The sequence below is a fragment of the Oncorhynchus gorbuscha genome, linkage group LG17 (assembly GCF_021184085.1).
Source record: "Oncorhynchus gorbuscha isolate QuinsamMale2020 ecotype Even-year linkage group LG17, OgorEven_v1.0, whole genome shotgun sequence".
NCBI classification, from domain to species: domain Eukaryota; kingdom Metazoa; phylum Chordata; class Actinopteri; order Salmoniformes; family Salmonidae; genus Oncorhynchus; species Oncorhynchus gorbuscha.
In genome coordinates this window covers 32,057,966-32,160,876 of record NC_060189.1, presented here as the reverse complement: position 1 = coordinate 32,160,876, position 102,911 = coordinate 32,057,966, and the positions used below count along the sequence as shown (strand labels likewise).

Here is a 102,911-nt window from a genome sequence, read left to right as displayed (position 1 = left end):
ATTGAATTCAGAGAGAGAGAGTTGTTGCTTTCATATTTGTATGTGTATCATTCCGCTTTGACAACATTGACTGTCATTCGTGCCATTAAAGCATATTGAATTTGATAGAGAAAGAGTGACCAAAGTGGTGTCAAAAGCTTGACAGTGGAGGCAACAGTAATTAGGAGGTGAGGGAGTGGATGGAAGAGGGTCCCTGACTCCCTTTCTCCAGATGCACTGATTTGATTGGAACTGGACAGGTAACAGCACATTACTGAAGCCATGCAACACATTGCTTTCCCTGTTCTGTGATTTCAGTGGTGATCTGAAAGCTAATTTAGCAAAGTGAAAGTAGTGTAACTAGATATTTACTTATATCAGGTTTCGCTTAGGCTAGAATTATCATCATATTAATATAAAAATTCGAGACAATTTTCTCATCTAAACTTTTCTTGATTTGATTTGTATGGTCTAACGAGGTGCGCTGCTTTGTCAAACCCTGCGGAGTGTAGTTTGATTCCTCCCTTTTTGTTCGATTACTTAATGGTGAAGTCGTTGTAAAAAAGACTACAATTCCCTAGCATCGCAGTATACGTCTATTACTTTAGGGGGAAATCGTTTTAAAGAAACTACAATTCCCTAGCATCGAAATCTCCGTCAAACACAGCGACCGTAAAAATAATATGATCATGTCATATTCTTTGTTGTTTAATTAGTTAAAACCTGCATTTCCCCTAGCATGGATTTGTTTTTGCATGTTTCAGTGCAACAACAAAAAATTGTCCCCTTTTTGGGCCCTCACCAGTTTTCATCAATTTGATGAGATGGGTTTGGGTCCTCTTAACTGTATCATGTCACGTGTGTGTCTGTAGGTGTAAATATAACTAGAGTGAGCTCCAAAAGTATTGGGAAGGTGATACATTTTTTGTTGTTTTGACTTTGTACTCCATCACTTTGGATTCAAATCAAATCAAATGTATTTATATAGCCCTTTTACATCAGCTGATATATCAAAGTGCTGTACAGAAACCCAGCCTAGAACCCCAAACAGCAAGCAATGCAGGTGTAGAAGCACAGTGTCTAGGAAAAACTCCATAGAAAGGCCAAAACCTAGGAAGAAACCTAGAGAGGAACCAGGCTATGAGGGGTGGCCAGTCCTCTTCTGGCTGTGCCGGGTGGAGATTATAACAGAACATGGCCAAGATGTTCAAATCTTCATAAATGACCAGCATGGTCAAATAATAATAATCACAGTAGTTGTCGAGGGTGCAAGAAGTCAGCACCTCAGGAGTAAATGTCAGTTGGCTTTCCATAACCAATCATTGAGAGTATTTCTACCACTCCTGCTGTCTCTAGAGAGTTGAAAACAGCAGGTCTGGGACAGGTAGCACGTCCGGTGAACAGGTCAGGGTTCCATAGCCGCAGGCAGAACAGTTGAAACTGGAGAGCAGCACGGCCAGGTGGACTGGGGACAACAAGGTGTCATCAAGCCAGGTGGTCCTGAGGCATGGTCCTAGGGCTCAGGTCCTCCTCCGAGAGAAAGAAAGAGTGAATTAGAGAGAGCATACTTAAATTCACGCAGGACACCGGATAAGACAGGAGAAATACTCCAGATATAACAGACTGACCCTATCCCCCCGTCACACACACAAACAACTGCAGCATAAATACTGGAGGCTGAGACAGGAGGGGTTACAATTTAACATTATACAATGAAGTGCTGACTGTCAGATTTAATTTGATGGTATGTTCATCCATATCGGGTGAACAGTCTAGAAATTACAGCACTTTTTGTACATCGTCCCCCCATTTTAAGGGACCAAAGGTATTGGGACAAATTCACTTGTGTATTAAAGTAGTCAAAATGTTTGTATTTGATCCCATATTCCTAGCACGCAATGATTACATCAAGCTTGGGAATTTACGAGCTTGTTGGATGCATTTGCTGTTTGTTTTGGTTATGTTTCAGATAATTTTGTGTCCAACAGAAATCAATGGTAAATCATGTATTGTGTCATTTTGGAGTCACTTTTATTGTAAATAAGAATTGAATGTTTATAAACACTTCTACATTCATGTTAACTCTACCATGATTACGGATAGTTGTGAATGATGAAAATGTTAGATGAACAAACATACATGCTAACCTCTCACCCTTACAATAACTGGAGGTTAGCTTTTCATTGGGGGGGTTATGATATTTCTCATCATCATTATTCACGATTCATTCAGGACTACCCGTAACTAAATTAAAGCTGAAAGTCTTTAACTTTAACTTCATAGTCATTGTAGAATTTAAAATCCAAAGTGCTGGAGTACAGAGCTAAAACAACAAAACAAAAATGGTCACTGTTCCAATACTTTTGCTCACTCCTTTGCATTAGCGTAGCCTCTTGCTACCAACTATGTGTCTGTTTATCCCTGTTCTCTCCTGAATCTCCAGACCATACAAACGCTCCTCACCTCTGGCCGCAGTATGTTCCACTACCATGTTTAGTGGGCAAGATAAAAACAGATATGGAGAAAATGAATTTCCAGACTCTGATTTTCTACAGGTTTGCCTTAACAGTAGCTCAAAGCCATAGGATAAATGTACAATATAAATGGACCAACTGTTAGATCTATAGAAATTTACAGTATATCAGCCTCCAATGTACTGTAACCTTGCCAAATATCCATTATTCTCTCTTGCCATACCTGTCTCTGCCAGTTCTACTTCTTGTATTTTTTGATCACCTATTATATTACTGGTAGGGTACCTGAAATGACTGTCTATATCTTTAAGTTGGCTAAATGTCTTACACCTTCCAATGTAGTATTAATTTGTTTCTTGCTGTCTGTCTTAATGACACTCATACTGCACTTCCAGATGCTGTGTGTGGCCTAGAGCAGAACCAACATGTGTCTTAAAGATGTAGTCCGGGATCTTAAGTGGATGACGTAACATACAATTGTGCACAATTTTCAGGGACCTTTTGGGTTCATGAGAACTACTTTTAAAACTACTGGCTCAAATTATACAAAAGCTCTGGAGCATCATTTTAATGTACAAAATAAAGTGGGCCTGCATTTTAACCTTTAAATTGAGCAGGTTTTACTAAAGATATGCTCCTAAACCATAGAGCTGGAGTAGTAGCTGGAGTAGTTTGAAGATTCAAATAGATAAAGGTTCTAGCAATACCATCACCATCTACCACAGCCAGTTTATTCTACCTAAACATCCAAGTGTTATTATTCATATGACTTGGGTTAGAAAGCTTTTTTACTTGCCCAGAATCTACTGCCAAGAATAAGCTCAATATTTGAAATGTGAATTGTAGGGCACCAATGTGAATGTTGGTGTGAAAATAATTAACTGTTTAGTTCTAAAAACTGACTTGGAAGGGATATGTTTGGGAGCAAGATTTCAGCATGTAATCAGTAGTCTGTTCTTGTCCTAAAGCCTTTTGGGATAAAGTATCAATATGAATGTGTGGTATTAAAGTATTTATATTCCATCATGACTGCCTGGTTGCACATTGTAAACATTAGAACAGTTGGCTAAACAAAACAAACATGGTGATATAATACATAGCTATGAATATGTCCTTACATGCGTTTTTGAAAATGGCAATAAAACCTGAATAAAAACATTGACAGTTCAACATCTGACAGATGTGAGAGTGACAGCTACCGGGGGTGTCGCTGTTTCCATTTCAACCCGTACCGCAGCTGATGATTCGTGGCTGTCGTGTTTTGGTCTCTGCTAACGCCGGAGTCTGAAGATGACAGCGAGAAAGTCTGGGTCACGACTCGAGACCGAGATAGAACGGTGCCGTTCGGAAGGACAATGGGACAAGATACCAGAGCTTGTACGACAGCTGTCTGCTAAACTAATATCAAACGGTAAGAAATATGTCTGCGATTCGTGATTTACTTTTGCTCTGCGGTTCATTCAGCGTTTTGGGGCCTGGACAGGGAGCAGAATCCAAGGGCTTTCTTAACCACGTCAACGTGAATGCAATTTCCATTGCGAGTCGGTTCCAGCTAGCCAGCCATTTCTAGGTCATCTGTAAAAACGAAATAATTATCTTTGAACACCGTAATCGTTTATAACTATTTAGCGAAAACACCAAAGCTCATTTGAGTGTGCATACGCGCTCACTTCCTATTTCTTGTTTTGACAGTTTTCTGTAATTTAAGGCAGGGCTAGCCAGCCTAGCTACCACCGTGTGCCTAGCTAAACTTGTCTTGGGCAGAGAGTATTCCCGGCGCTATGCATACTGGTTGAACGTTTTCACCCAGGAAAATGTTCAAAAATATTTTACTGAGCTAGCTTAACGTTAGCTGTCTTACCAGTTGCATAAGGTAGGCTCCATAAACATAGTTTAAGAATCTAACGTTACTTGTGCTCCTGGCTGCATATCAATAACATCGGGCGACTAACTCCTTAATGAAATGAACAAAAACTAAATTGAAATCTTTGAGCAGTGAGTATCCCTCAAGGAGGTGAGAAATATTTGCGGTCTTTGCAGATTTGGGTTCCGTTGGTGTTTGTTGGTCGTCACTAGTTACCCCAGCCACAAAGACATGAACCTGCCTATTCCTAAAATGTATCATCTTAAAATCTAATTTGAAACCTTAACCACACTGCTAACCTTGTGCATAACCCTAACCCAAAACGAAGACTAAAAAGCACGTTTCTGCTTTCATAGATTTTACGAAATAGACCATTTCTACTTTGTGGCTGTGGTAACTAGTGGAAAACCTGTAAGCAGGAAGTCACTGAGATGGTATGATGATGTCATATTGCTGACTTCACCTTGAATTATCTAATTTTGGAATTAATGTATGTTTGTTGATGTAAACTGATAGACATACCTATGTCAGTCAGACCAGAGGGTCACACTCTCCTGTCATGCATAATGGGCCAGTTAAACTCGTAACAAACTGGATTAGCCAACAAGTCCCCTTAAAAGTGTGGCATTGAGGGGTTGAATAACACTCATACTACTAATCTTGTACAAACCTAGGCCTATAATCTTCTTCTAGTCTTAAAAACATTGCACCACACCAGGCTTCTCAATGTGTAGTGAGTTGTCTTTTTGCATCAAGGAGAATGAGAGAGTTAGCCTGCCCAGTTCCAACCAGCAGTTTTGGTCCTCCCTATTTAGAGCTCACCAACTTGTAGTCCTAATAACCGGAAATGAGTTACTTCTGGTTCGTTAAGCCATTCCCATGGGAAAATAACAGGGTTTTAGGATCAACGGCGAAAATAAGGTCTGAGGTTAACACAGGCTTAAGAGATCTTATACGTTTTGTTCTTTGCTATAGTATCAGTCAGTTAACATGATATTCATGAATGAAGCCTTTATGTGCTTAGTTTTTAAAATTGGATTACATTACAATAAATACTTCATAATTCACAAGTGAGGTTTGCTGATGAAAGTGATCTCGTAGAACAAAACGTGTAAGATCTCCTAAACCTGGGTTCAACACAGACCTTATTTTCGGCATTTATCCCAAAACCGTACAAAAACTGCATTAATTTCCCGTTTGGCTTTGTCCAACGAACCATGGCGAAGTTAGTGCCTACAAAAAGACGCCATTACTATTGCTCTCTCTTTGCTCTTAACCCTGAGTCATTCCACCTCAAAAAGGACAAGCGAGAGGATTTCGACACCCACCATCTCAAGTCGTTTCTGTAGTTAGAAACGGATAAGATTAGCGTTCCTGAAACATATTATTTTGTTGAAATATAATTTGATCTCTAAGAAATTAAACTAATTGATTGCCCCCAAATTGGCCATTTTAATATATAGGATTCATATAATCTTCAATAAGTATAGTACCTAACATCCAATTTGGACCATAATTCCTCCTAATAATGAAGTAGCCTAGTGGTTAGAGCGTTGGGCCCGTAACCGAAAGGTTGCTGGATTGAATCCCCGAGCTGACAAGGTAAAAATCTGGCGTTCTGCCCTTGAGCAATGCGGTTAACCCACTGTTCCCCTGGCACCGAAGACATGGATGTCAATTTAAGGCAGCCCCTCGTACCTCTCTGATTGAGAGGGGTTGGGTTAAATGCGGAAGACCCAAATCAATTGAAGGCATTCAGTTGTACAACTGACTAGGTACCCCCCTTTCCCCGTAAGACATGAGGAATTCAATAAAATTATCAAAACCCACTGACCCCCACGACAATCCTACAGCAAGAACCTATATACATTTTCAGTTTTCTATGTCTGACAAGTAGTAAGGAGATGCTGCTTGTAGTATTGCTTCTTAATTTTTTTGTAATTTATTCCCTGTGAATCGAGTGATGGGTTTTTCCCCTGTTCAGAGAAATTAGCCATTGAAGTTGCTTGCACTATTTACCATAGTGTGAAAGTACTGCGTTATGCCCACTAGATGCCACTGTTCATGCTACTGCCACCACATCCATTTTACTGGTCTCTTGTGTTTTATTAAATGGATCACAACATTTTCTTTGCAACTTTGGGTAGAAAACCAATAGCTTTTGCTGACGATGAAAATAAATTGTATGGTCATCCTCACAATTCAAGCCAGTCCGCCCTGAAAGCAATTCAGTTTGTCCTTCTCTTAGGCTTAATTTATGTCCAGGAAATGACCCCTCTGTGTGTGGTTTATTCCGTTAAAAACAATTGATCTGGATAAGTTAGACCATTCCTTGCATACAAGCAAACCATTAGGCTATAGTTCTAATGGTAGCAATGTTATGGTCTCTAATGGTCTTCAAATAGTGAAAGTCCCAAACACACACTGTATAGCAGGGATCATCAACTAGATTCAGCCACTGGACAATTTATATATATTTTGAGCACATGGTTAGGGAGCCAGAACATAATTACAAAAAATGTGTAGACTCAGACTGCAAATTGAACGCAAGAAGACCAAACAGAATATTTGACTAAAACGTAATCATTTCAAACCTTGCTTACATTTGTATACAGTCACATATATCTCTGTATTATGTGTGGCAATGCTTTGGAACAGAGGTCCTAAATTAAAACCACTTGGCGCTGATTTTCTGGTGTTTTTACAACAAAACAATTTAAATAATGGCTTTGGGCTGGGTTTAATGGTAAATGTCACTAATCACACTACAAATATAGCTGTTTTCTTATTGAGAATCATGTTACTGCCATGCAATGGTTTTTAATTGTATTATTTGTTGTCACAACATTTTAGTCACTATACCTCAAGTGGCTTTTGACCATTTTACTCAATGATAAGAATATGTTTGGTCCAAATTGGATGTTGGGTACTGTATTTGTTGAATATTATGTGAAGCTATCAATTAAAAGGGACCGTTTGGGTGAAATCAATTAGCTTGATTTCTCAGAGATCAAATTAGATTTTTGAACAATCTGCAGATGGTGGGTGTCATGGCTTGCTGAAATTATGACCCCCCCCCCTCTCCCATCAACTTTTCTGAATACTGATGCTATAGTAATGTACAGATTGTTTGAGATTCTGCATATTAGTCAGGGTTGACTGATCTGTCTTTACTGTGATATATTATTGGAACATGATGTGTGTTGTCATTCCACCTATGAATCTGGTAGTTAGCCTAGTTGGTAAGAAATCAGTGGCTTGTTCTAGGTCATATTCATTAGTGAACATCATAGAAAAACATAGCAAACGTTTTGTGCTGGAAAACAAAAACACGTTTGTTATTGGACAAGATCAGGTAGTCCTTCCCGGTTTCAATCCATTTCCTTACATTTGGTGCATATTGAATACAATACCCTGTTGAACTGGGAGGGTAGTCTGTTACATGTTATGAAGCATACTGGAGGTGTAGTCTAAACTGTGTTTCAGATGATCTGGGGGAGCTGCTGCTGGGGGAGGCCAAGCTCCAGCAGTACATCAAGGAGAACCCCATCAAGCAGGGGGCCAGCCCCAGGGGCCCAAGACCCAGGCTAGTGGAGGTCCACAAACACCTGACTGCTGCCCTGGACCGAGGGAACCTCAAGGTAGTTGATGTAACACAGTAGACTTCACCTATGACCATTATATTAGTATACATCATCTGTCTACTTTTCAGTCTAGTTTAGTCTTGTAATAGTGTTATAACAGTGTAGTGCAGTCTTTAATGCTGAGCGATTAGTGCTTTTTGAGGTCTGTTTCGGTTTGATTAAAAAGTAATTACGGTTTTCCATTTTGGTTTCGATTATTTGGATTGAATGCTTTAACAACACAGAATAAAACAATTATTAAAAGTCCTGTGATGGTAGTGACTGCCCATTACTGCTTATCACTTAATAACCATAATTTATTCGCATAACTTGAATAAGATATTTTATTTGACGACTTTCTCATTTCATTCCAAGTCATTGTCTAATCGCTATTGAGTTCCTGCCTATGCTGTCTGACAAAATCAAAGTAAATAAGGCATACGTTTATGACTGATGAATACCAACTATCAATCACTCAGATCATGTATTTTACCTCGCGAAGCAACAGCTGCTCTATATCCACGATTGCGCATTCTTCTCTCCATCTCCGCCCCACACCAACCGTAGCAGGCGTAAAACAAACAGATCAGACAAGGAGATGCATAATGGATTGTCATTGTAGTTAATTACCAGGTTTTATGCACTAAATTACCTATAATATTGGCCTGTTGGAAACTACAACTCCCTACTACATCTCACAGTTCAAGCTGGATCTGATTTATCTCTTGAGAAACTGTGCAATATGCGTGTTGAGCTCTTAGAAAGCAAACACCCAAAATGGAATTGATGTCGGTCAATTAGTTGTTTAAAAAACTAAAAATAACTGAAATTTCAATTAATTGCTCAGAACTACCAGACTTATAACAGTATTCTAATACTACAAAAGGTAACACTGGTTTAATCAGTATCTGGCTTTACACTCACTGCCTTTCCAAACTGAGAGAATCCCCTTTGAATTATAGAACCTCATAACGCTGCATCACTCCCTCGTGCAGCTTCTATGCCCTCTTTTTCTCTGAAGCGTATACATTTAGCTACACGTCTTTGTGTGCAGGAGAAAACAACACTATCTGTCTCTTCTCTTTCCTTTCGTGCCCAGCCGGACTACATGCAAGAGGCCAGCATGTTAATGGCCAAGCTGTCCTACGTGGAGGGAGACTACAGTGAAGCCATCAACCAGTATGGCAAAGTGACCCTGGACGAGCTGGCGCTGGTGGGAGCCCCTGTCTACCGTCTCTCCATGATCGCCGAGGCATACGCTACCAAAGGTAAGAGCCTTGTGTACCAATTGTAGTATGCCTTCACATTACACCAGTCCGGGTTTTTCCAGGCTAAAAAAGAGGCATAAGGTGGAGGGTGTGATCAAACCTCTGGGTTTCCCGCCACAAAATACTCTGTGCATGAAGAACCCTGCAAGTATTCCCAAATCAAAAGTCTAGACACATATTTTTGTTTCAAGGGGACAGAAGTATGGTTTCGGAGCTGCATAATCAGTGTTACCCGTTAATACATGGTGTAGCCAGCCAAATAAAAAAACGAGCCAGCCAGGAAGTTCCGGGCTGGGGGGGTCCGTTTTTGTTGTTGTTGCAGAATGTACTTTATTTTGAATGCCTCTGGTACATTCTAATGCCTTGATTCCATCTGAAATACACAGGTGACTTACTGAATACTTTAACAACTTTACTTCACAGATTGGTAAAATTAGTTGTGGTGTTGAGTAGAAAGGCTTTACAATAACAATTACTGAAAATGTATGAATTCAGCGTGTTAGTTGTTTTGGATATCGTTTAGACTTATATGATAAGGACTATTTTCTATGTAAAATAATCTTTTTTTTACATTTCAATCTGTCTTCTCTTGAGATTAAAGTCATTTTTACAGCGTTACTACAAGATATGAATTGCCACTGATGTTTGTTCTTCAAATTATGTATTTTATTGTCTTTGCTGCTGTGGACACAGGAAAACCAATGTCATTTGCTTGAACTATCCCTTCGAGTTTAGCCTGTCAATCAATCACTGTGGGTGGGATTTTGGCGGAAGGAAGGCTGTAGATTAGTAATCTATTTATAAATATTAGTGTAATCTTTCAAGTTAATTTATTGTGGCAAAAAATACATCTAGTCTCCTCTTTCAATTTAGTTTATTGTGGCAAAGACCTAAGAAAAAAGGTAAGTAAACTTGGATTCCCTGTTGAGAAATAATATAGAATTGCAGTAAATTAGTTACCCCTGCCAGATTGTGCAACCCCAATTCTAGTTAAATAAAGGTTATAAAAAAAAATTATATATATATATATAAGTCAGGTACCCAAGAATAAACATACAGGTATGATTTGAAGAATGAAGCAGGTGTTAAACATGGGCTTTGCTACTCAGAAAGCAGCAGTTGACTACTCCATTATCAACACTTTAATAAAATCAGAAGCCTATATCAACATCTATAATACCATATCAGTTTCATGCCATTAGCTTTTATATGCTTCAATCTGTTTTCTTGTATCATATTTTGGACCAGAATGAGGCTCTCTCTCCACTACCTATTGTTCCTGCAGTGAGGATTCAACATCTTCATCAAATGTTTTCATTATTTATCGGCATATAGTGATCAAAGAGCAGTAATAGTCTACCAGTATTCAAATTAGTGTGCCAAATGAATGGCTCTCTCACCGATGCAATTTGGTTCCATTCACCCAAAAAGAGCTGTGCAAAAAGAGCCGAACAACCCATCACTCGTCTACACTGACGAGTCACTTTTAGCGGACACTGGCAAGTCTCGACATGGTCTTTGAATCCTAGGAAAACACAAACAACATCTTTAGTTTACTTGTCCCGACACGATACAATAGACATAACTACGTTGTATGATTTATGAAGAGCAAAGGGATATAGGAGATGGACTTTATTCAGTTCGTTCGTCACCTCTTAGAAACTAGTCAACACAAGCAACAGTAAATAGCCTATGCACCCCGACTCCGTGGTTGTCTGTAGGCCTTTGAAACACGCAAAAGGAAATAAATGAATGTGCCACATAACAATAATGAAGTGGATTTCCAACCATTGCCAGTTGCTTGTAAATTCACTCACCAGGAGTCAATGAAGCAACATGCGCTCCTTCTGTGAAAATAAAATTGACTGTAGCCAACCACAGTTCACAAAAATAACACCGGTACTGAGAGGCAGGACCAACAACAAACCAGCAGTGTTTCTCTCTCATCGCTTGCTTTGTGACTGACAGGCGCCTGTCCTATCAATATACTGTATAACTAGAAGATGCGTATTGTTCATTCTAGTGGGAGAAGGCTATACAGACTTTTCTGACTAGCAATGTAATTGTAAACTTTTTTAAATGAAAAGTGGAAGAAGGAGCCGGCTGACAATTAGTCTATCAGCTGTTTAGCCGACCTCCAGCGCTTATGGAAAACACTGCATAACCCGAGTTTCTATTCAACCGCCAAGCCTCAGCTCGATCTCAACTCTGCTTCAGTGCTTTACTCTACTTTACACATTCCATTCCAGTCATTTTGGTGACCAGCTTGATAGGAAGTGTCATCTGTCAATTCCCAAGGACGTTGAGCCTAATCTGAAACCAAACCTGAGGCTGAGGACAGGAACAAGTACAAGACGACCTCCGCGTAGTCATCAAATGAGTAAAAGGACAATCCAGGAATAAGGTAGAATCCTATTACACAGGCTTCCGACCCCCGCAGCATGTGGCAGAGCTACAGTCCGTTACAGATTACAGAAGAAGACCCAGCTGTGATCTGCCCAATGATGCTTCTCTCCAAGACAAAACTCAATGCATTTTGTTTTGCACGCTTCGACAATAGCAACATCGTGTCGGGTGTGAGGGCCGCCACCGACCCCTTAGGATTGGGTAATCTTGCGCTCCGAGGCTGACGTGAGTAAGGTCTTTAATCAGGTTAACATCTACAAGTCTGCGGGGCCCGGTGGTGTTCCAGGTAGCGTTCTCAGAGCATGTGAGAACAGCTGGCAGGCATATTCACTATAATTTTCAACCTCTCCTTGTCCCAGTCTGTAACCCCCACATGTTTTAAAATGACCACCATCATTCCTGTCCCCAAGTACTCTCAGGTTTCATGCGCTGTCACTTCAACACACACACACAAACACTCACTCCATAATTTGCTTACACACACATAATATGCACATACATTTATACTGACTCTACACACACGCACACCCACTCGCATACAATCACCATATATGCCGCTGCTACTCTACATATTGTACACTACATGACCAAAAGTATGTGGACACCTGCTCGTTGAACATCTCATTTCAAAATCATGGGTATTAATATGGAGTTGGTCACCCCTTTCCTGCTATAACAGCAACCATTCTTCTGGGAAGGCTTTCCACTAGATGTTGGAACATTGCTGCATGGATGCTTCCTTTCAGTCACGAGCTATAGTGAGGTCGGGCACTGATGTTGGGCAACTAGGCCTGGCTCGAGGTCGGTGTTCCAATTTATCCCAAAGGTGTTCGATGGGATTGAAGTCAGGGCTCTGTGCAGGTCAGTCAAGATCTTCCACACCGATCTCGACAAACCATTTCTGTATGGACCTCGCTTTGTGCACTGGGGCATTGTCATGCTGAAACAGAAAAGGGCTTTCCCCAAACTGTTGCTGTATAGTTGGAAGCACAGAATCGTCTAGAATGTCATTGTATGCTGTAGTGTTAAAATGTCCCTTCACTGGAACTAAGTGGGCTAGCCCGAACCAAGAAAAACAACCCCAGACCATTATTCCTCCTCAACCTAACTTTACAGTTGGCACAATGCATTGGGGCAGATAGCGTTCTCCTGGCATCTGCCAAACCCAGATTCGTCAGACTGCCAGATGGTGAAGTGTGATTCATCACTCAAGGGAATGCGTTTCCACTGCTCCAGAGTCCAATGCGGCGAGCTTTACACCACTCCAGCCGATGCTTGGCGTTGTGCATGGTGATCTTAGGTTTGTGTGTGGCTGCGAGGCCATGGAAACCCATTTCATGAAGCTCCTGACGAACAGTTATTGTGCTGACGTTGTTTCCAGAGGCAGTTTGGAACTCTGTAGTGAGTGTTGCAACAGAAGACAGACGATTTTTATGCGCTTCTGTGAGCTTGTGTGGGCTACTACTTCGCTGCTGAGCCGTTATTGCTCCTAGACGTTTTCACTTCATAATAAAAGCACTTATAGTTGACTAGGGCAGACATTTGACGAATGGAATCCTTGTTGGAATCCAATCACGGTGCCACGTTGAAAGTCACTGAGCACTTCAGTAAGGCCATTCTACTGCCAATGTTTGTCTATGGAGATTGCATGGCTGTATACTCGATTTTATACACTTGTCAGCAATGGGTGTGGCTGAAATAGATGAATCCACTAATTGAAGCGGTGTGCACATACTTTTGAATATATATATAGTGTATTTCCTGATACCTAGTCACCTTACCCCTTTACATATTTACCTCTGTCACTCCAGTATGCCTGCACATTGTAAATATGGTACATACAAACAGTCAGTTCCAAAAGTATTGGGACAGTGACATTATTTTTTGTTTTCTGGCTCTGTACTACAATAACAGGGGAGGTTAGCATTTGATATCATACCCCCAATACATGCTAACCTCTCACCATTACAATAACAGGGGAGGTTAGTGTTTTATATCATACCCCCAATACATGCTAACCTCTCACCATTACAATAACAGGGGAGGTTAGTGTTTTTATATCATACCCCCAATACATGCTAACCTCTCACCATTACAATAACAGGGGAGGTTAGTGTTTTTATATCATACCCCCAATACATGCTAACCTCTTGCCATTACAATAACAGGGGAGGTTAGCATTTTGGGGTGGTATGATATCTAACTTTCTCTCTCCTCATTATTCACGATTTGTTCAGGATGATCTGTAACAATGCTAGCGTCCACATTAATGTAGAAGTGTTTAGAAACATTATATTCTTATTCATAATAAAAGTTACTCCATAATGACGATACATTATTTACCATTAATCTTTATTGGGCACAAAATAGTCTGAAACACAACCAAAACAAACAGCAAATGTGTAGAGTCACAAGTCATAGCATGTGATGAATATGGGACCAAACACTTCATTTTTTAATACACTTATTAGTGAACACATTTGTAGTACCACATTGTTATTGATTACTGCATTGTTAGGTTTGGAGCTGTCAAGAAAGGCATTTCACTGTACTTGTGCCTGTGACATTAAAACGTTCAACGTAATATGTGGTGCTGAATCCCTCTTCATCTCCTGTCATTGAGAAAGTGCTGAGGCTGGGGTGACTGTATTAGCTAACTCTGCTGGTCTGGCCAGTCCGAGTCAGGACTTCGTGCCTGCCCTGCCGTGGCACCCCAGTGGCACCCTACCCCGTTTTTAAAGCTTGACATAGGTAATCTAGTCATGCTTTGGAACAACATTGTTACTCGTGTGTATTTGAAAATGTACATGACATGGAGGGAAAATGTGTTGTCTCTGAATTGAGGAAACTGACAGCAGGACCAGTCCTCGTGGCTTGACCTCGTATCCCCTGCAATGTGTTGTTTGGCCATGTGGTGGCGGTAGGGGTTCACTGTTGTGGCGAGAGGAGTCCTCCGCTCTCATGCAAACACGCACACCATACATACCGCACACTCTCGCTCTCTCAATTTCTAATGCAGAGCACAGTGAATGTGTCAGCCAGGACTGCAGAGCTTTGATCAGAGTTCTGACAGACCAGCAGCGTTACGTTGGCTGTGAGCTGAGAGAAGAAGCACTGCCGTAGTGTGGAGCCTCAGCCTGTCCACCTCAATACAGCAGCCTAGTGCGCACACACACACACATACACCTGTCCCCCTCTATACATACACCAACATACCCTAGGATTTACACAGACCACCCAACGATGCAAGCCAAGCAGTCGCCCATACACCACATCGGAGTTCATTAGTCAGTTGTGTTTCTTTGTCTGGACCAGCCATTTTGTTTGTCCGATGGGGGTTAATGGGAAGACTTTAGTGCTGTAAAAATTTTATGAGCGTCCTAATCGAGAGGGGAGGAGGGGCTCAGGCCGGGCCTGTTTAGAGTAACACAGGAGCCCATTAGGCTGTTAAAGTGCCACAGTGGAATGAATAAGTTATGTGTGGCACGGCAGCAGAGCCCCACAACGACAAGAGGATCCACAGTCTTTAACCCACCCACCCGCACCACCACAAGGGTATATCTTTATAAGGCGAAGACAGGCCTGGCTGCTGACGCCCCTCTGCTGCTGTCTTTCTGTCTGTCTCGCTCTCTCTCTCTCTCTCTCTCTCTCTCTCCCTTGCCAGAGTGGGTGATCGAGCATTTTCATCTTTCCATCTCTCCGTCTCTGCCGGCTCTCCTGTTTTTATCTACGTATACCTCTCTCTCCATCTCCCTCTCTGCCTCCATTTATCACTCTCTCAACACACAGCCGTATTCATGTTCCAGTCATGTCCTATAATGAGAAGACGTCTGCACCTCTATGGTACTGGAGGTTTCAGGGTGTGTAAAGCAATCATGGGGAGTTGATGGATGAACCGTTTGGCTTGTATTGTTTGGACCCTGTTAGTGAATGGCTCTATTTGAGCGCCACACGGTTGCCGTAGTCTTGTGTAATTCCAGAGACGAGAGCTATTTATAATTAATTCGTTATTAAGGCTATCATCTATTATTAATGTTTGTTTTAAAAGGGGGCTTCGGAAACTGCAGCTTGGATTTCATAACAAAGAGGTGTGTGTGGCCACAATGGAAGTGTTGCTTTCCTCCATATTATCTCATTACATACAGAATGGTCTGGTGATTGACAGAGACACGGCCCAATCTACCCAGAGGTCAGACAGGGATACTCTTCCCGTACCAAAGAGTATCCTTTTAGGGCCCCGATTTATTTATTTTCCTTACCACATGAGTATACAAATAAAACTCTGCCTATAGCGAGGGGCCCAGGCTACAACAAAGCCCCAGTTTTTTGTTTCCTTGCAGGTTACAAAATCAGGGAAACCACATGAGGGAAAATAGTGAGAGCCTTAATTTGTGAAACCAAGACCAGCAGCAGCCAGAAGTGGAAGATGATTGTTGTCCCAATGTCCTCTAGAAGAAAGGAAGGGGACTGCTATAAAATAAATCTGTCTCAGGTATCTCCTTCAGTCCTTGGCTGATGTGAGGTGTCCTTTACTCAGATCCCATACACTGGCTCCTGGAAGCCCCAGTCAGCCCCAGGGCCAGACAGAGCAGGACGGTGAGACACTTCCGTTGCTCCTAGAGGCCCCAGACAGAGCAGAGCAACGAGACACTTCCATTGCCACCTAACCCTGAGTTTCTGGTTGCTCCTCCAGACGTCTGTCAGGCTAGTGCGTTGTCCTCTGAGCGTGTGATAAAACATTCAGGGGCTCTCTGCTGGCTGTCTGGGAGCCTTGATCACCTACTGATTCATATTGCAGCAGGGGCCCAGCCCAGGTGTGTCACTTTTTCCGTGGCTGAGGACGGGCTTGAATTAGCCAGAGAGGAGAGATGAGTGTACACTACGCACGCACACAAATACACACACACTAAAGCTTCAGCATGAACTTTAACCCTTGGTAGGCTGCATTGTGGCTACAATGTGTGTACAGTATACAGCATAATGAACTTCCTCTCTCTAGGTCTGTGTCTAGAGAAAGTCCCGGCTGCGTCTCCGTCCCTGTCCAATCGTAACGTGGACAAAGACCAAGAAGTGATTACCTGCTATGAGAAGTCTGGAGACATCGCCCTGCTCTACCTACAGGAAGTAGAGAAGGTAACCTAGCAACCGGCTGACATTGGCTTTACTTCTGGATGTGTTGACAGGAGGGAGAAGATGGAGATGCTCTAATAATTTTGACCAAACCAAATCATTTTTAGGGGATCTAGGCTAATACTAACAAAATAACCAACCCTCTTTTAAAATTACAGTTAAGTTGCAATACAAAATACCAAGACCAGCCACCAGCAACTTAATTAGTGGGGCGGCAGGTAGCCTAATGGTTAGAGCGTTAGACTAGTAACTTGAAGGTTGCAAGATCAAATCACCAAGCTGACAAGGTGAAAATCTGTCATTCTTCCCCTGAACAAGGCAGTTAACCCACTGTTCCTAGGCCTTCATTGTAAATAAGAATTAGTTAAATAAAGGTCAAATAAAAAATGAATGTTCTCGAATAGTTTCTGTTTGACCTTTTTAATGAATAGCTATCCATTCTTGGTGTCCTCAATAAGCTGATTGGACATGGCTGTAATTAATTAATTAATTGATTGGATTTTTATTGGGCTTTTTCAGTCCTCAAAGCGGCAACCATTTTGTGCCAGAACACTCACCACACATCCACTAATGTTTGGGAGTTGGATCTGCCTGTGTACTATTGCAGTAGGCCTTATAGGCCTATACTCCATCTGTAGTGCTGGTGTCTGTAGTATTAGTACCGTAGTGGTGGAAGGGGACCAGGGCCACCAGGTCCCCACCAGTTTTTCCACTGTGCCATAAATCCATGTATGAATGATGCTGTTTACAAAAACAAGATGCAAATATGGATTTATGGGACAGCGGAATTTATTTCTAAACATTGAGTGCCTAGACATTCAGAATGGGATTCTTAATGGCAAGTGATGACTCAACAAAATGTGACAACTGATTCTTCTCTAACAAAATATTTAAAAAACATGATGGCCTGTGTCCTTAGTTGACTCATTTGGCCCATTTTGGGCTCATGGTGTCATTTTAGTGACCAAGCCTCTGGATAGAGCTGTGTTGTTGCTCCAAAATGTCATTAAACTGTATCGGCTATTTGAATTCAATATTGAAACTCTAATCTAGTGGCATCGATTCACTCCCCCAAATAGACCCCCTCCCTCTGCCTCCCTGTAACTGAACCAGCAGCTGATTCCATACAGCATGCAGAGAGACACTGGTACAACACCCAGGAGATGAATAGGGCAACAGGCCCTAGATAAACACCTGGCTGTAGTGCTATCTATCACTCCTCCTCATCTCCACAGAACCAGGCTAGTGCCGCTTTGTTCTGCTCTGTTCTGTTCTACTCTGTTCTTTTGGCTTACATAAGGCCAGGCTGCTCTAAGCGCTCTGTCTGTCCTGTCTGTCCTGTCTGTCCTGTCTGTCTCTGTCTGTCCTGTCTGTCTCTGTCTGTCTCTGTCTGTCTCTGTCTGTCTCTGTGTGTCTCTCTCTCTTCCCTCTGTGTGTGTCTCGCTCTCGCTCTCGCTCTCTCAAGGTACTGTGAGGACACTAGCTACCTGCTGCTGGATGAAATGATTTCATCTGTTTGACAGACAGGGATGAGAGAAGAGTTGGAACACAATGGGGCCCGTCTGGTTGGACTGATGGAGAGAAAATAGGGAGAGGACAGGGATAGGAGGGGGAGGAGAGGGATGGTGAGAAGAGAGGAGCAGCCAAGGTTCTTCAATCTGCCCACTCCCCTCTCCTCTTCTCTCTTTCCTTCTAGTCCTATTATTACCTCATGTTGTCTTGGTTGTGTTTTCTTATCTCTCTGATTGGAGCGTTGCAGGCTGATTTTATGTATTGTGTATACAGTGTGATAATCTATTGTTGATGCCCAGTGTGAACACTAGGCTGGCTTTGTTCTCTGCGTCTTCAAGCGTTCACAGCTGACTGTTCCTAGACCAGTGTGTTGCCTGTGCTGTGTGTTCTCAGGTCTGTTTTGTGTGTTTCAGGCCCTCAGTGCGGGGATGCAGAACCGCAGTCCAAAGCCAGGCCCAGTGGCACAGGAACAGGAGCTGGGATACTTCCTGGAGACTGGACTTCAGAGGGCACATGTCATCCACTTTAAAAACGGGTAGGAGAGAGCGCGTGTTGTGTCTGAGAGAGACAGTGGGTGTGTTTGTGGGCGTGTTTGTGGGCATGTGTGTGGAATACACATACACTGACATCTAGGCTGGTAATAATCATCACTAACCCACTGTGTGTGTGTTGCTGCTCCACTGTCACTCTTCCCTCTCTGCTCCACACTCTTTCATCCAATCCAAGGGTCCATTTGTCTCAGGACAGATGGTAGGTATTCCTCCACTCCTCTCTGCCCCTCAGCCCCCATAGAGATGAATGCCCTTGTAGTACCATAGAGACTCAGGTTGACTTGCAGCTCATAGCCAAAATGCTAAGCCTCAAGCCTGCCTGAAGAAGAGTGATTGGACTCAGCAGGCTCAATGGCTTGAACATGGGATTTGAGACAGGGTCCATAGCTGCTGTGGTTTGATCTAGTTAGCCATAGTTTGGTACCTGCCGGTTAGCTTCCCTGTAGGTTAGAGAAGTAGTGTGTGTGACTATCTAGATCTTATGATATGAAAGTAAAGTTTTGTGTGTGCATGTGCTGGCTGGCTGAGTGCGCGTGTGCTGGCTGGCTGAGTGCGCGTGTGCTGGCTGGCTGAGTGCGCGTGTGCTGGCTGGCTGAGTGCGCGTGTGCTGGCTGGCTGAGTGCGCGTGTGCTGGCTGGCTGAGTGCGCGTGTGCTGGCTGGCTGAGTGCGCGTGTGCTGGCTGGCTGAGTGCGCGTGTGCTGGCTGGCTGAGTGCGCGTGTGCTGGCTGGCTGAGTGCGCGTGTGCTGGCTGGCTGAGTCCATTTGCTGGCTGGCTGAGGACAGATGGCTGGCTGAGTGCGCGTGTGCTGGCTGGCTGAGTGCGCGTGTGCTGGCTGGCTGCCCTGGCTGGCTGAGTGCCCTGGCTGGCTGAATGCGCGTGTGCTGGCTGGCTGAGTGCCATAGCTGGCTGGCTGAGTGCAGGTTGACTGGCTGGCTGAGTGCGCGTGTGCTGGCTGGCTGAGTGCGCGTGTGCTGGCTGGCTGGCTGGCTGAGTGCCTGTGCTGGCTGGCTGAGTGATGTGCTGGCTGGCTGAGTGCGCGTGTGCTGGCTGGCTGAGTGCGCGTGTGGGCTGGCTGAGTGCGCGTGTGCTGGCTGGCTGAGTGCGCGTGTGCTGGCTGGCTGAGTGCGCGTGGGCTGGCTGGCTGAGTGCGCGTGGCTGGCTGGCTGAGTGCGCGTGTGCTGGCTGGCTGAGTGCGCGTGGTGCTGGCTGGCTGAGGCTGCGCGTGGGCTGGCTGGCTGAGTGCGCGTGGGCTGGCTGGCTGAGTGCGTGGGCTGGCTGGCTGAGTGTGGGCTGGCTGGCTGAGTGCGCGTGGGCTGGCTGGCTGAGTGCGCGTGGGCTGGCTGGCTGAGTGGGCTGGCTGGCTGAGTGCGTGGGCTGGCTGGCTGAGTGGCGTGGGCTGGCTGGCTGAGTGCGCGTGGGCTGCTGGCTGGCTGTGGCTGGCTGAGTGTGGCTGGCTGAGTGGGCTGTGGCTGGCTGGCTGGCGCGCTGAGTGCTGGCTGGCTGGCTGCGTGCGTGTGCTGGCTGGCTGAGTGCTGGGCTGGCTGAGTGGCTGCGCGTGTGCTGGCTGGCTGAGTGCGCGTGTGCTGGCTGGCTGAGTGCGCGTGTGCTGGCTGGCTGAGTGCGCGTGTGCTGGCTGGCTGAGTGCGTGTGTGCTGGCTGGCTGAGTGCGCGTGGCTGGCTGGCTGAGTGCGCGTGGGCTGGCTGGCTGAGTGCGCGTGGGCTGGCTGGCTGAGTGCGTGGGCTGGCTGGCTGAGTGTGCTGGCTGGCTGAGTGCGCGTGGGCTGGCTGGCTGAGTGCGCGTGGGCTGGCTGGCTGAGTGCGCGTGGGCTGGCTGGCTGAGTGCGCGTGGGCTGGCTGGCTGAGTGCGCGTGGGCTGGCTGGCTGAGTGCGCGTGGGCTGGCTGGCTGAGTGCGCGTGGGCTGGCTGGCTGAGTGCGCGTGGGCTGGCTGGCTGAGTGCGCGGCGTGGGCTGGCTGGCTGAGTGCGCGTGTGCTGGCTGGCTGGGCTGGCTGGCTGAGTGCGCGTGGGCTGGCTGGCTGAGTGCGCGTGGGCTGGCTGGCTGAGTGCGCGTGGGCTGGCTGGCTGAGTGCGCGTGGGCTGGCTGGCTGAGTGCGCGTGGGCTGGCTGGCTGAGTGCGCGTGGGCTGGCTGGCTGGCTGAGTGCGCGTGGGCTGGCTGGCTGGGCTGGCTGGCTGGCTGAGTGCGCGTGGGCTGGCTGGCTGGCTGAGTGCGCGTGGGCTGGCTGGCTGGCTGAGTGCGCGTGGGCTGGCTGGCTGGCTGAGTGCGCGTGGGCTGGCTGGCTGGCTGAGTGCGCGTGGGCTGGCTGGCTGGCTGAGTGCGCGTGGGCTGGCTGGCTGGCTGAGTGCGCGTGGGCTGGCTGGCTGGCTGAGTGCGCGTGGGCTGGCTGGCTGAGTGCGCGTGGGCTGGCTGGCTGGCTGAGTGCGCGTGGGCTGGCTGGCTGGCTGAGTGCGCGTGGGCTGGCTGGCTGGCTGAGTGCGCGTGGGCTGGCTGGGCTGGCTGGGCTGGCTGGCTGGCTGGCTGGGGGCTGGCTGGCTGGCTGGCTGGCTGAGTGCGCGTGGGCTGGCTGGCTGGCTGAGTGCCGTGTGCTGGCTGGCTGGCTGGCTGAGTGCCCGTGGGCTGGCTGGCTGGCTGAGTGCCCGTGGGCTGGCTGGCTGGCTGAGTGCCCGTGGGCTGGCTGGCTGGCTGGCTGGCTGAGTGCGCGTGGGCTGGCTGGCTGGCTGGTGCGCGTGGGCTGGCTGGCTGGCTGGCTGGCTGAGTGCGCGTGGGCTGGCTGGCTGGCTGGCTGGCTGAGTGCCCGTGCTGGCTGGCTGGCTGGCTGGCTGGCTGAGTGCCCGTGGGCTGGCTGGCTGGCTGAGTGCCCGTGGGCTGGCTGGCTGGCTGAGTGCCCGTGGGCTGGCTGGCTGGCTGAGTGCCCGTGGGCTGGCTGGCTGGCTGAGTGCCCGTGGGCTGGCTGGCTGGCTGAGTGCCCGTGGGCGGGCTGGCTGGCTGGCTGGCTGAGTGCGCGTGGGCTGGCTGGCTGGCTGGCTGAGTGCGCGTGTGCTGGCTGGCTGGCTGGCTGAGTGCGCGTGGCTGGCTGGCTGGTGCCCGTGGGCTGGCTGGCTGGCTGAGTGCGTGGGCTGGCTGGCGGCTGGGCTGGCTGGCTGGCTGGCTGGCTGGCTGAGTGCGGCGTGGGCTGGCTGGCTGGCTGAGTGCCCGTGCTGGCTGGCTGGCTGAGCCCGTGGGCTGGGCTGGGCTGGCTGGCTGGCTGGCTGGCTGAGTGCGCGTGTGCTGGCTGGCTGGCTGGCTGGCTGAGTGCGCGTGTGCTGGCTGGCTGGCTGGCTGGCTGAGTGCGCGTGTGCTGGCTGGCTGGCTGGCTGAGTGCGCGTGTGCTGGCTGGCGCTTGTGCTTGCTGTTAGTGAGTGTGTGTGCTGGCTGAGTGCGCGCGCTTGCTGTTAGTGAGTGTGTGTGTGCTGGCTGAGTGCGCGCGCTTGCTGTTAGTGAGTGTGTGTGTGCTGGCTGAGTGCGCGCGCTTGCTGTTAGTGAGTGTGTTTGTGCTGGCTGAGTGCGCGCGCTTGCTGTTAGTGAGTGTGTGTGTGCTGGCTGAGTGCGCGCGCTTGCTGTTAGTGAGTGTGTGCTGGCTGTGAGTGAGTGCGTGTGCTGGCTGGCTGGCTGGCTGGCTGTGTGTGCGTGTGCTGGCTTTGTTTCAATCAGACCTGAAGGTGGATGATTACCTCTTCCTTTTCGTAGCCCCGCCCCCATACTGACGACATTACCTCCACTATCCCAGCATGCTTAGAGCTCAATGGCCAAGAGCCTATAGGGCTCTGGTTGAAAGTAATGCACTTTAAAGAGATAATTGTGCAATTTAGAATGCACACCATTATCAACCCTTTTCTTAATCGCTCTTTTTGCTATTGCCAATTCCCATACATTAATTATTTATCTCTCATGGAAGTTATGCGGAACTTGATCTTCTCATTTTAATACAGCTACATATTAAATCCACCATTAAATTCTCCTCAAGCAACCATTTGGACTGGTTGGTTCTCCTGGGAGGACCCATCCTTACCACAGTCTGCCTGGGAAACACTGGCTATGTCCCAAAGGGCACATTATACCCGCTATAGTGCACTACTTTTGATGAGGGCCCATAGGGCTCTGGTCCAAATGTAGTGCACTACTGTATATAGGGAATAGGGTGCCATTTGGTACACAGACACTGTTCTAGAGCAAGGTCGATTTTTCCCAAGGAAAATAGAGAGAACTGTTTCCCACTTCAAAGCACGAGAGAAGAGATAAAAAGAAAAGGCTGCTGCTGAAGCTAATAGTTAATAGATGATGCAACACAGTGTCTCTTTCATGTTGAAAGCTACATATCTTCACCTACACTCAGCCTCCCCCTCCACACAGCTCTCTCCCTCGCTCACTCTCACTAATGAAACAACATGGGACACACACACTGGTATAGTGGTATAAAGACATATACACTACATAAAAACACCCTACGTACAAATCTCTCACACAGTCCACACACAGTTCCCACATTATTTCAAGTGGGAAGGTGCTTTTCCTATCCTCGAGAATGCCAACGCTAAAAAGGAAACGTCTTCAGTAAATAGCCAGCTGCGTACATGGCTAATGTGTAGGCTGTGAGTAGCGGTAATTTTCTGTGGCTAAAGGTGTCTGCTAAGCTCATGAATAATGCAGCAGCGTTCCTGCCTGTGAATCTCGTGCTGCTCTCTCTGCTCGTAGATTTTGTCGGATCGGAATAGTAAAAGAAATCTTCCAGTATGTGTTGTAGTTCATGAGGAGGAGGCATTTGGGACTGGGCATGGACCAAGCCAATTCTTCAAACTATGCCTTTTTAGTAATATGCATTTAACATTTTACATTTAAGTCATTTAGCAGACGCTCTTATCCAGAGCGACTTACAAATTGGTGCATTCACCTTATGACATCCAGTGGAACAACCACTTTACAATAGTGCATCTAAATATTTTAAGGGGGGGGGGGGTGAGAAGGATTACTTATATGCCTTTTATTGAAGTGTCATGTTAAATAGAACAGATTGTCTTGTTGTGAAATCTGATGCATCTTGTCCTTGGTCAGGGAGTGATTTCTGATTTCCAACGGGGAAAGGTTTGATTGGTTGGATAAGAGTTTGTCTAGCGTACAAATGAACCAACTGGATGGATGCAAGGGGTGAGTCCCAGATGGTACCCTATATAGTGAAGAGGCCTGTGGGCCCTGGTCAAAATGTGTGCACTTCATGGGGAATAGGTTGCTATTTGGGATGAATACTTGGTCTGTGCTTCCTCACTTCTTATTATCAAATCAAGCCACACACGCATTCCTTCCTGCCCATCTCCTTACTGTCAGTGCTACATTGATTTGAGTTGATTTATGAAAATGAGGCCTGACAGCAAATACGCATTAAGCATGTGATGATGCCCTCATTTACAAACTCATACGCACCACCACGTTACATGCACCACACACACAAGCCACCAATGATTCTGATGTACTCCCATGTAATGAACAGCTGGGCCAAGCTGACCAATGAAAGACTGCAAAACCTACCCACCACATTAACACACACTATAACAAATTGCCTAGTTTACTCATGCCACACACACACACACACAAAGACGATCAACCAAAACCAAAGCTAGCTTAGCGGCTGTACATGACCCCTTCAGAAGTGTACATTGGGGTTCTAGTGTGAGCGGTGGTCAAGCTATCGGTTAGCTCTACAGAGATGTGACAGTCAGTAAGTGATGCTGACACTTTGCTCTCTCTCTTTCCCAGCATGACCCCTGTTCACCACACATTTAGATGGAGCTATTTATTCAGCATTTTTCTGCTTCTATTTGAGTTTCCTCCTCCGTAGCCTGGGGCTGTATACCGTTTTCTGCCCTTCTCTTTGGTCATTGGGACAGGGAGATGGGGGAGGAGAGGAGCCGCTTGGAGCTGGGCCGCTCTCTCGTCTGGTGTTACCGGGCAGTTTAGCACTCTGATCTGAACCCTAGTCAGCAGCTCTCCAAAGTTACAGTGTGACTCATCAACAACATGCTCACGGGCACATAAGATACTTTCTTGCATTACGCACATAAACACCATCCCATGATGGTGTGATGCAGTCAGAGAATGCATGTGAAAGGTGTGTGTGTGTGTGTGTGTTGTCAGTTCAGCGGGTGAGTGTTAGCTGAGTAGGTGTGTCAGTATTGCTGTGTGTCTGATCCATAGAGAAGTGTTGAGCCAAGGTATTGACACCTACCATCAACTGACTCCCTCAGCTCAGTGACACACACACACACTGATGTGGGTATATTCACAGTATTTATAGGAAATCTTTAGATTTTTTTATTTATTGCTTGTTTGTACAGGTCTATAATTCTGAGAACAGAGATTTTCTCAGAATAATCTAATTTCTGCTTGGTCTGTATCCGACAGGGGTACAATATGTATCCACACGATCACCACTATATATCATCTATCTACTATCACCACTATAAACTCAGCAAAAAAAAGAAACTGTCAACTGCGTTTATTTTCAGCATACTTAAATATTTGTATGAACATAACAAGATTCAACAACTGAGACATAAACTGAACAAGTTCCACAGACACGTGACTAACAGAAATGGAATCATGTGTTCCTTACCAAAGGGGGGTCAAAATCAAAAGTAACAGTCACTATCTGGTGTGAATTTCCTCCTCAAGGACTGTACCAGGTTTTCCAGTTTTTGCTGTGAGATGTTACCCCACTCTCCCACCAAGGCACCTGCAAGTTCCCAAACATTTCTTGGGGGAATGGCCCTAGCCCTCACCCTCCGGTCCAACAGGTCCCAGACGTGCTCAATAGGATTGAGATCCGGGCTCTTTGCTGGCCATGGCAGAACACTGACATTCCTGTCATTCAGGAAATCACAGACAGAACGAGCAGTATGGCTGGTGGCATTGTCATGCTGGAGGGTCATGTCAAGATGAGCCTGCAGGAAGGGTACCACATGAGGGAGGAGGATGTCTTCCCTGTAACGCACAGAATGGAGATTACCCCTGCAATGACAACAAGCTCAGTCCGATGATGTTGTGACACACCGCCCCAGACCATGACGGACCCTCCACCTCCAAATCGATCTCCTCCAGAGTATAGGCCTCGGTGTACCGCTCATTCCTTCAACGATAAACGCGAATCCGACCATCACCCCTGGTGACACAAAACCACGACTCGTCAGTGAAGAGCCCTTTTTGCCAGTCCTGTCTGGTCCAGCGACAGTGGGTTTGTGCCTATAGGTGACGTTGTTGCCGGTGATGTCTGGTGAGGACCTGCCTTACAACAGGCCTACAAGCCCTCAGTCCAGCCTCTCTCAGCCTATTGCGGACAGTCTGAGCACTGATGGAGGGATTGTGTGTTCCTGGTGTAACTCGGAGTTGTTGCCATACTGTACCTGTGGTGTGATGTTCGCATGTACCAATCCTGTGCAGGTGTTGTTACACGTGGTCTGCCACTGCGAGGACGATCAGCTGTCCGTCCTGACTCCCTGTAGTGCTGTATTAGGCGTCTCACAGTACGGACATTGCAATTTATTGCCCTGGTCACATCTGCAGTTCTCATGCCTCCCTCCAGCATGCCTAAGGCACATTCGCGCAGATGAGCAGGGACCCTGGGCATTTTTCTTTTGGTGTCTTTCAGAGTCCGTAGAAAGGCCTCTTTAGTGTCTGAACGACCGTTCCACAGCTTCATGTTCATTAATTGTTTATGGTTTAGTGTTGAAACCCTTTACAATGAAGATCTGTGAAGTTATTTGGATTTTTACGAATTATCTTTGAAAGACAGGGTCCTGAAAAAGATGTTTCTTTTTTTGCAGAGTTTACTATCGCCACTGTGTAGCATCTGTGTTTACTATCGCCACTGTGTAGCATCTGTGTCTACTATCGCCACTGTGTAGCATCTGTGTCTACTATCGCCACTGTGTAGCATCTGCCATCGCCACTGTGTAGCATCTGTGTCTACTATCGCCACTGTGTAGCATCTGCCATCGCCACTGTGTAGCATCTGCCATCGCCACTGTGTAGCATCTGCCATCGCCACTGTGTAGCATCTGCCATCGCCACTGTGTAGCATCTGCCATCGCCACTGTGTAGCATCTGCCATCGCCACTGTGTAGCATCTGTGTCTGCCATCGCCACTGTGTAGCATCTGTGTCTACTATCGCCACTGTGTAGCATCTGTGTCTACTATCGCCACTGTGTAGCATCTGTGTCTGCTATCGCCACTGTGTAGCATCTGTGTCTGCTATCGCCACTGTGTAGCATCTGTGTCTGCTATCGCCACTATACAGTACCAGTCAAAAGTTTGGACACACCTACTTATTCAAGTTTTTTTTTTTTTTTTTTTTTTACTATTTTCTACATTGTAGAACAATAGTGAAGACATCAAAACTATGAAATAACACATGGGATCATGTAACCAAAAAAGTGTTTAAAAAATCTAAATACATTTTGGATTCTTCAAAGTAGCCACCCTTTGCCTTGATGACAGTTTTGCACACTCTTGGCATTCTCTCAACCAGCTTCATGAGGAATGTTTTTCTAATGATCTTGAAGGAGTTCCAACATATGCTGAGCACTTTTCCTTCACTCTGCGGTCCAACTCATCCCATATCATCTCAATTGGGTTGAGGTCGGGTGATTTTGGAGGCCAGGTCATCTGATGCAGCACTCCATCACTCTCCTTGGTCAAATGGCCCTTACACAGCCTGGAGGTGTGTTGGGTCATTGTCCTGTTGAAAAACAAAGGATAGTCCCACTAAGAGCAAACCAGATATTATGGTGTATTGCTGCAGGATGCTGTGGTAGCCATGCTGGTTAAGTGTGTCTTGAATTCTAAATAAATCACACACAGTGTCAAAGGCAAAGCACCATCACACCACCACCTCCATGCTTCATGGTGGGAACCACACGTGAGGAGCTCATCCGTTCACCTACTCTGCGTCTCACAAAGACACGGCGGTTGGAACCAAATGTCTCAAATTTGGACTCATCAGACCAAAGGTTGGATTTCCACCGGTCTAATATCCATTGCCATTTCTTGGACCAAGCAAGTCTCTTCTTATTATTGGTGTTTTGTAAGTCGCTCTGGATAAGAGCGTCTGCTAAATGACTTAAATGTAAATGTAAATGTGTTCTTTAGTAGTGGTTTATTTACAGAATTTCAACCATGAAGGCCTGATTCACGCAGTCTCATCTGATGTTGAGATGTGTCTTTTACTTGAACTCTGTGAAGCATTTATTTGGAAAGCAATTTCTGAGGTTTAACTATTTGTAGCTCCCTCCAGTAACCACGAGCACAACCGTTACTTAATTTGAACTTATTCTGTGAGGGGAACGGCACCTCAGTACCTCCAGGCTCTGATCAGGCCCTACACCCAAACAAGGGCACTGCGTTCATCCACCTCTGGCCTGCTCGCCTCCCTACCACTGAGGAAGTACAGTTCCCGCTCAGCCCAGTCAAAACTGTTCGCTGCTCTGGCCCCCCAATGGTGGAACAAACTCCCTCACGACGCCAGGACAGCGGAGTCAATCACCACCTTCCGGAGACACCTGAAACCCCACCTCTTTAAGGAATACCTAGGATAGGATAAAGTAATCCTTCTCACCCCCCCCCCCCTTAAAAGATTTAGATGCACTATTGTAAAGTGGCTGTTCCACTGGATGTCATAAGGTGACTGCACCAATTTGTAAGTCGCTCTGGATAAGAGCGTCTGCTAAATGACTTAAATGTTAAATGTAAATGTAGTCAGAATTGTCTCATTCCGTTGTCACGGACCGGCTCGAAGCCCGTAACAAAAAGGCAGACAACGTGAAGATAAGGAATAGCAAAATATATTTATTAACTAAGGTATCCTATATACTAATAAACAATAGTGTGTCTGCGTGGAGAGAGTCTCCCAATGAATGTGGAAGAGGTCTATTTATCCTGGGACACACACGGGCCCAGGTGTTTCCCATGTCCCTCCTGGCTCCGCCCACCGGCATCCTAGTAAGGAAATGAGCAAAGCGAGAGAATACGGCAGACAGAGTCAGAGGTTCGTCACACCGCGAGAACTATAACGTAAATGAAAATACAGTTAAGCACACTCGTACATCTTTCTTGTCTTACGAGTGACTTATTAGCTTGATATAACTCTGAAGTGCTTACATACATAAACAGTTTAACTGGAGCTATAACAGTATCAGATTAAACGCATGAATAAAGGAAACATACCTAATTGGCTGCTTATTACAGAAGGGATTAAATCAAAACTTAACACTTATTATTCCTGGCATGAATTCACGCTTCATCCTTAGTTATTATAACGTTTTCCAATCCTAACATACACACTTCAGCCTTTACGAACTACACCCGAAGACATGAAAACTTGGCTAACGCAGCGCCGGATTGCCTTCACTCCGAAGGTGTGTTGCTACGATAATGATCCCCATTACAACAGTTATTAGCCACGTAGTTCGGCTTGTCTTATCATTTCCCCCACATAGCGAACACGTGAACAATTCAAACAAAAAACACAACGACATAGACTTGCAGGTTAATTGTCAGTTACACTAATGAACTTATCCTCTGCAGCAGAAGTAACTCTGAGTCTTCCTTTTCTGTGGCGGTCCTCATGAGAGCCAGTTTCATCATAGCGCTTGATGATTTTTGCGACTGCACTTGAAGGAACTTTCTTGAAATGTTCTGCATTTGCTGATCTTCATGTTTTAAAGTAATGATGGACTGTCGTTTCTCTTTGCTTATTTGTGCTGTTTTTTCCATAATATGGACTTGGTCTTTTACCAAATAGGGCTATCTTCTGTATACCACCCCTACCTTGTCACAACACAAACTGATTGGCTCAAACGCATTAAGAATTAAAGAAATTACACCAATTAACTTTTAACAAGGCACACCTGTTAATTAAAATTAATTCCAGGTGACTACCTCATGAAGCTGGTTGAGAGAATACCAAGCTTGTGCAAAGCTGTCAAGGCACAGGGTGGAAACTTTGAAGAACCTCATTTATAAACTATATTTTGATTTGTTCAATACTTTTTTTGGTTACAATATGTATCCATGTGTGTTATTTCATAGTTTTGATGTCTTCACTATTATTATACCATGTAGAAAATAGTAAAAATAAAGAAAAACCCCTTGAATGAGTAGGTGTGTCCCAAATTTTTGACTGGTACTGTATATAATCTGTGGACTCAGATTTCCAGAACATTCCTCCATACTTTAGAGACAGATCATGAACTTAAGATATTTTTGTTGCCACAGTAACCTGACCCGGGGAGTGGGCCGCTTCCGGGAGATCCTTCGAGCTGTAGAGACCAGGACCACACAGAACTTACGAATGGTGGGTACTAGTGTGTGTGTGTGTGTGTGTGTGTGTGTGTGTGAGAGAGAGAGTGTGTTTGCCCGCACGTGCACCCATGTGCTGTAACACTATATATGTGTGTGTTCTGTTTCCCTTTTGTAGACCATAGCGCGACAGCTAGCAGAGATCCTGCTGAGGGGGATGTGTGAGCAGAGCTACTGGAGTCCTCTGGAGGACCCTCCCAGCCAGTCCCCCCTGGATGACCCCCTACTACGCCAGGGAGCCCCCTACACCAAGGACTACGCACTCAGCCGCCGGCCACGTGTCTACTCCGGAGAGAAGTATGGACCGACCTCTGTCTGTCTACTGGCTCTCTCTCTTCTCCCTCTCGCTCTGCCGGTCTTTTTCACTACTGTGTTGCATTAAAAAGTCCTGTCCAGATCATAATACTAGCCTGTGTACAGACAACACAATCCATGTGCCAATTCAAATCCAATTTAATTTTTCAGATTTTATGCACCAAATAGAACATGTGTAGACCTTACCGTGAAATGCTTACTTTCAAGCCCTTAACCAACAATGCACTTCAAGAAATAGATGTAAGAAAAATATTTACTAAATTAACTAAAGTATAAAAGATAACACAATAAAATAACAATAACGAGACCATGTACAGGGGGTACCGGTACTGAGTCAATGTGCGGGGGTACAGGTTAGTCGAGGTAATTTGTACATGTAGGCAGAGGTGAAGACACTATGCAAAGATGACTAACAGCGAGTAGCAGCAGTGTAAATACAAAGTGGAGGTGTCAATGTAAATAGTCCAGTTGGCAATTTGATGAATTGTTCAGCAGTCTTATGGCTTGAGGATAGAAGCTGTTAAGGAGCGTTTTGGTCCTAGACTTGGTGCTCCGGTACCGCTTGCCGTGTGGTAGCAGAGAGAACAGTGTATGACTTGGGTGACTGGAGTCTTTGACATTTTTTTGGGGCCTTCCTCTGACACAGCCTAGTATTTAGGTCCTGGATGGCAGGATGGTTGGCCAAAGTGATGTATTGGGCCGTACACATTACCCTCTGTAGCGCCTTATGGTCGGATGCCGAGCAGTTGCCATATCAGGCGGTGATGCAACCGGCCAGAATGCCCTCGATGACTCAGCTGTAGAACCTTTTGAGGATCGGGGCACCCATGACAAATATTTTCAGTCTCCTGAAGGGGAAAAGGTGTTGTCTTGGTGTGTTTGGCCCATGATAGTTTGTTGGTGATGTGGACACCAAGGAACTTGAAACTCTCGACCTGCTCCACTGCAGCCCCGTCGATGTTAATGGGGGCGTGTTCGGCCCTCCTTTTCCTGTAGTCCACGATCAGATCCTTTGTCTTGCTCACATTGAGGGAGAGGTTGTTGTCCTGGTACCTCACTGCCAGTTATCTGACCTCCCTATAGGCGGTCTCGTTGTTGTAAGTGATCAGGCCTACCACTGTTGTGTCATCAGCAAATGTAATGATGGTGTTGGAGTCATGCCTGGCCACACAGTCGTGGGTTAACAGGGAGTACAGGAGGGGACTGAGAACCCACCCCTGAGGGGCCCAGTGCTGAGGATCAGCGTGGCAGATGTGTTGTTGCCTAGCCATACCACCTGGGGTCAGCCCATCAAGAAGTCCTGGATCCAGTTGCAGAGGGAGGTGTTTAGTCCCAGGGTCCTAAGCTTAGTGATGAGCTTTGTGGCCACTATGGTGTTGAATGCTGAGCTGTAGTCAAAGAACAGCATTCTCACATAGGTGTTCCTTTTTGTCCATGTGGGAAAGGGCAGTGTGGAGTGCAATAGAGATTGCATCATCTGTGGATCTGTTGGGGCGGTATGCAAATTGGAGTGGGTCTAGGGTTTCTGGGATGATGACGTTGATGTGAGCCATGACCAACCTTTCAAAGCACTGAATGGCTACAGACGTGAGTGCTACGGGGCGGTAGTCATTTAGCCAGGTTACCTTTGCTTTCTTGGGCACAGGGAATATGGTGGTCTGCTTGAAACCTGTCGGTATTACTGACTCGGTTAGGAAGAGGTTGTGTGTATCTACATTGGCAAAATGTGACACTCCTAGGCAGGTTACCTACACATGAAAACCCCATGTTACGCTGGCTTGTGAACCAAGCTGAGCTGACAGTGGTGGTTTTCAGGCACTCTCTCTATAATCGGTTGCTAACTTTCTCTCCCTCTTTCTATTATTTCCCTCTTTCCTCTTTTTCTCCCTCTGTTCACCCCCCTCACGGTCTTTGTCTCCTCTCTGTCTCTCTCACTATCTTTGCTTCCTCCCACCCGCTCTCTTTCCCTCCCCTCAGTCTGTTTTGTCCACAGGAAAACACAGAAGAGGCTCTGCTCCTGTTGCTGATCAGTGAATCTATGGTAAGACACACACACACACACACACACACACACACACACACACACACACACACACACACACACACACACACACACACACACACACACACACACACACACACACACACACACACAGGTATTTTATCCCTCTATCCTGGCAGTTTGATTAATCTTTCAGATCACGCACCTTTTCAACAATAACAACCGAAATCCCTTTGTTCAAATGTTAATGCATTCAAAGTTCATTTATTTTTTCTCTCAGTCACCAACTGTTTCATTCAGTAGAGTTTCCCCATCACACTCCCAAAGCAAAGCAAGGCAAAGCAATGCATTGAAGTCCATGTGTGGAAGGCCTACTTTAAAAAAATATTTCTTTCCTTTGGTCCATTAGTTAAATGGGTGTTAGATTTCCATGCTGTTAGTTTTTCCCTTCTAATGGGTGCTTTTAAAATCAGGGGCCCCAATCATCCTGTTTTCTGCCCAGTCAAACACAACACTCGTCTTTTGACTCTTCTCCTCACCACACACACCCACATGTTTTACTATCCTTGTGGGGACCTAAAATTGATTTCCATTCAAAATCCTATTTTCCCTAAACCTCAACCTGACCCTAACTTCTAACCCCTAAGCTTAAAATAACGTTTGTCCTCGTCAGATAATTTTCCTTGTATACTATCCTTGTGGGAATTTCTGGTAACCATGAGGAAAGTAATAACACACACACACACACACACACACACACACACACACACACACACACACACACACACACACACACACACACACACACACACACAAGCTCCTCTTTCTATTCTTCTCCGTCACTGTGTGTGTGTGTGATATGATGATGTGTGTGTTCTTCCTGCAGGCCAACAGAGATGCGGTGCTGAGCAGGATTCCAGAGCACAACAGCGACCGCATCATCAGCCTGCAGAGTGCCTCTGTGGTCTACGACCTACTGACCATCGCCCTAGGCCGACGGGGACAGTACGAGATGCTCTCCGAGGTCAGGACACACTGGACGTGTGTGTGTGTGTGTGTGTGTGTTGTGTGTTTGAAGTTGGAAGTTTACATACACTTAGGTTGAAGTCATTAACTCGTTTTTCAACCTCTCTACAAATTTCCTGTTAACAAACTATAGTTTTGGCAAGTCGGTTAGGACATCTACTTTGTGCATGTAATTTACACAATTACACAAGTAATTTTTCCAACAATTGTTTACAGACAGATGACTATTTCACTTATAATTCACTGTATCACAATTCCAGTGGGTCAGAAGTTTACATACACTAAATTGACTGTGCCTTTAAACAGCTTGGAATATTCCAGAAAATTATGTCATGGCTTTAGAAACTTCTGATAGGCTAATGGACATAATTTGAGTCAATTGGAGGTGTACCTGTGGATGTATTTAAAGGCCTACCTTCAAACTCAGTGCCTCTTTGCTTGACATCATGGGAAAATAAAAAGAAATCACCCAAGACCAGAAAATAATTGTGGACCTCCACAAGTCTGGTTCATCCTTGGGAGCAATTTCCAAATGCCTGAAGGTACCACGTTCATCTGTACAAACAATAGTACGCAAGTATGAACACCATGGGACCACGCAGCCGTCATACCGCTCAGAAAGGAGACTCATTCTGTCCCCTAGAGATGAACGTACTTTGGTGAGAAAAGTGCAAATCAATCCCAGAACAACAGCAAAGGACCTTGTGAAGATGCTGGAGGAAACGGGTACAAAAGTATTAGTCCTATATCGTCATAACCTGAAAGGCTGCTTAGCAATGAAGAAACTACTGCTCCAAAACCGCCATAAAAAACCCAGACTACAGTTTGAAACTGCACATCGGGACAAAGATAATACCTTTTGGAGAAATGTCCTCTGGTCTGATGAAACAAAAATAGAACTAATGGCCATCGTTATGTTTTGAGGGAAAAGGGGGGAAGCTCGCAAGCCGAAGAACACCATCCCAACCGTGAAGCACCGGGGTGGTAGCATCATGTTGTGGGGGTGCTTTGCTGCAGGAGGGACTGGTGCACTTCACAAAATAGATGGCATCATGAGGCAGAAAATGATGTGGATATATTGAAGCAACATCTCAAGACATCAATCAGGAAGTTAAAGCTTGGTCGCAAATGGGTCTTCCGAATGGACAGTGACCCCAAGCATACTTCCAAAGTTGTTACAAAATGGCTTAAGGACCACAAAGTCAAGGTATTGTAGTGGCCATCACAAAGCCCTGAACTCAAACACATAGAAGATTTGTGGGCAGAACTGAAAAAGTGTGTGCGAGCAAGGAGGCCTACAAACCTGACTCAGTTACACCAGCTCTGTCAGGGGGAATGGGCCAAAATACACCCAACTTGTTGTGGGAAGCTTGTGGAAGGCTACCCGAAACGTTTGACCCAAGTTGAAATATTTAAAGTCAATGCTTCCAAATACTAATTGAGTGTATGTACACTTCTGACCCACTGGGAATGTGATGAAAGAAATAAAAGCTGAAATAAATCATTCTAGTATTATTCTGACATTTCACATTCTTAAAATAAAGTGGTGATCCTAACTGACCTAAGACAGGCAATTTTTACGGGGATTAAATGTCAGGAATTGTTGAAAAACTTATTTTAAATGTATTTGGCTAAGGTGTATGTAAACTTCCGACTTCAACTGTATACAAACACACACACACACACACACACACACACACACACACACACACAGTGCATTCGGAAAGTATACAGATCCCTTGACCTTTTCCACATTTTGTTAGGTTACAGCCTTATTATAAAATGGGTTAAATAAACGTTTTCCCTCATCAATCTACACACAATATCCCATAATAACAAAGCGAAAACAGGTTTTTAAAAATGTATTACAAATTAAAAACAGAATGACCTTATTCACAAGTTTTCATACCCTTTGGTATGAGTCTCAACTGTTTCCATTGATCATCCTTAATGTTTCTACAGCTTGATTGGAGTCCACATGTGGTATATTCAATGAATTGGACATGATTTAGAAAGGCACAGACCTGTCTATATAAGGTCCCAGTTGACAGTGCATGTCAGAGCAAAAACCAAGCCATGAGGTTGAAGGAATTGTCCCTAGCACTCCGAGACAGCATTGTGTCGATGCACAGATCTTGGGGAAGGGTACCCCAACATTTTTGCAGCAATCAAGGTCCCCAAGATCACGGTGGCCTCCATCATTCTTAAATAGAAATAGTTTGGAACCGCCAAGACTCTTTCTAGAGCTGGCCGCCCTGCCAAACGGAGCAATCTGAGTAGAAGGGCCTTGGTCAGGGTGATGACTGCGTTGTCTTGTTTCGATCACGCGGACTGGGATATGTTCCGGGTAGCCTCAGAGAATAACATTGACGTTTACATTGACACAGTGACTGAGTTCATCAGGAAGTGTATTGGGGATGTTGTTCCCATGGTGTCTATTAAAACCTACCCAAACCAGAAACCGTGGATAGATGGCAGCATTCGCGCAAAACTGAAAGCGCGAACCTCTGCATTTAACCATGGCATGGTGACTGGGAATATGATTGAAAACAAACAGTGTGTTATTCCCTCCGTAAAGCAATCCTACAGGCAAAATGTCAGTACAGAGAAAAAGTGAAGTCACAATTCAATGGCTCAGACATGAGACGTATGTGGCAAGGTCCACAGACGATCACGGATTATAAAGGGAAAACCTGCCATGTTGCTGACACCGACATCTTGCTCCCAGACAAGCTAAACACCTTCACGCGTTTTGAGGATCACAAAGTGCCACCGACGCGGCCCGCTCCCAAGGACTGTGGGCTCTCGTTCTCCGTGGCCGACGTGATTAAGTAATTTAAGCGTGTTAACTCTCGCAAGGCTGCTGGCCCAGACGGCATCCCTAGTTGCGTCCTCAGAGCATGCTCAGACCATCTGGCTGGAGTGTTTACGGACATATTCAATCTCTCCCTATCCCAGTCGGCTGTCTCCACTTGCTTCAAGATGGCCACCATTATTCCTTTACCCAAGAAAGAAAACATAACTAAACTAAATGACTATCGCCCCGTAGCACTCACTTCTGTCATCACGAAGTGCTATGAGAGGCTAGTTAAGGATCATATCACCTCTACCTTACCTGACACCCTAGACCCACTTCAGTTTGCTTACCGCCCCAACAGATCCACGATGCAATCGCCATCACACTGCCCACTGCCCTATCCCATTTGGACAAGAGGAATACCTATGTCAGAATGCTGTTCATTGACTATTGCTCAGCCTTCAACACCATAGTACCCTCCAAGCTTATCAATAAGCTTGGGCCCTGGGTCTGAATCCTGCCCTGTGAAACTGGGTCCTGGACTTCCTGACGGGCTGCTCCCAGGTGGTGAAGGTAGGAAACAACATCCCCACTTCACTGATCCTCAACAGGGGGCCCACACAAGGGTGCGTGTTCAGCCCCCTCCTGTACTCCCTGTTCACCCATGACATGCGTGGCCACGCACGCCTCCAACTCAATCATCATGTTTGCATACGACACAACAGTTTAAATGTATTTGCCTAAGGTCTATGTAAACTTCCGACTTCAACTGTTTATACTAGGCGGTGTCAGAGGAAGGCCCAACAAATTGTCAAAGACCCCAGTCGCCCAAGTCGTAGACTGTTCTCTCTGCTTACCGCACGGCAAGCGGTCCTGGAGCTCCAAGTCCAGGACTAAAACGCTCCTTAACAGCTTCTATCCTCAAGCCATAAGACTGCTGAACAATTAATCAAATGGCCACAATCCTTTCTTGTGGCGGTCCTCATGAGAGCCAGTTTCATCATAGCGCTTGATGGTTTTTTAAATTGAAATCTTCTGCATGGAATGACAATCATGTTTTCAAGTAATGATGGACTGCTGTTTCTCTTTGTTCATTTGAGCTGTTCTTGCCATAATATGGACTTGGTATTTTACCAAATAGGGCTGTCTTCTGTATACCACCCCTACCATGTCACAACATAACTGATTGGCTCAAACACATTAAGAATGAAAGAAATTCCACAAATTAACTTTTTAACCAGGCACACCTGGCTAATTGAAAGGCGTTCCAGGTGACTACCTCATGAAGCTGGTTGAGACAATGCCAAGAGTGTGCAAAGCTGTCATCACGGCACAGGGTGGCTACTTTGAAGAATCACATTTTTTTTTGGTTACTACATGAATGTGTAGGTTTGTCCAAACTTTTGACTGTGTGTGTGTGCGCACTTATCATTACATTACATTTAAGTCATCCACACATCCACATCCCCTAACTACCCCATCAGTAACCGTGGGAACACTCGAAAAGGCCCACTGGGACCAATCACGGCCTATCGTTGCCCTGGACACCTTAGCTGCCACTCTTCATTTACTGTGTCTCTGGAACCGGGAGCTGTCCTCCGGTCGATGGCCGAATGGATCTAATCTCATTGATCTGGAGGCCCTCTGAAGTCAATCGCTCCATCCCCCAGCGCTGCTATCTCTCTCTTACTGAACAAGAGATAAAGCACAAAGTCTCACTAACTACATAGACTCCAAGACACTGCTACTGTTACTACAGTCATCAGAAACACTAATCCTAAACATTTTATTTTTTATTTTAAACCTGTCTTTCTCCTTGAGAGAGAGAATTGTGTTGATCAAAGTTGTAATAGCAGAGAAAGCCAATGGTTTGGCTTGTGAATACAACAAGCAAGCCTGGGGGAGTATTTTGTGCCAAGGCTCTGTAAAGTATGGTCTTGAATGATCAACATTGTGTTGTTTGTGTTAGCCCTGTGTCTTAAAATGCTACCCTTAGTCATCTGCCTGTACTGAAACACACTTGGAGCATTATACATATATTGCCTGTCTTCCTCTGTCCTCTGGCTTTCTTCAGTGTGTGTGTGTGTGTGTTACACTGCCTTTTAATCTGCCTTTGATTGTTCTGCCTGGGCCACCCTGCCACCCTGTTCAATTAAAATGTCCCCAGTAAGCTCTTTGTGTGTGATTAGTCCTAATACCCCCACAGCCTGCCTAGAAACCCTTTCAGATCAGCTCCTTGCAATGCTGCAGACACAGCCTCCTGCTGCCGCAACCTCCTGCAGTCACAACTGTGGCCACAGCCTGCCGTTCTCCAACCACAACATACTGCAAATACACACACACACACTCTGGGTTGATCTAAATATGTCTCCCTACCTGGTACTTTGCCTTGTTCCTTGAGGTGATTTATTATTTATATTTGATATACAGTACCAGTCAAAAGTTTGGACACACCTACTCATTCAAGGGTTTTTCTTTATTTTTACTATTTTCTACATGAAGCCATCAAAACTAAGGCTCCAAAGGCTGTTCAAATAAAGCCTTTCATGGGTTTGACTTAGGCACTCTCAAAATGTATTTACTTTCTTGAGTAACATTGTAATGCCTGAGTAATGTTGAATTCAGATATTTCTCTATTTTAATTGACAGGTAGTTGTGATATCAAGTGAGTGTTATTGATCTTTGTCTTGCGTCTGCAGTGTCTTGAGAGGGCCATGAAGTTTGCCTTTGAGGAGTTCCATCTCTGGTACCAGCTGGCCCTTTCACTGATGGCTGCTGGGAAGGTAAGTCTGACATCAATACTGTGACATCATGCTTATTTCATTTATGTACAGCATTACTCTGTCCTTGACCGTGTGTGTGTGTGTGTGTGTGTGTGTGTGTGTGTGTGTGTGTGTGTGTGTGTGTGTGTGTGTGTGTGTGTGTGTGTGTGTGTGTGTGTGTGTGTGTGTGTGTGTGTGTGTGTGTGTGTGTGTGTGTGCGCGCAGTCGGCCCGAGCGGTAAAGGTACTGAAGGAGTGTATCCGTCTGAAGCCCGACGACCCAACCATTCCCCTGCTAGCCGTCAAGCTGTGCATCGGAGCACTCCATTGGGTGAGCGACGACAACAAGCCCAGCAACGGCCCTCGCATATCTCTCGTAGAAATCATGACATTATTTTTCCCATGTGATTTAACTTTCTCCATTATAGGACTCTAATAGTCTCTCACTCGTTCTGTCTAGCTGGAGGAAGGAGAGTGTTTTGCTAAGATGGTGGTGGACATGGGGGAGAAGGCCTCAGAGTTCCGAGCTAAAGGTTACCTAGCCATCGGCCTGGTGTACAGCCTCAAGGCTACAGACGGTGAGGGACCGCTCCCACTTTCAGCCACTGACATCGTACAGTATTCCACCTAGGGCCAGGGCTCTGTCTCAATTGCTTGAAAACATGTCCTCTCCTCGTCTCCTCCCTTGCATTTGCACTTGATTGGACGGGTAAAAGCAATGGTGGAAAATCAGTAGGATTGCTTTCATCTGCTCAGTTCTTTTAGATCAGAGTGAGGTAAGGAGGGGAAGGATTGTTAATGTGACATGACCATAACACATTAATGTCCACAGCTATCAGTCACACCTCACCCAGTCACACTAACAGCCTCTGACTATCTCTGGTGTATGACAGTCCTACATTGCTCTCCTCTCACTCCCACATTCAGCTTATCTCCACTGTAACATATGGCGTACACAAGCTGAATATTTATGACTTAACGAAGCCTAATGTAAGCTCCCTTCCCATCCTCCTCCTGAACCTAATCACTCTCTCCCCTTTTGTTTCTCATTCTCTTGCCTTCTCTCAATCTCCTTCCTCCCCTCCCGTCTGTTCTTCACTCCATTTCCCTCTCTCTGTCTCTCTCCATTTCACTCGCTCTTAAATGCTCACTCAATTGATGTGGCTCTCCCATCTGCTGCCTTCTCTGTTTTCTGCTCTGTTTACTCCTTTCTCTCCCTGCTGTTTGCCCACTTTCTCTTTTCATTTTTTCCCTCATATTTCCTCTCCATCTCCCACACCCCTCATCCCCTTCCTCTCTCTCCCTCTTTCTCCCTACAGCGTCCCTACGGGGGATGCAGGAGGAGTATCAGAGGAAGGCCCTGGGTGCATTCCAGAGGTGAGTCCCCGTACCTCTCAGTTTTTAAAGAATGAAGCAATATAGATATCCCTGTCCCACATCCCCTCTCTCGATGTCTCCCTGCCCCTGCTGTCTCTCTAATGGTGGTGTTGTCTGACACCACTCTCCTTGTCCCCTGTACCCCATCCCATCCCCGTGTCTCCTCTTTCCTGCCTCTGTCCCTGCCTCTACTCCCCTCTGGGGCTTCTCGGCCCTGGCTCCCATAATGGAGGTTGAATCTTCCTCAGTCTCCCACCACTCTCTTGACACATTAACTCAGCACTGGTGTAAACGAGCCTGTTTAAGCACAGAGATCGTCTGGTGAGAACCATGTAAGCCCACCTCAAGTGGTTTGGGGCAGGCCAAGACAGGGCAGGGCTTGGGGAGGCTTGTTCAGTAGGGGATTGGATGGATATATACCTCACTCATTCAAGGTTAGTCCCCTGGTGTTTCCAGCATAATAGGACCTGATACTATAGGATAGTGGTTAAAAAAAATCCTGGTGAGTGCATTCATTTCCCTGCTTTATGAAACTGCAATCAATCAGCATTCTCAGCAGCAGTCATGCAAGGGTATATATATATTTTGTAATGCCATAGTGGATCAGTGGTACCTGCTGATAGTATTTGAAGGACACTTTGTACCTACCTACTCACTCACTACTCCTCATCTCTGTTTCAGAGCCCAGAGCTTGTCCCCCACAGACCACCTGGCTGCCTTCTACCTGGCCCTGCAGCTGGCAGTGTCACGGCAGGTAAGGCCACACACATACTGTGGCTCAGAGTCAGGATGGAACTAATGAGCTTCTCTGCGTGTCGTAGCTGGTTTAGCAACACTGATACTCCCTGTAGATGGATGTGTCTGTGTGTGTGTTTCCGCTCAGTGCCTCAACCCCCTACGAGGTAAAGGTGCTCATCTTTCACACGGGTCAATCTAAGGTCAATGTGAACTCGCTCTTTCTCTCCCTCTTCTGTCTCTTTCAGTCTCTCTGTGTATATTGTCTCTTTCTCAACTCTATACTCCTCTCTATGCCCCCCCCCCCATGTGTCTTTCTAATCTTTTCTCTGTCCTTCCTCTGTAATCTCTTGTCGATCCTCCCGTCAGATTGAGGGAGATAGATGAAATCTAACCGCTGATACAGGGACTAGGACTGTTTCCATGGTGATAAAGACCCAAATAAAGTGTTAGTTTGAGACACGGGGAGTCTGGAAATAATGTGACATTAAAATTGATTTAAAAACCATGAGACGGAAATGTCAAGGGTGCATTTCTGACGGGAGCAGGTCTGGAGAGGGGAGTGGAGAGGAGAGGATAGAGAGGGATTGTGAATTGTAATTACATTCAGTGATAGACAGCCATTGTACTGTATTATTATAAAACCCCCAGGTGCCTCTAATACCAAATGTAGTCTCTGATTAGATTCCATCTGTTGGCCAGTATTGATTCACACACACACACACACACACACACACACACACACACACACACACACACACACACACACACACACACACACACACACACACACACACACACACACACACACACACACACACACACACACACACACACACACACACACACACACACACACACACACACACACAGCTAACATATACCATTGATTTTCGAAGTGGAAGACAAATGTAAAGGACCTTATATTAGTTATTACTGGGGTGATGGAAGCAGGTGTTAACGAGTAAGCTGATTTTGAGTATGTATCTACTCCATCAGACGTGTAATTGGTTTTCACAAGATGGGCATGGGGGGGGGTGTATATAAAACTGCTGAGCAAGTACATGAGCTGTTTGCCCTACTTTAGGTTAGGGCAGTGTTTCACATCTCCTGTCCTCCAGTACCCCCAATCGTACACATGTTTTTTTTGTTGCCCTGGACAAACACACCTCTATTCAACTTGTCAACTAATCATCAGGCCCTCAATGAGTTGAATCAGGCATTTGTCTGGGACTGCTGTTTGGTGTACAGGAGGACTGGAGAAGTAAACCATTGGGTTAGTGATTTAAATGACATTTGTGGTCAGAAAGTGCGTCCTCTCCAGCATGACCAGATAGCAGCACCTCTGGCTGTGGATGACTGGTGGTGTATGTGATCTGTGTGCTGTAGATCCCGGAGGCACTGGGGTACGTGCGTCAGGCTCTGCAGCTGCAGGGAGACGACGTGCACTCTCTCCACCTGCTGGCCCTGCTGCTGTCGGCCCAGAAACACTACCACGACGCTCTCAACATCATCGAGATGGCGCTCAGCGAGTACCCAGAAAGCTTCATGTGAGTCTGGAATCTTTCTCCACATCTTTCTCCTCTTTCTCCATCGGACTCTCATACTCAATCTAAACTCCTCATACTCATGCAGGCCATCACAGAGGCATTAGTCTATAGCTTTGGTGTTGGCATGTGAACAAACACATTAACCAAAGGATCAGTCAGCGTGCCACTCTGCTCAGTGTGTTATTAATATTGTCCTGGGCATCAGGGAGATCAGCACCTGGCATCCTTAATTAGACCAGTGTGATGACTGGGGATGGGAGGATTTGCTACCAGGAAGGGCAGAGGGAGTGGGCAGTGGGTACGGCATGCCAGCCATCCACACACACACACAGATCCGCATGGTTATTTTGGCGGCAGAGAGAGACAGCAATTTGAATTGTATTTTCGGAGCTGTGTGTTAGTTACTGATAGAAATCAGAGCGCTTTTTTTCTTTGTCGTCTCTCCATCTCCTCTGTCTGATGGTTAATTTGTGCACAAACCCTGCCCCTCTCACACCCCTGACTCTACGTAACTCTGAGATCCTCTTTTTTTTCTCTCTCTTTTCCCTGCTCTGTTTCCGGTGTTTGAATTTCACAATATCTAATAGATTTAGTCTGCTGTACCCTCAGGCCAGCACAGTATTGGCTTCTGTGCCTCGGTATCTCTGCCTCGGCCACTTACATAACATTAAAAAGAACACGCTTTTTCATTTTCCAATTTTGTATTCTTTTTTTTACCCTGTTTTTACACAAGCTTGATTGATCATCGGCTCTCCCTGGGGTGTGTGTGTGTGTGTGTGTGTGTGTGTGTGTGTGTGTGTGTGTGTGTGTGTGTGTGTGTGTGTGTGTGTGTGTGTGTGTGTGTGTGTGTGTGTGTGTGTGTGTGTGTGTGTGTGTGTGTGTGTGTGTGTGTGTGTGTGTGTGTGTGTGTGTGTGTGTAAAAACATGACGCTGAGGGTGAGTTCTGTGAATATTTAATGGATTAAATTGACATTTTGTGTCACTGGCCTACACACAATACCTCATAATGTCAAATTGGAATTATGTTTTTAGAATTGTTTTAACTAATTCATGAAAAGTTGAAATGTCTTGACTCTTTAACCCCATTATTATGGCAAGCCTTTTTATACTTAACAAGTCACATAATACGTTACATGGACTCACTCTGTGTGCAATATTTGTGTTCAACATAATATTTGAATGACTACCTCATCTCTGTACCTCATACATACAATTACCTGTTAAGGTCCCTCAGTAAAGCAGTGAATTTCAAACACAGTTTCAACCACAAAGACCAGGGAGGTTTTCCAATGCCTCGCAAGTAAGGGCACCTGAATAAGCAGACATTGAATATCCCTTTGAGCTTGGTGAAGTTATTAATTACACTTTGGATGGTGTATCAATACACCCAGTCACTATAAAGATGTAGGCATCCTTCCTAACTCAGTTGCCAGAGAGGAAGAAAACCGCTCAAGGATTTTCCATGAGGCCAAAAGGTGATTTTAAAACCGAGTTTAATGGCTGTGATGGGAGAAAATTGAGGATGGATCAACATTGTAGTTATTCCACAATACTAACCTAAATGACAGAGCGAAAAGAAGGGAACCTGTACAGAATCAAAAATATTCTTAAACATGCATCCTGTTTGTAAGGCACTATAGTAAAACTGCAAAACATTGGGCAAAGAAATTAACTATGTCCTGAATACAAAGTGTTATGTTTCAGACAAATCCAAGAGTTCCACTCTTAATATTTTCAAGCATAGTGGTGGCTGCATCATGTTATGGTTATGCTTGTCATCGGCAAGGGCGTTTTGGGGGGATAAGTTCAGGCAAAATCTTATAGGAAAACCTGGTTCAGTCTGCTTTCCAACAGACTCTGGGAGACAAATTCACCTTGCAGCAGGTCAATAACCTAAAACACAAGGCCAAATATATACTGGAGTAGCTTACCAAGATGACGTTGAATGTTCCTGAGAAGCGTAGTTACGGTTTTGACTTAAATCGTTTTGAAAATCTATGGCAAGACTTGATAATGATTAACAACCAACTTGACAGAGCTTAATTATTTTTTATTTTTTTAAAGAATAATGTGCAAATATTGTACAATCCAGGTGGGGAAATCTCTTTGAGACTTACCGAGAAAGACACAGCTGTAATTACTGCCGAAGATGATTCTAACATGTATTGACTCAGGGTTGTGGATACTTACAGTTGAAGCCGGAAGTTTACATACACCTTAGCCAAATACATTTAAACTCAGTTTTTCACAATTCCTGACATTTAGTCCTAGTAAAAATTCCCTGTCTTAGGTCAGTTAGGATCACCACTTTATTTGAAGAACGTGAAATGTCAGAATAATAGTAGAGAGAATGATTTATTTCAGCTTTTATTTCTTTCATCACATTCCCAGTGGGTCAGAAGTTTACATGCACTCAATTAGTATTTGGTAGCATTGCCTTTAAATTGTTTATCTTGGGTCAAACGTTTTGGGTAGCCTTCCACAAGCTTCCCACAATAAGTTGGGTGAATTTTGTCCCATTCCTCCTGACAGGACTGGTGTAACTGAGTCACGTTTGCAGGCCTCCTGGCTCGCACATGCTTTTTCTATAGGATTGAAGTCGGGGCTTTGTGATGGCCCCTCCAGTACCTTGACTTTGTTGTCCTTAAGCCATTTTGCCACAACTTTGGAAGTATGCTTGGGGTTATTGTCCATTTGGAAGACCCATTTGCAACCAAGCTTTAACTTCCTGACTAACGTCTTGAGATGTTGCTTCAATATATCCACATCATTTTCACTACTCATGACTCATGTTGTGGGGCATAGCAGCCCCACAACATGTTGCTGTCACCCCCATGCTTCATGGTTGGGATGGTGTTCTTCGGCTTCTAAGCCTCCCCCTTTTTCCTCCAACCATAACCATGGTCATTATGGCCAAACAGTTCTATTTTTGTTTCATCAGACCAGAGGACATTTCTCCAAAAAGTACGATCTTTGTCCCGGTGTGCAGTTGCAAACTGTAGTCTGGCTTTTTTCTGGCTGTTTTGGAGCAGTGGTTCTTCATTGCTGAGCGGTCTTTCAGGTTATGTCGATATAGGACTAATTTTCCTGTGGATATGGATACTTTTGTACCTGTTTCCTCCAGCATCTTCACATGGTCCTTTGCTGCTGTTCTGGGATTGATTTGCACTTTTTCGCACCAAAGTACGTTCATCTCTAGGAGACCGAACGCGTCTCCTTCCTGAGTGGTATGATGGCTGCGTGGTCCCATGGTGTTTATACTTGCATACTATTGTTTGTACAGATGAACGCGGTACCTTCAGGCGTTTGGAAATTGCTCCCAAGGATGAATCAGACTTCTAGAGGTCAACAATTTATTTTTCTGAGGTCTTGGCTGATTTCTTTTGATTTTCCCATGATGTCAAGCAGGTAGGCAAGAAGGTCAAGAAGGTAGGCCTTGAAATACATCCACAGGTACACCTCCAATTGACTCAAGTTAATTGACATCATTTATCAGAAGCTTCAAAGCCATGACATCATTTTCTGGAATTTTTCCAAGCTGTTTAAAGGCACAGTCAACTTAGTTGAGTTGAGTTTATTTTATTTTTACAGGGACAGTGCACATTAATCAACGTTTCAGTAAAAGTGCCGGTTTTAGCCAGCCGGCTCATTTTCAACCGCAGTCCCTGGGCAGGTTATAGTGTGTAAACATCTGACACACTGGAATTGTGATACAGTGAATTATAAGTAAAATGGTCTGTCTGTAAACAATTGTTCGAAAAATTACTTGTCATGCACAAAGTAGATGTCCTAACCGACTTGCCAAAACTATAGTTTGTTAACAAGAATTTTGTGGAGAGGTTGAAAAATTAGTTTTAACGACTCCAACCTAAGTGTATGTAAACTTCCGACTTCAACATATATATGTGTTTTATTTTCATTTTTTTGTTTAACCAATTGGGGGGTGGGGATTGTGTGTATGTTGGGATGAGGAGGAGATGGAAAGGTGACGGTAAGGTCATGTTGTATTTATATCACAGTGCTGCACTGGGAGGAACGCGTCGCCTAGGAGAGAAGGGTGGGTGAGATGGGGGAGGAGTCTATAAATGAGAACTTAATTCACAGCACTGTCCACCACCCCCCCCCCCCCCCCCCCCCCCACCACACCAGACCATTGGAATTGTCTCACTCTCACACTACTCTCTCTCTGGGAGTGAATTAGTGTCCACATAGGCTTTCATCAAATGCTACTCTTCTCTTGGTGAATGCACCCCTCCTCTGCTAAATCTCCTCCCAGGAATCCTGGAGATAGAATTCAAATGCTACTCATTGGCGGTGCTCTCCTCTCTGCAACCTCACAACATTGTGTACACATAGCTTAGGTGGTGGGTGGAAAATACTATATTTCTCCCACACCACCTTGTATTACTACAACATTTTTATCTGAGTTGTATCATTATAGAGAGATGCAGAGAGTCCACTCTGTAGATAACTGTGTTTTAGAGTGTGTCATCCTGTGTCTCAAACTGGGTGTCTCCCCGCAGCCTGTTGTTCACCAAGGTGAAGCTGGAGACGTTGTGTCGAGGACCTGAGGAGGCTCTGCTCACCTGCAAACACATGCTGCAGATCTGGAAGTCCTGTTACAACCTCACCAACCCCAGGTACAGTATAGTAGTACCCATTTACACAGGCAACATGTTTTGTCCGCTAGATTGAATGGAACTGTGGCTGGAAAGTAGCAGTAAAATATGTCGGACACACTACCATTGCAACCTGCGGTATTACAAACCACCTTCAGGAATATTATGCCGTATAATGTAGTGTTTTGGAATGTCAGAAAAGGACGAGCGAGTGAGACTGGTCTGAGTCTGGGGCCAAATGTGCATTATCCCGATCTCCTTTTGTAAGTATGTGCACCGCCTTTAGCCACAATCTCCTGCAAAACACTGGTATTAACTATCACGAGAGATGGAGCAGCACTGCCTCCCTGATTTTTATCCATGGCTTTTTAACACGCTTTAAAGAGAAACACAGACCTGAGAGCAGAGTACTGGAAATCACTTTGTAACTACTATTGATATAAAAAGGTTTTTATAAATACAACGTTGATTGATTGAGCTAAATGACGTATACTCCTTTCCTTACTGTTAGTGAATCTCGTCTAGCCATAACCCAAAATCTCCAAAGGGTGTGTCCCAAATGGTGCCTAATCCTTAGTTAGTGCACTACACTATGGACTCCTGTCAAAAGTGGTGGACTACAATATGGATATGGTGCTGTTTGGGACACAGCCCGTCTGCAGCTAATGGTAGCCATGCAGCAGAGAGAGAGAGCGCGCGAGTCAGTGTGGACAGATCAGTCCCTCACCTCCATGTCAGACTCTCGTTAACTGAAGAACTTTAGTCCACGGAGATCAATTACAAGTAACCAGACTCCTCTCCTCCTGGTCCTCTGCTGCACCCACCCCCCATAGACGGGGGCAGAGGCTACTGTTGCCCTACTATTCCTATACTGTATTGTCTGTGTATACTCGCTGGTCATTATAGACGGTGAAATAGCGTTTACCTCAGCCAAACCCTACAGGAGGGGAATATACCAGAAGCGAACACATTGCTGTGTTAAAGTTCGTCAGGAGCTCTGTTTTATGGTGGTTCTTCTGTCTCGCATTTTGAGTTTTACTGCCTCTGCGTGCATTTCCCGTCAATGCTGTTGGAATATACCGTCCCGAACAAACGACAGAACAGAACTGGACTCTGCACTCTCCTTTCGCTCGTGGCTGTGATTTCCTGGATATGACAGAATGAGTAGAAAGATGCAGGAGTTCAGACAGGGACCAGTAATCCACCCAGACCAATACATCAGAATGTTTAACTGTCCCTGTGACACTTGACTAGGGGATATCTCCAAATTCCTGACTATCCAGTACATCCTTCTGTTTCATGAACTGGATTTTGCATGAGTCTTTGTAGCAGAGGCAGACCCAGTCCGCTGCCTGGTACCTTACTCCTTCCTAAACTTGGAGTGTTGCTCTCGGTTTCATCACCTATCCCATTGCAGTAACTGTGAAGCTTACCCAAGATAGACAAAAACACAGCCCTTAACCTGCGCAGCAGTCATGCTAAGAGGATAGATGGGCAGGGAAGATTTTCAGGAAGCTTATAGCTGTCTAGTTGGTGTTTTACCTATTTTCTCTCGGTGTGTGTGTGTCCAGTGATTCAGGTCGAGGCAGCAGCCTGTTGGACAGAGCCATAGCAGACCGAAGGACGCTCAATGCCATGACGCTGCCTGACTTCAGTGATCCAGAGACGGGTAAAGTCTAACCTCACTACCACCACCTCACAACCATAGAGAAATGGAGAGGAGTTCTAAAAGCAGGACACTAGCTTACCCCAGGACACTTAACATGTAGCCTGAGTGTGTGTCTGTCTGTGCCATCAGGGGCTTGACAGTGACAGCAGTGGAGTTGGAAATAGAACGAACAGATATGTGACCAGGCTACTTAACATGGTCGCTATCCCATTATGAGGGAAGCAGAAAGCTTCAAATGCCTGTAGGTCATGAAAATGTATTAAAATGAATCCCAGGGACATGCAGGTTAAAGCCTCTCCAGCAGCAGCTACATATATTCAAATGAATCTACAACTCTTACTGTACATCCCTGTCCACGTCTCTGTCGTCACACTGTGTCCTGTCTCAACATGACTACTGTATCTACAACCACACCTGTATATTGCTCTCTGTCTCCATGGCTACAGGGTTTATGGCCATACTGGAGTAAACTACAAGCTGCTGCTGTTAAGGGCTGAACCTCCGAACAACCACTCAGCCTTTTACTGAGTGATCAGAGCAGTAGAAGTGGTGGGTTGGAGATTCAGCCAAGGAATACCATTCTAACAGCGGAGGCTGGTGGGAGGAGCTATAGGAGGATGGGCTCTTTGTAATGGCTGGAATGGAATTGATGGAATCGAGTTCAACATGTGGTTTCCATTTGTTTGATGTGATTTATTCCATTCCGGCCATTAAAATGAGCCCTTCCTCCTATAACTCCTCTCACCAGCCTCCTCAGCAGTCTAGAAAATAAAAGAAAAAATGTATATATAGGTCTCTTGTCATTGCAGCTAGAAAACGACACTAAAGCCGTCTGTCCAGACATTTTAAATATCACATCTTGTATTTCCCCATTCGGTCTCTGTCAGAGGTGTGAAGACACACCCTGTAGACTACATCCTGTCAAAGTGTGTGACCGTTGATCAACATCTTTCATTTTCTAAATATTCATGTTTTTTACTGCAGTGTTCAATGTCCAACAGCTTTTCCTTCCTATCACAATAAAGGCTTTTATCTGTGTGTTACACCATACCGTATCAGAGTATACTGAAAAATATATATAAACGCAACATGCCACAATTTCAAAATGTTACAGTTACATATAAGGAAATCATTCAGTTTAAGTCAATTCATTAGGTCTTAATCTATGGATTTTACATGACTGGGTAGGGGCGGGGGAGCCAGGCCCAGCCAATCAGAATGAGTTTTTCTCCACAAAGACAGAAATACTCCTCAGACTGATCAACCGAAAGGTCTCTCTAAGTCAGCTATGCCATTTTCTCTACTTTCAGTTAGCTGTTGCTAAGGAAAGGCTGCAGTCATCATATGTTCTGTGTTTTATATATATATCTGTGTCATCTTTTACTTTTCTGTTGTTTCTAGTCTCTGGCTCCTCCTCTCCCTCGGGGTCTGAGCCCGCCTCCCCTTCTTCCCCTCTCTTTCACGCCGGCCCGTCCCACCTCCCTCCACCCATCACACCCCCCAGGGCCGACCCCCCTCTGCACCCCCCGAAGCCGGCCGGCGGCCATCATGCTTTCTGTGACCACACCCCTCGACGAGAGTCCACCAATAGTAATGCTCCTCTGCACCACGTGCGGCCAATGGCATGTTGTGGCGTGCGTGACTCACTGCCCAATCACAACCATGCTTGCTGAGTGCGTTTTTTTTAACTCGTCCAAAATGGCACCCTTTTCCCTACATAGTGCACTAGTTTTGACTCTGGTGTAGTGCACGATAGGTAATGGGGTGCCATTTAGAAAGTGACTTCACTGATTAAGCCCTAGATACAGTAGTTGTAGTGTACCAGTGTTCTGGGCTGTGGTGTGTGTTCTATGTATAGTTCCTTAACAATAGCTAAAAAAAACATGCTGGAAAGGACAAGGTGAAAACCTATCATAGCCAGCCAGCACAGTATGATTTGGGTCGGCCCAATAGTGAGTCGGGTGTGTCCAGTCCTGTGGGCATAACGGGATCCTGTCCTATCGCCACGGAGACACTGAGTGGACGACGTTAAGTCCCTAATCTGCCTGAGGAACAACAACCTCTGACAAACAAGATGTCAGTTCAGTTGTCATGGAGTTTGTATGTTTTGGGGTTAACAGAGGAAGTGTAGGATACAGAGTGTGAGGAGAGGTTCTGGTTAGGCACTAGTACTACAGGTACACTCTACCGGCAATACAGGTAAAACCCCACCCGCACTCGCTCAAGCACGCTCACTCTCCACACACACACACACACGTCACAGTACTTCCTGTTATGTTCTCTCCTCTATCTAGCTCTGTGTTCCCCTGGCTTTCTCTTTCTATTCATCACTCTGTTCATTTGTCCTTTGGTGTTCTACTATCTTCCCCTCGTCACCTTCCATTGTACCATTTAATGTTTTACTGCTTGATAAAGGGTTGGATTGAGGCACTTCAAATAACCACAGTGTATTTACACCTGCAATAGAGGTCCAAGGGTTTTGTGTTTGCCCGTCATAATGCATGTTTGATGTTTAAATAAGGAACGTGATAAAGGTGATTTTTAAGAAAGGAAAAGCTTGCACTGGTGGCAATAGCAACCACAGAAAACGTGCAGGGGCGAAGCAGTTTAGGATGGATTGGATTGACACATTGATAGTGAATCATTGTGTGGATCCATTTTCACTGGCACCACCTTAGCATAAATAACTTCAGCAGTCACTAATGTTAGTGTCTTTTTGAAATGTTTCTGTTAAGTATACTTCAGTTTTGTTGTTGAGTGGAAGTGATTTTAAAGTTTTCTCCTAGCTGTATCTCTTTAATTTTCCCTCTTTAATTAATTTTCTATTTTAAGTAATCTTTGTTCTTTGTTGTTTGTTGATTTGTTATTTTAAAGGCAGCCCTCCAGATGCTAACTTTCATCAGTATCATGGTTTTTACTCCATGTTTTCAGTTTGTAAGTAGCGCTTTTCTCCCTCCGCTCCCTCTCTCCCACTGACGCTGGACTCTGACTGATGTATCACGCCTCCTGGCCTTGGCCTGATTTTTCTTTTCCTCCACAGTCAATGTATCCATCCGTCACCACCAACCCACCTGCCTGTCCCTCTGTCTGTCTGTGCTCCTAAAGTCAGTCAGTCATCCACCACGTGTGGACCATACCGGAGGCTGTCCGGCCGCTATTCGCTAGCTCACCTTATTTTCTGTTTTGTTTAATTTATTTATTTTTGTCCTCAGGCCCTTTGTGCTACAGCTAAACAATTAGCTCACTGAGCTTCCTGACTCGGTGGGCCAGCTATGGAGTAGGCAGCTCCATAATTAAAGAGGCAGTATCATTTCCCCTGGCTGGCTGCTCTATTCGATCCACCAGACACACAGCCTTATCGTATGGGCTCCCTCCACCATACAATACAGAGCTCATTAGCCAGACCAATCCCAGATGGGCTAGCGGTGTTTTTGTTTTTTCATTTGTAATTTTATTTGTGTTTAGTTAAAGAGCTATGGACTATGTTGTCCATGACTGACTTGTGTTGTAGAGACCAGTTAGTTTCACTGCTGGGCCTCTAGGCTTTCACAGACTATTAATAGGTTTCATTTAAGCTTCCCGAACACACACAGGCCACACTCTTGTCATACGTCCAGCCCGGTGTTCTTTGACATTCTCTTGGATTCCACTAGAAACAAAACAAAAAAGGGGAATGGATGAGGAGGAAGCAGCTCTGACCTCTCATGCCCCAGTGAAATGGATACTGTTTCTTTAAGAACATGTAGATTATTTCTGTGCTGCTGTGAACTGACAACCCACCCTCCACATCGCTCTCCATTAGTGCCTTGCGCTTTGTACCTTGCATGAAGGCACTTTTGGCTACCCTTTTAGGCCGCTGTGTGTGTGCGTATGAGAGAGTGTTTGTGTACTTTTTCCTAACTGCATGGATTACCATTTTCACTCATCCAGGTTAAGATTACACCAGTTTAATCCAGGCTTAATTTGACCCTTTCACCTGCAGTGGGTGCCATTTAATTGACTTCATTGGATAAAACGAGTATCTACAGCCTGCTTGGTGACACAGCTGTCTGTCTTGATGGTACAGCTCCTGGTGCTCTTTCTCCATCTAAGGTCCAGGGACCTTTTAAAACAATCAATCCCTCCACTCAACCGGGTGTTCCTTCCTTCTGCGATAAACCTTCTTCAGCCATATCAAGTTGGTGTGTCCATAGAAATAGAATGACTAGAACAGGCAAAGCCCTTCAGACCTTGCCAATATGCTCAATTTGGCTGACGTGGCTGTGTAGTTCCATGGTTGACACTGGATGCATCCCAAATGGCACACTATTCCAGATATAGTGCACTACTTTTGAACAGAGCCGGTGTCTCCAGTCTGCATGCTAAATGTGGGCGCTAGGGCTGAGACTGGGGCTCTGTAGGCTTAGTGCTGCTGTGAGGGAGGGAAGAGTATCGATCTCAGGCCCTGAGTCCCAAATGGCATCCTATTCCCTTTACAGTGCACTACTTTTGACCAGGGTACATAGGGCACTGATCAAAAGTAGTGCGCTATATATGGAATAGGATGCCATTTGGGACACTGACAGGGTTTGTAGGTGCATACTGTGTGACTGTCGCTTCAGTCAATAACCAGGGAGCCAGAGAGAAAGCAAACATGTTATTTTTCTGTTATGAGGAGAGAGAAGAGTGAAGCAGTTTGACGCGAAAGGCTGCCTGCCTGCCTGTAATCCTGTGGTGTGGGTGTTCAGAGTGAAGGATGAGAATGTGTAGTTGTAGGAGAGAGACTTCTTAGAGGAGCTATTGTGTTCAGATCCATAGAGCTATAACCATATAGGACGGTATATGTATGGTTCAGATTGTGTTCATCACTCTTGTGTTGAGGCAATAAAAGGAATCAGTGTTGTGTTTTATGGCCAGTCGGTAGTAATGGTGAGTGACGTGTGTTGAGGAGAAGAGTACATGTTAAAGCATTCATGTGGACCATAGATGGATGCTACTGGTTGTTAAAGAGTCTATAGCGTAAGAGTCACTGAGCTCCTGTGTGTGTGTGTGTGTGTGTGTGTGTGTGTGTGTGTGTGTGTGTGTGTGTGTGTGTGTGTGTGTGTGTGTGTGTGTGTGTGTGTGTGTGTGTGTGTGTGTGTGTGTGTGTGTGTGTGTGTGTGTGTGTGTGTGTGTGTGTGTGTGTGTGAGTGAAGTGAGTGAAGTGGCCGTGTGTGCCTCACCAAAAGCCTGCCATGCAGATTGAGAACCCAGAGACTGATTCCTATTCCCATTTCACTAAATCCTCTTAGCAGCATTTCAGCTTAAACACAAATCAAATCTCTCCTCCCAACTCACAAGACCTTATCAAAAACATCTCTCTATTGCCAGGGATATTTTCTCTCCCCCCTAAATTCATCACAGGACTTTTCTTTGCCCCGGTGCTTTCACTAGATCTTCTTGACAGGATTTGAAGATAGGGACCATTTGTGCTTTAATCTAAAGCTCTTTAAGGCCAATAATGAAAGCTCTCTCGCTCTTTAGAGCCGGGGAAAGTAGTATCCACTCCAAATAGTATTTTCCACCAACTCCAGTCCCAAATCAGTTGGCCTAGTTTGTACAGCTACAGCCAGGTTATTGTATGTCTATACGTCTGGATATGTGAATCAGTGGTTTGCAAGGATAATCGACAGTTAATAGCTGCTGACTTAGTAACGCTGCCTGTCACTAGTAGCCTATATAACATGAAGCTTTTTGTGAAGGCATGAAGCCATCTGTGTGTGAAGTTTTGTGCAGCTAATGTCCTGAACGATGGATGCAGAATGAGTGGAGTAACATTAGCCTAAAGTTGCATCCTTTTACCATGAGGAGGTGCTGGTGCTGCTGTGCTTACCCCCTCTTCTCCCCTGTTGTCCTCTCCTCCTCCCCCTCTATCTGCAGGCTCGGTCCACGCCACATCCATGGCGGCGTCGCGGGTGGAACAGGCCCTGTCAGAGGTGGCCTCCTCCATGCAGAGCAGCGCCCCCAAACATGGACCCCTACACCCCTGGATGACTCTGGCTCAGATCTGGCTACACGCAGGTATGATAGTACACTATAACACACAGCTATGGTAGTACACTATAACACACAGCTATGGTAGTACACTATAACACACAGCTATGGTAGTACACTATAACACACAGCTATGGTAGTACACTATAACACACAGCTATGGTAGTACACTATAACACACAGCTATGGTAGTACACTATAACACACAGCTATGGTAGTACACTATAACACACAGCTATGGTAGTACACTATAACACACAGCTATGGTAGTACACTATAACACACAGCTATGGTAGTACACCATAACACACAGCTATGGTAGTACACCACTAACACACAGCTATGGTAGTACACTATACCACTATAACACACAGCTATGGTAGTACACTGAGTCACTACAACCCCTGTAGCACACAGCTATGGTAGTACACTATAGCACACAGCTATGGTAGTACACTATAGCACACAGCTATGGTAGTACACTATAGCACACAGCTATGGTAGTACACTATAGCACACAGCTATGGTAGTACACTATAGCACACAGCTATGGTAGTACACTATAGCACACAGCTATGGTTGTACACTATAACACACAGCTATGATAGTACAATACACCACTATAACACACAGCTATGGTAGTACACTACACCACTATAACACACAGCTATGGTAGTACACTACACCACTATAACACACAGCTATGGTAGTACACTACACCACTATAACACACAGCTATGGTAGTACACTACACCACTATAACACACAGCTATGGTAGTACACTACACCACTATAACACACAGCTATGGTAGTACACTACACCACTATAACACACGGCTATGGTAGTACACTACACCACTATAACACACGGCTATGGTAGTACACTATACCCCTATAACACACGGCTATCGTAGTACACTATAACACACAGATATGGTAGTACACTGAGTCACTACACCTCTGTCAGTAACACACAGGCTGGACAGCCAGAGGGGAGTTAGTATAATGCTGCTGTACTATCCTGCTGTTATTGTATTATACCCTTATCCTACTCTCATTAATTATGTGTACCTAAAATGATATCCATTATCCAGAATGATATCCTGGAGTTGTGTGTTTGGTGCATGTGCACTTGTGTTCATGCATGTGTGTGGTGTTCGTGATTGGCAGGGTGTGTGTGGGAGTGGTAATCCATTGACTCAGGGGAGGTGGGGTAGCAGACAGCAGCTTAATGGAATCGATATGTTCCTGTGAGGTGGTCTGACTGTTAAGCGTTAACATATCCAAGGCAGGGCCTCCTGGACTGTTGCTGCTGCCCTTCTTTTGCAGTCCTCCTGCGATGGGTGGGAAAGAACACACACACACACACTGGCTGCTTTATGTTGTCATTATCCTTATTGCCATCCTTAGATACTTAGATACTCACACTGATAAGAAAATCAAGGGGACGTCACCTCCCAATAAAACTGCCTCTCTTTGAATCAGCTCTGAAAGGGAGATATAAAGATGGATGGGGGCATTGTGAGAGGATAGGGGGCATTGTGAGAGGATAGGGGGGCATTGAGAGAAGGAAATGGGGTGAGAGAAAGAAGGGGAAGTTAGAGAGGATAGAGAGAAATGGGGCGAAGGCAAGTAGAGTGAAGACGAGAAGGAGGGGGGGTGCAGGGAGAGGGAGATGAATCCGCTCCTGCTCTCACTGCAGAGCATTGAAATGCCAGAAGCGGAGGCCAGAGCAGAGCAAGGTCCCCTCCCTCCCTCAGCCAGCTGCTACTGCTTGCCTATCTAGTAGTGCTGCTGAGGCTTTGTGAACCAACCCCAAACAGTCTCGTCCACACACACACACACACACACACACACACACACACACACACACACACACACACACACACACACACACACACACACACACACACACACACACACACACACACACACGCTGCTGGAGGGTGAGCAGGGCTGTGGCGCTCCATGAAGATTTTCCAAAATGCCAGAGAATGGAGAGATGGGGGATGGTGTCCTGGATATAACCTCCTTTCTCTGGGACCAACAAATGAGGACAGCACTGGAGGCTTAGCTGGCTGCTCAGAGAACAGCCTGCCTGGAGACAGACAGACAGACAGACAGACAGACAGACAGACAGATAGCCAGACAGACACATAGCCAGACAGACACATAGCCAGACAGACACATAGCCAGACAGACACATAGCCAGACAGACACATAGCCAGACAGACACATAGCCAGACAGACACATAGCCAGACAGACACATAGCCAGACAGACAGACACATAGCCAGACAGACAGACACATAGCCAGACAGACAGACACATAGCCAGACAGACAGACACATAGCCAGACAGACAGACACATAGCCAGACAGACAGACACATAGCCAGACAGACAGACACATAGCCAGACAGACAGACACATAGCCAGACAGACAGACACATAGCCAGACACATAGCCAGACAGACAGACAGACAGACAGACAGACACATAGCCAGACAGACAGACAGACACATAGCCAGACAGACACATAGCCAGACAGACAGACAGACAGACACATAGCCAGACAGACACATAGCCAGACAGACACATAGCCAGACAGACACATAGCCAGACAGACACATAGCCAGACAGACACATAGCCAGACAGACACATAGCCAGACAGACAGACAGACAGACACATAGCCAGACAGACAGACAGACACATAGCCAGACAGACAGACAGACACATAGCCAGACAGACAGACAGACAGACACATAGCCAGACAGACAGACAGACACATAGCCAGACAGACAGACAGACACATAGCCAGACAGACAGACAGACACATAGACAGACAGACAGACAGACACATAGACAGACAGACAGACAGACACATAGACAGACACACACATAGCCAGACAGACACACACACACATAGCCAGACAGACAGACACACACATAGCCAGACAGACAGACAGACAGACACATAGCCAGACACACACATAGCCAGACAGACAGACACACACATAGCCAGACAGACACACACACACATAGCCAGACAGACAGACACACACATAGCCAGACAGACAGACACACACATAGCCAGACACACACACATAGCCAGACACACACACACAGCCAGACACATAGCCAGACACACACACACAGCCAGACACATAGACAGACAGACACACACAGCCAGACACATAGACAGACAGACACACATAGACAGACAGACAGACAGACAGACAGACAGACAGACAGACAGACAGACAGACAGACAGACAGACAGACAGACAGACAGACAGACAGACAGACAGACAGACAGACACATAGCCAGACAGACACATAGCCAGACACATAGCCAGACAGACACATAGCCAGACAGACATACACGGACACAGACATCAGTGCCACTAAAAGGTCATGTTTGCTCATAATTATTATTATAGTTTTTCAGCTATTTCACCCAAAAGGAAGACAAATAGGAGACATGATATGATCTTTGGCTGTAAGTCTGTTTTATTGCTTTTGGAAAACTCACTTTCAAGTCTCTGTCTGTATGTGATCTATGGGCTTTACTTTAAACCCTTATTTACAAAGCAATAAGGTGTGTGTGTGTGAAATGTTTATCAGGCTGGCTGCCACCTGCTAGAAGCTCTCATTTCCTCTCTTGATGAAATCATTAAGTCAAAAGACGGCTATCACCGCTCTGGTCTGCTGCACCTCCCATTACCATAGGAAGTGTGGGTCTGTCTGAAACGGTTTCTGTTAGTCAGTCAGTGTATGTCCTAGTTATTTGTGTCAGTGTGTCACCTCACGGTCCTCCTCTCCCCTATCTACTCTCTCTCCTATCTCTTTCTCTCTCTAGCGGAGGTGTACATTGGCATGGGCAAGCCTGCGGAGGCGACTGCCTGCACCCAGGAGGCTGCCAACCTGTTCCCCATGTCCCACAACGTGCTGTTTATGCGGGGCCAGGTGGCTGAGCTGCGGGGCAACGTGGACGAGGCCAAACGCTGGTACGAGGAGGCCCTCTCCATCAGCCCCACCCACGTCAAGACCATGCAGAGACTGGTGAGTCCTGAACCTCTACATCCCTCTGTTCACATCTGTTCTGTTCTCCCTCTCTTTCGTCTTCCCTACTACTGCCACGTCAACCATGCAGTCTGACAGCTGACATTCTGTCACTCTTATGGGCCTCCCAGTCCCATATCCATAGTGCCTCCCATAGAGTCGCTCTCTCAGGTCATAGTCAAGTGGTGCAGACCGAGGGGGGAAGCCCATTGTTACTGTCACTCTGTAAACCTCCATGCTGCTTGCTCATCACTTTGAATGGAGAGACTGCAGGTCTGACTCATGCTGTTAGCAGATTAGCTTTTCGTTCTGTTTATTACAAACGAGACACTTTTGGGATGGAAAGGCTGCATTGAGCCTAATGAAAAGGGCCTTTTGGAGGAGAAGGGGAGAGATACCGAGAGAGAACAAGAACAAGAGACATAGCATCTCTCTATCTGATGAGCTCATAGTAAAAACCCAATTATGGAAATTGAAAATGGGAGCTTGTGATTGGTTGGTGGTGAATGCAGAATAAACCCAGAAGAACCCACCACATTGTGCTGTGTCAGCACCTCAAGCAAGGGGGATTGTCCAATCTCTTCTTTTTACATTCTCTCTCACACTTTCTTTCTCTCTCTCACACTTTCTCTCTCACACTTTCTCTCTCTCTTTCTCCCTTGCCATTTCTTTCTCGCACTCTTTCTTGCTCTTTCTCTCTCATATACTGTACAGCTTGGCGCAAAAGTGAGAAGTTTAGAGCTTCTCTACTGTGTTGTGACTGTAAACAGTCTAGCTAAAATGGGATAATGCCTGAGGCTGTAGTGGAGAACTGTCTTATTGTGTGGGCCTGTTCACGCAACTGTGCGTGCGTGCAGATCTGTGTCCTTGCGTCTCTAGGATGAGATGGTATTGAGACAGGAACAGGATTTGTCCTCTAGCAGCAAAGAGAAGAGCAGCTTTATTGGCTGACTGACTAAAGGAAATAGTCCTTATTCCCCATGACCTGATTTGTGATCTCTGCTGAGAACTCTTCTCTCTCTGTGTTCGATTTCCCAGTTCAAAGTCTCTGCTTTGACTGTGTTCTAGTAGAAAGGCCGTGTTCCTGTATCCTGCTGAAAATGATATCTAATAATGTGTGTGTCCGTGCGTGAGTCTGTTTTAAATGCCTTATTTTGTCTTCTACACCAAGCTAAGCTCATCACTGGGTGCAGACCTCCTTCCAACGCCTGTTGAATTATAAATGAGCCTCTTCTAGAGAAACAGGAGAGCAGTCCTGACTGCTGCCGTAGTGGGGACACACACATCCCTTACTGAGCTGAATAGTGGAGCCTCGTCCCTCTGACTGTAGTTTGTGTTGGGATGGTGACTGGAATAGTTTGTGTTGGGATGGTGACTGGAATAGTTTGTGTTGGGATGGTGACTGGAATAGTTTGTGTTGGGATGGTGACTGGAATAGTTTGTGTTGGGATGGTGACTGGAATAGTTTGTGTTGGGATGGTGACTGGAATAGTTTGTTGGGATGGTGACTGGAATAGTTTGTGGTGGGATGGTGACTGGAATAGTTTGTGGTGGGATGGTGACTGGAATAGTTTGTGGTGGGATGGTGACTGGAATAGTTTGTGGTGGGATGGTGACTGGAATAGTTTGTGTTGGGATGGTGACTGGAATAGTTTGTGTTGGGATGGTGACTGGAATAGTTCGTGGTGGGATGGTGACTGGAATAATTTGTGGTGGGATGGTGACTGGAATAGTTTGTGGTGGGATGGTGACTGGAATAGTTTGTGGTGGGATGGTGACTGGAATAATTTGTGTTGGGATGGTGACTGGAATAGTTTGTGTTGGGATGGTGACTGGAATAGTTTGTGTTGGGATGGTGACTGGAATAGTTTGTGTTGGGATGGTGACTGGAATAGTTTGTGTTGGGATGGTGACTGGAATAGTTTGGTGGGATGGTGACTGGAATAGTTTGTGGTGGGATGGTGACTGGAATAGTTTGTGTGGGATGGTGACTGGAATAGTTTGTGGTGGGATGGTGACTGGAATAGTTTGTGGTGGGATGGTGACTGGAATCGTTTGTGGTGGGATGGTGACTGGAATAGTTTGTGGTGGGATGGTGACTGGAATAGTTTGTGGTGGGATGGTGACTGGAATAGTTTGTGGTGGGATGGTGACTGGAATAGTTTGTGGTGGGATGGTGACTGGAATCGTTTGTGGTGGGATGGTGACTGGAATCGTTTGTGGTGGGATGGTGACTGGAATAGTTTGTGGTGGGATGGTGACTGGAATAGTTTGTGGTGGTGGTGTGATGGATGACGTTGGGTGCGGTGTTTGGCTGCTGGGTGGTGTGATTGTTTCACCGTGTGTAGCGTCTGGGATGCACAATGTTTGTCAGTCAGTCTGTCAGAGCTGATAAAGCAACGTGGTAATGGGTCTTGCACACTGTATGGCAACGATTTATACACTCTTTATACTCCTCTCCATCCCTCTCCCTCCATCCACCACTCTTTCCATCCCTCTTCCTTGACAGGCCAGTTTGTGGAGGGCTGTGCATCACTCCACCACTCTGACTGGCAAACGGAAAGAGAGCGGGAGAGAGACGCTGCGAGGGATGGAGCGAGAGAGCACAAGAAAGAACGGAAGGGAGGGAGGGGTCCTGCTGATACAGCTGTGACTTCTAGACTGGATCCAATAATCAGGCTTATAGATTCCTCTCCACATTTCATCCCTCAAATCTTCCCTCCACTTTTCATGAGCTATTCATTTCCTCTCCGGGCTGGCTACGACCATACTGTCCTTGGATCTACTGTGTCTGTCCGTGTGGTAACACAAATTAGTGTTGCACCGTACACCAACATTTCTGTTCTTTTTCGATACTAGAACATGAAAAACGGTTCAAATGTTTATTTTCATTTTATTTTTTACAACGCCTCCTCCGTGTCGTCTCCGTGTCGTCTCCGTGTCGTCTCCGTGTCGTCTCCGTGTCGTCTCCGTGTCGTCTCCGTGTCGTCTCCGTGTCGTCTCCGTGTCGTCTCCGTGTCGTCTCCGTGTCGTCTCCGTGTCGTCTCCGTGTCGTCTCCGTGTCGTCTCCGTGTCGTCCGCCGTGCCTGCTCCGTGCCTCCGTCGTGTCTCCACCGTGCGTCCGCCGTGCCTGCTCTGTGCCTCCGTCGTGTCTCCACCGTGCCTCCTCCGTGTCTCCAACGTGCCTGCTCCACTTACTCATTGCCAGCTCTAGCCTGTCCTGAGGAGCCACTGCACTCACTGGGAGGCTGGGTTTGCATCACCACTTATGCTGCACAAAAGTTAACACACATCAATAATGCAACACGGCATGTAGAAAGGGTAAAACTGTTCATTACTGTTAACAAAACTATGTCCATTACAGGCTGGAACACTATACAATTCAAGAAGATACCAGTAGCTTCCAGCATTGTAGGCTAAATTTCCATCAATTCACTACCCTAGTACCTTGTTTGGGATAATATGCAAACTATAATGCAAAATATTGCTGATTTCAAAGCTGATTGTGACCAAAACCCTTTTTCATTCACTTCGTCTCCCCCACCTCACATCTCTTCCAGTCAAGATAATATTTGCTTGTGCCTCGAACTGTTTGTGTGAATGACGTCATGGGTCTTGAAGAGACAGTACACACTTTTATAAAAGAAGAGATGGCTTATTCTATGCAAATGTTATTGATCAGTACCATTTTAAAATAAGTGACTTCCTCATGAAGCTGGTTGAGAGAATGCCAAGAGTGTGCAAAGCTGTCATCAAGGCAAAGGGCGGCTACTTTGAAGAATTTCAAATATAAAATATATTTAAAAAATCTACATCTTTTTGGTTACTACATGATTCCATATGGGTTATTTCATAGTTTTGATGTCTTCACTTTTATTCGACAATGTAGAAAATAGTAACAATAAATAAAAACCCTTGAATGAGTTGGCATGTCCAAACTTTTGACTGGTACTCTATCTTGATCAAGTTCTATTCTATGACTTTGGCCATTAACCCTTTCTTTTTTTTGTTGCCCTGGTATCATTTTGGTATCCAGTATTGTGATGGTAGCGAGTATCGTGATACTAAATCTGGTATCAGTATTGAAGTCAAAATTCTGGTATCGCGACAACAGTAGCACAGATCCTGTATCCCCCAACTAGCCTGTGTTCCTGAGCTCTTTGATAGGCCTAGACGGGCTTATCTAGTGATGGCGCTGCACGTCTTCCAGTTTGGTGGTGGTATTATACGGGTAGTGTTTCTCTGCTAATGCTAACTCGCTGCGAACCACTACTTGATCGATCAGGTAGCAGTGGTGTGCCAGCTCTTCGATGCTGTGGGACAGTTATTAGATGTAGTTATCACCGTTTCTACTGAGAAGATGCCAACGATGCGCCGCAGCAGCCAGTGACTTTTTAACAGTTAATGCTGTTAAAGGGGCAATGACTTTTACTCCTTCTTTATTCTCGCTCTCTCTCTGTCTCTCGAAGTCTTCAATTTAAATGGAGTTGGTGTTAATGCAGGAAGGGCAGGGTCCAGACTTCTCCTATTTCTGTGTTCCCTTTTCTCTCCATATCACTCTCTCCATCTATGCTTGTGGCGTGTCCCAGGGGTGTCTGTCTCTGGCTACAGTGCCAGTCCTGCTTTCCCACACACATTTGACTAATTAAGCAGCGTAGCAGCTCAGAGCAGCTTGCTGCGGCCGGGACCACAGCCACACATCACTCTGTGTCAGTTCTGCTGTATCTGAGCTTTTTCATTTTGGATTTATTTTGGCGTCTGTTTCGTTGGTCCGCAATAAGCAGGCTTGTCACATCTCAACAGCCTGTCAACTCAGGGGAGCGACAGGGGGCACATATACACACACACCTCTTTATGTCATTCAGCCAGAGTTCTGTGGAGAGGTACAGGGTGGAGGAGATGGCTCTCCTTGGCCTCTAACTGTGCTGACTGCTCTCCTCTCTTGCTCTCTCTCTCTCGTACTCTCTTTCCCTGTCTCGCTCTCTTCTCAATCTCTTTCCTCTCTCTTCTCTTTCTCTCTCTCTGTGTGTGTCTGTCCGTTTGAGCCCTTTTCTCTCCATGGAGCCTTGGGGAAAGAGCCTCAAGGTTGCTCTGTGAATGATATAGCTGTCTACTGTAGCGACAACGGCTGACCTTTTGTGTTAGATTAACAGTTACTTAGCCTGGTTTTTCAAGGCTGGCTGCTTTGATAAGTTAATTGAAAGGATGAGATTACATGAGTGTACGATGTGACTAAATGGAGTGTGTGATTGTACAGTTCTCTTTCTCTCGTGTGTATGTGTCACTAGGATGGAGTCAGCTGGGCAGTGATAAACAGAAGGGTTTAAACTCCTCGCTCCTCTCTGAGTCGGTGTTACAGACTGTATTAACTCTCCCTCTGTTCTCTGGTCTGATCCTGCACCAGCTGCAGCGGTACAGCTTGGCAGAGAACATCGTTCACCCCTCTCTCTCACTCCTTCACCATGTCACTCACTCACTCACTCACTCACTCACTCTCTCCCCATCTCCTAGGGTCTGATCCTGCACCAGCTGCAGCGGTACAGCCTGGCAGAGAACATCGTTCACCCCTCTCTCTCACTCCTTCACTATGTCACTCACTCATTCTCTCTCCCCATCTCCTAGGGTCTGATCCTGCACCAGCTGCAGCGGTACAGCCTGGCAGAGAAGATCCTTCGGGATGCGGTGCAGGTGAACTCGACGGCCCACGACGTGTGGAACAGCCTGGGGGAGGTGCTGCAGGCTCAGGGCAACGCTGCTGCCGCTACAGAGTGTTTCCTCACCGCCCTGGAGCTAGAGGCCTCCAGCCCCATACTCCCCTTCACCATCATACCACGACAACTCTGACCTGGGAGAGAGAGGCGTGTGTGTGTGTCTGTGTGTGTGTGCGCACACACACACACACAAGCTGCTTTATCCCCCCAGTGTGAAGGTGCCAAAAACCTTCCTCAGATGCACCACCATCAACCACCCTGTGATGTCTCGGGCCCATCTCTTTCATCCCAATGAGATTAGACAACTACCTCTCTCCTCTTGAGGCCATTCATAGGCCTAGCTAGATGAGCTGGAGGGAGGGACCATGGACAAAAAATCCAAACACTGATTATCTGGTCCAATAATATACATCAATGTAACTGTTGTTGCCATGCCAACACCAATGTGCTGTCTCCGCCCCCTAGTCTCTGCTGTGACCACTGTATCGTATACCACAACCCTTTGCTGTGCCTGACTATGACTCCTGCACTCCAGCCTTTATCTAATCTACACTGAGCAAAAATATAAACGCAACATGTAAAGTGTTGGTCCCATGTTTCATGAACTGAAAGATCCCAGAAATTTTCCACATGCACAAAAAGGTTATTTCTCTCAAATGTTGTGCATAAATTTGTTTACATCCCTGTTATTGAGCATTTCTCCTTTGCCAAGTCCATCCACTTGACAGGTGTGGCATATCAAGAAGCTGATTAAACAGCATGCTCACTACATAAGTTTTTAGGGAGTGTGCAATTGGCATGCTGACTGCAGGAATGTCCACCAGAGAATTTAATGTTAATTTCTCTACCATAAGCCGCCTCCAACGTTGTTTTAGAGAATTTGGCAGTACGTCCAACCGGCCTCACAACCATAGACTACGTGTAACCACGCCAGCCCAGGACCTCCTCATCCGGTTTCTTCACCTGTGGGATCGTCTAAGACCAGCCATTTAGGCAGCTGATGAAACTGAGTATTTCTGTCTGTAATAAAGCCCTTTTGTGGGGGGAAATTATTTCTGATCGGCTGGGCCTGGCTCCCAAGTGGGTGGGCCTATGCCCTCCCAAGCCCACACATGGCTGTGCCCCTGCCCAATCATGTGAAATCCATAGATTAGGGCCTAATGAATTTATTTCAATTGACTGATTTCTCCTTTGCCAAGATAATCCATCCACCTGACAGGTGTGAACTGTAACTCTGTGAACTGTAACTGTAAAATCGTTGAAGTTGTGTGTTGCATTTTATATTTTTGTTCAGTATCCATGGTGGGGAGGGGGGGGGGTTTAGCCGTACAGGCTGGCTACTCACTGATCCATCTGTTTTCTCTGGCTGTTGATCTATGGGAGAGGAGAAGGAGGGTGCAGAGGGACTTTCAGGCAGACAGAGTTGCAGAGGTTTGCATTCCAGATGACATGGACAATGTAGTGCTATGCAGCGGACAATGGCTGACTACAGTGGTACATACCATCACCAGACCCCCCCCCCCCATGTCTGTGCTGGTGAATTGTTGTAGCTTTCAACCCAAATGATGCTGACTGTGTTTAACCTGACAATGCTTGTATGTATGTATGTACGGTATGCGTGTCTGTGCGTGTGTATATATGCACCTGTTTGTATGTGCGTTTGTACATTTGCGTGTTCAAAAGGCTTTTTGTTATTTGTTCATGGAAAAAAAACTGTTAAAGAAGTTACACACTGTCACTTGAAAGATGTATATTTTATGGTGAAACTATAGTTTACATGATATCCCACACTCAGTGTGGAAGGCCTCATACACACACACACGTGTGTCGTGAGGTTGTGTCCTTTTGCTGTTCCTCTGCATCCCAAAATGCAACAGTTTAAAAACAGGTGACGTTACTGCGTTTGAAATGAGCTCCTCCTCCTCGATGAACTTCATCAGACGCACCCTCAGCGGGTTGGTATAACCGGAAACATCTGATTTACCCTATCTTCAATGTGGGGACCCCATTCAGGCAAGTGTTTTATGCCTGCTACGTTAGGTTACATCCGAGGTAGTTATTTCAGTTACTGTAACCTTAAATCCGTTAGATAGACAAGCTCACTGATGTGAATGCCAAAAACAGTGATTCTAAAACACTTAATGTCTTGTCTATGGTTTCTTTCTGTCCAAAAACAAATGACTTTTTTTTTTCACATTACCTTTGATTATAAGTGCATATTATTATTATTATTTCTGACTGGTAATTATTAGATGTTCATTATTTTAGACGTTTAAATTATATTTTACAGTGAATGACATTACAGAGGCGTCAAAACACTGCAATATGCTTCTTTTGAGTAGATTGTACTTTAAGTACACAGCGGAGAGGAGCTGACTGTTTTCAGCTCAGTTATAGGGTAAATATGTAAATGTTTCTCGTCTGCTGTAGTACTTCTTTGAATGCAGAATCTACCTAGCAACCACAATAGGAGCCTGCATGGCATGTCCCGTTGTGAATGGCCAGTATGCCCCAGGCCTCTGGTTTGATATGGTCCAACCAACAGCAGCATTGAGATGGCATGTCTGTCTGTCTGGTCCTATAGCACATATATGATACAACTGGACAAACTATAATGATGTCAATAAAAAAGTGATTGGAATAAATACAGTGACGTAATGTAATATACACTAATGTGATCAAATATGGTTGTGTATCATCCATGTTGAGAATCCCTTGCCCTTTTGAAATACATCAGAGAGCAAGACACTACTTGGGCCTGTTGTTACGGTAACCTCTAGTGATGTGAGACATTTCCAGGACTTCAGTGTAGTGTGTTGCTGGACTAAGAAGACGTAGGACGTGTGTGTTTGGGGATCTAGTGGCAGCCAGGTTCTGTCTGCGCTGGTCTTTCTAGTACAACAGTCTGGATAAGAACAAACAGTCCGTGTCAACAGGGAATGAATGGCTTACATGTTAGATGGGGATGGCAGAGTGAGTTGCCTCTTTTTGTTTTCCCCTAATCTGTACTCTTTCAAGAAGAGAAACATCATCACCATTCATGAATATTGGATGAGTTCTGAGTCTCCCTGATTTGTTACGTGTGTGAGTGTATATGTACTGTATGTGTGTATGTACTGTATGTGCACACCTTGTTATAAGTTCAAAAAAGATGTCATAGATTGATGTAGGCATTTCAGGAGTTCAAAAATAAGTACAAACCGAGGGGAAAGACGAGGAAGCGCTTCCAGAAAAAGGAGGAACATAATGGATGAGGGAGGGTTATAAAACCAGAAGGGCTGATAGGAGGGAGTAGAGGAATGAAGGAAATGGGAGGAAGGATGTGAAGGGGTTGATTTAATGCACACCAGCCCTGCCTTAAACAAATGAGAGTTCCCTGCCTGGCTCGACTCTGCTCGGGATGGAGCATGCGGCGTGGCGCTGTGTAGTAAATCTCCAGGGGAATGCCAGGCTGTGTTCTGTAATTGAAAATTTATAGAAGTGATTGAGCAGGAGGTTATTAAGAACAGAGAGAGAGTGCGGTGGCGGTGAGGACAGCAGCGTTATTACCGTGCCAAGGCCCCTGAGAGACCCCACTGCCTAGCTGTTTGCTCTAAATCTGATACGGCGACACACACTGAGCAGTGCGGCAGTGCAGTGCAGCACTCTCGTCTGCCCAGAGTTACCCAGGACTTCAAACTCAGTCACCTCACAGCTCAACTCACACTGGAATAGACTCATTGGGCCGGCTCAAGGCGGCAGCAGCCTCAACCATACAGACGGCCCATTTTGTGCTACTGAGTCTGTCTCCTCTCCTCCCTGGCTGCTCTTGCTAGGTGAGAAGAAGCACCCATGTCCCTGCCTGTCACAGCAACACTCAGTCCTCCCTCCACTGCAACCCTCCTCCTGTTGTCCTCACTCTCCCTTTCCCTCATTCTTCTACATACCAGAAAGGGTAGCAAAGCAGTTCAGTTCAGGGTTGGCTGGCTCTTTCTCTGTAGCTCACACAGGCAGCTGCAGTTGAGCTGGACAATCATCTGTTCATTTATTTGTAACTAAGGAAAGGGGAAACTAAGTAGTGACCTTGGGTTTATGCCGAGGTAACAACCTAAAAACACACAAGGAAGGAGAGGGTGAGGAAGGGGTACAGAGAAAGACTGACTGAATGAGAGGCCCTGCTGCAGTCCCCCCTCCTATCCCCACAGGTATTTGCTAACGGAATGGTGAGTGAAACGTAGACCGGACTCTCCTCCTCCCCCCTGACTCCCATCCCTGCAACACACACATACCTCTCCTCTCCCTACCCTGCAGTCCAGTCCACATCACTTCTGCTGGCTCATCCCTTTCTGTCAGCTGCCACTCCCTCCCTCCCTGCCTGCCTACCTCCCTGCCTCCCTCCTTGCCTCCCCGGTGAACCAACGCTAATGCGGCACGGCGGTCTCCCCCAGCCACACAGCCAATTACACACGCACACACCCACAAACAAGCACACCACTCCCCCATCGTCCGTCCCTGACCTGGGCACCTGCCAACTACCTCTATCAGATGTACAGCTGAACTGCTTACCCACCAATCACAGCTCTTTCACACTCTATATTGCGTTACGTCCCGACCAATCACAGTGATTGCCTGTAGCCCTGGACTGTTTACTGGTACACCACAGCTCAGTCTTGTGAGTTTGCCAGCCAGTCACAGCGTTCCACACTGTGGCACACTAAAAACCTCTTGCCCAATCACAGTGCTCCACAGTGGAATCTGAACTGGGTTAGCAGTGCAGTGACAGGCTGCTCTACATACAAGCCCTCTGGGATAAGTTCATTACATATACTTAGAAAGAGAGAAGTCGTTACCACTTACCCTGAATGGAGAACTCTGTAATAAAAGACTGATTAAATCTCATTGACATATGACACACACATGGCCACGGTATATCCTCAGTCATAATGTACTGGATCTCTATGTATGACTCTGACAAGGTGGGTTAAATGCGGAAGACATTTCGGGTTGAATGCATTCAGTTGTGCAACTGAATAGGTATCCCCTTAATATCCTCTCATCATGTTTGTGGAATGTCATAATGATGTATTCATTTCTGGATCTGTTGTGGGTGCTGTGTGCACCAGAGTCTTGTATTGGGATGGATATAACTGTGGTGGGTTCCGTTTGTGTACCATCTTGGGAATTCCCATCTGTATGTATGGAGCAACTCACCACTACCTGTCCTCCACGTTGGTTCCTCCTTTGTTTGCTTGTTAGTTATCTCAGAGGGCCAGGTCTGTATGAAGAGAGGGGACGGGCCTAGTATTTTTTGGCTGGTGCTGTGTTGGAGGTGCCAGGGGCACCCTGGGATACGGAGTGGGCAGCTCCGAGGATTTGGCAGCTGTCTTGTGATCAGTCCGTGGCAGTCTGTTCCTGGTTCTGTTTCCACTACCCCCTCGAAAACACAAATGATCAGATCACAGCAACAATTCATCCTGGCTGATGAAAAGAAACGAGAAACCTGCCCTTGACACTGACAGCACTGATGAGCATGTACTTTATTTTTTATGGTGATGTTCTGTGTCAGGCTGCATTTAAAGACATTTGAGATCCTGTCTGTAGAAACAACCCACTAGGCACAAACAGTGTCATTTGAAAATTTTGTGTGGAATCTATGTGGAAAATACATTGGATTTGAAAAAAGTCAACAACAGTGCAATCTAAGCTGGGTTAGCAGTGTAGTGTCAGGCTGCTCTACATAGTGACAAGAAAAAGTATGTGAACCCTTTGGAATTACCTGGATTTCTGCATAAATTGGTCATCAAATTTGATCTTATCTTCATCAAGTCACAACGATATTCAAACAGTGTGCTTAAACTGATAACACACAAATTATTGTATTTTTCTTGTCTATATTGAATACATAATTTAAACATTCACAGTGTAGGTTGGAAACAGTATGTGAACACCTAGGCTAATGACTTCTCCAAAAGCTAATTGGAGTCAGGAGTCAGCTAACCTGGAGTCCAATCAATAAGACGAGATTGGAGATGTTGGTTAGAACTGCCTTGCCCTATAAAAGAACACACAATTTGAGTTTGCTATTCACAAGAAGCTTTGCCTAATGTGAACCATGCCTCGAACAAAAGAAATCGCAGACGACCTAAGATTAAGAGTTGTTGACTTTCATAAAGCTGGAAAGGGTTACAAAAGTATCTCTAAAAGCCTTGATGCTCATCAGTCCTCGGTAAGACAAATTGTCTATAAATGGAGAAAGTTCAGCACTGTTGCTACTCTGGCCGTCCTGCAAAGATGACTGCAAGAGCACAGCGCAGAATGCTCAATAAGGTTAATAAGAATCCTAGTGTGTCAGCTAAAGACTGAAAGAAATCTCTAGAACATGCTAACATCTGATGAGTCTACGATACAGTGGGGAGAACAAGTATTTGATAACCTGCAAAATCGGCAGTGTTTCCTACTTACAAAGCATGTAGAGGTCTATAGAGGTTTTATAATTTTTATCATAGGTACACTTCAACTGTGAGACAATCTAAACCAAAAATCCAGAAAATCACATTGTATGATTTTTAAGTAATTAATTTGCATTTTAGTGCATGACATAAGTATTTGATACATCAGAAAAGCAGATCTTAATATTTGGTACAGAAACCTTTGTTTGTAATTACAGAGATCTTACGTTTCCTGTAGTTCTTGACCAGGTTTGCACACACTGTAGCAGACCTTCGCCAGATCCTTCAGGTTTCTGGGCTGTCGCTGGGCAACACAGACTTTCAGCTCCCTCCAAAGATTTTCTATTGGGTTCAGGTCTGGAGACTGGCTAGGCCACTCCAGGACCTTGAGATGCTTCTTACGGAGCCACTCCTTAGCAGCCCTGGCTGTGTGTTTCGGGTCGTTGTCACGCTGGAAGACCGAACCACGACCCATCTTCAATGCTCTGAGGGAAGGAGGTTGTTGGCCAAGATCTCGCGATACGTGGCCCCATCCATCCTCCCCTCAATACGGTGCAGTCGTCCTGTCCCCTTTGCAGAAAAGCATCCCCAAAGAATGATGTTTCCACCTCCATGCTTCACGGTTGGGATGGTGTTCTTGGGGTTGTACTCATCCTTCTTCTTCCTTCAAACACGGCGAGTGGAGTTTAGACCAAAAAGTTATATTTTTGTCTCATCAGACCACATGACCTTCTCCCATTCCTCCTCTGGATAATCCAGATGGCCATTGGCAAACTTCAGATGGGCCTGGACATGCTCTGGCTTGAGCAGGGGGACCTTGCGTGCGCTGCAGGATTTTAACAGTTGTTGCCTTCTCACCAAGCTGATTGCCTATTGTCCTGTAGCCCATCCCAGGGTTGTGCAGGTCTACAATTTTATCCCTGATGTCCTTACACAGCTCTCTGGTCTTGGCCATTGTGGAGAGGTTGTAGTCTGTTGGATTGAGTGTGTGGACAGGTGTCTTTTATACAGGTAATGAGTTCAAACAGGTGCAGTTAATACAGGTAATGAGTGGAGAACAGGAGGGCTTCTTAAAGAAAAACGAACAGATCTGTGAGAGACGTAATTCTTACTGGTTGGTAGGTGATCAAATACTTATGTCATGCAATAAAATGCAAATGAATTACTTAAAAATCATACAATGTGATTTTCTGGATGTTTGTTTTAGATTCCATCTCTCACAGTTGAAGTGTACCTATAATAAAAATGACAGACCTCTACATGCTTTGTAAGTAGGAAAACCTGCAAAATCGGCAGTGTATCAAATACTTGTTCTCCCCACTGTACATAAAACACTAAACAAGAATGGTGTTCATGGGAGGACTCCACGGAAGAAGCCACTGCTGTCCAAAAAAACATTATTGTATGTCTGAAGTTTGCAAAAGTGCACATGGATGATCGACAGCACTACTGGCTAAATATTCTGTGGACAGATGAAACTACAGTTGAGTTGTTTGGCAGGAACACACAACACTATGTGTGGAGGACAAAACCTCATCCCAACTGTAAAGTACAGTGGAGGGAGCATCATAGTTTGGGGCTGCTTTCCTGCCTCAGGGCCTGGACAGCTTGCTATCATCAATGGGAAAATGAATTCCCAAGTTTATCAAGACATTTTGCAGGAGAATGTTAGGCTATCTGTCCGCCAATTGATGCTCAACAGAAGTTGGGTAACGCAACAGGACAACGACCCAAGTAAATAAACAACAGAAGAAAATAGGTCTTCTGGAGTGGCCCAGGCAGAGTCCTGACCTCAATCCGATTGAGATGCTGTGGCATGACCTTGAGCAGTTCACCAGACATCCCAAGAATTTTGCTGAACTGAAACAGTTTTGTAAAGAGGAATGGTCCACAATGTATTCTGGCCGTTGTGCAGGTCTGATCCGCAACTCCAGAAAACAATTGGTTGAGGTTATTGCTGCCAAAGGAGGGTCAACCAGTTATTAAATCCAAGGGTTCACATACTTTTCCCACCCTGTACTGTGAATGTTTACACGGTGTGTTCAATAAATACATGAAAACATGTAATATTTTGTGTTATTAGTTTAATCAGACTGTTTGTCTATTGTGACCTAGATGAGGGTCATAAAATTTGATCTGATCAATTTATGTAGAAATCTAGGTATTTCCAAAGGGTTCATACTTTTTCTTGCCACTGTACAAGCCCTCTGGTATAAGTACATTACATACAGTACCAGTCAAAAGTTTGGAGACACCTATTAATTCAAGGGTTTTTCTTTACTTTTACTATTTTCTACATGGTCGAATAATAGTGACGACATCAAACATATGGAATCATGTCCTAGCCAAAAAAGTGTTAAACAAATCTAAATATATTTGAGATTCTTCAAAGTAGCTACCCTTTGCCTTGATGACAGCTTTGCACACTCTTGGCATTCTCTCAACCAGTTTTATAAGGTTTTCACCTGGAATGCATTTCAATTAACAGCTGGGCCTTGTTAATTTGTGGAATTTCTTTATTAATGCTTTTGTTGTGACAAGGTATGGTTGGCACACAGAACAGCCCTATTTGGTCAAAATAAAACATGTCCATATTATGGCAAGAACAGCTCAAATAAGCAAAGAGAAACGACAATCCATCATTACTTTAAGACATGAAGGTCAGTCAATACAGAACATTTCAAGAACTTTGAAAGTTTCTTCAAGCGCAGTCGGAAAAAACAAGCGCTATGATGAAACTGGCTCTCATGAGGACCGCCACAGGAAAGGAAGACCCAGAGTTACCTTTGCTGCAGAGGATAAGTTCTGCTGCAGAGTTACCAGCCTCAGAAATTGCAGCCCAAAGAAATGCTTCACTGAGTTCAAGTAACAGACACATCTCAACATCAACAGTTCAGAGGAGACTGTGTGAGTCAGGCCTTCAAGGTCGAATTGCTGCAAAGAAACCAATACTAAAGGACACCAATAATAAGAAGAGACTTGCTTGGGTCAAGAAACACGAGCAATGAACATTAGACCGGTGGAAATCTGTCCTTTAGTCTGATGAGTCCAAATGAGAGATTTTTGTATCCAACCGTCATGTCTTTGTGAGACGCAGAGTAGGTGAATGGATGATCTCTGCATGTGTGGTTCCCACCGTGAAGCATGGAGGAGGAGATGTGATGGTGTGGGGGATGCTTTGCCTTTGACACTGTCTGTGATTTATTTAGAATCCAAGGCACACTTAACCAGCATGGCTACCGCAGCATTCGGCAGCCATATGCCATCCCATCTGGTTTGCGCTTAGTGGGACTATCATTTTGCTTTTCAACAGGACACCCCAGACTGTGTAAGGGCTATTTGACGAAGAAAGAGAGTGATGGAGTGCTGCATCAGATGACCTGGCATCCACAATCGCCCGACCTCAACTCAATTGAGATGGTTCGGGATGAGTTTGACCGCAGAGTGAAGGAAAAGCAGCCAACAAGAGCTCAGCATATGTGGGAACTCCTTCAAGACTGTTGGAAAAGCATTCCAGGTGAAACTGGTTGAGAGAACACCTAGAGTGTGCAAAGCTGTCATCAAGGCAAAGGGTGGCTACATTGAAGAATCTAAAATATAAAATATATTTTGATTTGTTTAACATTTTTTGGCTACTACATATTCCATGTGTTATTTCATATTTTTGATGTCTTCATTATTATTCTACAATGTAGAAAATAGTCAAATAAAGAAAAACCCTTGAATGAGTAAGTGTGTCCAAACATTTGTCTGGTTCTGTATACTTAGATAGAGAGAAGTTGGTACCACTTAGGCTGAATGGAGAACTCTGTAATAAAAGACTATTTAAATCTCATTGACATATGACACACACAGGCCCACAGTATATCCTCAGTCATAATATACTGAATCTCTCTAAAAATATGGCTCTGAATATCCTTTCATTATCTTTGTGGAATGTCACAGCTACACATCGTAATGATTTATGAATTCCTGGATCCTCTGTGGGTGTTGTGTTTTGAGGGTGAAATTTCAACCACAGGATTATGTCATCATGGTAACCAAATTTCAACGTAGACAACCCTTGTGTAAAATATGTTGAATTTTCTACGTTTAAAACAACGTCAGATCTTCAACGTTTATCCACAATCAGACATTGTTTTTGTTTGGGCAGCACCTCCTACTAGAGAATTGATCGATCTTCAGGTACCCTTTGATCTCTCATGCAGGGTTTTAACCAAGCCCAGCCCTTATTAGCTATGATATTTGATATTTAAAAACTAAATAGTCACTATTGCTATCCAACTCATTCCAAAGGGTAGGTTTAACAGAGAAAATTAAATGTAACCATAATTTGTCACTCATATATCATCTGTGATGCTATTGAGGCCTATACAGTGCCTTCAAAAAGTATTAGCATCCCTTAAATAAATAATTTAAATCAAAAATAACTCGGCTACTCAGGATCACTGTCTTCTAGGTAAGCAACTCCATTGTAGACTTGGCCTTGTGTTTAAGGTTATTATCCTGCTGAAAGGTGAATTAATCTCCCAGTGCCCGGTGGAATGCAGACAACCAGGTTTTCCTCTAGGATTTTGCCTGTGCTTAGCTCCATTACGTTTAGTTTTATCCTGAAAACCTCCCCAGTCCTTAATGACTACAAGCATACCCATAACGTGATGCAGCTATCACTATGCTTGAAAATGTGAGAGTGTCTCCGTAATGTGTTGTATTAGATTTGGCGCAAACATAACACTTTGTTTTCAGGACAAAAAGTACCATTTCTTTGCCACAATTTTAGCAGTATTACTTAAGCGCCCTGTTGCAAACAGGATGCATGGTTTGGAGTATTTTTAATTTGTACAGGCCTCCTTCGTTTTCCACTCTGTCAATTAGGTTGGTATTGTGGATTAACTACAATGTTGTTGATCCATCCTTAGTTTTCTCCTTTCAGAGCCATTCAACTCTGTTTTAAAATCACCATTGGCTTCATGGTGAAATCCCTGAGCGGTTTCCTTCCTCTCTAGCAACTGAGTTTGGGAACATTTGAAAAACAGATTAAATGTGTTCTGGGAACGTTATTGTAACATCAGGTGAATGTTTTTTGAACACGAAAAGAAACATTGTAATCCACACAATTGTACAGTTTTTATGTTTTGAGACCATATCTTTTGTGTTTTCACCAGACTGTTCCCACAACCTAATACAAACATTCAAGAATAATCAGCACAACTGGACAGCTTTTGTGTTATGAGGACATTTGGCACAACATAACTAATGTTCTGGGAACTTTTACAGAAAAAAATGTTGGTTTGTTAGGCTGGCACTCTGGAAATATATCACGGACACAATTATGGAATCAATCTTCAAGCTGCTGAAATATTCTCACAGTCAGAGGCTGCCCCCTCTCTCTCTTCTCCCTCTCTCCTTACTCTCTCCTCCCTCTCTACTTCTCTTTTATTTGTACTGTAATTGATGTACTGTAATTGATGTACTGTAATTGAGTGACAATCAAAGGGGCGTCATCTTGGCCTTGCAGTGTTAGCGGTCTTTACAAAATGGTTCAACAGTGAAATGGCCCTGCACAGTTTATCTTTATGAGAAGGCAGTGTGTGTGTGTGTGTGTGTGTGTGTGTGTGTGTGTGTGTGTGTGTGTGTGTGTGTGTGTGTGTGTGTGTGTGTGTGTGTGTGTGTGTGTGTGTGTGTGTGTGTGTGTGTGTGTGTGTGTGTGCGTGCGTGTGTGTGCATATGAGCTCAACCATAGTGGTGCTAGTACTGTGTGTCACTGACAGCCTACAGCTCAGATCCCAGGAATGTGTTTAAAGGGAATTTCTGATCAATATGTTCTCTCCTGGGAACCCCATACAGCCTTTTTAGTAAATGTCTCAAAATGGTGTGTGTTTTGTATTTGTTTGTGTGCGTGCGTAAGAGCGAGTGCGTGTGCGCGCATGCACACATGTACTGATGCCTCAACAGTTCACTACTGCCATCAAGACAAGTGATATGGATAACATCACTAACAAGCATTTAGACTCTTGTATATCTCCAGTCTACATGCAAGTATACACAGAGCAATCATTGTCAAAGACTTCTTCAGAGCAAATGTGTATTATGATCTTTGACCTGTGAAGTGGTTTAAAGATGAGCTTATCTAATGACAGATGGGCAGTTTGTGTCTTTTTGAGAGAATAAAAGCCAGGCTCTAATGTAATCTCTGTATGAAGCCAGAGGTGAACTAAGAATAGAGCTGAGCCAGGTATTAATAGAGATGTTCTAGCTGGGCTTCTCAGAGCAGCTAGCCGCAAAACCAGGAGAATCCAGGAGAGACCTATATTCTCTCTCTATTTACTCTGTCTCTATCTTGCTTGCGCTCTTGTTTTCTCTCTCGCCGTTTGTCGCTCTCTTTCTATTCTCGCTCACATTCTTTCTCACTTTTTCTCCTCTCTCTCACACCTCTCTACCTTTTTCTTTTTTCTCTGTCTCTCTCTCACCTCCTGAAAGTGCTGCTTTCTAAGATATCTGACAAAGTGGCTGCCAAGCAACATTCCTCCAGATGGAGACATGTATTTGTCTCAGAATGGAAGTAAACATGAAGGTTCATTATTACACCAACTTAATTACCAGTAAAGTACAATTATCTCATTTAGAAAATGTCCACCTGAGTCGGCAGCCTCTTGTTTTGGGTGATAATAGATATTGTGCCCTGTTGACAACAGAGCAGTGTTTGTGTGCTAGTTGGTGACGTGTGTTTCCATTAGTTTAGACCCATGGGTCTTATGAGCAGCAGAAGATACACAGTATGCTTGCAGTGTGTGTGTGTGTGTGTGTGTGTGTGTGTGTGTGTGTGTGTGTGTGTGTGTGTGTGTGTGTGTGTGTGTGTGTGTGTGTGTGTGTGTGTGCGTGCACACGCACACGTGCCTGTTTGTGTGTATGAGGTATAGTAGACCCCCCCCCCAGACCCCATAGTTCATGACCCCGCGACCTGAGGATGGGACAAGGGATGGCACCTGGCCCTGGCGGTCGCTGCCGCTGTCATCAGTGGATTAGCACGCTGTTTGTGACGGTGCTGACATGATGCCCATTGTGTGATGCCCATTGCTGTGACGGCACCCACTGTAGCCACATTGGCTGGTTCACAAAACTAGGATACAGCCTCATCAGGGAGGCAGGGTCAAGCTGGGGCCACACGCGCTGCCTGCGTGCGTGGGTGCGTGCGTGTGTGTGTGCACCACAGCCTGACCACCAGGCCCAGGTTTTAGATTTCCCCCTGAGCACAGTGACACTGCAGCCCTGGCCACCAGGCCCAGGTTTTAGATTTCCCCCTGAGCACAGTGACACTGCAGCCCTGGGGGACTTGAACTTCTCACACCAACCAACCCTACCCTGCATCCGCTTAGAGGCACATCCTTAATTGCCCTCCCGCCTCTCGAGACTGATTACAGACAGATTGAAGTGTACTGGATATATGTACAGTCAGGTCAAAAATTATTGGCACCCTTCATAAAGATGAGCAAAAACAGAGTATCAAGTTAGTTATTTTGTATGCAAAACAAATGAGGAAATCATAACATTTTATACTAATACAATTGCTTAGAGAGAGATTTTGCTTAATAAGTAATATTGTTTTCCCCAAAAAAACACAGGGGTTAAAATTGTTGCCACCCCTGTTTTCAATACCTTTTTAAGACCTCACTTTGCAAGGATAACGGCACTGAGCCTTTTCCAAAATGTTTTATGAGTTGGAGAACACATTGGGAGGAATCTTAGACCATCCCTCCTTACACAATCTTTCCAGATCCTTGATATCCTTGGTCTGCGCTTATTGGTCCCTCTTCAAATAAAACTAAAAACAGCATCACCCTTTCACTATCCCTCTCCCCCGGCCCTGTAGAGAGTGACCAGTGAGTCGTACAATAACACTTAAGAAAAGCCACAAGCTACAGTAAAGCTGCCACCATTTTATGTCTATAGCCCTATGGATGTGTGCCCCATGTATAGCACTCTCTATCTCTCTTTAATACACACGCATACATTACACACACACACTCACATTCACGCAGACATACGCACACTAGGCCCTTTTTAGACACCGAAAAGCCAATTGTTTTCAAACACTTGTATATTGCGGTCAAATGTCAACAGCCAGGTTTTATTAAGGTAGATGTGAGTTAAACGGTAGGAAGCATGAGATTTTAAACACCAATGTAACAACCCAGTGTAGTCAAAGACTCGTAACTTAGTTGTAGTCACGATCTATTACCTATAAGTACAAATTATGTTTTTAATTTTTTTTATTATTATTATTATTATTTTTTTTTTTATACATCTGACATTGTTTTAAAGGTATTAATTTATTAATCTACTTCTGTATATCTTCTAAACTAATCACAATGCACTATTTCTCAACGTCATGTGGAGTATTTACTCTTTGCTACCGAGTTGGTATGCTACACTACATGTCCACATACTTTTGGTCATCTACTCTTCGAACATCTCATTCCAAAATCATGGGCATTAATATGGAGTTTATCCCTCCTTTGCTGCTACAACAGCTTCCGCTCTGCTGGGAAGGCTTTCCACTAGATGTTGGAACATTGCTGAGGGGTTTTGCTTCCACTCAGCCACAAGAGCATTAGTGAGGTTGGGCATTGATGTTGGGCCTGGCTCGTCGTCAGCATTCCAATTCATCCTAAAGGTGTTTGATGGGGTTGAGGTCAGGGCTCTGTGCAGGCCAGTCAAGTTCTTCCACACTGATCTCGACAAACCATTTCTGTATGGATCTTGCTTTGTGCATTGGGGCATTGTCATGCTGAAACAGGAAAGGACCTTCTCCAAACTGCTGCCACAAAGTTGGAAGCACAGAATCATCTAGAATGTCATTGCATGCTGTAATGTTAAGTTTTCCCTTCAGTTGAACTAACCCTTATTCCTCCTCCACCAAACTCTACAATTGGCACAATGAATTTGGGCAGGTAGCGTTATCCTGGCATCCCCCAAACCCACAGGAGTTTTGTAAAGTTTTCCACCTTGGCTTAGAGCTAGTGCACTAGCTGATGGACATCTGGAATCTATCTATTTTGGATCTCCCTGACTCTCTCTCAGCCCGGCGATGTGCCTGCCTCCCCCTCACTTTGGTATCTTACTCAGCCTGCACTCTTTTAATCTGTAAATCTGCTCTCTTTGATTTTAATCTGCAGTTATGTTTTGGTTGTGTTGTGTTCTAGCTGGTCTCCAATAGTTGGGCTCCAGCGTGCCGACCATAACAAGTGGAGTGTGTCTGAAAGTGGGCATGTCTGCAGAAGTGGGAGGACCAACAGTAATAGACATTACACCAGCGCTCTGTAATTGGTTAGGTGGTTTTGATTGAACATGTTGTTTTTCATTCCTTAACACATTTTTGGGGTCAGTTTCCTACCGTGTGACACAAGACTGGGAGAGCTAAAAGGCGTTCTATTCTTGATAACATTCAAATGCCACATTATGATTCTCTAACAGAACAAACAACAAACACCTCCCTTATAGCCTGAATATGATATCTTTATTTACCTGTTTTTCATTTACTACCAATAAGAAGTATTAGGCCAAAACGCATTATGGTGTCTGTCCGGCTATCATATGATGATGGCAATAAATGTGTGTTTTGTGAATAAGGCTTATTATAATTACTCTTGTATAACTGGGCAGCAAACAGCCTTCAGGGTTTTTATTTACCAATAAATGTATGTTTTGATTATTATAACTCATGGCATTTATTTGACTGTCATCAAATGATGACAATAAATTGTTTGGCTTAATATAATTACTATTGTAGAATTGGGCAGCAAGCCAGCTTAGAATGAAAAGTATTAGAAGAGGGTTAACAAAAAACAGACGAAAAGACAAAGGCAAATGAACTTAACGACTTTTACATGACATTACTTATCTGACAAGTGTGTTAACATTTACATTTACATTTAAGTCATTTAGCAGACGCTCTTATCCAGAGCGACTTACAAATTGGTGCATTCACCTTATGACATCCAGTGGAACAGTCACTTTACAATAGTGCATCTAAATCTTAAAGGGGGGGGGGGGAAGAGGGAATACTTATCCTATCCTAGGTATTCCTTAAAGAGGTGGGGTTAACATGCTCAACACCATTGTTATTGATGGCTGTGACCCCAAAGTTAGAATTTAACCCTAGAGAGGCCACAAGAGTCTTTAAGCTGTCAACAGGCCCCCTTGGCGTCTCTCTACTTTGTGCAGAGGAACTTCCACCAGCCTGGGTCCCTGTCTTTCAGAGGTCTGCACATTCCCACACAGTTCCACTCGTGTGGAAGAAGGCGATCATCACCCCACTTCCCCAAAAGCCGTCTCCCTAAGAAAACAAAGACTGTAAGGCCTGTTGCTCTGACCTCTGTTATTATGAAGTGTCTTGAAAAATAAATCAAGCTTCCTACATACAGGTCCAACAGCGTGTTATGTATCAGTTTGCTTACAAACACAAATGTGGCACTGATGTATCAATCCTCAGCATAGTGCATCTCATGCTCCTCATCTGGAGAACCCCAGGGCCTATGGTCGACTGCTATTTGTGGATTTTAGTTCAGCGTTGAACATCTTGAAGACACACATCCTACTCAGTAAACTCAGACAGGTGTCAGTGAACCCCTATACCATCAGGTGGTATTACTCCTTTACTCAACAGGACCAAGCAGGTCCGAGGGAACGAGACCTTGTCTGAGCCCAAGTTCATTAAGGTCCCCCCAAAGGCTGAGTTCACCCATCCTATTCACACTGTATACAAATGAATGTACAAGTACACACACTGATAACTATATTGTCATGTTTTCTGATTATACTGCCATTCTGGGTCTAATGTAGTGCCACCCTGACACTGCTGTATATAGGTCAGAGGTCAGAGATACAGAGGTTTGTGCAGTGGTGTGATGACCACCACCTCATCCTAAATGTCAAGCAAACAGAGGAAATGGTTTCTGACCTCAGATCTGTTGGTGACCACTCACTTGTGGTGGTCTATAATGTAGACATTACTCAGGTCCACTCTTACAAATGCTCAAGGGTCCAACAACGCCTTTCTTTTCTGCGTAGGTTCAGAGTTTCATACAGCAGATCGTGCTCCTATTCTACCAGGCTGTCATAGAGCGCATTCTATTCTATGGCATTTCAGCCTGGTATGGCAACTTGTCTGTTACCCTAAATTCACAAATGATTCGCCTGGTCCAGACAGCCATGAAGGTGACGTGTGTGTGCGGTAGCACCCATCACTGCAGACTGTCTTTGAACAAGCAGTCATGAGACAGGACGAGAAAATAATGATAGACCCCTCCCGTGTACTCCACCTAGAGTTTCAGCTTCTCTCCTCAGGCAAACGGGACACGATTCCTCAGTGTAAGCTGAACAGATATAAGCCCTCATTCATCCCCCAGTCAAACTCCTACATAGCAGTATGTTGGGGGAGACCATGTGCAATGTGATATATACCGTATACAGTATATATGGTACCAGTCAAAAGTTTGGACACACCTCCTACTTCTACACTGTAGAATAATAGTGAAGACCTCAATAGGATGAAATAACACATATGGAATCATGTAGTAACCAAAAGTGTTAAACAAATCCAAAATATATTTTATATTTGAGATTCTTCAAAGTAGCCACCCGTTGCCTTGATGACAGCTTTGCACAATCTTGGCATTCTCTCAACCAGCTTCATGAGGTTCAATAAACAGGTGTGCCTCGTTAATTTCTTTCCTTAATGCGTTTGAACCAATCAGTTGTTGTGACAAGGAAGGGTTGGTACACAGAAGATAACCCTATTAGGTACAGCAACAAAAAACACGTCCATCAAATAAGCGAAGAGAAATGACAGTCCGTCATTACTTTAAGGTCAGTCAATACAGAACATTTCAAGACCTTTGAGCTTCTTCAAGTGCAGTGGCAAAAACCATCAAACGCCGTGATGAAACTGTCTCTCGAGAGGACCGCCACAGGAAAGGAAGACCGAGTTACCTCTGCTGCAGAGGATAATTTCATTAGAGTTACCAGCCTCAGAAATTGCAGCCCCAATAAAAGCTTCACAGAGTTCAAGTCACAGACATCTCAACATCAACTGTTCAGAGGAGACTGCATGAATCAGGCCTTCACGGTTGAATTGCTGCAAAGAAACCACTGCTAAATGACACCAATAATAAGAAAAGACTTACTTGGGCCAAGAAATACGAGCAATGGACCTCCAGGCTGTGTAAGGGCTATTTGACCAAGGAGAATGATGGAGTGCTGCATCAGATGAACTGGCATCCACAATCACCTGACCTCAACTCAATTGAGATGGTTGAGATAAGCTACTGAGATAAGCTTTACACCTGATGCAATGTTGTTAACTTGTGTCTGTGGTTTTAAATGTCTGTTTGTCCATAATGTTGTCATGTTTACATTGCCTATCCAGCTTAAGCTGGACAATCCTGAACCACAGATTTTGCGTGTAGTAATGATAGATGGACTCTCAAAATCACACATACATTTTTTTTTTAGCTTGGTCTGATGGCTTCCCATGTGAACAGCATCCAAACGTATCATGTAGGACAATAATGAAAGACAGAATTTAATTATGGAAGAGGGCATTTTTTAATTGGAGATATTCATCAAACAAAGTACCGCCACAACAGAAAGGCATTTAGAGTATATTTGAGGAGGTACTAGGTCTTGACTTGGAGGGGTGTCATGACGTTATTATGTCAGTGTTATCATCAGGACTAAACCAGTTGGAGATTACAAGCGTCTATGCCTAAACTGAATCCTAAAGAAACCCACCCCTCGTCACAGACCTCTTTTTTTATACACTTGACATTTCTGACAAAACAATGTACAAATTCTATCTTGGCAACATGACAAAATGAGCGCAAGGAATAAATAATGAAAGTTTTTTTTTACTGTGCAATATTTATAGTATTTCCATGACTTATCAACACTTGTTCTCTCGTGTGTCTCTCTTGTCCCTCTGCAGCAGACGTACAGTATATTGTGCAAAATGTTTGGAACATCGAATCACAGTATTGAATCACAATACATATAGACTCCCAATACATATTGCGTTGGCCGTCGTGAAATGGTATTTGGAGGTCCCTGGTGATTCCCAGAAGAATGTCATGATTTCCCCCCTTTTTTCTGGTTTGTCACAAACTGTATTCCCACATACACATATTTAGAAACAACTGCTCTAAAATATGGGCATTGTTGTGTGTGTGTGTGTGTGTTTGGTTCCACAAATGGGAAAACATTCCTTCTAAATTTAAAGGATATTAAAGTACAAAAGAACAGTGAGAACAGTCTCCTTCGAAAACAGTCTTTAAGCAGTCTTTAAGTTCTTTAAACAGGAAAACTCCATTATATCATCTATGCATGATATTTCCAAAAGAACAGTGAGAACAGAATCCTCACCATGTTCCCCTTTATGGAGTCCTTCACTATGAATTTAGTGATGACAGCGTCTCTCTTCTGGTCGAGGCAGGGACATGCTAGTCCTCTGTCGCTGGGTTCCAAGCGTTGTCCATGAGGAAGCGCGAGGTAGCTGTGAGGTTTAGCCCCACCCTTCCGGGTTCGATGACAGCAGCATGATCAATGGGCTGCCAGGTGCATCGCTCTGGAACTCCTGGATCACCTGAGCCAGCCTCTTCTGGCTCAGTGCCGTCTAGACTCACAAACTTGAAACCCTCCTCCCTGAGTGGGACCTCCAATTAGAGTGAGGAAGTGTGTGAACTGAGAGACAACCAGACTCTGGATGCAGTTGTCTTGTGCAGTCCTTACACTGTTCCTAGAGAGGTACCCTCCTGTAGGCTTTTGCTACAACCCCAGTTGTAACTAACCCGATTCAGCTTATCAACCAGCTAATTATTACAATCAGGTGTGCTAGATTAGTGTTGGAGTGATAACCTATAGGACGGTCGCTCTCCAGGAACAGGGTTGGATAGCCCTGCATTAGAGCCTCCACCTTGGAGCTGCTCCTCCAGTTCTCTGAGAGGTTGTTCTCTTCCTGAGGAAACTCCACCAGCTCACTGGACTTGATCTGGAGTCTGCACAGAGGGCCCACCTGCTCGGGTACATAAGACCTCTGCGATGTGATGAAGGGCGGGCAGACAGTCCAGACACACAGCACACTCATCAGAGCCACTGCCTAGCACCAGCCTCAGTCTCTCTATCAGACGTTCTCTCAACTCTGCAGGAGTCACAGCTACCACACATGTGTGTGTAGTGGTCTTGCCCAGTAGGTCATGGTGGCAGCAGAACTGTCTCAGCCTGATCAGGATAGCCAGAACATCCGCACAGTTCCTGATGAAGGTCCCCTATGCAACATACCTGCTGATGGTGGTGCATCCCTCTGTGCGTGCCAGCTCGTATTCCTCCCTCTCTTTATCAGCTTCACCTCTTCTACACTAACGCTCTTCTCCGGCAGAGAGACCAGAGGCTGCCCACACACACACGGCTGGTCTTCGTACGATGCAGCGTGATACACTTCACCAGAGCTTGTGGGTTCTGAAGGCCGGTCATGTCCCCCTGTGTGACAGGTCTCTGTATGACTCTGTTCCACCACTCTCTCCTGTCGAACGGCTTCAGACGCAGAAATGCCATCAGCATCCACAGATCCCTCTGAAATGGAAAAAACAAACACTAAGTAAGTGTTCATAGAAGGGGATGCAAATAGCCTGGCAAGCCTATATGAATCATAGTATCATATGATGACAGGTTGCTGAACTAGTCTAATGGTCGGCTTTATGTAGCTAGTAGGGCCTGTGTGTAGCTATCTGTAACATTGTTATCCACCCCCCCCCCCCCACTGGAAAATCATTTATCTAGTTAGCTATCTAGTTAGTTAGATGAGTTGATCATGTTGGCTAACAGTCACTCACAGCAAACATGATGATAACTACTTTAACAGACTAGGTTAGCTAACCTTAGCTTGGTAGATTATAGCTACATCAATGATAGACAGCAAAAAAAGCTAGTATACTATTAATATCTACGAATAACTTAGGTAGTTACACCAAAGACACAGCTCAAAGTGAATGGAAAAATGTTAGCCTAACAAAACCCAGCCCCCTCAAAACGGTCTTGAGTGGCAACCAATCTGCCCAATTAGCTGATTCGTTTCCCATACACCCACTACTTTTGATCCTTCCACTTCTGTTGACACATCCACTTCCAGACACACGCCACATATGCAGTTACCCCTGACTCGACCGTAACCGTGGTGGTTGGCTAGGCTAATAGCTAGTTGTCTAAATACTTTACGTTAGCTGGCTGGCCAAGATAACTGTATATAGCTAACATTCTTTGAAAGCTGGTTAAATGGCATTATGTATTTCCAAAACTTTGGTTTACTTAATTGTAGCTATAAGCTAGATGTTGATAGCAACTGGCTGACTCATGCACACTGGTAGGGCTTGTAACAATAAATGTATCAAGTATTTTCTCGTAAATTGGCTGAAAATGTAATGTCATCGATACAAACGATTTGGTTTCATTTGAAGTTATTTCTGTTGGAGTTCACATTATAGAGAATACGCTGGCTTGTCGGGTCCTCTATATTACATCACACCCTGGAAAATATTTTCCGACATGACTTTGGCATTCTTTGGAATTGTATGTAATAACTTGAAAATTGAAGTGAACTTTGCATTGGGACTTTTGATGCGTATACTAATGCAAATACATATGTTACATGTGGTTACGTTTATGCTACCTACCCTTTAAGGACACTAATATAATAATAATATAATAATAATAATAATGGACACTAAGGACACTGACAAACATGTATGTTACAGCCCAGTCTCCCCTCCTTAACTAACCCCCTTTCCTGGGGGGCTATGGTGTGCTGGGTTTGGGACTTCCCTTTCCAGGCATATGTGGGTTTGGTGATGCGGAAAGACGCAAGCCCTAATGCCTATCCCGGAAGGACGCCGGGGGACAGGGGAGGAGGGTGAGCAGATGGACGAGTAGGGCGATGGGAGGAGTACAGGGAGGGATATGAGGAGGGAGGGGGAGGGGCACGGGAACCCTATGGGAGCCTAGACAATGGAGAGAGGAGGAAGGGCTCTAAGCAGTGAGCACAGCCCAGATTAGCAGAGTAGTGGAGAGCAGAGCTGGAGATAAATAACAGAGTAGGCATAATTCATATAAACTGTCTTCATTTTAATTTGACTTTCGTAACAACGAGGGCTTTGTGTTGGAGCCTATTTCTTCCTTTTTAAGAAATAAGAGATAGGCCTACCTGTTTGAAATATGGAATCAGGCAAAAACTGCTATATCCAAATTTGTAGGTAAATTCCTCCACCCACCATGCACTCTTTAAATAGCCTACATCCATGTGAATGTCTGTTAAAACCAAGACTTGAATTGAGGGGTTATGGGAGGGTGGGCCTACTTTTAATTTAAAAAAATTGCAAAAAGCAAAGGCTCGTGTCTGGCTAGACTGTAAACTCCTTCCAGACTCACATTAAGCATCTCCAATCCAAAATTAAATCTTGAATCAGCTTCCTATTTCGCAAAAAAAGCCTCCTTCACTCACGCTGCCAAACATACCTTTGTAAAACTGACTATCCTACCAATCCTCGACTTCAGCGATGTTATTTACAAAATAGCCTCCAACACTCAGCAAACTGGATGCAGTCTATCACAGTGCCATCCGTTTTGTCACCAAAGCCCCATATACCACCCACCACTGTGACCTGTATGCTCTCGTCAGCTGGCCCTCGCTACATATTCGTCGCCAGATCCACTGGCTCCAGGTCATCTATAAGTCTTTGCTAGGTAAAGCTCCGCCTTATCTCAGCTCACTGGTCACCATAACAACACCCACCCGTAGCATGCGCTCCAGCAGGTATATCTCACTGGTCATCCCCAAAACCAACACCTCCTTTGGCCTCCTTTCCTTCCAGTTCTCTGCTGCCAATGACTGGAACGAATTGCAAAAATTGTGGAGACTTATAAGTTGGAGGCTTATATCTCCCTCACTAAATTTAAGCATCAGCTATCTGTGCAGCTTACCGATCGCTGTAGCTGTACACAGCCCATCTGTAAATAGCCCATCCAACTACCTACCTCATCCCCATATTGTTTTTATTAACATTTTTGCTCTTTTGCACACCAGTACTTCTACTTGCATGTCATCATCTGCACATTTATCACTCCAGTATTGATTTGCTAAATTGTAATTACTTTGCTACTGTGGCCTATTTATTGCCTTACCTCCTTTCTCCATTTGCACACACTGTATAAAGATTTTTCCCATTGTGTTATTGACTGCACTTTTGTTTATCCCATGTGTAACTCTGTGTTGTTGCTTTTTGTCGCACTGCTTTGTTTTATTTTGGCCAGGTCGCAGTTGTAAATGAGAACTTGTTCTCAACTGGCCTACATGGTTAAATAAAAAAATGAATACAGGCCCTGTTATTTTTAATATTTTGAAGAAAATAAAACATCTGATCATATAAAGTGATCTATAACTGTATGCTAGAAACAAGCTGTAAAATACCCGGGAAGTACGTGACTCTGATGCATAAGGGGATATCATTGTTTTGATTCTTTGACATTTAAAGGCTGATCTACAACCTTCTAAAGCCGAGGAGACTTTGCTTGGAAAGTAATCTAATTTTGTCACTATTAATTGATTAAACTCGTCACTTTCTAGACAATAGAATATGTTTAAACCCATAAATATTTTAGGGAAACACTTGTGACCTTCTCTCTTTGGGTTAAGCCACAGAAGAAGAGAGGCCAGCAGTTAAAAATTTTACTGCCTGCGCCCGGGCCCACCACAGGAGTCGCTAGAGCGCGATGGGACAAGGACATCCTGGCCAGCCAGACCCTCCCCTAAACCTGGACGACTCTGGGCAAATTGTGCCCCTCCTCATGGGTCTCCCGGTCGCGGCCGGTTGTGACACAGCCTGAGATCAAACCCGGATCTATCACTGCCTTAGACTGCTGCACTACTCAGGAGGCCATGCTCAGATTCTTGATGACATCTCAGATTTTATTATTTGCAAACAGTGACAGTTTCATTGCAAACAAGGAACACTGATGTGTCATTGGGGAAATATGAATAGACGAACACATAGGCCTATCTCTCTGTCCATTCTTAGCCTGGAATTTCGGTAATTTGTGTGCTATCAAAAACAATTCTGCTAACATGTCAAATTAAGTAGAATTGCATGAAATGTTTAGTAAAGGCACATTTTTTTCTCTGACCTGCTAATACGATGATAGATTCATGCAATGCCTTTACTATAAAGGAGATCTTTCCAGTCCTACTTTTGTCCACAGTGGTCTGCAAACCCACAACAACAAAATGCCTATACAGCCATGCTATGCTTAGTTTCAAAAACTGCATATCTAAGGCTCTGCTCTGTCCAACAAGTGTGGGTAAACAATAGACACGTTCTCTGCTATCCACTTTGTTTTAATTATTATTTTGAGAATAGAGAATGGTCACTTATTTGTTTTTAAGCGCCCAGGGAGGGTTTATAGAAGTCTGTTTTTCTCTTATAAATAAAGTTCACTCCCTGATGTTCTTTTCTTATATTAAGCACTTTAACATAGCACTTACTTTTGCAGCACTTAATCCCTTTTTCCCTTGGTATGATTTTTCATTATATTATTTACTTATTAAAAATGTATTCATTAATTTATTGATCCAGCTTGCATGCTTTATTATTTATTTGTTTCTACTTGTTTCTCCCTCAGCACTTATTTAACCCTGGTCTTCCTCTTATTGTTGTTTCCCTGTCATTGAACCTTTGCAGGTGACCCCTCTGAGCTCTCATGTCCACACCCTGGCTGAACCCTATCCCTTCGCTAACAGCCTTAGTTTTCCTTATCGGGTTGACCCATTTTGGTGTGGTAGTAGGGGGTTGGGGGCAGCAGGGTGCAGGGGTGTTTTAAGGAGGGGCTAAGTGCAGGGGGGAGAGGTGTGGCAGGCGGAGCAGCTGGAGTTAAATAAAGCTGTCAGCTGGCATTCCTGAAATTCACCCTCTCATCTATGATCAGTTAGTCTACATGGGTGTGCTCCCTCCCTTCCAACATCCTCATTTCAGGACATGAAGTCATGCGGTGTGGTGTTGGTGTTTGTTGGCTGACAAGATATAGAACCCGTGTTGAGGGGTCAGAGGTCAAAGAGTTGGGCGGTGTCAGAAACAGACCGACAGATAGACTGCAGAGCTAGGGGACAGTTATGAGAACAGGGAAATAGGATGGAACTGTAACCTCTGTCTTCTCTGTCTCTGGAGTAGGAACCATTTAATTTCCCTTGAGCCTCTTCAATCATTCTTATTGTGAGGAGAGAGAAAGGAAATAATTAATATGCTATTCTCCACTGATCACTAACGTAACGTCCTCTGCAACCAAAGCAAAGTCATGCTCCCTCTCAGGTCGGCTCATGGTAGCTCATTTGTTTATCAGATATACAGTACGAGGGAGACTTTCAACAAGGGTGTTTATGGAAAAAGTGTTTAAGGGTGTTTATGGAACTGGAAAAAGAGATTTACCCATTGTGCCCTAGGAGTTCAGCTCAGGCTAGCTACATGCAATATGTTTATCAGATATACAATATGAGTGAGTTGATGAACTAGAAAAGAAAGACTGAGTTTACACTTTGTGTCCCAGTTTACATGGTGTAAATAATGTATGACACATACAGTTAGGCCTGGTGTATGGTTCTAAGGGATTTACAGTAAGGCTAAGGGGTTTTGTTCTACCACATTTGATGATAGCGTGCAGTTATTTTCTCGTGGCCAATGTATGAACTGAAGTTGCATAATCAATATGCTGCGTCTGTAAAATAGCTTGCAGTTGTTAGCCACTTCATGTACGCTACATGGCCCCCCCAAAAAATGGATTTGGCTATTTCAGCCACACCCGTGAACTGCGCACAAGCCTAAGATAACCATGCGAAATGCCAAGTGTCGGCTTGAGTGGTGTAAAGCACGCCGCCATTGGACTCCAGAGCAGAAGAGACACCTCTGGAGTGATGAATCACGCTTCACCATCAGGCAGTTCAATGGACGAATCTGGGTTTGGTGGATGCCAGCAGGATGTTACCTGCCCGAATGCATAGTGCCAACTGTAAAGTTGGGTGGAGGAGGAATAATGGTCTGGGGCTGTTTTCATGGATCGGGCTAGGCCTCTTAGTTCCAATGAAGGGAAATCTTAACTCTACAGCATACAATGACATTCTAGATTATTCTTTGTGGCAACAGTTTGGGGAAGGCCCTTTCCTGTTTCAGCATGACACGGTCGCCAGGTGTGCGGTGTTTCCTCCGACGCATTGGTGTGGCTGGCTTCCGGGTTAAGTGGGCATTGTGTCAAGAAGCAGTGTGGCTTGGTTGGGTTGTGTTTCGGAGGACGCACGGCTCTTGACCTGCACCTCTCCCGAGTCCGTACAGGAGTTGCAGTGAAGAGACAAGACTGTAACTACCACTTGGATACCACAAAATTGGGGAGAAAACGGGGTAAAAAAAATGGTCTGTCGAGATCAGTGTGGAAGAACTTGACAGGCTTGCAGAGAGCCCTGACCTCATCCCCATGGAACACCTTTGGGATGAATTGGAACACCGACTGGACTAATCTCCCAACATCAGTACCTGACCTCACTAATACTCTTGTGACTGAATGGAAGCAGAAGTGAAAAGCCTTACCAGAAGAGTGGAGGCTGTTATAGCAACAAAGGAGGAGGACCAACTCCATATTAATGTCCATGATTTTGGAATGAGATGTTTGACGAGCAGGTGTCCACATACTTTTGGCAAAGTGTGTGTAGTAAATGGCTTGTATCAAACAGCCTGCAGGTGTTTTGTTGTATTACAGTAAAAGCTTGCTGTGGTTTGCAGTGTGAAATGTTTGGCCGACAGCTGGCATTTAGAGTAATTTCGGGGGTGCTTATACTTGTCCTATTTCACACGTATGTATTTATACAGCTGTGTGAATTGGAAATTCGTTTTTTGCATATCCCAACTCTCCGTGAGAGTGGGGCCACAGCCTGCCATTATCAACGGTGACCCTGGAGGAATTAGGTTAAAGTGCCTTGCTCAAGGGCACATTAACAGATTTTTCACCTTGTTGACTCGGGGATTCCAACTAGAAGCCCAACCCTTTAACCGCTAGGCTGCCTGCCACCACCATTTTAGCAATGGGATTGTATCTTCCATTTTGTGTCTTTGGTGTGTGTGTTGGTTGCTGACTGTGCTCTGTGTGTTGTAGCTCCTACAACATCTTCTGCAGCTGTGACATGAGAGTAATCCCTCTCCCTATACTGCCCCTGCTGTGCACCGCTACACACACACACACACACACACACACACACACACACACACACACACACACACACACACACACACACACACACACACACACACACACACACACACACACACACACACACACACACACACACACACACACACACACACACATCTCCGCTTACTGCCCCCACTGCGCTGAGCACGGCTGCCCTACATGTAAAATATTGATGTCTATCCACCAGGCTTAATTTAACCCTGGGAGCAAGGTGGGTTGTCACTCATCCAACAGACCCCTCCCACCTCCCCTCTCCTGGAATCGGAGCAGCAACCTTTCCCGGACTGACTCTCTCTAGACATAACACCAAGAAATGGACAGGTTACTGGCCAGCTGGATTAGAGTATCTGTAAATACTCTGCCTCTGTCTCTGTCGGTTATAATTACTTGGCCATTGCTGTAAACAACAGCCATTGTTTCCCACTTCCCACATTGGGTGTTATTGTGTGTGTGGTCTGAGCTTTCCATCTTGGTCATATGGTGTGAATTAAGTGGGGTGGCAGGTAGCCTAGTAGTTAGAGTGTTGGGCCAGTAACTGAAAGGTTGCTGGGTCGAATCCCCGGGCTGACAAGGTAAAAATCTGCTGTTTTGCCCCTGAACAAGGCAGTTAACACACTGTTTTCCGGTAGGTCGTCATTGTAAATAAGAATTTGTTCTTAACTGACTTGCTAGTTAAATAAAGGTTAAATATATATTTTTAAAAACATTTAAATTGGCTGGCTCCCTACAATATTTATCCCAGTTTCTTTGAATAATCCAGTAGGGATGGTTTCTTCCACCATGGAAAATAAGGTGAGGATGCTCCTTAAGGAATCTGAACTCAGCCTGACTCCTATATCTTATAGTGGAACTGAGGAGCGTTCGTGTGTGTGAATGTGAGTATGTATGCGTGCCTGTGTGTGTTTGTGTGTGTGTGTGTGTGAGGATGGTTATACTATTCTGAGGTCTTGCTCTGTATGGGCGATACTGATTGATCAAGGTGGTTTGTGAGAGGATGTAGTTCCCAGCTAGACTGTAAACTGCTGATAAATAATTGATCCGTTAAAGGTGATCAATAATGAAGAACATGTATTTGTGTTGTGTATGACCACCTGGATGCTTCGATTGACTGTTTTCCCTTTCACTAACATTAAGCCTAGTGGTCATGCTGTACCCTATAGGTGTGTCAATGGAAACAATGTCACTGTGGATTTTTGTTGAGTTATGTACAGTCGTGGCCAAAAGTTTTGAGAATGACACAAATATGAATTTCCACAAGTTTGCTGCTTCAGTGTTTCTAGATATTTTTGTCAGATATTACTATGTAATACTGAAGTATAATTACAAGCATTTCATAAGTGTCAAAGGCTTTTATTGACAATTACATGAAGTTGATGCAAAGAGTCAATATTTGCAATGTTGACCCTTCTTTCAAGACCTCTGCAATCTGCTCTGGCATGCTATCAATTAACTTCTGGGCCACATCCTGACTGATGGCAGCCCATTCTTGCATAATCAATGCTTGGAGTTTGTCAGAATGTGTGGGGTTTTTGTTTGTCCACCCGCCTCTTGAGGATTGACCACAAGTTCTCGATGGGATTAAGGTCTGGGGAGTTTCCTGGCCAAAATATCGATGTTTTGTTCCCCGAGCCATTTCGTTATCACTTTTTCCTTATGTCAAGGTGCTCCATCATGCTGGAAAAGGCATTGTTCATCACCAAACTGTTCCTGGATGGTTGGGAGAAGTTGCTCTCGGAGGATGTGTTGGTACCATTCTTTATTCATGGCTGTGTTCTTAGGCAAATTTGTTAGTGAGCCCACTCCCTTGGCTGAGAAGCAACCCCACACATGAATGGTCTCAGGATGCTTTACTGTTGGCATGACACAGGACTGATTGTAGCGCTCACCTTGTCTTCGCCGGACAAGCTTTTTTCTGGATGCCCCAAACAATCGGAAAGGGGATTCATCAGAGAAAATTACTTTACCCCAGTCCTCAGCAGTCCAATCCCTGTACCTTTTGCAGAATATCAATCTGTCTCTGATGTTTTTTTCTGGAGAGAAGTGGCTTCTTTGCTGCTCTTCTTGACACCAGGCCATCCTCCAAAATTCTTTGCCTCACTGTGCGTGCAGATGCACTCACACCTGCCTGCTGCCATTCCTGAGCAAGCTCTGTACTGGTGGTGCCCCGATCCCGCAGCTGAATCAAGGAGACGGTCCTAGCCCTTGCTGGACTTTCTTGGGCACCCTGAAGCGTTCTTCACAACAATTGAACCGCTCTCCTTGAAGTTCTTGATGATCTGATAAATGGTTGATTTAGGTGCAATCTTACTGGCAGCAATATCCTTGCCTGTGAAGCCCTTTTTGTGCAATGCAATGATGATGGCACGTGTTCCCTTGCAGGTAACCATGATTGACAGAGGAAGAGCAATGATTCCAAGCACCACCCTCCTTTAGAAGCTTCCAGTCTGTTATTCGAACTCAATCAGCATGACATAGTGATCTCCAGCCTTGTCCTCATTAACGAGAGAATCACTGACATGATGTCAGCTGGTCCTTTTGTGGCAGGGCTGAAATGCAGTGGAATTTTTCGGGGAGGGATTCAGCTCATTTGCATGGCAAAGAGGGACTTTGCAATTAATTGCAATTCATCTGATCACTCTTCATAACATTCTGGAGTATATGCAAATTGCCATCATACAAACTGAGGCAGCAGACTTTGTGAAAATTAATATTTGTGTCATTCTCAAAACTCCTGGCCATGAATGTACATTTATCCATAGATGCTGGAAATGTGTAAATTTCACAAGAATAGTCACTAAACATCATGCTTTGTAAACAACAGGTGTATACAAACAGTGAAAATGTTTACTTACGGGCCCTTCCCAACAATGCAGAGAGAAAAATTAGTAATGATAATTTGGATATATTCACGGGGTACCAGTACCAAATCCATGTATAGGGGTATGAAATAAGGTAGTTATGTACACATAGTTAGGGGTAAAGTGACTCGGCAGCATGATAGATAATGAAACATTAATTAGCAACAGTGTATGTGATGAGTCAAAAGGGGTCAATGCAGATAGTCCGGACAGCTAGTTGGTTAACTATATAGTAGTCTTATGGCTTGGGCTGTTCAGGATCCTCTTGGTTTCAGACTTGGTGCATTGGTACAGTTTGCTGTGCGGTAGCAGAGAAAACAATCTATGACTTGGGTGGCTCGAGTCTTTGACAATATTTGTCAGGACCCGGTTACGAACCCGGGTCTCCGGAGAGAGAAATAGTCACTTAACCAACTGAGCCACAAATAGTCGGCAGAACCCAGAAGATGAGGCAGACACAGCAGTACTTGAGACGGTGTATTTAATGAAGTAAAAAGTGAAGTTCTTCAGGAAAACATGTAACTCCACAACCTCAAAAGGAATTCCACGAGAACAAAGGTAATCCTCCAAGACAAAAAGGTAAATCCACAAGGTGGTAGGTATAGCATAAAAAGCCTCAAAAGATATTCAAACATAAATAAACAAGAACAAAAAACAGAATTCCACAAGAGAGTCCACCGGGATCAACAAGAGTACACAGAATACTAGGGCTGGGTGCTAACATACAAACACAGAGCAAATAACTGAGGAAAACTAAGGGTTTAAATACAATCAGGGGAAACGAGGCACAGGTGCAAATAATAATGGGGATCAAGGGAAAACAAAAGGTCAAAAAGCACAATGGGGGCATCTAGTGACCAAAAACCGGAACAACCCTGGCCAAATCCTGACAATATTTAGGGCCTTCCTCTGACACCGCCTGGTATAGTGATGTACTGGGCCATTCACACTACCCTCTTTAGCACCTTGCGGTCGGATGCCATACGAAGGAGCGATGCAGCCAGTTAAGATGCTTTCAGTGGTGCTGCTGTATAACTTTTTGAGGATCTGAGGGCCAATGCTAAATCTATTCAGCCTCTTGAGGGTGAAGAGGCGTTGTCGTACCATTCTTCACGACCGTGTAGGTGTGTGTGGACCATGTTAATTCCTTAGTGATCTGGAAACAGAGGAACTTGAAGCTATCGACCAGCTCCACTACAGCCCCATCGATGTGGATGGGAGTGTGCTCGGCCCTCCGTTTCCTTTAGTCCACGATCAGCTCCTTTGTCTTGCTGACGTTGAGGGAGAAGTTGTTGACCTGGCACCACAATGCCAGGTCACCGAACTCCCTATAGGCTGTCTCATTGTCGTCAGTGATGAGGCCTACCACCATCCTGTCATCAGCACTTAATGATGGTGTTGTAGTCATGGGTGAACAGGGAGTACAGTACTTATAGTAGTCATGTTGAGGGTCAGCGTGACAAATGTGTTTTTGCCTACCCTGACCATCTGGGGGTGGCCATCTGGTGGTCAGTCCCAGGGTTCTGAGCTTAGTGATGAGCTTGGAGGGCATTATGATGTTGAATGCTGAGCTGTAGTCAATGAAGAACATTCTCACATAGGTGTTCCTCTTGTCCTAGTGGGAGAGGGCGGTGTGGAGTGCAATAGAGATTGCATCATCCGTCGAACTGTTTGGGCGGTGTAGGAATTGGAGTGGGTCCAGGGTGTCTGGGATGATAGTGTTGATTGTGAGCCAATACCAGCATTTCAGGCTACAGATTTGAACGCTACAGGCCTACAGTCATTTAGACAGGTTACCTTGGCGTTCTTGGGCACAGGGACTATGGTAGTTTGCTTGAATCATGTAGGTATTACAGACTGGGTCAGGGAGCGGTTGAAAATGTGAGCACTTGCAAGCTGGTCACAACTGCTCTGAGTACACGTTCTGGTAATTTTTTATTTTTATTTATTTGACCTTTATTTAACTAGGCAAGTCAGTTTAGAACAAATTATTATTTTCAATGACGGCCTAGGAACAGTGGGTGGAAATGGAAATGGAACAGGTTCCATCTTAGCCCAACCTTCAATCATTTCTGAATTAAATATGCCCTGGAAGCACACTGTGCACGCACACACACACATGCTGGTGCGTGCACACACAGCGCAGAGTTCATTCAGGAGCCAACGGTAACTGCCTTGTTCAGGGGCAGAACGACAGAATTTTTTACCTTGTCAGATCAGGGATTCGATCTTGCAACCTTTAGTTTACCAGTCCAACGCTCTAACCACATGCTACCTGCCGCTCCATTGCCTTGTGAATATTAACCTGTTTGAAGGTCTTCCTCACATCGGCTATGGGGAGAGAGAGAGCACACAGTCATCCGAAACAGCTGGTGCTCTCATGTATGGCTCAGTGTTGCTTGCCACGAAGCGAGCATAAAAGGCATTTAGCTTGTCTGGTCCCATTTCGACAAAATGAACCCTCCTACCATAAGCACACGCACGCACACACACACAATATATATAGTATAGGCCTAGTGCACACTGAGTGTACAAAACATTAAGAACACCTGCTCTTTCTATGACATAGACTGACCAGGTGAATCAAATGATCCTTTATTTATGTCACTTGTTAAATCAACTTCCATCAGTGTAGATGAAGGGGAGGAAACAGATTTAAGAAGGATTGTTAAGCCTTGAGACAATTGAGACATGGATTGTGTATGCTTTCCATTCAGAGGGTGAATGTGCAAGACAAAATATTTAAGTGCCTTTGAACGGGGTATGGTAGTATGTTGTGTCAAGGAATGCAACGCTGCTGGGTTTTTCACACTCAACAGTTTCCTATGTGGATGAAGAATGGTCCACCACCTAAAGGACATCCATCCATTTTGCCAACTGTGGGAAGCTGTCACGAATCCCGCTTACTGAGTCTGTGTTTGCCTGTGTTTCTGTCCTGGAGTGTGTTTCCGGTGTCCTGGAACGCACCCTGTCTGGTTGCCGGGCGAATTAGCTTGTTAGCTTGTTGGGAGATCGATGTTCACCCGCACCTGTATCCCATCAGTAATCTGCACACCTGTCCTGATCATCACCTCTCCCCTTCAAAAGCTCTGACCTGACATCCATTCCCTGCCGGATCGTTAGCCATGAACAGTATGTTGTGCCATAGTATCAGCCTCAAGTTGGATAGAATTTGTTTTGTTGTTTTTTTCATATTGCTTGCCTTAAACTTACCTCCGTTTGTTCTGTCTTCAGTTACTCACCCGGATCATTTACCCCATTCCCGCCTGGTCGTCGGAGGATTCCGCTACCCCATTGGATCCACCTATTTACTCCCATCCACTCACCACCGCTGCCCGCTACGCCACCTGGATATATCTACCCATTCACATTCACTTGTAAATAAATACTCACCTTCTTCCTACTCTCCTTGTCCTGGTCTGCTTCTGGGTTCAATTTTGAAAGAACGTGACAGAAGCATTGGTGCTCATATGGACCAGCATCCCTGTGGAATGTTTTCAACACCTTGTAGAGTCCTACCTCAACGAATTGAATCATACGTCAGCACATCTCAATATTAGGAAGGTGTTCTTAATGTTTTGTACACTCAGTGTATATGCCTCTTCAACAGGAATTGGCAGAGTTTCAAGCAGCAGAAAGACTGTTACTCCATCTTCTCCCCCCCATCATGCACCATGCTCTTCTGCTCTACTGGACACCAACACACAGATCTTTAAATAATGATTTTGCATGGGCCGCTGCCTGCGCCTCGCATCCAGGAGAGACGGGAGAGGGTGCTTTAATTGTCCAGTGCGCTCCAGCGGCTCGAATACGAGAGGGGAGTTAAGGGTTCGCAACCTTCAATCATTTCTGAATTAAATATGCCCTGGAAGCACACTGTGCACACACAGACACACACAGCGCAGAGTTCATTCAGGAGCCAACGGTATCAGGTGCTATATTTCAGCACTGTGGTGTTAGAAAGGGAGGGAGACGTTGAGTGACAGAGTTATTCACCCACAACCACAGAGAGGTGACATACCAGGGCGACCAGAGCTGCATACCAAATGGAACCCTATTCCCTATATAGTGGACTACTTTTCAGGGCTCTGGTCAAATGTAGTGCACTATATAGGGATTAGGTTGCCATTTAAGACACTGCCCAGGTCCTAGGGAGGTCCGGTCAACAGTATGCTTTACACTACCTCTACGTCTCCCATGCCAGAACAAGAACTAAACCCTCTCAACCCTTGCATTTCCCTGACTACATCTTTCACTGTGTTTTTGGTGCCTACTTGTGTTGTTTTGTTCCCAAAGCGCCTCTGTCATTGGGGATTACTGTTTCATTTCCTTGGCTGGGTTAGCACTGGGCAAATGAGGGAGGGAGTGAGTGATGGATGCACAAGGAGAGAGGGGAATAGAGGTAGGCAGAGGGAGGAAGGCAAATGGAGGTAGTAGGCAATGAACCTCCAGCGCTGAATGCCAAATCAGGTGCATCCGATTGGTGCAATCACAGTCAGTCTCAGCGCAGGGCCCAGCGCAGGGCTGAGCTGTCTTCTGAGCATGCTGTCAGCCAAGCATCATAAACTGTCTGGGTTTGTGGGATTAAAGTGTGTGGGATTGAGTGTGAGGATAGTAGTGAGGCCTGCAGGTCCCGGGAAATGGAACAGGTTCCATTTTAGCCCCCCAGTAAAGGAAATGGAACAGGTTCCATCTTAGCTCCCCAGTAAAGGAAATGGAACAGGTTCCCTCTTAGCCCCACAGTAAAGGAAATGGAACAGGTTCCATCTTAATCCCCCAGTAAAGGAAATGGAACAGGTTCCATCTTAGCCCCCAGTAAAGGAAATGGAACAGGTTCCATCTTAGCCCACCAGTAAAGGAAATGGAACAGGTTCCCTCTTAGCCCAGTAAAGGAAATGGGAATAGGTTCCATCTTAGCCCCCAGTAAAGGAAATGGAACAGGTTCCATCTTAGCCCCCCAGTAAAGGAAATGGGACAGGTTCCCTCTTAGCCCCCCAGTAAAGGAAATGGAACAGGTTCCCTCTTAGCCCCCAGTAAAGGAAATGGAACAGGTTCCCTCTTAGCCCCAGTAAAGGTCGTGGGACAGGTCCCCTCTGTGGAATGGTACTTTTACATGACAGCCCGTGTTGCGTGCAAGCGTTGTAAAATAAATGTACTGTACACATACATGTTAATCAATCATTTCAATCGTCAACGGGCCTCTGCATAGCCAGGGGCTAAAATAGAACTTGGTTGTATTTTAGACGCTTGACACACAGCAAGTCCTGCCTCTCCCATCTACACATTGTTTTTTTACGAGCATGTGCCCAAGGTGGTGATTGCAGTAGCAGTGCGTGTGTCAAAATAACTGGGGAAGCCAAGCCAAAAAACAAAACATATTATAATCTGTGTTGTGATAATTGCATTGTTTGCTCTATAACCTGTTAGCTCATATGCCTTAACACCGTGATATATAGGCCTTAGGCCTAGACAATAAGAAGCCAAGTGGCATAATAAACTCAACGACACATTTCATTCATTACAAAACCAGAGAGCAACATCTGTCTGGTGAAGTCCACAAAGCATATTGCATGTAACAAACAGTTACATGACCTACAGCGTGGTCAAGCATGGTAATGGTCTGACATTTTCGGACTACTAAACTATTGATTTAGAACCACAGAGAGTTGCCGCAAGTCGAGCTGTCTCCTGGAAGCCTGGCTTCCCTTGGCATTCATGAATACACACCACTGTTGATTGAAAGAGGAACGAGGTCCATACTCCTGCCCAGTTGGTGACGGTAATGCACCTTAAAGTTGGTTGCCAAGAGCGATAAAATCCACAGAAGATGAAGATGAACGAGGAGAGATTTATGAAAGAAGATAAACTAAAAACAAATTAGGTTTCCCCTTTTTATCTGTGTATTAATTGTCGGAGTAGAGAACACACGATTTTGTATGACTCAACATGGGTCAAAATTCTACAAAGAACCACAAAAAAAAGGACCATATGCATTTCAGGTAAAATAACAACCCAATTTTAAAATACACTGTCTGTAAAATGTATATAGTATGTATAAGCTGGAAGTAGAAGCCTAAGTGTTGTTGTCTATTAGTTTACTCCAATTAGGGGAGGTAGGGTTAGGTGAAAATAATAAAGGAATATATATTTACAAAAATATAGAATGGGGGATTGGAAATGCAGACAATTACATTGATCGAAACTACAATATATCAGTAATGTTAAAGCTAATCTACCCCCCTAAAAAAATATATACACTACCGTTCAAAGGTTTTATAGTTTTGATGTCTTCACTATTATTCTACAATATAGAAAATAGTTAAAAAATATATTTTTAAAAGTATGTATACCGTTCAAACGTTTGGGGTACTTAGAAATGGCCTTGTTTTTGAAAGAAAGGCACATTTTTTGTCCATTAAAATAGCATCAAATTGATCAGAAATACAGTGTAGACATTGTTAATGTTGTAAATTAGTATTGTAGCTGGGTGTACAGAGGCCTCAGTGTACTCAGACTGGACAATAAAAAGAAAAGATTAAGATGGGCCAAAGAACACATACACTGGACAGAGGAAGATTGGAAAAAAAGTGTTATGGACAGATGAATCTAAGTTTGAGGTGTTTGGATCACAAAGAGGAACATTCGTGAGACGCAGAAAATATTAAAAGATGCTGGAGTGCTTGATGCCATATGTCAAGCATGGTGGAGGCAATGTGATGGTCTGGGGGTGCTTTGGTGGTGGTGAAGTGGGAGATTTGTACATGGTAAAAGGGATCTTGAAGGAAGACACTCTCTCCATTTTGCAACGCCATGCCATATCCTGTTGACGGCGCTTAATTGGAGCAAATTTCCTCCTACAACAGGACAATGACCCAAAGCACAGCTCCAAACTATGCAAGAAATATTTAGGGAAGAAGCGGTCAGCTGGTATTCTGTCTATAATGAAGTGGCCAGCACAGTCATCGGATCTCAACCCTATTGTGCTTTTGTGAGAGCAGCTTGACAGTATGGTACATAAGAAGTGCCCATCAAGCCAATCCAATTTGGGGTAGGTGCTTCAGGAAGCATGGGGTGAAATCTCTTCAGATTACCTAAACAAATTGACAACTAGAATGCCAAAGCTCTGCAAAGCTGTAATTGCTGTAAATGGAGGATTCTTTGACAAAAGCAAAGTAAAAAAAAAATCATTATTTATAACCTTGTCAACATCTAGACTATATTTTCTATTCATTTTGCAACTAATTTCATGTATGTTTTCATGGAAAACACCCCAAACTTTTGACTGGTAGAGTATATATATTTTGATCAAGCACAAATTAGCTAGCAACAGCAAGCAAACTAAATGCCCATGAATGTTTGTGCGTTTCAACCTGTCCCCAGTTGGTTCACAGTTTTGATATTGTAACCGGCGTGTCATGAACACATCTGGGCACCATGGCGCATGCGCGG

General features: G+C 44.9%; 1 protein-coding gene across 2 annotated transcripts; it reads left to right on the top strand.

Moving 5' to 3' along the window:
* Positions 1 to 3,660: 3,660 nt before the first annotated feature.
* On the top strand, positions 3,661 to 65,526 carry ttc7b (tetratricopeptide repeat domain 7B). 2 transcript variants are annotated; one of them, XM_046307972.1, is made up of 21 exons: positions 3,661 to 3,864; positions 7,804 to 7,958; positions 9,040 to 9,208; positions 16,614 to 16,747; positions 18,670 to 18,791; positions 30,128 to 30,206; positions 30,330 to 30,508; positions 32,504 to 32,567; positions 33,415 to 33,552; positions 39,051 to 39,134; positions 39,339 to 39,443; positions 39,573 to 39,690; positions 40,432 to 40,489; positions 41,171 to 41,243; positions 42,614 to 42,774; positions 47,298 to 47,414; positions 48,965 to 49,062; positions 51,937 to 51,996; positions 54,961 to 55,101; positions 58,936 to 59,138; positions 64,761 to 65,526. In XM_046307972.1, the coding sequence occupies exons 1-21, from the start codon at positions 3,744 to 3,746 to the stop codon at positions 64,980 to 64,982; spliced, it is 2,601 nt and encodes an 866-aa protein (XP_046163928.1). In that variant the 5' UTR covers positions 3,661 to 3,743; the 3' UTR covers positions 64,983 to 65,526. The 2 variants fall into 2 exon arrangements, with proteins under 2 accessions (XP_046163928.1, XP_046163929.1); XM_046307973.1 differs by lacking the exon at positions 51,937 to 51,996 and having other exon boundaries at positions 3,663 to 3,864.
* Positions 65,527 to 102,911: the final 37,385 nt, after the last annotated feature.

Excerpts from the sequence above, each read along its gene's own strand:
- ttc7b (XM_046307972.1), top strand. The coding sequence starts at position 3,744 with ATGACAGCGAGAAAGTCTGGGTCACGACTCGAGACCGAGATAGAACGG. Across the intron at positions 39,691-40,431 it reads CAGCCTCAAGGCTACAGACG|CGTCCCTACGGGGGATGCAG; the intron begins GTGAGGGACCGC and ends TTCTCCCTACAG. Across the intron at positions 55,102-58,935 it reads TCAGATCTGGCTACACGCAG|CGGAGGTGTACATTGGCATG; the intron begins GTATGATAGTAC and ends TTCTCTCTCTAG.